General features: G+C 45.6%; 1 protein-coding gene and 1 long non-coding RNA gene across 2 annotated transcripts; one reads left to right on the top strand and one right to left on the bottom strand.

Moving 5' to 3' along the window:
* Positions 1-5,382: 5,382 nt before the first annotated feature.
* VSIG4 (V-set and immunoglobulin domain containing 4) lies at positions 5,383-57,008 on the top strand. Its single transcript, XM_083371784.1, has 8 exons — positions 5,383-5,483; positions 22,234-22,593; positions 22,985-23,263; positions 24,518-24,574; positions 26,627-26,683; positions 49,681-49,806; positions 50,744-50,765; positions 56,322-57,008. Exons 1-8 carry the CDS (start codon positions 5,426-5,428, stop codon positions 56,524-56,526), a joined length of 1,164 nt encoding a protein of 387 aa, XP_083227910.1. The 5' UTR covers positions 5,383-5,425; the 3' UTR covers positions 56,527-57,008.
* Positions 57,009-61,886: 4,878 nt separating this feature from the next.
* Positions 61,887-68,917, bottom strand: LOC310645788. Its single transcript, XR_014493582.1, has 2 exons — positions 68,862-68,917; positions 61,887-63,686 (listed from the first exon to the last, which is right to left on the bottom strand). It is a non-coding gene; the product is annotated as an uncharacterized lncRNA (long non-coding RNA).
* Positions 68,918-121,896: the final 52,979 nt, after the last annotated feature.

Below are 121,896 nucleotides of genomic sequence, written 5' to 3'. Positions count from 1 at the left end.
CCCCTAGTCACGGCCACTATATGATCTTCCAGAGTAAGTCGTGAATCTAGGAGGACTCCCAAGTTGCGAGCCCTATCCACAGGGGGTAAGAGCTCACCCCCCATAGAAAGCGATGGAACATTTTGAATGTCCCGGGATGCCGGAATGTACAGCCACTCAGTCTTGTCAGGGTTGAGTTGAAGTCTGTTCCTCCCCATCCAGACCTGAACCGCCTCCAGGCAACGGGACATCACAGCGAGGGCATCACTGGGGTGGTTTGGGGTCGAAATGAAAAGTTGGGTATCATCGGCATATTGATGATACCCAACTCCAAAGCCACGAATGATCTCACCCAGAGGTTTCATGTAGATGTTGAACAGGAGAGGCGAGAGGACCGACCCCTGAGGAACTCCACAAGCGAGAGTCCTAGGGGTCGACCTCTGCCCCCCTGCCAACACCGACTGCGAGCGTCCCAGGAGATAGGAGGAGAACCACTGAAGAACTGTGCCTCCCACTCCCAATCCCCTGAGACGCCGCAGCAAGATACCATGGTCGATGGTATCGAAAGCCGCCGAGAGGTCTAATAGGACTAGGACAGAGGAATATCCCCTATCCCGAGCCCTCCAGAGATCATTCACCAGAGCGACCAATGCCGTCTCCGTGCTGTACCTGGGCCTGAAACCCGATTGGTAAGGGTCCAAATAATCCACTTCATCCAGGACCAGAGGGAGCTGATGCGCCACCACACTCTCAACAACCTTCGCAAGAAAGCGAAGGTTGGAGACTGGACGAAAGTTGTTCAATACAGCTGGGTCCAAGGCAGACTTCTTGAGGAGAGGTCTCACCACCGTCTCCTTCAAGACGGTGGGGAAATAACCCTCACTCAAAGAAGCAGATATAACCGCCTGGAGCCAGCCTCGTGTCCTCTCCCTAGCTGCATAAACCAGCCAAGAAGGGCACGGATCCAATAAACATGTGGTGGAGCTCAGCCTCCCCATAATCCTGTCCACTTCATCAGGGGTCACAGAATCAAACTCCTCCCAGATAACATTGACAGGACCGCCCGTGTCCTGATCGCCAGACTCTGCCCAGCTTGAGTCCAAACCGGTCCGAATCCGAGCGATTTTATCCGACAGATTTTGACTAAATTCCTCGGCACGACCCTGCAAGGGATCCTCCCTCACCTCCTGATTAAGAAGGGAGCGAGTCACCCTAAACAGGGCGGCCGGGCGATTATCTGCAGATGCGATGAGGGTAGAGAAGTAATTACACCTCGCCGCCCTCATCGCTGCGAGATAAGACCTAATGTAGTTTCTTAACCGCAACCGGTCGGATTCAGATCGGCTGGACCTCCAGCAGCTCTCTAGGCCCCGTTTCCGACGCTTCATCTCCCTGAGCTCTGCGGAGAACCATGGAGCTCGCTGGGATCTGCACCGGGTCAGGGGCCGCAAGGGTACAACCCGGTCAAGTGCCTCAGTGGCTGCCCTTTCCCAGGCTTCCACTAAGGCATCCGCCGAGTTGTGAGCAATGGAGGCAGGTGGGGACCCCAGCGCCGCTTGGAATCTATCAGGATCCATTAAGCGTCTGGGGCGGTACCATCTAATTGGCTCCGTACCCCCACGGCGGGGGGTTGCAAGATGGAAGACCAGCCGCAGGAGGTGATGATCGGTCCATGACAGGGGCATAATAAATGAAGAGCCCCCACCAAGATCATCCAACCACCGTCCAGATAAGAAAATCAGGTCAAGGGTGTGGCCTCCCTCATGAGTTGGTTCAGAAATTACTTGCGTCAGGTCCATGGCCGTCATGGAAGCCATGAACTCCCGAGCTAGCTCAGATGAGCCTCCCAGGGATGGTAGATTGAAGTCTCCCAAAACTATAAGTTTGGGGAACTCAACCACCAACCCCGAGAGGATATCGAGCAGTTCGGGCAGGGCTGCTGCTGCGCGACTAGGTGAAATATACACCAGCAGCAAGTCCAACTGCGCCCCAGAACCAAATCTCACAAAGAGAGACTCACACCCGACTATCTGAAGAACGGTGGTCTCCCGCAGACATAAGGTCTCCCTGATAATCACCGCCACACCCCCACCCCTACCTTGAGCTCGTGGCCGGTGTAGCACCCGGAAGCCTGGTGGGCAAAGGTCAACCAAAGGGACCCCACCCTCTGGGCCCAACCAAGTCTCCGTGATGCAAGCCAGGTCCGCATGCTCACCCTCAACTAAATCCCTAACGAGGGGAGCTTTGTTAACCACGGACCTGGCATTCAGGTACACCAGCCGGAGCTCAGGAGGCTGCACATCCTCACTCCCGGAACCTCGGGGAAGAAGCAGAGGGTCGGAGCGCCTCACCGCTTGCAAATAGCGGAGACGGCCCTCCCGGTAACGATACAGCCCTCTGTCTATCCACCTGCTGCCATTCCCCGTCGTGGGAATCGGTAATCCCACGAACCGCTCATGAGCCCCGGAGACAACCACACCCTGTTCTCCCCCCGCGCGGTCAGACCCAAGTCTGGCCTGAGCCATGGTTGATTGGCCACCCCCCATAGCCAGACAACCCCCATCTCCCACCCCTCTCCCCAACCCCATAAAAATTTTCGATAAAAAAGTAATCAGGGGCCTCCTATTAAATTGCACAATATGGAAATAGAGGGAGGGGGTGTATGTAACAGCATTTTGATTTGGAGCTTTGACCTGTTGTAAATTGTAGATTTATTTATTTATTTAATTTACATTTAGGTGCCAGTCAACTCCAGACCAATTCTGGGTGATTATGGGGTACACAGGAACACATCCTTCTTTCTCCCACCACCAACACCCCTGGCTGTTTTCTTGGGCCCTCCATTGAATAAAATGCTGGTCCTGCCCTGCTTTAAAGTCTCTTATTTAAGAATTACTCCAGGATAGGATTGTCGCAGAAGAATTAACCTTCCTATCAGAAGAGGATGGACCGTGGCTCATCTGATGCATGGTGAATATCAAAGAAAGAAAATCTGAGGCATATTCTACTGTAAAACATTTAATGGACTAACAAAGCAAAACCTAGCTGACTACATTCTCTCGTCAGGCAGAAGAGAAAGTAAGAAATTAACTGTGAGAAATTTTTTCTAGGCATGTGCACAAAACAGTTTGAAACCATAACATAGCTGGACATGTGAGATTCACTATGGTTACATGATAAGATAGTCACACAGGTGCAGAGAGCAGGGGAAAATGTACAGATAGAAATGAGCCAAGCTGGCAAAACTAAAAAAAAACGCAGTGACAAGGATGCTGTGCAGAAAAGTGGGATTGAATTTGAGGGTGGACTGAGAAACCTGTGGAGGGGAAGTGCTGAATAAGGTATCCAGAAGGAATCCAGAAAGTCCCCCCTGATGTTTGGGTCTACCTGGGATTGTCTGTGGTATTTTCTATTTTCTTGTAGAATAACCACAAGTAGAGCAATCAGTATGCTGGCAGGCCTCTGATTTCAACACACCTAAGTCCTTGTATCCCTCAAGACAAGTCATCCAACTTCAGACTCTGCATAGTTTTATGGGTGGGATTTTTAACTTTGTATTGGGGAATTGTTACATGTGTATCCAGACTTGGTTTAACTCTTGAACATGCCGATATTTCGTAACTAATAAACATGTTTTTTGAGGGATTTGCCGGCCTCGGAGTTCTGCTTTATTCATGTCTATCTGTTGGAACTATTACATTATGTGTTCAAAGCAGAATAATTTATCTTGACAGATACAAGGACTTATATTATTGAAATCACAGACCAGTTCTCTGGATAAGGCTCAAATGCTGGGGAAAATGAAAGGAAAGAGAAGACAAGAGCAACCAGTGGCAAGGAGGATGAACTCAGTTAGAATGGCAATGGGGCCACCGTTGAAAGACCAGAAGATTAAGTTATGGATGTATTGTCAGAGAGAAGACACATATATGTGTCTTCTCTCTGACAATACATCCATAACTTAATTGATATCAAGTCGCTGTCAACGCTTAGCAAACATATATATGTTTGCTAAGCGTTGACAGCGACTTGATATCAATCAATCTTCAAGATATTTTTTTAATTTTTATTTGAAAGTCTTTGATAGAAAAGTGTGATACAAGATATGCACTGGTATATACAGTACATCTGTGCACATGCACAGATCTACAAATTAAGGTTGACCAAAGAATAACACTAACATGCTATTGTTGCTGGTAACTTATAGATGGAGAACAATTAGCCATAAATTATCCCTGGAATGCCAAAATAAGTTTCTTCAAAAAGCTGTAGGACTGACCCAAGGGAGGAGCTGGAGGAAAAATACAGAGAACATTAGAGACACTTGTAGTTCCTGTATCTGCTCTGATCTTACCGGGAGCTGATTCCCCAACCAGCAAGGAGAAATGAAAAACAAGAGGACTTGTGTAGACAGACCATAATCTTCAGTTAGCACAAGGAGTGTTTCCTTTGGAAAATTTTGCCACAAGCACAAAGGCCTGCTTGATAGAGGAACAGAGGGGAATTCTTCTGCAACCTCTGCTTGTCCACCTCCAATAAACAGAATGTTGGAGCTCTGGGTGACCCTGTCCACAGACAGTCCTTGACTTACAGCCACAAACAGGACCAGAAGTTCAGTCGCTAAGCAATGTGGCTGTTACATAAATCATTATGTGTTTGGACTTGATTTTACAAAAGTTTTTACTGCAGTCATTAAAGAAATCATGTGGTTAACCAAACCAGCTTGCTCAGTTTGAAATCAGCTGGTAAGGTCACAAATTCCAACCATGTGGCTGTAGGACACTGCAACCATCATAAATACAAACTGGTTGCCAAGCTCCCATACTGTGCACAAGTGGTCCTAGGGGTGACGCAATGGCCGTAATTCTAAGGACAGGTTGCAGATCACTCTTTCCAAGGCTGTTGTGACTTTGAACTATCATTAAATGAATGGCTATATGTCAAGGAACACTTGTATCTTGCTGTTCAATGCAGGAACTCAGACATTCCCTGGCTGTTTGTTCCCCAACTGAACCACTTCGACTGTCGGAAACATTTCCTGATGTTCTCCCCTTTTCCTATGGTATAAGGCCAGTGTTCCTCTGAGATTTGAGCCAGCAAGCTTAGATATTTCCCTCTCACCTGCCCAGTCTTTCAGAAATGTTGAAGTCTCCCCTTAGCTGTCTTATCTCAAGGTTAATATCCCAGAGTGTCCATGCAGTCCTGACCACCAAGGTCTGTCAAAGCTTTCAAGGTGGCATGATTTCACTGGCTGCCTCTTTAATTAGTTCATGCCTGTTGTGTTGGGGACACTCAGCATCTTGAGAGATTCTTTCAAAAAGTGAATAAATAAGGAAGGAAGGAAGGATAATAAAGCAAAAAGGGGAAATGAAGTTGTGCTTACTTCACTCCTGGTCTCGAGAGGGACAGCATCTCGCCAGTGGAGAGCAAGAAAGTGGCAAATAATATGGAAAGATGGGTCCAGCTGTGGATTCTGGGCTTGGTGGCCATTGTCCCTGGGAAAGGTGAGTTCAGATGCGTGACTTTATGGTACTACTGTCAAGAGGTTCATCTCAATCTACATCCTTAAGTTTCATTCTGTGAGTTCTAGGTTTGTTTTTTTGTCTCTGCATGTAAAGAAAGGATTTTCCATGTAAACATCATAAAATATCTCAGGCTCTTAAAAGCTGCATCCAGAAATTCTCCAGTTCTACATGAGGAAATGTTTGTAATGTGAAGTAAATAGAAATGTCCATCAGTCATCCCATCTCCCTTAATGGCAGTTCAAAGGCATTAGGAAGTACAGGGGAAAAAGGGGTTCTAGGCCAATCCAGTATTTGAATTGGAGGGGGAAATCTTTGCTGACTGTGACGCAGAAGTGAGGCAGGTGTGGCAACACCAGGATTTTGATGGAAATTTATGTTAATAAAAACTTGCTGAGATTTGGAAAGCAATCAAGATTGTTTTTAAAAATTTGCTCACTCCAAAATTGAGTTTTAGTTTAAGTTTACTTTGAAGTTTAAAACTCTTCTTGCAGTTCATAGAATCAAACCAACATTTGTTAGTTTGTTGGCATCTCACTTCAGCAATGAGTTAGGCAGACTCCTTATTTCACAGTAAATATTTCGGTCTTACCTGTGTAAAATCCATCATTTTAACTGCCTTGTTGAGTGCAGTTTTGAGTTCTTAAGGGATGCATTTCACTGCAGTGTATGACTTGCAAAGACAGCAGGGATTACCCTTAATATCGGATGGTTTCAGATTGGCTGCTGTCTGGACTGTTAATGATTACAGGCACTGAGGGTGGTAGAAGTGCTGCCATTCAAGTTTAATGGATTGCTGATTTATAGTTTTTCATCTATATTGAAGAAAATTGGAAATTCTTTTTTCTATAGCTTTCTTTTGCTGCTGTTGCTTGCACTCCCTAATTTTGCTGTTAGCTCCTTTTCCTCATTTTTCTAATTCCCTTTCTCTGCTTTTTTGTATTTTATATATTTTTTGAAATTTAATGAAGTTTTGATAAAATACATCTGGAGCCTTATTTCAATGGGGGTTGCAGTACCTGACATTATTTCAACCCTAACTGCTCCTGCATTGGTGGCTATGAGGCAGCATAAATGCCAAAAGATAGCATGGTTTTCCATAACTCAATTAATCAACTTAAATATTTCTGTTCCCATGGTTCTGATAGGAAGAGACTGGCAAATAAGCATATTTGCAACACAGAACCCGTACATAAACTCAGTTAAGATGGATACACTTCAAACATGATTGGATTCATTCATTTGAAGATAGAAGCCAGCTGCACTCTTTTACTTGTTTCTTTTGTTTCTGTTCACCAAAGTTTTTGATACATTTTGAAATCATGTTAAATAATAAATGAATTATCAGGCAATAATAACAATTTTTGTAGGATTTTGATTACTCAGGCATTCTATCAAATCTTTTATGCATGCAACTTTTCTGCAACAATATAAGCTTCTGGGAAATCCTTAGTGCTCTCTGAACTTAGTTTTTTGCTTGCAGACGTTTGATTACATAGCTAGCCAACATCTTCAGATAGTGTTACCTAATTAGGTACTGTAATGAAACCAAGGATTCCATAGTTGAATCCTGAACTACATATATTCTCTTCTATTGATATGAGCTTCTCTTGGTTTTGCTGAGCAATAACTGACTAGATAGGAAGCTGAAAGGCAAGTCATCTCACAACACAAAAATGTACAAAAGGCCATTTTTTTCTCATCAATTTCTGCAGTTTCTTTTGGAAAATTCAGGTGATGTTTAATTTCCAGACATCTTTGTAATTTTGCAGTATTCAGACATAGCTACTGTCAGAATCCATTTATATTTCATTTCTAACTTTATTCTCTGTGCAAACCCAAATCTCACCCCCCCCCCTTGGATTCTGCCATTCCCAAGGAGGAAAGGGAATAAACATGGGGGTTTATTGCTTCCACTTCCTTTCCTTAGATGTAACTTTTTGTTTATCTAGCCTGCCTGTTACCCATCACAATAAGATGGATGAGAGGCATTCTCCCTCTTATCTTACAAGCAACTAAGAAAGGGGGTGGGGGGATTCTGGTTTGTTTCTCCATGTGAAATGAACTCACAAGAGATCGATGGATCGTTAAGGTGCTTCCAAGTAAAAGAGGCAGGATGCAGAGATGAAATCATTATGAAGCTTTATTCATCGATAGATTATATAGAAAGAGCTATATGGCATGGAGGCATCCATGCTTGTATGATAGAGAGAGAATGCATGCAAGAGAGAAAGAAAAGACGAACAAAGAGCAGCCCCTGAGCAGAGGTATTTATGGGGGGTCTCAGCCCCTCCCTAACCATAAAACACTCTCGCCAATGGGGCTGTAGGGGCCGGGGACTCCTGACCCACCAGTGGGAGCAAAGAAGCCTCTTTGCTCTCATCTGATGACCTATTTGGGGAACTGCCATGGTCTGGCACAAAAACATCTAACAATTCCCCTTCTTGCCAGCCAATGACAGGGACCAGTGAGTGTATGTGAGGGGGCAAGCAGGTGTCATAGACATGCATATGCACATTCAGAAGACCAAACACAAATGCTTACACAGAAGGTTGTGCCGGTCAATGGGAACAGGTTTTGTGAACAGATCAGCTATCTGGTCAGTTGTGTTACAATGCTCAACACGTATAAAACCCTCTTTGGCAAGCTGCCTGACATTTTTATAGTGTATGTCTATGTGGCGGGACCTAGAGCCCACAGCATAAGCCCCCGAGATTGCAATTGTGGCTGTGTTATCCTCTTGAATTTGGATGGGCAGAGGAGGAGATGCCCAGATGCTCGTTATCAGATCATTGAACCAAATCAAATCATTGGCCGTGTCTGACAGGCTGGCATATTCAGCCTCGGCCGTGGAGCAAGAAACACATTTTTGCTGCCTAACATGCCAATGGACAGGGCAGCCATTTAGCACTATGAGGAAACCAGAGGTGCTCCATCTACTTTTGGTGTCGCCAGCCCAGTCTGCGTCTGAGTAAGCGGAGAGCTGGGCCGTCTTCCCCTTCTCTGGTTCCAGCACAAGGAGAGCATCGGTCGTGCCCCTGAGGTACCTAAGTACCCTCTTAACAGCAGTCCAGTGGAATTCCTTTGGGTGTTCCACATGCCTGGACAATAGATTCACAGCTAAAGCTATGTCAGGTCTGCTCCAATTGCTGATATATAGCAAGGAGCCAATCACAGATCTGTAAAGTTTATTATCTGTGAACTCAGGACCGTCCTTGTGAGTGTGATTGAAATAGTCACTTTGCATCAGGCTATGCGTTGGGTTGGATTCTGCCATTTTGCATTTGGCCAATAACTCCTCTATCTTTTCTTTCTGAGATAGAGCGAACCCCCCCTTAGTGGCCAAGATGTGCACACCCAACCCGCCCCAAAGACTTCAGAGTAAACCTTTCTTCCAGGGCCTTGGCAAATTCATCACACCCTTCCTTGTCAGGCCCTACATATAGTAGGTCGTCCACATAAACTAACACCCGTTCTGTGGTACCCTTGGAGTTGCGTGTGAAAACACATTCATCTGCATGGGATGCAGTGAAACCAACTCGTTCTAAACTTTTTCTAAGGCAGTCATACCATAGTTTCCCCGACTGCTTGAGGCTGTTCTGAACCAGCCCTCTTCTCTCAACCCCTATTTCAAAAGAAGAGACTGGAAAGCGTCCAAGGCTAAAAGGCTTCTGCCAAGATTTAATAGTAAACACACAAGAGCTAATCTTCTCAAGCAAAAGAGTTGCTTTCAGCAACCAGCCCCTCCCCAAACACTCCTTTTATAGAGAGCTCAGGGCGTGGTCTCCCTGTGCCTCCTCCCGAGGAGTCCCATAGCCTTTCTTTGTTTGTCCCTGCTCGACTGCCTCCTGCGTCGGGCGTCCTTGAACAGGGCCAGCTGTGGGTCATCATCCTCCGCACTCTCGGGCTCACACAGCTGAGCAGAGGTTCCCGGCTGAGGACTCTGCAAAGTCTCCAAATCATCATCAGCCGGTTCGTTTCCCTCCTCCCCCACATCTGAGTCCTCCGATACATCGGAGCCGGCTGTTGGACCCACAGGCTGACCCTGAGTCACAACACTATCCCGCACCGCAGGGCCCTTCCCCCGGGTCTGCCGATCCGGATGCGGTCGGGATGGGAACTGTTCGTGAAACGCAGTCACCAACGCAGGGGCATGAACGGCGGTCGCGTCTTCCCATGTGAAGTCCTCCGGCCCGTACCCTTTCCACTCGATCAGGTACTGGAAGCGACCTTTCAGCCAGTGGGAATCCCTGATGCTGGCGACCTCGTACTCGGGGGTGCTGTCGCCATCACGAGGTCCTGATGGGGGAGGTTCCGCTTGGCGAAGTGGACAAGCCGGTTGTTCGGGGACCAACAAGGACCGATGGAAGACGGGGTGCACGCACAGGGAACGTGGCAGAGTTAAACGATAGGCGACCGGATTGATGACGGCCTCGACGGGGAACGGTCCAAGGTATCGGTGGTCCAGCTTCCTCGCCGGCCGAGTGGATGGTAGGTTCCTGGTGGACAGCCAGACCCGATCCCCCACCGATAGTGGAGGCGTATCCCTTCTCGACCGATCGGCGAACCTCTTGTAGTCGGCCTTGGCCTTCTCCAGCTGCCGTCGCACCAACCGATGGATCGCCTGTAACTCCGCCATGAATTCGTTCGCTGCCGGCTCCGGTGAGTCCACGGGAGAAAGGGGGAAAAACCGGGGGTGATAACCCACATTGGCCAAGAACGGTGTCATCTGCGTGGAGGTGTGCTGCGAGTTGTTAAAGGCAAACTCGGCTATGGCCAAATAGTCCACCCAATTGTCCTGCTGCAGGTTAACGTAGCAGCGCAGATACTGCTCTAAGATGCCGATGACCTTCTCGGTACCCCCGTCGGTCTGAGGATGATGCGCGGACGAGAGGCAAACCTTAATGTCCAACGCCCGCATCAACTCCTGCCAGAAGCGGGCTGTAAACTGGGCCCCCCTATCGGAGACGACTCTATCGGGAAGGCCGTGCAGCCGGAACACCTGTTGGATGAACATGCGACTAGTGGCGCGAGCTGACGGTAAGCCGCGACAGGGGATGAAGTGCGCCATCTTGGTCAACATGTCCACCACCACAAACACTGTCGTGAAGCCGGAGGATGGGGGTAGATCCGTCAGAAAGTCCATGGACACAGCCCCCCAGGGTCTCTTGGGCGTTGGCAAAGGCTGCAGTAAACCAGGCGGGGCCCCTGTCGCTGACTTGGCCTGCCTGCATGGGACGCAGGAGGTGACATAAGACTGAACATCGTGTCGGACTCGGGGCCACCAGAAGGTACGGGAGACCAGGTTCAGAGTCTTGAACAGGCCAAAATGCCCCGCAGCCGGGTTATCATGACATTGGCTGAGGACGAGTCCCCTGAGTGGCCCTCCTGGAACATAGAGCCGGTCACGATAATACAGGAGTCCATCCGTGACCGACCAAGGCGAATCTGGCCCCACCTCTTCCGCTGAGCCACCCACGCCTCCTGCTGCTGCGCCTCCCGGATCCGAGCCCGTATATCCACCGGCTCCCGCACCGCAGCAAAAGACTCGACGGGGATCACGGTCCTGGGCGGAAGCTTGTCTTCCACTCGGGTGTACTCGGGCTTCCTGGACAGAGCATCCGCTCTCTGGTTGTGCCCGCTTGGTATGTACCGCACCCGGAAGTCAAACCTCGCAAAGAAGAGGGACCACCGGATCTGGCGTTGGTTCAAATTCCGAGCGGTCTGCAGGCTTTCCAGATTCTTGTGGTCCGTCCGGACCTCGATTTGATGCCGCGCCCCCTCCAGATGATGCCTCCAAGCCTCGAACGCCGCCTTGATGGCCAACAGCTCCTTCTCCCAGATGGTATAGTTGCGCTCCGAGGGATTCAATTTCCGTGAGTGATACGCGCAAGGGAAAAGGGTACCGTTGGGCGTCGCTGCCTGGAGTAACACGGCCCCAATGGCAATGTCGGAGGCGTCCGCCTCCACGACAAACGGCCGTTGCGGGTCAGGATGCTTCAAGATGGGCTCCTTCATGAAGGCGTCCTTCAAAGCTTGGAACGCCTGTTGTTCGGGGGCGTTCCACTGGAACCGAGTCTTCTTCTGCAGGAGCCGGGTGAGGGGGGCTGTCAAGGCAGCAAAGCCAGGGATGAATGTCCGATAGTAGTTGGCAAATCCAAGAAGTCGCTGAATATCCTTCACGCGACGCGGGGGTTGCCAACTCTGCAACGACTCAACTTTACTCGGTTCCATGGCGATGCCCTCAGGAGAAATGCGGTGACCCAAGAAATCAATGGTCACCTGGTAGAACTGGCACTTCTCCAACTTGGCAAACAGCCGATGTTTCCGGAGGCGCTGCAGGACCTGACGGAGATGCTGATGATGCGCTTCACGCGACGGGGAGTAAATCAGGATGTCGTCCAGGTAAATCACAACAAACTGGTCCAACAGATCCCGAAAGATGTCATTCATAAAATGCTGAAACACAGCGGGGGCGTTGGTCAGGCCAAACGGCATCACCGTGTACTCGAAATGTCCATAGCGAGTACCAAACGCCGTCTTCCACTCATCACCCGGCCGAACCCTGACGAGGTTGTAAGCTCCACGCAGGTCCAGTTTCGTGAAGATCTTAGCCTCCCGGAGTCGGTCCAAGAGCTCGGGGATGAGGGGCAGCGGGTAGCGGTTACGCACCGTGATAGCGTTGAGTTTCCGGTAGTCACAGCAAAGCCGTAACTCGCCCGACTTCTTTTTGACGAAGAGCACGGGCGCAGACACTGGCGAGGACGAGGGCCGGATGAAACCACGAGCCAAGTTCTTCGTCAGGAAGTCCCGCAATGCAGCCAACTCGGGCTCCGACATGGAGTACAAACGCCCCACTGGGAGAGGCGCATCAGGGACTAGGTCAATGGAGCAGTCGTAGGGCCTGTGCGGGGGTAATTGGTCCGCCTCTGACTCGCTGAACACGTCAGCAAAGTCGGACAGTTTGGGAGGCAAGGAAACCCCTGGGGAACCCTCCACCTGGCCGGCACAGATATGGCGGGTGTGGTCCACGCACTGCAAACTTGGGAAGGTGACCAAGTTCTGAGACCAATAGATCTGTGGATCATGCGCCCGGAGCCACGCCAGTCCCAAGACCACGGGAAAGTGCAGATCCGAAGTGACGTAGAACTGAATGGCCTCCACATGGGTACTGATGGCCATACACACGGGTTGCGTGGCGGCCGTGATAGGCCCGGACAGGAGCACTCGACCATCGATGGTCTCCACAAGCATGGGCGGATCCACTGGACACTGGGGAACAGCCCATTTGGCCACAAAGGCCGAATCCATAAAGTTAGTGGTAGCCCCAGAGTCAATTAAGGCATGGACTGGAATCCCCTCTGGCTTGCCAGGAAGGATCAGACGTGCCTCCAAAATCAAATGCCGTGGAGGTTCACAGGCACCATCGGAACGGCGTCGCTCGGTGTGGTTGTTGTGGGTCGCCCGATCTTTCACACCGTCTAGATCGGGCTCTGGCCGTTTCCCGATAGCAAAGCGGAGGACTTTCTCGGGGCAGGCTTGGTCACTGACGCCCGCTGACGCTTCTTCGGGCAAGAAGCAGCCAGATGTCCAGGGTCCCCACAGTAAAAACACAACCCCTCCGATCGTCGTCTGTCCATTTCCGTCACCGATAGACGGGACCTGGCGGCACCCAGCTCCATTGGCTCCTCCCTCTGGACTGGGGGCTCACGCACAACAGGGGCGGCAGGGGTCTGTGGGGTGGCACGGCGACTCTTACGCTGCTGCAGCCGGGCATCGATCCGTAGACAAAGATGGATCAGCCCATTCAGGTCTGAGGGAATGTCCACGCGGGCCAGCTCATCCAACATCTCCTCTGACAAGCCATCCTGAAAGGCATCCACGAGCGCAGCCTCATTCCAGGCGGAATCCTGGCTAAGCAGCCGGAAATCGCTGATATAGGCCTGTAGAGGGCGCTGACCCTGCCTCAAAGCTTTCAGGCGTCGGGTGGCAGTCTGCGCCTTAATCGGGTCCTCGTACATGAGGCGCATATGGTCACAAAACCCCCCAAAGTTATCCAACAAAGGGCTAGGCTGTGCCAACAGAGGCGTGCCCCAACGAGCTGCATCTCCCGACAGAAGGCTCAACACAAATCCCACCTTATCTCGGTCAGTGGGGAAATCAGCTGCTCTCACGCTGATATAAAGCTGGCATTGTCCCAGGAAGGCAGGAAACAGTTCTGGATTACCAGCAAATTTATCCGGCATAGCTATCTGACATTTCCTCCTGGGTGGGGGGGCAGCATGTACCTGAGCCTGCAGTTGTGCCACCTGAGTGGCCAGCAAGGTGAGTTGCTGGTTGAGCTGGGCATTTTCGGCAAGAAGCTGCTCCATCGTAGTAATAAGGGGTGGGTGGCTGAAAGCAAACTGTTCTGAACCAGCCCTCTTCTCTCAACCCCTATTTCAAAAGAAGAGACTGGAAAGCGTCCAAGGCTAAAAGGCTTCTGCCAAGATTTAATAGTAAACACACAAGAGCTAATCTTCTCAAGCAAAAGAGTTGCTTTCAGCAACCAGCCCCTCCCCAAACACTCCTTTTATAGAGAGCTCAGGGCGTGGTCTCCCTGTGCCTCCTCCCGAGGAGTCCCATAGCCTTTCTTTGTTTGTCCCTGCTCGACTGCCTCCTGCGTCGGGCGTCCTTGAACAGGGCCAGCTGTGGGTCATCATCCTCCGCACTCTCGGGCTCACACAGCTGAGCAGAGGTTCCCGGCTGAGGACTCTGCAAAGTCTCCAAATCATCATCAGCCGGTTCGTTTCCCTCCTCCCCCACATCTGAGTCCTCCGATACATCGGAGCCGGCTGTTGGACCCACAGGCTGACCCTGAGTCACAACAGAGGCCATATAACCCTTTGTGGAGCAACCATGTATTTCCCCCTTCTTGCTGGTAGCCAGGAGGGGCCCTCACGTAGATCTGCCGGTCCAGGTTGGCGTGGAGCTAAGCCGTCTGGATGTCGAATTGGAAGACTTCCTCCCCCAGAGCAGCTGCAGTCACGAGGGCGGTCTTGACGCTCTCTGCCCAGACAGTTGGAGAGTAGGTCTCCCCATAGTCCTCCATGTAGTGTTGGGCGAATCCCTGAGCTACCAAACGGGCCTTATACAGGTAGAGGCCATTGGCAAGTGGTTTTGCCTTGTAAACCCACCTTGTGCCAATGACTTTCCTCTCCTTTGGAGGTTGCTGGGGGGTGAAGACCTTGAGTTGTTTCAGGCTCTGCATTTCCTTCTCCATCGCGAGCTGCCATTTCTCCTGTTCTTCGATGGGCAGTTCCTGGATGTCAGAGAAGGATTTTGGGGTGACCACAACACTGTTGACAGACGCGATGTGCCCAATGTCAATTCTCTTTGGCGGGATCCCTTTGTTGGACCGCTTTGATCTCCTGACCTTCTGCCACTCACCGCCCTTTTCTTCCGCGGGTTTCTGAGGTGTCGCTGGGGAACTGGACGGCTCATCCTCCCCATCTGAACCAGGTGGGATGACATCTTTGTCTTGTTCCACACTTTCATCGGTGGCAGGGTATGTGGACGTCTCAGGTGATGTCGTAGTCGGTGTGCCCTTGCTGGGACGGTTGATATACGGTTGATCATTGGAGTGAATCTGGGCCCAATTGGAGTCCTCTTCGAAGGAGGCAGATTGGGAAGTCACAATCCTGCCCCCTTCTCCCAGGAAACGGTAGGCCTTGGAGCCAGGAGCGTAGCCCAAGAGCCTCAGTCTTTGGGAGACAGATCTCCCCTTCTTCCGCAGCTGCTTGGGGATGTGGACCCATGCGTAGGACCCAAACACACCTAAATGTCCCAGATTTGGTTTCCTACCATGAACTAGGAAATATGGGCTCTGGTTCACAACACTGTTCCAGGTGCGGTTTAAGGTGTAATTGGCGTATTTCACCGCCTCTGCCCAGTATGATTCTGTGACCCCAGCGTCTGCAATCAGACTACGGATCATAGTTTGTAGGATTCCATTTCTTTTCTCTGCCACGCCATTTTGAGCTGGAGTGAAAGGCACGGTAAGAAAATGGCGGATGCCCTTACGCCTTACCCAGTCCTGGAATTTTCGGGACATGAACTCAGCCCCGCGGTTGCTCTGCAGTTGTGCGATCTTGGTCTTATACTGGGTCTCTACAAAGTTGTAGAGTGATTTTATGGCTTCAAAGGCTTCGGATTTTTCTGTGAGGATATACACGTGGCTGTACCGTGAAAAATCATCAACGGCAGTGAGAAAATACTGACTTTTCCCTAGGGATGGTGTGAAAGGCCCAACCAAATCAACATGTACGAGTTGGTACGGGTATTGGGCCTTACGCAGTGACACCCTGGGGATGGGCGCAGCCTTCCTCTTTGACCTCTTACAGATGGCACAGTCCAGGAACACCTCACAATCTTTGAGCTGGACTCCCTCAGCAAACTCTCCCATCTTTTTAACCACAGGGAAGCTCGCATGACCTAATCTTTGGTGTAAGAGATGGGCACACTTATCATGGAGTGGCTTCCCCACTGACACCTTCTTGGCATTGGTTGCCTTGAGCGGTGCTTCAGGTGACAGCTGAGGTTCGGATTTCTTATCCACACCCCCTTTGGAAATCCCTGAGGCTGGCTGAGGGATCTTTCTATGACCCTCTGGTTCTGGGTGACATGACCTCCCCCATTGCGAAATAAAACTTCCACCCTGTCATCGTCACATAATTTGATAATAATTTGATTATTCGTGGTTTTGGAGTTGGGTATCATCAGTACGCCGATGATACCCAGCTTTTCATTTCGACCCCAAACCACCCCAGTGATGCCCTCACTGTGATGTCCCGTTGCCTGGAGGCGGTTCGGGTCTGGATGGGGAGGAACAGACTTCAGCTCAACCCTGACAAGACTGAGTGGCTGTGCATTCCGGCATCCCGGGACATTCAAAACATTCCACCTCTCTCTATGGGGGGTGAGTTTTTACCCCCCGTGGATAGGGCTCGCAACTTGGGAGTCCTCCTAGATTCGCGGCTTACTCTGGAAGACCATATAGTAGCCGTGACTAGGGGGGCTTTCGCCCAGGTTTGCCTGGTGTGCCAGTTGCGGCCCTATCTGGACCGGGATGCCCTGTGTACGGTCACTCATGCGCTCGTGACCTCTCGCCTGGACTACTGCAATGCTCTTTACATGGGGCTTCCCTTGAAGACCACTCGGAGGCTCCAACTGGTACAGAATGCGGCCGCGAGAGTTGTCTTGGGAGTTTCCCGGTACTCCCATGTTACACCTTTGCTCCGCGAGCTACATTGGTTACCAGTTGTCTTCCGGGTGAGGTTCAAGGTTTTGGTTATGATCTTCAAGTCCTTACATGGCATGGGTCCAGGGTACCTCGGGGACCACCTGCTGCTGGCGTCAACTTCCCTCCGCCCTGTGCGTTCCCACAGAGAGGGCCTCCTCAGGGTGCCTCCGGTCAGAGAATGTCGACTGGTGGCCCCCAGGGGGAGGGCCTTCTCTATGGGCGCTCCGGCTCTATGGAACCAACTGCCGGTTGAGCTCCGGATGGCACCGGATCTTCGCTCCTTCCGGTGCGGTCTCAAGACCCATTTATTTGAACTAGCTGGTCTGGCCTGATGGGGGACGTTAGGTTTTTTTTAATGGGTTTCTTATATTGTATTGTTTTTTATCTGGGCATTTGTTTAATTCCCTTTTAATTTTTGTATTTGCTATTTATATATGCCCTGTTCACCGCCCTGAGTCCTTCGGGAGAAGGGTGGTATACAAATTTAATAAAATAAATAAATAAAATAAATAATGCTTAATGTTGGCAATGGAGGGAGCATGTAATACCCCTTCAACTTTTCCAAGCCCGGGTACAGAAACAGTGCCCTCCCCAACAACCAAAGCCTTATCTCCATTGGCCACTTTGACAGATGAGTTAATTTTCTTTAACCTTTTAAAACCTTGTTTCATGTTGGTAATGTGAGATGAAGCTCCAGAGTCCAGTAACCATAAGTCATTGGGGCTATCAGCCTTTGTGGTGGGGGTGAGAGTACAAGTAGACACAAAATTGCCTTTGGTATTACTTTTGTCCCCGCCACGCCCCCTTCCTTGTCCCTTGCCCCTTCCTTGATTGGGACCACGCTTGGGGCCTTGTTGATAATGGGGGCAGTCCTTCTTGAGGTGCCCCTCAGAGCCACAGATGAAACACATGAGTAGAGCATTAACCTGCTCTGAGTTGCGGTGTCGTCTGCTGACTGGCTGGGTGGTGACTCTGGTGTATTCTCCTGCATCTCTTCGTCTCCTATCTTCCTCAATGAGTCTGCCTTCAAGGTAGGACAGAGTCATGGCTTCATTCCTGGCCCCCTCCAGTGAAATAATAAAATTGCTCCAATTTTTGTCCAGGGAAGCCAGAATGACAGCGACCATGTTCTCCTCAGGTACACGCTAGTTTCTGGACATCAGTTGTGCCCTGAGCGATTTTAATTTTCTGAGATGTTCTGCCATGCTGGCCCCAAACCTGAGTCTTGTGTTGTAAAACTCAGTTGTGAGTCTGGTGAGGGAACCAATGCTGTTGCTGTTGAATAAATTGTATAATAACCGCCAAACTGCGCTAGCTGTGAGCCCATCTGGAATGCTAGGGAACAAGTTGTCATCCAGTGAGCTCAACAGAGTGGTGTAAGCTTGCCTGTGACACCACTCTTCTCGCGATCCCCATGGGAGAGGTGGTGGATTCAGAACCATCTCAAGAGTCCCATCCTTTAATAGACATACCTGCACATTTCTATTCCAACTGTGGTAGTTCTCCCCCCCAATTTTGAGTTTTTCAAAGTCATGTGGTAGGGAGACGCAGGTACAAATGAATTCTTGTTTGTTTTATCTTGATTTGAAAACATCTGAGAGCTTTCCATTGAGATGAAAGGTAAAGGGACCCCTCTAGTGGTCGTTGGTGGTATTTTTCTCTGATTTTCGGATGGCCCCATCTGGGCATGCCCGAAAATCATGTGATCCGGGGGTGGGTGTTGCCCAAGATTGCCAGCCGGCATTTGGATTTGAAAAAGGGCTGAAGGCTGCAAAAACTCTGGAGATTCTTCCTGGAGCCCCCCCCGTACTGGATTGCAAGATGGGGCAGGGATGCCCCAGAGATGCTGTGGATTGCCTTGAGAAGCCCATCGCTGGTCCTGAAAACCTTGGGGATGGCTAAAGCCGATGCTGGAGGAGGGGGCCAACCCCCCCGAAGGCCATCTGGTAAGGAGAGCATCTGGGTGGCGGCGAAAGGATAGTTGGGGGCCCCGGGGAGAGGGTCGGGGGCCTTGGAGGGTAACGAGGGAGGCTGGTTACCCCCGATGTTGGAGCTGCTGTCTTTTTGGCTTCCAGGGCCAAAACAGGACCTGGATGGCTGCTTCAAGCCCTGCTGTATCAACCTCGGCTGGACAGGCTTTACTGCCATCATAGGTCTTGAGGGTTTCTGGTGGGGAGGACCCAGGGGTTTGCATGTTGCTACGGCTGGATGCCACCGATTGCTGGGCCTCCAGGCTTAATTGAGGCCTATCTTTATTAGAACATGTGGGGTTACTGGGGGCCGCCATCTTGTTTCCGGTATCAGGCCATGTGGTCTTCCTGGGGGCCGCCATCTTGCTTCCGGTTGCCCCAGGAAGTTGTAGGTCACAGTTTGGCTGGGAATTTCGCACCAAAAGCCCTGGGGTCCCGGGGTCACTCAGGGTGGCGGGCGCCATATTAGGGGGCCTCGTGGTCGCTTGGGAAAGACTCACCAGGTGTTCAGAGGCTTCCTGCGCTGGGGTCCCCCGTGGAGAGGCTTGTGGCGTCTTTTGTACTGCAAGGAATTTTAGGAGCAGCTCCTTGCATTCCTGTGTAGTCATTTGGTCCACGCGGTGCCTGTGTTGGGCCCGGACCACTTCTGCTGCATCTGGACAGTCTTGGGCGGACTGTACACCTTCCATGCTTCCCTCTGTGGCGTGCAGTTGTAGGGAGACTTGTAAAGGTGTTCCTGGCGTTGAGCTTGCGTCAGGGGCTGGAAGCAGAGCTGCTGATCTTGATTGAAGACTTCTGGTCACAATCGGAGATCTCCTGCCATCCGTTTCAGTTTCAAATCTAGGCATCTTACTGCTATCTGCAAGCTTGAAAGCGTTGCCTTAAGCCATCCTCTCTGCTACCAACTTGTGAAATGAACTCACGAGAGATCGATGGATCGTTAAGGTGCTTCCAAGTAAAAGAGACAGGATGCAGAGATGCAATCATTATGAAGCTTTATTCATCGATAGATTATATAGAAAGAGCTATATGGCATGGAGGCATCCATGCTTGTATGATAGAGAGAGAATGCATGCAAGAGAGAAAGAAAAGACGAACAAAGAGCAGCCCCTGAGCAGAGGTATTTATGGGGGGTCTCAGCCCCTCCCTAACCATAAAACACTCTCGCCAATGGGGCTGTAGGGGCCGGGGACCCCTGACCCACCAGTGGGAGCAAAGAAGCCTCTTTGCTCTCATCTGATGACCTATTTGGGGAACTGCCATGGGCTGGCACAAAAACATCTAACACTCCAGATGGAATGTGAAGGGGAGGGATTGATCTGCTAGGAATGGACTTATGTTTTCCTTTTCCCACGAGGGGCTTGACACCTGGAACTTGGCTGATCTGGAACTGACCAAATGAACTGAGGGGTGGAGTTTGCTTGGGGACACTTTAAAAATATCGATCTGTGAGGGGATTCTTCAGATCTTGTCTATTATACCCTCTATCATCTACGTATGTCTTAGTAAAAGTTCCTGCTTGGATAATCTTGTCTCCAAGAGTCTTTCTTTCTTAAGATGCAGATTGGAGTGGTTTCTGACAGCTACCCAATTTTTGCTCACATTCAATACTAACTTTGCATTTCTTGCCAGTATCCATAAAGTAAAAAAAACAAAAACAAAGCAAAAACCAGAGCACGTGCTCCTCAATTCCATCACTCAAGAGAGATGAAATTTAAAAATAATTGTTGTGTTTCCTCCTCAACTTTAAAAATGGGAAGTGTGCAGAGAAGAGCAACAAAGAAGATAAAGGGGTTGGAGGCTAGATCGCATGAGGGAGCTAGGTATGTTTAGCTTATTAAAGTGAAAGATTGGAAGGGGGGACATGATAACTTTTTTCCAGCATTTGAGGTGCTGATTCAGGGAAGAGGGGACTATCTTATTCTTTAAAACACCTGAAGGCAGAACAAGAAGTAATATGTGGAAGCTTGTTAAAGAGAAATCCAACCTAGAAGTAAGAATTTTTCTGACAGTGAGAAAAATTAATCAATGGAGCACCTTACCTCCTGAAGTTGTGGATGCTCCATCGCTGGAGGTTTTCAAAAATAGACTGGACAACTATGTGACCAGGATAGTACAAGGTTTCCGGCCTTGAGCAGGGCGTTGGACTAGAAAACCTCTGAGATCTATCATTCTATATCCCAAACCTCTAAGGTCTCTGAATGGAGGAGAAAAGGGTCCTCCTTGCAGCAGCAACACTCACCTCAGTGTCTGCAGACTAGAATCTGCAGTTGTTATAATAAAAAAGATCACTGAGGAATGAGGACTGTGTTCCTCAGCTGAATCTTTCTTATTATAACAGAATAACAAACAAGACCTTGGAGGTTTTCTAGTCCAACCCTTACTCAAGCAGGAGACCCTATACAAATGGCCGTCCAGTCTCTTCTTAAAAACCTCCTAGAATGGAGCACCCACAACTTCTGGAGGCAGGTTGTTCCACTGGTTAATCATTCTCACTGACATGAAATTTCTCCTTAATTCTAGGTTGGATCTCTCTTTGTTACTTCATGTCCTGAGGTGTTTTGGAGGTGTTTTGACCTTCTTTGTGGCAGCCCTTCAAATATTGGAAGATGCTATCATGTCATCCCTAGTTCTTCTTATCACTAGACTAGACATACTCAGTTCCTGAAACCCTTCTTTGTACGTTTTAGCCTCCAGATGAAGGAAGGCTGTTTGGCTGTGGTTCTTCTTTTGGCTTAAGAGGAAATCAGGGAGAAGCAAAATTCCCCTGATTTCTTTGGTCTGGGCACAAATCAAAGAATGATCAGACAAATGAAAGGCCCTTTTGGTGACTGAGATTTTTTCTGCTGCCTTCCTGTTCTCTGAGCCAACAGAATCTCCCTTTCTCTAACCACGTTCACAATGCAGTACCCCCCCCCAATAACTCGTTCTGCACCCTGTATCAGCTTCACAGCTTTTCTTTCTTTTTCATTTTTCACTTCTTGCTTGTTCACAGTTTGATTTAGATCAGGAATAGGTAACCCTTTTCTGCTCAGTAATGCAGGGGTGCTTTTTAGTTTTCATCCTCTGGGGGGTCCATAGGGCATGGTCACAAAAATCAAGATGGCAGCTTGCATGGTGCGACTGAAAACTCCAACTGGCTTTTATGTGATCAAACCATCACATGTACTTTTTGACTCTGAGTGTTGCAAAATTATAACAACAGCAACTATAAATGTATTCACTCCTGACTGATTCTTGCAAATAAAGTAGGTTCTGCCAAATGAACAGAAAATGATTGCTGTGGAGGATACAAGTTAGTGGAAGGGCAGCTCCTTGCCTGACAAATTTTTCCTCCTTTAGTCTGGTTCACACCACCTTGAATGAGACAATGAGACAGTCTCTACTCCCCTACAGCCCTTCTTCTCCTGAGACCATTGCATTCACCTTCTGGTGTCAGCAGCACCTAAATCTTCCGCTTACATTCCTCCTCCTTCTCTAGCTGCCCTGGAATTGACTGGCATCCACATTGTCAACGGGATATGGAGAGCTCCAGCCACTTTGCCCTGTGTGTATGAACCCTCCCATGACTTCAAGCAGCTCAAGGTGACTTGGAAGTTCTTCCTGCCAGGTGAAGCTCCTCGCTCCATCTTGCTGCACGATGCCTCTGGGGACCACATCTTCTTGGCTGCTTTCAGAAACCGAGTCAACATTGCACAGAAGCCCCCCGGAGATGTTTCTCTCCACATCAAGGAACTGGAAATGACTGATATTGGTTCATTCATTTGCTTAGTTGAGTGGGAAGCCCAAAACATGAGCAGAATCACTAGAGAAAAAACCCTCCAGCTCAAGGTGGTAAAAGGTAATCTTAGGCAGAAACATGTCAGTCTGGCTGCAGGGCCAGAGACCCTCATGCAAAACCCCACAAGGCCTTTTGTTTAATTTTATAGCATTCCATTTTGATTTAGTTATTTCTTTTCTTCTTCTCAAGAACTTCAAAGCTATGAGAAGAATTTAGGTGAGAGAAGGATGCATCATAACCACAGATCTGACTCCTCCTCAGAAGCAGAAGCAGCACAGCTTTGCTTTGAATATTCATACTTTTAATTTTCCACTTACAAAGAAAATGGTATTTGAATTAATAAGGCCTGAGAGCCATATTTCCCTTTCATTGATGAGCTTGCAATTCCCCCTTTGTTTAGGTCTTAATTGCTACAGGTACTTTGAGAAAGCTTAGCAATTCTGCTGTCTAGTTCCAGCCTCCAAGCCAGTCATTAAAGCCAGCAGCCAGGAATCGGTTCTGCCCAGTGGGACCCAGATGAGTCTGACCTGCTCAGCCAGTGGATCTCCACCCATCAACTACCGGTGGTACAAAGAAGGCCCTGGGGGAGAAGCCAAGGAGCTGTGGAGGGGTGCCATGCTGGCCTTTGACAACCTGCAGGTGTTGGATTCTGCCAGATACTTCTGCACAGCTGAAAACAGGTTTAATGTACAAAAGGAGCAGAGCATCTCCTTTCAGCTGACAGTGAAAGGTGAGGATGCTTCAGAAATATCACATCACGTAAAGGATTGCATTCAGGGTTGGATGGTCCATGGAAAATATTTTCATCACACCTTTATGAAGAGGTCCAGGGTCTTAATTCTGTCTATTAATACAATACAGGCAATCCTTACAACCATTCATTTAACAACCATTCAAAATTGCACCAGAAAAAGCAACTGTCACAGAATGGTCATGTGATCAAAATGTGGGCAGCTGGCAACCAGCATGTAGCTCTGATGATTGCAGTGTTCCAGGGCCACGTGCTCACCATTTGCAACTTTCCCAGCTGGCTTCTGACAAGCAAAGTCGGGGGGGGGGGAACCAAGTTCACTTAACATGCAAAATGCATGATTCACTTAACAACTATGGCAAAAACAGTCATGGATTCAGACATAACACACTTAGTAACCACCTTGCTTAGCAAGAGAAATTGTGGTCCCAACTGTGGCTGTAAGTCAAGGACAAGTTGTAGTGGAACCAAACTTAGGTCAGATTCACACATGTCTGTGCAGGATTTACTTTAGCATGAACTATTGAACAAACCATAACTGGTTTGGTTGACATCACATGCTAAGAACTAAAGCTTGGTTTAGACATCATAACAACCAGGGACTAAACCAAAAGCAAGCAAAGCACACTGTGCCTTTCTAATTTGTGTAAACGACCTGCAGCCTTTCAACCATTCTGTTTTCCTACTGGTGCTACAAGTTCAGGCATATATGGAAGCACCAGTTCATAGACAGGCTTTGCTTATACCTTTAGGTCTATATGTTCCCACCTCAGGAGCTCAAACAATGGACGTAGCTCCTTCTTCCTATTTTTCTTTATAACTGGAAGCAGCAAAGAAGGTCAGTTTAAGAGGCCCAAAATCATCCAGTGAACTTCTCTGGCTCTGAGTGGGCCTGAATCTGGGTCTCTCAGGGCAGGTCCACCATTTTCATCATTCCCACATTCGGTGGCTGCTCCAAACATTCTTCTCTGATGACTTTTCCAAAAGTGCCTGAAAGATAATTTTCTGGTATAGGACGGCCACCATTTCTGTGGTTTGCAAAGAAGAAGGGAAAGTTGGACATGAAGTAGCCTTGTTTGGCTACTAGTTCAATGAAGCATTTACCAGTTACACCAAAACTCATCTCTCATATTAAGAGGGTTTTGTATCTCTGAAGATAGGCTATTGTTGAAAGGTCTGAAGGGAAAACAAGCCGTGAGGTGGGACAGTAACTCTGCTGCATTTCCCTTCTAGATGCCTCTGAAGTCTCCACTGGAGGACCAAGTGCTGAGCCAGGGGGACACCCAACAGGTGGGGTGCTCAATGGCCATTGAAATGCAGTGGCTGCATTGGAGGTGTGGGCATAGGAGGCAGGGGGCCCCACTGTCCCTGAAAGCCCATGTAGCTGATCTCATGTCATGTGAGGCTTATAAAAGGTGGGGGGAGAGATTTGACCAGGCACCTTGACCCCTCCAAGGGCACCCCAGTTTCTTCTGTCATTCCTGTCTCTTTCTCTGTTAGGGAGGCTCCCATCTATTTGGGAAGATGCTCAATTAATCTGCATTTCACATCCTGGCAGAAATAGGGACGCCAGTCTGAAACTTTGTAGCAGGAACCTCCAGGAGGCTTGAAATGACCCACACCAGGACAGGTGAAAGACCATAACCTTTCAGGGAGAGGGTTAAAAAAGTCAAGATGGTGGCTACAGTCATGCAATACACACACAAAGGTGTTGGGCTTTGATGACATGGTTGTGGCTTCCAGCTTGACTTTTCTGAATACCTGGAACAGAGAAAGCCTTGGCACTAGGCACAAGGCACAATGACCTCACGTGTTCCATGGTGTCATTGCACAGTGCTATAATTGGCATCATTTGAATGTTGCTTTCATCTTGTGTTGCCATCACTTCCTCCCCCTCCCTCCTTGGACACCACCTTTAGATCAGGGCCTGGTTTTCCACTGAGATTTCTTTAACAAAGTAAAACAAAATAATAATTTCACACAGTGGGTCTTGTCAGCTGATGTTTATTCTGGTCAGGTCATGGTTCCAACAGACAGGACCAAATAAATCAGAACTCTGAGACTGGAGGCTTCCTCACAAACATGTTTATTAGATACAAAATATTGGCACGTCAAAAGTGAAACCAAGTCTGAAATGCCCTCCAAAGAGTTACACTATTACAAAGTCAAACTTCCCACCCCAGTGATATGCAAGCAGTTATGTTCCCCAATAGAATAGTTTAGCGGGCTTTCTAACACCCTGCCCAACCCCCTAACATAACCGACAGAATGACCTTGGTTCCCACGGGACACAGAATTATTTAAACTTATCAAAGATACTCCGCACCCCCTCCCATTCATGTGGCAACCTAGAATGAGCAAGATGGCTGCAGCTATGTTCGTTGTAGAGTTGATAGGTTAATGTAGTTTTGAATTTCCACAGGGATCATTTAGAGTAGTGTTTCTCTCAATCTTGTCAACCTGAAGATGGAAATATTACAACTCCCAGAATTCCCCAGCTAGCCAACACAGCTGAAAGGTGCCCTGGTTGAGAAACACTGAACTAGAGGATGTGGCCTCCAGTAAAGCTGCTTTCCTGGATGGTTCAGACATTGTAACATCTAATTCATGGATGGGAGTGCTATTCATGCCCAGCCCAAAACTCAGGGAGAGATTCAGCTGTCCCCTGAGTTGCCATCTCTCCCAGGGATTCATTCTCTGGTCTGCTAGGGTTGGCAAGAGAAACAGTTGAGAGGGCTCCTTAGCCCTGTGGGAAAGTTTATGGTCCTGCAAATCCTTGTCCAGGAGCAGGTGGGGACATGTCCCCTGCTGTTCCTGGGGGCCAGTAAGAGCAAAACTGGTCCCCACCCTCAAACAGCCTCCATGGCATGAATTGTGCTGGAAGGAGCAGGGATTTCGCCCCCTTCAAGAGTGGAAGTAGAGGCTGCCCCTGTGATGGGTCAGGGGGAGTAGAAGGGGCATGAGTTATTTATGTCCTCCAAATGTCACCTCCAAGGCATCTCCAGTCAGCAATGAATGTGCAGAAGAGCCCATAGGTTGTGTGCATGGGCTGACTCTGGCCTCTACTGGCTTCCCTTAGCTAACCCCTAACAGCTCTGGATAGTTCTGTTCACCCACCTCTTGCTTGCAGAGTATGCCATGGTGGTGGAGCAGTTACCTCTCTGCCAAAAAGGATCCTTTGCTCTACCCTTGGAACAGACCCACTTTTGGGTCTCTGTGGATGGGGACATCATCTTGGCACTACAGGTGGGGCAGCAGGCACAAAAGCTTCCATTGTGCAGCCTGGATCTTACTGGCTTTAGTTTCTTCCTGCTGACCTGGACTCTCTGGCTTATCTTCCAGAAGGAATGGTGACTTCATCCACAGCTTTTGGGAACTCTTCAGCACAACAGACGAAAAGTAAGAGGAGGGAAAATTTGGGGACCACCTATGTCACTGGAGGTGGGAAAAAGGCAAGGGGATGAGTCAGAGCAGTGTTTTTCAAACTCGGCCACTTTAGGATGTGTGGACTTCAACTCCCAGAATTCCACACATCTTAAAGTGGTCAGGTTTGAAAATCTCTGCTTTAGAGCACTCTTGATCTACTGCTAGTTATAAGATGTCATGAGCGCTTTTGGTGGCAAACTACTACTACAAACATTCCTTCTCCCTCTTCTGTTTGCTGGCCAATGCTCTAAAAGGAAAAGGAAAAAAGACATTGACAACTGAAGACTATCCAGGATGCCCTGATGCTCATTATGGAATCCACTTAGTATCATTTTAAAAAATAAATTAGAACTGCCAGGAGAGTTTACAAGGCAATGTCAAAATCTGCAAGATGGATGCAGTGCCCTGTAGAAATTGAAACCTGATGTTTGTATGGGGATGTGACACACAAGGGTTGGGCTTCAATATCAATGCAGGTTTTAATCCCCTTTGCAGATACCCCTGGAATTGACCATTTTGATTCACTTTTTATATCAGAATTTTGCCATCTTTGAAATCTCCTATGCAAGAGAAAAGGTCTTTTTTTTTAATTGAAAAGTTTTACAATACATTTTTGAATACAAAAAACCCCCCTCCTCCCCCTCCCCTCTCCCCTACCCCTCCCTCCCCTCCCCTCCCCCCTCCCCGACTTCCCAGAGCTGAATACAGGGTATAAAAATACAAACAAACATAATCTAAAATATGCTAACAATAAAACATTAAATTCTATCGCACTTTAACTCACCATCGTCAAAATATTAATAAAGACTACTAACTAGTTATACATCATATAAATCCACTACTTATTCAAATGCTAAATGAAATTTTTTAGTCCCATATTTATTCTGAATATAATCAATCCATCTCCTCCATTCCACAATGTATCTCTGTTGCGATTGGTCTTTCAAATACGCTGAGATCTTTGCCATCTCTGCCAAGTTAGAAACTTTTAAAGTCCACTCTTCTATAGTCGGCAGTTCTTTTTTTTTTATTGAAAAGTTTTACAGTACATTTTATCTTTAACAATCCCCCCTCCCCCCACCCCTACCTAGCCCTCCCTGTCCCTCCCCCCCATTTCCCCCTCCCCCCCTCCCCCCCAGAGCTAAGTACAAGGTATAAAAACAAAGAACAATCATAAACATCCATATGCTAACAACAATAAACTATTAAATCTATCGCTCTCTAGCTCATATAGGATAACTACAAGCAATATTAATATTACATATAAAAAGAAAGAGAAAAGAAAAAAGAAAGGAAGACTTATTCAAATGCTAAATGAAACTTTTTAGTCCCATATTTGTTCTGGATATAATCAATCCATTTTTTCCACTCCATAATATAACGTTCTTGCGAATGATCTTTCAAGTAAGCCGAGATCTTTGCCATTTCCGCCAGGTCAGAAACCTTTAGAGTCCATTCCTCTATAGTCGGCAGTTCCTCCTTCTTCCAATATTGACCTATTAAAAGTCTTGCTGCTGTAATTAAATTCAACATCAACTTAGTGTCCACAACAGTAGCATCTATAATTATGCCCAACAAAAACAATTGCGGACAAAACTTTATCCTTTGCTTGAAGATCTTCTGCATATTCCACCAAATTTTTATCCAAAAAGCCTTAACCTTTTTGCAGGTCCACCATATATGAAAATATGTTGCATCTTCGCCACCACACCTCCAACATTTTGGCTGATAGTTCGGATACATACTTGCAAGCTTTTTAGGATCTAAATGCCATCTATAAAACATTTTATAAAAGTTCTCTCTTAGGTTTTGAGCTTGTGTAAATTTTACGTTCCTCACCCAGATCTTTTCCCAAGTGTCCATTGTAATAACTTCTTGGATATTCTGGGCCCATTTTATCATACAATCTTTAACAAGTTCTGTTTCTGAGTCAATTTCTATCAATGCAAGATATATCCATTTGATATGTGCTGGACCCTGATTTCTAATTTGCTTTATCAAATTTTCATCAGTCATTGCAAAACCAGTTTTCTGATCTTCTTTCCACCTGGCCCGTAACTGAAACCAAGTTTGAACAATCTTCTCATCTCGCAAGAGGTTGTACGGCTTTAAACACTAGACATTTCTTTCCAAGCTTAAAATCTCCTTATACGTAGTCACATCATGTTTGAAGCCAACATTTATGTTTTCTATTGCGTGTTTTGGAATTGCCCACAACGGCATCTTGTAATCTAACTTATGTCTATACTTCTTCCAAACTCTCAACAATGCCTGTCTTAAAATATGCACTTTAAACACATTATCTACCTTCTTATCATACAACAAATATGCATGCCAGCCAAATAACAAGTCGTGGCCCTCAAGATTTAATAAACTCTCTTGTGTCAAATTAATCCAATCACTAGTCGGCAGTTCTTACTTATTCCAATATTGCACTACTAAAAGTCTCGATGCCGTAATTAAATTCAACGTCAGCTTAATATCTATAACAGTAGTTTCTGTAATAATACCCAATAAAAACAATTGTGGAGAAAACTTTATCCTTTTCTTAAATATCTTTTGCATATTCCACAAAATTTTAATCCAAAAAGCTTTAACCTTTTTACAAGTCCACCATATATGAAAATATGTTGCATCCTCACAACCACACCTCCAACATTTGGGCTGACAATTCGGATACATACTTGCTAATTTTTTAGGATCTAAGTGCCATCTATAAAACATTTTATAAAAATTCTCTCTTAAATTTTGGGCCTGTGTGAATTTCACATTTCTAACCCAGATCTTTTCCCAAGTATCCATTGTTATAACTTCTTGAAAATTTTGAGCCCACTTTATCATGCAGTCTTTAACGAGTTCCGTTTCTGAATCAATTTCTATCAACGCATTATATATCCTCTTTATATGTGCTTGTCCTTGATCTCTAATTTGCTTTACCAAGTTTTCATCAGTCATCGAAAAACCAGTTTTCTGGTCCTCTTTCCATCTAGCTTGTAATTGCCCATACTGAAACCAAGTTTGTACAATCTTTTCTTCTTTTAAAATATTATATGGCTTTAATTGCCATACATTCCTTTCTAAACTTAAAATTTCCTTATATTTAATTTAATTTAATTTATTAATATTTCTATACCGCCCTTCTCCCGAAGGACTCAGGGCGGTGTACAGGGCAAGAATAAAACACAAAGCTACAAAAATTAAAAAGTAATTAAATACATGCCCATAAAAAACAATAAGTACATTAATAAAACCCCAATAAAATGATAATAAAAACCCCACCAATCCCCCCTCAGGCCAGGCCGGCTTGTTCGAACAGGTATGTTTTCAGATCGCGGCGAAAGGAGCGAAGATCGGGCGCCGTCCGGAGCTCAACCGGTAACTGGTTCCATAGCTCCGGGGCGCCCACAGAGAAAGATCTCCCCCTGGGGGCCACCAATCTACATTCTCTGACCGGTGGCACCCTGAGGAGTCCCTCTCTGTGGGAACGCACAGGGCGGAGGGAAGTTGACGCCGGCAGCAGGTGTTCCCTAAGGTACTCCGGACCCCTGCCATGTAGGGCTTTAAACACCATAACTAGTACCTTGAATCTCACCTGGAAGACAACTGGCAACCAATGCAGCTCACGGAGCAGAGGTGTGACATGGGAGTATCGGGAAACTCCCAACACAACTCTCGCGGCTGCATTCTGTGCCAGTTGGAGCTTCCGGGTGGTCCTCAAGGGCAGCCCCATGTAGAGAGCGTTGCAGTAGTCTAGTCGAGAGGTCACGAGCGTGTGAGTGACTGTGCATAGATCATCTCGGCTTAGATAGGGCCGCAACTGGCGCACCAGGCGAACCTGGGCGAAAGCCCCCCTAGTCACAGCTCCTATGTGGTCTTCCAGGGTGAGCCGTGAATCTAGGAGGACTCCCAAGTTGCGAGCCCTATCTACGGGGGGTAATAATTCGCCCCCCATAGCAAGAGGTGGAATGTCCGAATAAACCCGGGATGAAGGTATGCAAAGCCACTCGGTCTTGTCGGGGTTGAGTTGAAGTCTGTTCCTCCCCATCCAGACCCGAACCGCCTCCAGGCAACGGGACATCACGGTGAGGGCATCACTGGGGTGGTTTGGGGTCGAAAAGAAAAGCTGGGTATCATCAGCATACTGATGATACCCAACTCCAAAACCACGAATGATCTCACCCAGCGGTTTCATATAGATGTTGAACAGGAGAGGCGAGAGGACCGACCCCTGAGGAACTCCACAAATGAGAGACCTCGCGGTCGACCTCTGCCCTCCTGCCAACACCGACTGCGAGCGTCCCAGGAGATAGGAGGAGAACCACTGTAAAACCGTGCCTCCCACTCCCAATCCCCCGAGACGCCGCAGCAAGATACCATGGTCGATGGTATCGAAAGCCGCTGAGAGGTCTAATAGGACCAGAACAGAGGAATGCCCCCTGTCCCGAGCCCTCCAGAGATCATTCACCAGCGCGACCAATGCCGTCTCCGTGCTGTACCCGGGCCTGAAACCCGATTGGTACGGGTCTAGATAATCCGCTTCATCCAGGATCAGAGGGAGCTGATGTGCCACCACACTCTCAACAACCTTCGCAAGAAAGCGAAGGTTGGAGACAGGACGAAAGTTGTTCAATACAGCTGGGTCCAAGGCAGACTTCTTGAGGAGAGGCCTCACCACCGCCTCTTTCAAGACGGCGGGGAAGCTACCCTCACTCAAAGAAGCCGATATAACTGCCTGGAACCAGCTGCGTGTCCTCTCCCGGGCTGCATAGACTAGCCAGGAAGGGCACGGGTCCAATAAACATGTGGTGGTGCTCAGCCTCCCCATGATCCTGTCCACTTCCTCCGGAGTCACAGAATCAAACTCCTCCCAGGTGATATCGACAAGACCACCCGTGTCCTGCTCGACAGACTCTGCCCAGTCAGAGTCCAGACCGGTCCGAATCCGAGCGATTTTGTCCGACATATGCTGGTTAAACTCCTCGGCACGACCCTGCAAGGGATCCTCCCTCACCTCCTGATTCAGGAGGGAGCGAGTCACCCTAAACAGGGCGGCCGGGCGATTATCTGCGATAAGGGTGGCGAAGTGGTTAGACCTCGCCTCCCTTATCGCAGCGAGATAAGACCTAGTGTAGGTTCTTAGTCGCAATCGATCGGATTCGGATCGGCTGGATCTCCAACCGCTCTCTAGGCCCCGTTTCCGACGCTTCATCTCCCGGAGCTCCACAGAGAACCATGGGGCTCGACGGGATCTGCACCGGGTCAGGGGCCGCAGGGGTACAACTCGGTCAAGAGCCTCAGTGGCTGCCCTTTCCCAGGCTTCCACTAAGGCGTCTGCCGAGCTGTGAGCAAGGGAGGCAGGTGGGGACCCCAGCGCCGCCTGGAACCTCTGGGGATCCATTAAGCGTCTGGGGCGGTACCATTTGATAGGTTCCACACACCCACGGCGGGGGGTGGCAAAACGGAAGACCAGCCACAGGAGATGATGGCCTTAGCAGACTGCCCCTGCCCAACCTCGACCCAGACCCCGCACCCGCCGGCCAAATCCTGGCCATCCAGGAATTGCTGGACCAACCCGTATCAGCCAAAGAGATAGCTGCAGCAACCACCAAGGACAAAATCCTGGGCAGGGTTCTGACCTGGGTCCAAACCGGCTGGCAATCTACATCCCCGGGGCCAGAATTTCAGCCTTTTTTCCTAAGGCGCCTGGAACTGTCAGCTCACCTCGGCTGCGTCCTTTGGGAAAGCAGGGTCATCATACCCGCCCCACACAGGCAACAAGTTTTAACCTCCCTTCACGAAGGCCACCCTGGGGTGGTCAAGATGAAATCCCTCACCCGCAGCTACTTATGGTGGCCAGGGCTTGATGCAGACATCGAACACTTTGTCGCAACCTGCAACATGTGCCAACAGACCAGGCCACCGCTTCCTCACGCTCCTGTCCACAAATGGGAAGTGACAAAAAACCCCTGGTCCCGTATCCATGTTGATTACGCCGGCCCCTTCCAGGGACAAAATTTTCTAATAATAGTAGATAGTTTTTCCAAATGGCTCGAGGTCATCCCGGTTGCCAGCACAACCTCAGCAGCCACAATCAGGGGTTTAAGGAGGGTATTTGCCACCCATGGGTTGCCAGATGTCATCGTATCTGACAACGGGCCCCAATTCACCTCTAATGACTTCCAGGTTTTCATCAAGGCCAACTTGATTAGGCACGCCACCTCCGCGCCTTTTCACCCCTCCACGAACGGTCTCGCAGAGGCCATGGTGAAGGCGACCAAAGATGCTCTAAGAAAAATCATCTCCGGCGACTGGCACTGCAGACTGGCAAAATACCTCCTGGCCCAGCACTCCACACCATGCACCACCACCGGCAAGTCTCCGGCCGAACTCTGTTGGGGGCGCCGCCTAGTCACAAAACTGGACCGCTTGCACCCTGACAGGGCAGCCGCCGAACAAACCAACGCACCATCTGCCAAGGTCTTCCCTCCCGGCCAGCCCATTTGGGCAAAGAACTTCGGGGTCGGCGACAAGTGGCTGCAAGGCGTGATCTCCGACCAAACTGGCCCAGTCTCCTACCTCGTCGACTTAGGGGACGGAAGGCTCATCTGGAGACACGCTGACCAACTGCGGAAATGCACACCGCAGGGTCGCATTTCCCGAGCCCAACCGGGCACACCATTTTCCCCAGCAGCACCGTCAACGCCACCTAGCCCACTACTGCTCGTTCCGGACGTCGCCAACGACCCCCAACCTACCAACCCCGAAATTCTCCCCACCGCGGAAAGGGAAGACCAGCCCAGCACAAGCCAACCCAGCCCGAGCCTCCGCCACTCCACCAGACCGCGGAAGGCTCCCTCGTACTTGTCGGACTATGAATGGGCCAGCAGCAGGACTAGTGGAACTGACCCCACCTAAACTTCCAGGGGCGAGGGGGGAAGGGGTGTTACATATTCTGACATAAACAGCCCCCTCACATCTATAAGGGATCCCCGGCAGCCGTTGACAGCCGTCAAAAGGCTGCCGCGGCAATCCCCACACACACACGCGGCTAGCGGCCGATTCTGATAGCTGTCAAACTGCCGCGCATGCGCAGTACACTGACAGCTGTCAAACCGGCCGGCTCTTGCAGGGATGCAGGGAAGCTGCTGTCGCTGGGATGCTGCTGGTGAAGCTGGGCAGAGGCTGCTCCTGCCCAGGGTTAGCGCCCATGAAAGAAAGACACAGAGATCTTTCGGGGAAAGGGCCCCGCTGCTCCTGGGATGCACCCTGGATGCTGGACACTCAACCACGAGGAGCAGTGGACCTTGTTTATTTATAGCAAAAGCAACCAATCACATTTTATTGTTATTCAAATAGACCAATCATGGTTACACGTGTGTTCTTCTGAATTATCCTAAAAGGACATAGGTGTTAGAGGTAGATACAAATACAGTAATGACCAATCATTTGCAGGAGACGTCAGAATTTACCTTAAATTGAATAGCCAATGGTGTGGAGGAATACTGTGACCATGCCCTTATCTGGCTGCAGCCAAATGGCCTCTCCTAGGTTCCTTTGTTTTCTGGTTTTATGGCTTACTTCCTTGCACATGGTTCACTGACCTTATCTGGCTGTAGCCAAATGGCCTCTCTGGGTTTATGGCTTACTTCCTTGCACATGGTTCACTGACCTTATCTGGCTGTAGCCAAATGGCCTCTCTGGGTTTATGGCTTACTTCCTTGCACATGGTTCACTGAAGACTTTCCATGGTAGAAAAGTTTTAGCCAGAAAAGTACTAGCCAGCTGCATGTATAGGAACAGAGATCATGGTTATTCCAACATCTCCTCCGTTTTTGTTTTAAATGCAGAATCTGTATGTTCCGCCTCATAGTTGAGGAGGGATGGGTTCTTTAGAGATGCACCTTCGGGAGAGTCAAGAGGCAAGCGAGCCCAAAAGGCATTTTTATTTTCCTCTTTTAGGAGACAAAGGAGTCTCTATTTCAAATTGAGCATTAGGCTCTTCTGAATCCTCCTGGGGAAGGGATTGATACTTACTGTACCATAAAGAATTAATTGTTTAACAGCTCTATGTTCAGCTATCAAAGGAATACTGTTAGTAATACTTTTGATAAAGATAGGATACTGTTAGTAATATGTTAGTAATACCTTTGATAAAGATAGGATACTGTTAGTAATACTTTGATAAAGATAAGATACTGTTAGTAATACTTTGATAAAGATAAGATACTGTTAGTAATACTTTGATAAAGATAGGCAAGACACAAGGTAAAATAGTACATCCTAATACAATCATACTAATAAAAGCTACAATAGCTTGTAAACCAGGTACTTTGGGAAATCAGGAGCCAAATAATTCCTGAAAGTTGAAACCATTTCAAGTTTGGACAGGAACATGAGCTACAGAGTTCACATTGTCCCTCAGTCTGAGTATTTGTGGCGACATGGATGATGATGGTAGACTCGTTGTTAACAACAGGTTGTTCCTTCTGGGTCCATGCGATGGGGCAAAAACAGTGTGAAAAGAGTCATTTTTGACTGGAAGCAATGTCAAAGGTGTGAGTCATTGTAAAGAACGGGATGGGATAGCTGGTGAAGTGGAGTTGACGTCTGGGGTAAGCTTTCAGATGGAATTGTGTTTTAGTGGCATCAGTCAGTGGTGTAGGAACAAAGCTGAAAAAAGTCACAAACCATGCTGTCATCTTTCATGGGTTCTGCAGTTGTGTTTGTGGAGGCATGATACGGACGAACATGGCGACCTGGGATCCACAGCACTTTGTCTGGTAGCTGGACTGCAGCGTAGCCTCTTCCCCAAGTGAGAAGGTCTGCAGGGCCTTTCCAAGTTAGGTCTGGAAGTTGGCGATACCACACTTTGGGTTTAGGCTGATCTGCAACTAGAGATGAAAAATGCCGCTCTGCGGCTGTGGTTAAGGGATGGCCAGTCAAGTTTGAAAAGTTCAGAGTGTAGAGGCAAAGGTTAAGAGTATCTTGCAATGCTGGGAGGTTGGGGCTTCGTTTTCCCCCGTTCTGATTTTTATAACGATCTAATGCATGTTTCAAAGTTTGGTTAGCCCTTTCCACCAAGGCTTGGCCTTGGCTATTATATGGAATTCCAAATTTGTGTGTTATTTGCCAATGATGACAAAATTCTGCCATGGCTTGACTGCTGTAGGCAGGGCCATTATCTGTTTTGAGTTCTTTTGGACATCCCAGCACTGCAAAGGTCCGAATACAATGATTAATTACATGTTTAGTGGCTTCACCCCTTTGGGGGGTGGCCATGATGAATCCTGAGAAGGTGTCAATTGAAACATGCAAATACTTCCATGGGGCAAATGGTGCATATTGTGTGACATCCATTTGCCAAATTTGGCAAGGCTCCAATCCCCTTGGATTTACACCCATAGGGATTGCAGTTGCTTGTTTGCTGCATGTTGGGCACTGCTGGCGAATTGCAATTGCTTCTGCAGCGGTGATGCCAAACTGCTTCTGCAAAGCTTTGGAATTTTGATGGAAATAAGAATGACTTTCCCAGGGGGTGAGGGGTTGCAAGGAACAGGCTAAGGGTCCGGAGGCAGCCTGATCTGCAACGTTGTTTCCCTCTTGCAAAAAACCTGGGAAAGGCTGGTGACTGCGGATGTGAGCAACAAAAATAGGATGTGGGCGTGAAAAGAGCAACTCTTGCAGCGTGGAAAAAAGTTGCAATAACTCTGGTTGAATAGAGGGTGACAAGTAGGATCCAAAAATTACAGTGATAGTGTGATAGACATAAAGACTATCCACAATTAGGTTCAAAGGGCGAGCTGAAAAGAGTTGACAGGCCAAAATTGAAGCAGCCAGTTCGGCTTTCTGTGCAGACTTCTGGGGGGTGGTTAATTCTGTTTTCCAAGAACCATTTTCCAACCAGGCACAAGCACCTCCTCCCTTACTACCATCTGCAAAAACCGTAACAGCATTTCTGAGAGGACTGGGGGAGAGAGGTGAATGCCATCTGATTGGAATAGTTCGGACTAATTGCAAACGATAATCTGGAGGTGGATGGCAAGAGATGTTCCCATACCAATCCGCCAAGGAATATTGAAGGTCACTGGAGTGCTGGAATAATTGTTCCCAGATCTGCAGTGACATTGGAATGAAAAGAGTGTGAATCTCTTGGCCTACAAGGGCCTTCGATCTGTGCCGAATTTTAAAGATGATTTGAGCCAATTGAGCTTCTTGTGTGAGAATGGAAACCTTAGGAGTGTGAGACAAATGAATCCACTCAATGATTTTCAGTTTGTCAGTATGTTGAACAATAGCAGCTGTGAAAAGTGATTTAGTGTTTAAAATAATAGCAGCAAAAGGAACATCTGGGATGCTGCGGTCCACCCATACCTTTTGTAGGGCGTTACTCACCAATTGCAAGGATTCCAAATGAGACGATGTGAGTACAATTCTGTCTGCAGGATGTTTAGCAGAGGACAAGGCATGAAACAAAGGAGACAAATCAGCAGTAGACAAGTACAAATAAGGCCTGGCCCAATTTATAGTGCCCAGGTACTGTTGAAGTTGCACCAAGGTTGGTTCTGGAGGCAAACGTAATACTGGGATGTGTGGATGAGCAGCTGTGCTTAACAATTTGTGGCCCAGATAGGAAAATGGCGCCATCTGCTGGATCTTTTGAGGACTGATAAAAAAGCCAAACTGATTTAAAATCCTAGTTAAAAAATTGAAAGTGGCCACAACAGTTCCTTTGGGGCCTGGTGCTGCAATTAAAATATCATCCATATAATGATAAACCAAAAAATGTGGATGTTTATCACGATATGGTTGTAATACTTTTGCCACGTACCATTGGCACATGGTGGGGCTGTTAAGCATGCCTTGAGGTAAAACCTTCCATTGGTATCTTTGGGCAGGTTCAGAGTTATTTAGAACAGGCAAAGTAAAAGCAAACAGTTGTCTATCTTCTTCACATAACGGAATAGAAAAGAAAGCATCTTTCAAGTCAATGATCATGAGGTCGTAATTTTGAGGAATCAAATTCGGATTTGGCAGGCCAAGTTGTAGCGCCCCCATCGGTTTAATTATGGAATTTATCCCTCGGAGGTCGTGTAAGAATCTCCATTTACCAGATTTCTTTTTAATGACAAAGACAGGCGTATTGTAAGGACTGTTGGATGGCTCGATATGAGCACTTTCCAATTGTTCCTTAACTAATTGCTTTAAAGCGTGTAATTTTTCTAAGGTGAGGGGCCATTGGTTTATCCAAACAGGAGTATCAGTTATTAATTGGAGCTTTAAGGGTGAAATAGACATAGTGAATCTATTCAAGTGTCAATTTAGCTTGGAATTGTTGCATCAAATCACGACCCCACAGATTTGTGTGAATAGGCAATATGACAGGTTGAAAGTAAGCGACTGAAGAGACAAAGGAAGAAGTTACCGGGAGCCACCTCTTGCTGCGCACGGCGTGTTGAATTCCCCCTACTCCTCTGACAGCAGGGGCGCTCTCAGTCTCCCAGCCCTGTGGCCATTCCGAAGATCGGATGACACTTACGTCCGCCCCTGTATCCAATAAACCAGAAAAACTCCGGTCATTGATAGTAAACGTCATCATGGGGCGACCATCTTGGACTGGCTGCTCAACTGCAAGCGCATCCATGACCTCAGAGGAGGGTGGAGCCGTGGCTGGGACCAATAAAATGGCTGATGCCACAAGGTCCCCTTTGTGAAAGATCGTGGGTGAGTTTCCGGTAACCGCCATAGCAACAGAGGAAAAGTCACGAGAGTCTCGCAAGAATGGGGAAGCTAGAATTCCCCTGGCAGTAAGGTCATGCACTGGAAAAACCAGGAGTGGACCTTTGGGAGGTAAGGGGCATTTAGGATCGGGTTCAGTGGGCAGAAAATAGACTAAGCCAGGAACGTTAATTTCAACCTCTTCTGAGGCGACTATGCGAATAGGGGGAGAATGAAAAGGAGAATCAGTGAAAGGTTCAGAGGGGTTAGAAGCGTTAGGAGGAATAGAAATGTCAGCCTTGGGTGTCGGGCTGGCTGACTGCCCCCCCTCTAGTTTCCCTGCTGGGGGCCAGAAGAGGCGTGGCATTGATTGGCCCAATGGAACCCCTTTTTACAGCGGGGGCACACCGTTTTTGGTTTAGCCAATTGGTTGTCAGGTTTGGAGGCACCTCCACCGGGGGCTCTACATTGAGATTTGAAATGGCCTGGCTTGCCACAGTTAAAGCAATTTCCGCCCAGGCGGGACCCCTTTTGGGATCCCCCCTGGGTAGAAAAGCCAGTGACCATGGCTGATGCCAGCGCTTCCATGGAGTAGGCGGTGGTGCCGACGATGCGGCAATGCTCCAACATTTCCGCCACAGTAACCCCAGGCTTGTTTGCGATAGCCTGAAGTACTTTCTGACAATCTTTGTTTGCATTTTCAAAAGCCAATTTGAGCAGAATTTCATTTTGAGCCTGAACATTGTCAATTTGTCTTTCTATAGCAGTCGTTAAGCGACTGATGAAGTCTTGATAACTTTCATTTGATCCTTGCTGGATCTTAGAAAATGTCTGGGTGGGTGTTCTGCCAGACTCATCAACTTTCCTGAGCGCAGCCATAGCAGCTTGTGCAATTAAAGGAAAGCCAGCCTGGTCCATTTGAAGTTGATTGTTCAAATTTAGGAATTGGCCTGCCCCCAATAGTTGTTCTTTGGTTACGTTTTGGGGAAGACCTCTCCCTTCTAAAATTTGGATTTGTTTGGCATACTCAGCTGACCAAACAACGTTTTGAGCTGGGGTTAAAATCATATCAAACAGCATGCGATAATCAGCAACGGTCATATGAGTGCCAAGGTAATTCAAACCCGTGATCAGGCCAATAGTGTATTTAGAATGAAGGCCATATTGAGTCACAGCAGCTTTAATGTCCTTAATAGTTTTTGGAGTCAGAGGAGTATAAACAGGTTGTGCGGGTGGAGGTGGGGGGGGGCAGCGCCTCCAGCAGCAGCAGCAGCGGCAGCGGCAGCAGCCGGAGGAATTACAAAAGAAACAGGATAAGCAGCGCAAGCTTCGAAATCCTCTGGATCTAATATCCCGAGGGCACGAGCTGCAAGCATAGAGTGGACAATAGGTGCTCCTTGAGGGGGGAGATCTGAATAAGGAGGAGGGGGGAAGGGAGGAGGGGCAGAGGGAGGAGGAGGTTTAACAAACTCAGAGGCTTTTGGAGCAGAGGCAGAAGGAAGTTTTTCCAGAGGGAGATTTGGAGAGGGGGGAGGAGAGGGGGGAGGAGAAGGCTTAGAAATAGAGGCTTTGGCATTATCAATTACTTCTCTCAACTCCTGCAGATGCGCTGTCTGCTGTTGAGAGAAATTTCCACCCATACTCACGAAAATTCCTGCGTCTAGCAACGGACGAGGATGAGTCGCGGCCACCGTCGGGCGAATGAGTATGGATGGCTGAAGACGTATTCCACAGAATCACGTCGGGGTCACCATTTGCAGGGATGCAGGGAAGCTGCTGTCGCTGGGATGCTGCTGGTGAAGCTGGGCAGAGGCTGCTCCTGCCCAGGGTTAGCGCCCATGAAAGAAAGACACAGAGATCTTTCGGGGAAAGGGCCCCGCTGCTCCTGGGATGCACCCTGGATGCTGGACACTCAACCACGAGGAGCAGTGGACCTTGTTTATTTATAGCAAAAGCAACCAATCACATTTTATTGTTATTCAAATAGACCAATCATGGTTACACGTGTGTTCTTCTGAATTATCCTAAAAGGACATAGGTGTTAGAGGTAGATACAAATACAGTAATGACCAATCATTTGCAGGAGACGTCAGAATTTACCTTAAATTGAATAGCCAATGGTGTGGAGGAATACTGTGACCATGCCCTTATCTGGCTGCAGCCAAATGGCCTCTCCTAGGTTCCTTTGTTTTCTGGTTTTATGGCTTACTTCCTTGCACATGGTTCACTGACCTTATCTGGCTGTAGCCAAATGGCCTCTCTGGGTTTATGGCTTACTTCCTTGCACATGGTTCACTGACCTTATCTGGCTGTAGCCAAATGGCCTCTCTGGGTTTATGGCTTACTTCCTTGCACATGGTTCACTGAAGACTTTCCATGGTAGAAAAGTTTTAGCCAGAAAAGTACTAGCCAGCTGCATGTATAGGAACAGAGATCATGGTTATTCCAAGGGAAGCTGCTGTCGCTGGGATGCTGCTGGTGAAGCTGGGCAGAGGCTGCTCCTGCCCAGGGTTAGCGCCCATGAAAGAAAGACACAGAGATCTTTCGGGGAAAGGGCCCCGCTGCTCCTGGGATGCACCCTGGATGCTGGACACTCAACCACGAGGAGCAGTGGACCTTGTTTATTTATAGCAAAAGCAACCAATCACATTTTATTGTTATTCAAATAGACCAATCATGGTTACACGTGTGTTCTTCTGAATTATCCTAAAAGGACATAGGTGTTAGAGGTAGATACAAATACAGTAATGACCAATCATTTGCAGGAGACGTCAGAATTTACCTTAAATTGAATAGCCAATGGTGTGGAGGAATACTGTGACCATGCCCTTATCTGGCTGCAGCCAAATGGCCTCTCCTAGGTTCCTTTGTTTTCTGGTTTTATGGCTTACTTCCTTGCACATGGTTCACTGACCTTATCTGGCTGTAGCCAAATGGCCTCTCTGGGTTTATGGCTTACTTCCTTGCACATGGTTCACTGACCTTATCTGGCTGTAGCCAAATGGCCTCTCTGGGTTTATGGCTTACTTCCTTGCACATGGTTCACTGAAGACTTTCCATGGTAGAAAAGTTTTAGCCAGAAAAGTACTAGCCAGCTGCATGTATAGGAACAGAGATCATGGTTATTCCAACAGGCTCTGACAGCTGTCAAACTGCCGCGCATGCGCAGTGCACTGACAGCTGTCAAACTCCAGAGAGCCGCGCATGCGCAGCTCAGCCGGAGCTGTCAAAGCTGCCAGCTGGCCCCGGCAACAAGCCGCTTCAGCCGCGCCTACCTTTAGCCGGTCTCCTTCTTATTGGGCGTCCTAGTCTGGCGGGAGATTCTTGCTTGTTTATTGGTTCTTGCTTGTTGTTGTTGTTGTCCCTGTTTACTATAAATACGAGAGATTCCCGGCATTGTTTCGCCCGGGACCTCTGCCCAAATAAACGCTGTTTTGAACCGTGCCTGCTGTCTCGCTGTCGTCCCTCAAGACAACTCACTGAAATTAAATCCCTCATTGGCCAACTCAGGACCAGGAAGGAGCTGACTTCATTTCTGCTGAACTACTAAAGAACAATATGGAGTGTTGGATACCAATCCTGGTGGTGCTATTCACCTATATAGACTCCTCTGGCCATGTCCAAGAGGATTGGGGCTTAGCAATTGTGGTCCCAATTTATAAAAAGGGAAAGAGAGTCAACCCTGCCAATTACAGACCAATACGTCTGCTAAATATAATCAGCAAACTCTATGCCAAACATCTCCAAGATAAATTAAAGGACTGGCTGGATCTTGAGAATTTGATTGCTGAAGAGCAAGCTGGGTTTAGAGAGGGGAGAGGCACCATAGATCAGTGCTTAGTTGTTCATCATTTGATTGAAAAATATGTATCAAATAGATCTGTATCATTATAGGCTGCATTTATAAATCTCAAGGCAGCTTTCAACACGGTTAACAAGGACTAAGATACGGGAGAAGCTGGAAGCTGCTTCAATTGATCACAGGCTTCTCCATCTGTTATGTGCCTTCCATACTAAAACATCCCTCAAGATGAGGTGCAATATGCAAGGGGCCCTTTCGAGGTCAGTTGAAACTTAAAAGGGGGTTAAACAGGGGTGCATTTTGGCTCCCTTGTTTTTCAAGTTTTATATAAATGACATGGTAAAATGATTAAATAAACCAAACTACCACCCCCTGCTGCTCTATGCAGATCCTCCCCAGGACACCAGTAGGCCTTAAAAGAGTCTTGCGAGCTCTCATCCAGTATTGCAACTACAATAAACTGGACATAAATTATGAGAAAACAAAGGTTATGGCTTTTGCAAAAAGGTCAAAACTCTACTCATGGTATCTAAGTTTTTTTTCTTCTTGCCCAAGATGGCGGCGGCTGCAGTTTGAGCTCGGGCGCTCCACAAGGGCTCTAAATGGGTCAGCTTAGGGAGGCCCAGCCGCGGCACGGTATGATGGGGCGACTCCGGGGGGTGGTGGATGCAGAGATGGCTGCTGGGCGCTGTTTTCGGCGGTGCTGAGCCCCCCCCTTCGGATAGCGGCGCTTCAGATGTCGCCGGCCTGCCGGCCTGCCGAGCAATGCTGGAATGCTGCGGGCGTCCTTTGCCTGTCTTCCTTTTCCTGTCCTCTCGTCGTGGATACCCTCTGCTTGTTCGGAGGGGCAGCGACGATGATTCCACCGGCTGGAGATTCGATCAGGAGTCAGGATTGTTATCAGCTGGCAGATGCCGTCTTCGGCAGCGCGGAGCCCCCCCTCTCCTCCCAGATGGCGGCAGTGGATTGTAGGCCTGGACATCGGCCTCGGTGGATTTGTTGGTGAATGCCCGGATATTAGATTGCTGCCGGGAATGCCTTTGTTCGCCGCTGGAGTATCGTTTGGATTGGCGGGTGGACGCTTGGGGGAGAGGATGTTTTTGCCCTCCCCCCCAGATTGGCGGCAGTGGCCGGCGACCCGAAGATCGGCAGAGGCCTGGCTTGCTTTCTGTGCTGGCAGGCAGGTACTATGGCTATCTCAATGCCCGGCTGGAATCAAGACCTCCCCATTGACAGTCCAATTTGGCCTGGGACTTGACCATGGTGGGAGGACGGTCTTGGACTGGTCATTGACCACCTCTCTGGTGTGAGAGACCAGTTGGGGTGGGCTTGGCCCAGGAGTCCCTTTTCTCTCCACCCCAGATTGGACTCCTCAGCTGAAGTGAGAGGACGGCTGGGGCTTCCTTTTCGATTGCCATCTCAGGTGAGAGCTGAGCTGGTCTAGTGGATCGAGAGACATGCCTACTGGACTTAATATCATTTCATCTGAATAACAATACCCCATCGAACTACCCATTGGAACTATTTATAACATCTGCCCTATGTGGACATTTTATTGCTGCATGGTCTGTCTCCATTACTCTGAAGCTGATCTGTATGCCCTCAGGGGGGTTTCTCCCTCCTGGGCACAACCAACCGCCTGTTTCCACACTCCCCTTAATGACGAGCCCAATTGTTGGGACTCCGAGAGGTGGCTGGGCTTAGATAGGGGCCTCGAGTTGAGACGTGCTAAGAGGCCCCTGATACATTTTTTAGCCGGTTATTTTAAAAGGTTAGGGAGGGGGAGGGGTAGGAGGTTGGGGAGGGAATCATTAACCGGCACTCAGTCTGGGCCTGTTAGGGGTCCTGACGGGACGGCTCTGGGGGAGGTGGTTGCTGGTTCTGTGAATGTTGGGGTGGGGCTTCAAATCCCCACAACGATAGGGAATGGCAGCAGGTGGTTGCACGGAGGGCCATATCAACATCTGGGATTGCACCCCCGCTGTCTCCGAGCGGTGGCGCACTCCGACCCTCCGGTTAGCACCCTTTTGCCCGGGGATGAGGGTGATCAGGTCCCTGAGCTTAGGCTGGTTTATTTTAACGCCAGATCCGTCGTTAACAAGGCTCCCCTCATTCATGATTTGATTGAGGAGGAATGTGCGGATCTGGTGTGCATTACGGAGACTTGGTTGGGCTCGGAGGGTGGGGTTCCTCTGACCGAGTTATGCCCTCCAGTTTTCCGTGTGCTACACCAGCCACGGGCTCAGGGCAGGGTTGGTGGGGTGGCGGTGGTTGTCCGGGAGATTTTATGTCCGCGGGAGACCACCATTGTCCAGATGGCCGGGAATGAATCCCTCCTCTTGAGATGTGGTCCTCGGGCTCAGTTGGGCTTGTTGCTCACATACCTGGTGCCCAGCTGTGTGGCAACAGCCCTGCCCGAGCTGCTCAACACTCTCTCAGGGTTGGCGGTGGAGTTCCCCAGGCTTATAGTTCTGGGTGACCTCAACCTGCCTTCACTGGGAGGGTCGTCTGAGTTAGCTCGGGAGTTCATGACCTCCATGACGGCCATGGGCCTGACCCAAGTTATTGAGGGCCTGACTCATGTGGGGGATCATACTTTCGACCTGGTGTTCCTGTCTGGACAGTGGTTGGATGATTTGGGAGGGGGTTCACCAACCACTGTTCCCCTGTCATGGTCAGATCATTATCTCCTGCGGCTGGTCTTCTGTTATGCCACCCCCCGCCGCTGGGCTGCAGAACCGACCAGGTGGTTCCGCCCCAAGCACCTAATGGACCCGGAACGGTTCCAGAGGGCACTTGGGTCTATACCCATCACCCTTACCCACAGCCCAGTCGATGCCCTGGTGGATGCCTGGGAAAGGGCAGCCGCCGGGGCACTTGACTGTGTTGTACCCTTGCGACCTCTGACCCAGCGCAGATCCCGCTGGGCTCCGTGGTTCTCTGTGGAGCTCCGGGAGATGAAGTGTCTGAGACGGGGTCTAGAGAGCGGTTGGAGGTCCAGCCGATCCGAATCTGACCGATTGCAGTTAAGAATCTTTATAAGGTCTTATCTTGCGGCAATAAGGACGGCGAAGTCTAACTACTTCGCTGCCCTCATTGCGTCCGCAGATAATCGCCCGGCTGCCCTGTTTAGGGTAATTCGCTCCCTCCTTAATCAGGAGGTGAGGGAGGATCCCTTACGGGGATGAGCCGACGAGTTTAGTCATCATCTGGCGGACAAAATCGCTCAGATCCGGACCGGTCTGTACTCTGACTGGGCAGAGTCTGACGTGGAGGAATCGGACGGTCTTGAGCATGTTATCTGGACTGAGTTCGATCCTGTTTCCCCTGATGATGTGGACAGGATCATGGGGAGGCTGAGCACCACCACCTGTTTGTTGGATCCGTGCCCCTCCTGGCTAGTTTATGCGGCCCGGGAGGAGACACGAGGCTGGTTCCAGGCAGTAATAACTGCTTCTTTGAAAGAGGGTGTCTTCCCTGCCGCCTTGAAGGAGGCAGTGGTGAGACCCCTCCTCAAGAAGCCTGCCCTGGACCCGGCTGTTTTAAATAATTATCGTCCAGTCTCCAACCTTCGCTTTTTGGCGAAGTTTGTTGAGAGTGTGGTGGCGCATCAGCTTCCTCTGTTCCTGGAGGAAACTGATTATCTGGACCCGTACCAATCGGGTTTCAGGCCCGGATACAGCATGGAGATGGCATTGGCCACGCTGGTGAATGATCTCTGGCGGGCTCGGGACAGGGGTTGTTTCTCTGTCCTGGTCCTATTAGATCTCTCAGTGGCTTTTGATACCATCGACCATGGTATCCTACTGCGGCATCTCAGGGGGTTGGGAGTGGGAGGTACCATTTTACGGTGGTTCTCCTATCTCCTGGGCCATTCGCAGTCGGTGTTGATGGGAGGGCAGAGATCCGCCCCGAGGCCTCTCATTTGTGGAGTTCCTCAGGGGCCGGTTCTCTCGCCCCTCCTGTTCAACATCTATATGAAGCCGCTGGGTGAGATCATTCGTGGTTTCGGGGTAGGGAATCATCAGTACGCTGATGATACCCAACTTTTTCTTTCCACCCTGAACCAACCCAGCGATGCCCTCGCCATGATGTCCTGTTGCCTGGAGGTGGTCCAGGTGTGGATGGGGAGAAACAGGCTTCGTCTCAATCCCGCCAAGACTGAGTGGCTGTGCATATCGGCATCTCGGGTCAACCAGACTATTCCATCTCTAACGATGGGGGGTGAGGTGTTACTCCCCCGTTGATAGGGCTCGCAACTTGGGCATCCTCCTGGATTCATGACTCAATTTTGAAGACCATATAGGAGCCGTGACCAGGGGGGCTTTTGCCCAGGTTTGCCTGGTGCGCCAGTTGCAACCCTATCTGGACCGCGATGCCCTACGCACAGTCACTCATGCGCTCGTGACCTCCCGTTTAGACTACTGCAATGCTCTTTACATGGGGCTACCCTTGAGGACCACTCGGAGTCTTCAGCTGGTGCAGAATGCAGCCGCGTGAGTTGTGATGGGGGTTTCCCAATACTCCCATGTAACACCTCTACTCCGCGAGCTGCATTGGCTCCCGGTTGCCCTCCGGGTGAGATTTAAGGTGCTGGTGATGACCTATAAAGCCCTAAATGGCTTGGGTCCGGGATATCTGAGGGAACACCTGCTGCCGGCATCAAGCTCCCTTCGTCCAGTGTGCTCCCACAGGGAGGGTCTTCTCAGGGTGCCACCGGTAAGAGATTGCTGGCGGACGACACCCAGGGATAGGGCCTTCTCAGTGGGTGTGCCTGCCCTTTGGAACCAGCTGCCAGTGGAGCTGAGGACTGCCCCCGACCTCCGTTCATTCCGACGGGACCTGAAGACCTGGCTCTTTGAGCTCTCTGGCCCAGGCTGAGAATTCTAATTTTAGCCTTAATCTTAATTTTAACTGGGGTTTTACTTATGCAGGGACAAATATAATTTTTTTAATCTGTTTTTAACTTTTGTATCTTTGTTTTTTAATTCACCCTGTAAACCGCCCTGAGTCCTTCGGGAAAGGGCGGTATATAAATGTGATAAAATAAATAAATAAATAAAATAAATGGTCATAATATAGAGTAGGTAACCACCTTTAAGTACCTAGGGGTGATCATCCATGACACTGGTTCAAGAAAAGCACATGGAGAATATGCAGCTGCTTCTGGCCAAAGATCAGCAAACACCATCCTCAAAGTTTTCCACACAACGGGAAGACATTATGTTCCAGCCGCAATTAAGCTCTTTCTGGCCAAGTTGCTAGGACAGTTTCTCTACGGGACTTGCTCAGACCCTCAGCTTCGTGCTTCACACCATTGGAAAGATCAATTCAAGTTTATTAGAGCAGTTCTCTAGATGCTGCGCTGTGCCTAAATTGTACTTCTGCGCTTGGAGACAGGATTGATAAAAGTTGAAGCAAGAATCTGTATAGCTTCTTTAAATATCTGGCTAAAGTTTAATTTCTTTCCGCAAGGCCTTTCCTCCAAGACAAATTTTCCTCTCTTCATGGATCAAGGGAGTTGAGTCCAACCTTGCCAAACTAGGCTTCTCTTCAGCCTCAATACTCAAATTGGACTACAATCAAGCAAAACAAACTTTGCAACAAGGGGTAGAGGACTTCGAGAGGCAAGCGGACTTAGGGATAGCTCCCCTGTTTCTGGCTCCAGACCCTATTAGATATGTTGTTGCTCCCACCAGTTTTCTTAGCCAGTTGGAGTCAGTAAACCACCGGAAAGCATTTGCGCTCACACGGTGCCATGCGCTTCCATCGGCCATCCTGCATAGCAAGAATAAAAAGATACCATTGACTGAAAGACTGCTCCTGTGGTTCAGGAGAGGTGGAGACCATTGGACACATACTCCTTCAGTGCTCTTTCTATTTGAAAAAACTATATCCTCCCAATAATCAATAGGTATCCTGGCCATTCTCAGACTACTTATCTCCAGTGGCTGCTTAAGGACGAACAAGCTGTGATTACGACGCAGGTGGCTAGATTCTGTGCAGCAGCACTGGGGATTCATTGGACACATAAATAGGATAAATATTATTTTTAGATCCTTTTAATAATTTTTTATTTTAAAATTAGTTTTATTATATGAGTTCTTACCTACCATTAGATCATGCTCAGTGCATTTTTATATATGTATGTATATAAGTAACCTACAATTGGATGTTTTATTGTTTCTCGCCATATGGCTGTAATAAATTGATTTGATCTTTGAACAGGATGGGAGGAATTCTCACTCAAGAATAAAAAGAAAGCTCAGTGAACGGGTCAACACCCAGCAGGGAGTAAGGAAAGGAGGAATGATTTTGTATTTAGGGATAAAATCTAAACTAGCATTTCTGGTTTCATTAGAGTTGTGTTGGTTGGGAATATGAACACATGCATACTTTTGTGCAGATAATGTGATGTTGTTGGCTGAGAATCCAAATGATTTTCAACAATATGCTATAGATTGTAAGATTCAGCAAGGACTGTGGATCTAACCATTAACTGATCAATGATCAAGGTAGTTTTATGATATGAAAATGATGAAAAATTAGTTCAAGTAGATGAATTTTGTGTGATAGAATGTTTACTAAAATGGACAGAGAAATTTTAAGATGCACAAAATTCAGTAGAAAATTCATAGCCAATAATAAAGATCTGCCTAAAGAAGCAAAGATTTCTGTCTGGATGCATTCAAGAGGCAGGTGAAGGTTGCCTAGGTCAGGAGACAAGTTAAGTTGTATGCCCTGGGAGTGGGCTTCTTCAAGTGGTATAACAGGAAGAGACGGGATCAAGAATGATCAGGCCCTGAGTACAAAAGTGAGTAACAAATATGAACTTTGATTTGATCTTAGCAAGACAATGGATGAGAAGTGCATCTGAGCAGAAAAAATGAAGGGAAGAAGGAGAAGAGCATGAATGGACAGAAGTTGGCTGATCATTTCAGGAGGCAGTATATTAAGTCAATTTATTAAGTGTGAATCTAGTCTGCATGTTTCATTCTGGCTCACCCACTTCCTGTTTATGGCCTTCCTGAACAACCATGTGATATTGCACACCCCAGTGTGGTCCTTGATACCAAACCAAATACTATGGTCACCAGCCCAAGAAAGGATACTGGTCCATTTTCTTCCCCAACCTTCTGGCCTCCAGATGTGAACAATACCCATTCAGCTGTTTTTCTGATTACCAAGTGCCCATGAAATAATTTCTTTTCTTTTCTCTTCTTTTGTTACTCTGAGGCTGCTGGAGAGGCCTCAAAACCCTTAGGCTGCTACAGTGCAGGACCTTGTTATTATTAATAATTTCCAAAGCATATCTGATACTGCAAGTCAAATGGCCGATCAAAAGCTATCCAGTAGACATCAGGTGGGCAACAGGCCCTGTTGGTTTGCATCAATTATCTTAAAGATGAAAGGTCATGTGAAACTTGATGGAAATCTCCGTTTCTGTTTCAAGCTCCAGCTCCCGGTACTCAGAAGAAGGCTCTGCCATTGTATGTCATCATCCTGATCGCTGTGCTATCTGCAGCTTTTACCCTTGTGGTCATCTCAGTGGTCTTTTGCAGAAAGAGAACTAAGAGTGGTGAGTTGTGGGGTGCTCATTTTCTCAGATTGGGGATCGGGGACAATAGTAGAATAACTTGGATTTCAGGAATCAGAAGTGTGGAGCAAATTAGGAACAAATTACTCATAGTGAATCTCTGTACAGCCCAGAGTAGCACTTATAGACTACCGTAAATTTAAGATCACAAATTCTGAATTCTAAAGAGGAAAACTCTTGTGCAAGATTTCAAATATGTGTGGTGATGGGTGAAAACTGGCTTATAATCATGTGAGTGAACATTTCAAGCATGTGAAGTGAAATTTCAGAACGTCGAACATAGAATAACAGAGTTGGAAGGGACCTTGGAGGTCTTCTAGTCCAACACCCTGCTCGAGCTGGAGGCCCTATATTATTCCAGACAAATGACTGTCCAGTCTCTTTTTGAAAGCCTCCATTGATGGAGCATCCACAACTTCTGAAGACAAGCTGTTCCATTAGTTGACTGCTCTCACCATTAAGAAATTTCTCCTTAGTTCTAGGTTGCTTCTCTCTTTGGTTAGTTCCCATCCACTGTTTCTTGTCTTGCCTTCTAGTGCTTTGGAGAATAGGTTGACCCCCTCTTCTTTGTAGCAGCCCCTCAAATATTGGAAGACTGCTATCATGTCGCCCCTAGTCCATCTGAGCACAGTATAATGTTAATAAACACAAGCACAACACCAACACTCTGCTATCAAAGACAACTTTAAGAGGCTGCTGGGCCTTGATCAATTCAAAACAGGACACTATAAGAGTAGCCATAGAAACTGTCCATTCTGATCTCCAATTATCCAGTTGTTTTAATTTGTTCTGTTCTGTTCTATTTCATTCCATCTTACCTTCTTTTTTTCTTTTTTACAGTTTTGTAGTTGCATTTTAATTTAATGGTAACTTTGTTTTCTCAAAATAAAAAGTCATTAAAATGCTGTTTCTTTTTCAGATAATATTTATGAAGTAACATAGTAAGTAATCATCTCATCCTGGGATTGCAATAGTAAATTGTGTTGACTGGGTACATTCTGGAGAGCTGAGTGTAAATAACTGACTTGGTGAAAAAAGGTTGAGCCTGCAGTTCCCATTTTCGGTGCAGAAAGGAAATGCATAGAAGGAGCCATTTGAATGCCTGGAAAAATAATACTACCTTCCTGAACGGCAAGTGAAATCCTGTCCTAATTAAACATGTAGAGTTACATGTTTAATTAGAATACAACACATTAAAGAACAAAGAGGAAAAAAATTAAAACCAGTCAAGCTTTTGCACAACATGGAAATTGCACATTGTGGGATTTAGTTGACCTGGGTTAAGAATGTTGTGCAACACAGCCACAATGACAGCCACAGTGATATTGGTGCTAAAAGAGCTGAGGGTGTTTTCTAGCACGATCCCACCAGCATGTCCTGGGTGGGGCAGGTGGCACTGCAGTTCAGCAATAACCAAAGAGTCACAGATTTCATCCTTCTATGCAAAAGATCATTGGAAGATGCAGCTGTCTCTTATTGCTACTTTTGCAGAAGACCTGGCAAAGCAGGCTTGCCTCAAGTAACCATAAGGCCAGCAGTGTGCCTTAAGTGTCTCAGTCACTTTAACAGGTGTGGCTTTCTCAGCATGCTGGCTGATAAATTCTGGCAGTTGGTCCACACCTCTTAAAGTGACTGAGGTTGGGACAAACTGTGCTAGGTGCCGCATCCATACCTGCAGTGAACCACAGCATAATCGGTCCCTTCCCCCCGAACTATTTATTTATTTATTCTGTTATGCCTTTATTCTGTTCTTGCCTTCATCTTGGTGGAGCAGTGGGCTAATGCCTCCTTAAGTAACACCAGCTGCCTGCAATTAGTGCAGGTTCGCATCCCACCAGGCTCAAGGTTGACTCAGCCTTCCATCCTTCCGAGGTAGGTAAAATGAGGACCCAGATTGTTGGGGGCAATTAAGCTGACTTCGTAATAATGCCGCTTGGGGGGTGTATGAAAGCCCTAATAAGCAGGCATATACATAGAATGAAGGCTACTGCTAAGCTTGTAAGCCGCCCTGAGTCTTCGGAGAAGGGCGGGATATAAATGGAATTAAAATAAAAAAATAAAATAAATCTAACCTCTGGTGTCTGAGTAAAAGAGGAGGCTTATGTTATCCTTAACTGAGCCATTTCTGAGTGAGACGGGCAGTGAAGAAATAGGAAAGCAAGCAAGCAAGGCAGGATTTTCTGCTGGTGGACTTTTCTGCCCCTCCAGGATGGGCCCAGAGCTCTTAAAAGAGGCTTGTTCAAACAGCAAAGAGATTAAGTTGATCTTGCTGAATTGTGCTGCATGAATCCATGGCTGTGCAAGATTTTAAAAATTGCATTTCACCAGTTTTTCTTTTCAAAAGGCTGGATGATTTCAACCCATAATTTAGTTTGCCATAAGATTTGACCATTGCACCACATCTGGGACTATACCCTAAAATCAGTGTCTCCACATTCAGCTTTCACTTTAGATCACAACAGTCCACCTCTTGTTACACAGTAAATGCAGCTAGATTGTCACCCATCATTATGGGGGATCTGAGAGTGATTTGAGAAAACTGTATCTTCTTACGTATACATTTCTTATTTCCCCCATACAAGCTTCTTATTCTTTTCTCTTTCTCCTCTGCTTGCCTCTCTCTCTCTGTGTGTGTGTGTGTGTGTGTGTGTGCACACACGTGCACACACATGTGTGCATGTTTTTGAGAGGAAGAGCAGAAGGCAACTGGGATCAGGGTGGTTTGTGCTGGACAAATGTCACTAAGTTACCCTTTGTGCTTTTTAAAAGCAGAACTGCGGGTCTCAAAATAGTTCATGTTCTCTGCAAGGCAGCTGTTAATTGAGGCGGGCAGGCTACTTGCAGAGGCAGCAAATGGGAATCTCTCTGAGTCAGTGAAGTAGCCGAAGGACCACTCGGGACGACAGGCTAGTAACAACAGATTTATTTAAGAGCAAAAGGCAACATAGAATAACTTGTCCGGCTTTTATAGCCGGCAGCTGGTAGCGAGGACCAATCAGCGGTGTTCATTTTGGCGCCCTGTCAGGCAGGGACCAATCCGCGTCGTCTTTTGTTGACAGCTCCGGCTTCCGCGTGTCTTGGTGTTTTGACAGCCGCGAGCTGTCAGTGGTTGCGCCTGCGCTGTACGGTGGACGCTTTGACAGCTCAGGCTTCTTCGTAGTCCGGCGTTTGACAGCCGCGAGCTGTCAGTGGTGGCGCCTGCGCGGTGCGGGGAACTTTGACAGCTGTCAAAGTTCCCGCGTGTTTTCTTGTCAGGCTGCTTTTAGTTTAACGCTTGCTGCTGCCGTATTATTTGAACAGTTAACATATATACATCTTTCTCAGGGGATTGTTTACATATATAACACACCCCTTACCCCTCCCCTGGTGCGTTTCCGTCCTCTTGGATGTTTGAACCTGCCCACTGATAGTCTTTTAGGTAGGGGGGTGGTCTCCGATTCCTGGTTGAGCGGCGAAGGGGTGGAGGGTGGTGAGGTTCCGGGTCTTCGTTTTGGTGTTCTTCTTCCTGGTTTGGAATAGGCAGCATTTCCGGTGGGAGCTGTATGCTGGCATTGGTTGGTTGCCCGGAATTGTGTGGTGGTTGTCTGGGTCTGAGCTGATCAATATGGCGGCGTATGTTGCCCTGTGCTTGCGTAGCTATAAGGTATGAGATTGGCCCTGTTTGTGTTATTACTGTCCCTTGGACCCACTTGTTTTTATCTGTGTATGATCGTGCCCAAATCAATTGACCTGGGTTGAGTGTGCGGTTTGAATAGCCTGTAGTTTTTCTGAGGTGGGGTGAATGCCCTGGCTATCTATTTTGTACCCTAGGAATTCAGTGGATGTGACTCCAATAGAGCACTTTTCCCGCTTAAGTTTGAGGCCGGCTTCTCTGAGCCGGCTCAGCACAGCTGACAGCCTGTCAGCTAAGTTCGCTTCGTTTTCTCCGGCGATGAGAACATCGTCGAAGTAGGGGCAGACCCCGGGTATTCCTTTCAGGGTCTTCTCCATGATACCCTGAAATATACCCGGGGCCGCCGATATGCCAAATTGGAGCCTCTTTACCTTAAAGGCACCGCGGTGGGTGACAATTGTCTGGGCCTCCGCAGTGTCCTCAGTGACCGGTAGCTGTAAGTACGCCTGAGTGAGATCGAGCTTGGCGAAAAGGGTGCCCGAGCGGATGGAAGCAAATACGTCCCTTACCGCTGGCACCGGGTAGGCATGGGGGCTGAGGGCTAAGTTGACTGTCGCTTTATAATCAGCGCACAGTCTCACTTCCCCATTAGGTTTGATTGGGGTGACGATAGGGGTCTCCCAGGTTCCCCCTTCTGTGGGCTCAAGCACCCCTAGTCCTACGAGGCGATCAAGCTCGTTTTCGATTTTTTCTTTAAGGGCAAAAGGTACCCTCCTGGCTCTTATCTTAACTGGTCGGATTGCAGGGTCTAACAGTAAGGAGATGGGGGGACCCGTGTATTTCCCTAAAGTGCCATCGAAAACGTCGGCGAACTTATCGCAAACGGCTTCTAGGCTGGGTGTTAGAATGGTGTTAACCCCAGTTAAAGCGATACCTAGTGGACTGAACCAGTTTAGTCCTATCAAATTGGTGCGGTTCCCTGGTGTAACTAAAACCTCCAGGGGACCCTTGAACCCCTTATACTGCACTACGACCTTGGCTTTTCCTTCCACCGGAATGGGGGTTTTCTGGAAGTCAGCTAGGTGTACCTGAGTTTGTTTCAGGGGAATTTGTCCTCGGCCCTTCTGACAGATCTCCTGATAGGTTGTTAGAGAAATTAAGGAAACTGCCGACCCGGAATCTACTTCCATGTGGCAGGGCACCCCCTGAATTCTGACCCAGATCTTAACCTTGGAGCTTATGCTGTTTACCCTGTCCACCGTCTCTACCAGGGGCCCTGGGTGGGGTTCTCTGCTGGCCTGGGCAGCTGGCCTACCTGGGGGGTTTGCCTCCACCTCATTGATGTTGTCCCGGCCCTTGCTGCGGCACACCGGCTTGATGTGGCCAGTCTTCCCGCAATTGTGGCATTTCGCGTTCCTAAAACGGCAACCTCCTCGGGCATGATTGCCCCCGCAGCTGGCACAGGCGGCTCGTTGCTCGTAACGCGGTGGCGGTGGAGGGTTCCTGGCCCCCCGGCGGTCCGACGTCTTTCCCCTTCTCGGCTGTCGGTGCTCCATTCGGCGTTGTAGGGCTTCTCCGTCGGTGAAATCTACCGACTCTCCGCTGTCGCTGAAGGCTGCGCTTTCCTGGTAGACGGTCGCGGGGGTCTCTGGGGTCGTGTTGGTCGGCTTCTTCTTGTGGCTGTGTTCGTATGCCATGATCTCCCTGGTCAGCTCGGCCAGGTTCATGTCGGGTTTGGACGTCAGTTTTTTTTGTAGCTTCTCGTCCCTCAGACCGATCACCACCTGGTCTCTGATGCGGTCTTCCAGGTCGGGAAAGCAGCAGTTCCTTGCGGCATGCCTGACTCCGGCGATGAATTCGTTGGCGGGCTCGTCCTGCCGTTGTTTCTTTTGCGCGAATTGCACCCGCCAGTATAGTTCTGATCGAGCCGGCATGTAGTATTTGCTCAGCTGGTCCACCAAGTCCGCGTAGGAGACTTCAGTGATGGGCACTGGGCTGAACAACCCGACGGCTGCATCGTACACCGGGGGCCCGCTGATGTACAGCAGAGCGGCGGCCTTTGCTCGGTCGTCAGTGATCTTACTGACGAGGAGGAATCCCTCGACTTGGCCGAGGTGTGATTGCCATCTCTCGGGATGGCGGGTATCAAACTCCCTCACACGGCCGAAGTTTGCCATGTCGTCCGGTCCCTGGGTTGCTCCGATGGAAGTTAAAACTTCCGTGACAGCTCTTGCCGGGAACTCCCTTCCTCGGCCGTGACTTCAGCTCCGGAGCGATCCCACCTTCGTCGCCAGTGAAGTAGCCGAAGGACCACTCGGGACGACAGGCTAGTAACAACAGATTTATTTAAGAGCAAAAGGCAACATAGAATAACTTGTCCGGCTTTTATAGCCGGCAGCTGGTAGCGAGGACCAATCAGCGGTGTTCATTTTGGCGCCCTGTCAGGCAGGGACCAATCCGCGTCGTCTTTTGTTGACAGCTCCGGCTTCCGCGTGTCTTGGTGTTTTGACAGCCGCGAGCTGTCAGTGGTTGCGCCTGCGCTGTACGGTGGACGCTTTGACAGCTCAGGCTTCTTCGTAGTCCGGCGTTTGACAGCCGCGAGCTGTCAGTGGTGGCGCCTGCGCGGTGCGGGGAACTTTGACAGCTGTCAAAGTTCCCGCGTGTTTTCTTGTCAGGCTGCTTTTAGTTTAACGCTTGCTGCTGCCGTATTATTTGAACAGTTAACATATATACATCTTTCTCAGGGGATTGTTTACATATATAACACAGTCAGTCCTACAAAAATTGTGTTGTGCAAAGGCATCTTTCACCAGGCTTGCATTTCCTGGGTAAGTGGAACACCCTGTCTTGCATGCCTAATTTCACCATCTTCTGTCTAATTCAGCAACAATAATGCCCTCACCCTGGGCAATGAAGACATCCCAACCAGTCCAGAGGTCAACAGTACCTGCCTGTATGAGGAACCGAATTCAAGTTTCGGTAACAATTATACTATGGAGCCGACCAAAGCTGCTGAGTACGTGGTAATGGGTGAAAAGATGGACAATGAATATGAGATCCTGGTAACTGAGAAGCAGTTGGGGAACTGATGGCCAACTAGTAACAGGAAAGAGTAGATCTTGCTACATCTTCAAGAGCTGCGCTTTGAAGGACATTCATCTTGGCTCCTCCACATGAACACATATTAACTTGCCTTATCTGAACAGGGTCCTCCTCCTCCCAACTGGGGGTTCTCCTGTATGGACCTCCAAATGGGCTTCTTTCAGCCTAGCAACTCCACCTGCCCAGTAGCTGATGCTTAGACTTTTCTCCCTGCCCAAGAGAAGCTGATGCAGGGCTGGGCAAAACTTTGATTCACTCTCTCCTCATGTGGTGACTCTGTTTTCTCAGTTTCTCCTTCTTGCAAATTTGGCAGGTTTGGTTTGTTGAATGGGAGTTCTTTGGACTAAAAAATGTTGACACTGAAATGTGCATGTATTTGATTTTTTTGTTTGCAGTTTGCCTTGAATACACTATCTGTACTCCTCCATCTGATCAAAAGCACATTTGTCCTAATAAAAAACACTTGTATTATAAACATTTTGAACTGATGAATCACACTGCAAAACATCGGGAAATGGTAGCTTTGGGATTATTGCTTAAATTAGCAATAATTAGGTGGAAATTACATTTGTTGTTCCCTCTTCTCTAATTGGCAAGCAAATACTGCAGCTTTTTCTGTCCTGCATTCAAATATTTTCCTAGGTTTGTTTTTATTCATTGGCTTATTTTAAAGCAAAATAATCTAATATTGACTTAAGAGGAAAGAATTCTTTGGCGAAATCCTGTAGATGAATGGATTTCAACTCACAGAATTCCTCAGCCAGCATATTGTTTGTAAACTGCCAAAATCATTTATGTGAGATAGCTGGTATAGAAATTTGATAAAATAAACACTGCTCTACAGAAGGGCAGTACATGTAGGCCCCTTTCGGATTAATATGAAGTTGGATTCCAGAGTGTTGGCATTGAATGAAGCAGAGTCTCTTAGGATTTGGGATTTGATAAGGTGAAAGTTAGTAGCAACCACTGAGCACTTGATAAACATAATGAACAGGGATGATCATGGGGGTTTTGTGTCTCTCTGTGTTAAAGGAGTGAAGTTGAGGCTTCAGCTGCACAATCAAAGCCTGCCCCTTTATTAGAGATGTTGGGATCAAAGCCTTACCCTGCCCATAAAAAAGGGGAGCAGGGCTTCAATTGTCCAGCTGAAGCCCCTCTTTTGATTTTTTAAAGCTGCCACTCCCTATGGATGTCCCAGTCTTCCAATTAGTCAGATACAGACTCTTGGGTGTTGTTGGCTTGGCAATCACCTAAGAAGGAGCTTGTGTGGTTGTGCTGATGCCCTTCAGGAAGAGCTTTCTCCTTTGCTGGTGTGGGAAGTCAGCCCCCCAGAGAAGGAAATATTAAAAGGCCAGAAAAATATATTTCCTCAAAGGATCTTAAAGAGGCAGAAAAGCATGCCCAGTTTTTCTTAATAGCCCCAAGTCTGCCTCTCCCAAGCAGAAACCAGCTCTATAGAAATGCAGATGTAAATCCAGGAAGGTTGGAGCTAGAAGTTTAGGAAGACAAAGACACCTAAAATCTACATACCCCACCCAAAGTCTAAGACAGGACATAATAGGATTAACCCACAGATGCCAAAGGGACACAGGTCAAAATACATGACACAGGAAATATAAAGCCTCAGACAGGAACAGGAAATAACCTCCAAACAAAAGGCTCAAGAGGGTATAAAAACCCACTCCCTACATGTGCTCAGCCCTTTTTTTCCTCTTTTCCATCTTTCTGTCTGGCTCTGCTGAACAATAAACTGCAACCTTCTTTCTAAAGCAGTTGCCATGTTGTTTAACCCTGGCTTGGACAGAACCATGATGAAGACTTTTCCTTCAACACTGGATTCAGTGCCCTCCCGCCAATGCTCTTGGAGAAGAATGATAAGGTCTCCACATTTAATGGGTTTCTCTTTGCAGAGTTGGAGAAAGCAAATCAGCTGTTCTCTTGTTCTACCCCCTTTTGCACAGATCTCCATGATAATGAAGAAGATTGCAAGATGTTTGAAAAAGCTCTGTGTTGACCAAGAGGGAACAGCTTTGTTTCTAAAGGACATGAGATTCCCTGGTGTGAATCCTAGGTGTGAAATGTTAGTGAACAGTTCTCTCCCAAGTGAGCAGGCCTGAAGGCTTCTTTGGACTTGCTTTTCAGGGATGGTGGGTGAGGCCAAAGCAAAAGCTTCATGTGATCCCATTTCATCTACTTTCAATATTCAAATCGTTAGAATTTAAATAGAAAAAGAACATAGAAAAAACATTGAAAGTTAAAAGCCTTTTATTCACCCCCCATTTCCCTTTAGCAACTTCAGTCCACTGAATAAACATACAATCCTAACACTTAGACTCAGTGGCTCCATCAAACATCTGGATTATGACCCTCTCATAATAATCCACACCCAAGAAGGATCTTCCTTCTCAGATTTAACACATTCTCAGGGCAATCACAGTCATAGCCTAGGGCAGGAACCTAAATCTGCATGTCTAAACATCAAAGCCCACTTGTTATAAAGCTCTAATGTTGTTGGCTACCTTCAACCATTATACATGGTTGAATGAATAAAGTCTACCCCTGGCAGCTGCCCATTTGTGTTTTGTTTTTTTAAATTCCATTTATATCCCACCCTTCTCCGAAGACTCAGGGCGGCTTACAAGCCTTCATTCTATGTATATGCCTGCTTATTAGGGCTTTCACACACACCCAAGCGGCATTATTGTTTATCATATGTTTGTTTATGACCCAACTCAGAAAATCGGACCAAATAAATTATTTAAACATTTAATAGGTTTGCTGTCCAGTCACATATTTAATATTGGTCCCTTCCAACTCATTAATACTTACAATTTGGTAATGATATTTGGACACCTTTGATTTTTAGGGCATCCATGGGTTGGGAAGTAACATCATCTCCCTGCACAAATGACATCATCTGACATGTATTGTCCTGTGTGGCTTTTAGCAGAGGCCTCGGTCTTCATGGGATCCTTTCACTTGGATTCTGACTTAAATCATGTAGCAGGAGTTTTTATTGCATATGGTAATGTTAAGAAATTGTTTTTCAGTTGGTATGAAAATACAAACATGTGCAAAGTGTTTTCAGTCTCTTTGGCTGGAGAGAGAAGCAGAGACACAGGCTCTGGTGGAAATATGGTGAAGTGAAGGAGTTGCGATTTCACTCTCTGACATTGCCCTGATTTTAATAGATATTAAATAGATATTAAAATCATAAAGGTAAAGGTAAAGGTTCCCCCACACATGCGTGCTAGTCGTTTTCAACTCTGTTTCAAAGCCGAAGAGCCAGCGCTTGTCCAAGGACGTCTCCGTGGTCATGTGGCCGGCATGACTAGATGCCAAAGGCGCACAGAACGCTGTTACCTTCCCACCGTAGTGGTCCCTATTTTTCTACTTGCATTTTTTTTACGTGCTTTCGAACTGCTAGGTGGGCAGAAACTGGGAGGAGTAACAGGCGCTCACTCTGTTACGGGATTCGACCCGCCAAACTGCCAACCTTCTGATCAACAAGTTCAGCCTCCTAACCCACTAAGCTACCGTGTCCCTTATTAAAATCATATATGTAAGTAAAACAAACATTGTGAAACTTTTGATTGCTCTTTCTTTATGCTTAAAGAGCAAAGGGAAGGGGGTGTTGCCAAAGCCCATACCCCTTCCAGTGTAGCCAGGGCCGAGTATTGGATAGGGCCCCTTCTTCAATTTTGTCAAGATCCATCTGGATTTTCAGACTGACGTCTGCAAATTTGATGAGTTCCCCTTCTATTCCCTCATCTAAGTTATTTACGAAGATATTGAAGTGTCCTGCGCCTAAACCTTGGGTACGCCACTGCTCACTTCCCTCCATGTAGATGTAGTTCCATTAAGGACTACATGGTTGAGTGCAGTTTGTCAGCCACTTACAAATCCATCTGATGGTGATGCTGTCCCCTTTTCTCTTCAGCATTTGTGGGTGCTGTGTACTCCATTCTCTTTTAATTTCTCCTGTTTTTTCTTCTTGTAGAGATTGTTAGTGATTGTAGCTTCAGTACCTCCTTTTGTGGAATTTCCCATCCTTCCTGGATATTTTCCCTCTTCAGGATCTGAAACCACTGGATCCAACCTATCTTCCCTTGGAGTCGGTAAAGCTCCCCAAGGTGCCAGTTACTTGCAACTGATCCCTCCCTATTGTGAGGTTTACAAACATAGTAGCAGACTCCCTTCTTTCTTTCACTTCTGAAAAGGAAGACAAGGGAGAGAGCAGATATGATCTGGCTAGACCAGGTCTTGGCCAGGCCAGAAACCAGGAGACAGTGAGTTCTACTCCTGCTTTAGGCATGAAAGCTGACTGGATGGGCCAATTAACAGGAGACTCCGAATTTGAGTCCCACCTTAGGCACCAAAGCCTGCTGGGTTACTTTGGGCCAATCAGTCTCAGCCCAACCCACCTCACAGAGTTGTTGTTTTAGGGGAAAAAAAGGAGGAGGAAGGAGTATTTTTGCCACCTTATTTATAAAAACAAAGGGAGGATTAAAAAAAACCCTTAAATAGAAAGGGGCACCTCTTGGCAAAGGCTTTCTCTGTGTTAGCATTGTAGACTCCTGGCTAAGGTAACATTGCTGTATGATACATACATACATACATACATACATGCATACATACATAAGACAAATATTACAGTATAATCACTTGTTCCTCTTTTCTTTTATTCTTGCTTAAATACTTTCAAAAGGATTTGCTTGGTTTCTGTATAAGTGTGTTATTTCTTTACGTACAGTCTTATTCTCATAGCTCCATGATTCAAAGGTTGGCATGTTTGGTAACTATTTACCTGAAGGGTTCTGGAACAAAGGAAAATTGTTTAGTCTAACTGTTGCTTTCTTGGTTTTTGTAATCGGCTTTTGCACTAGGGAAATCTCATGCATGCGTGAGAATCATGTACATGGATGGGATGTACTGAGGGAGGGAATAAGGGAGTGTACAGGAATGATTGGTGTCTTCTTTATGATGTAATGGCTTTGTTGTCTGATTTTCATTGGCTAACAAAGTTTATAAAGCAATGCTACCAACTTTCCAAGGTGTGGCACTTCTGGACGTAATTCTGCCAGCGTTCCAGATTGTTAACCACCCAGCTGCTTAATTTGATAAAATAAAGTGCTGCTTGATCAAGAAGTCTCTGCTTGGGTTATCTGATTAGATTGATATGATATCTCAAGTTCATGTAAGAAACTGGGACCTTATATACCCAACTAGCAACCTTTACATGTTCATCCTCTGCCTTTGTAGCAAATAGAGGAATTCCGATGTGGGAGCGAAGGCGGCATTTATTTCTATTATCCACACTTGCAAAACAACAACAAAAATAGTATCATACCTTCAAATGGTTTTCAATGATCACCCAGCTGATGATCATGAAATCACAATTATTTTAATTTCAGTCCATTATTTTCAGATAACATGGACAAAAGCAAATAATTAAAAATCAATTGCTGAAATACGTGTAAACACAGAGGCTGAAAAGAGCCTCAAGTTAACATTTATGTTCTTCTTGTGGTGACTCCTGGAGGGTTCCACATTCAGGGTGCAAAAGTAGCTGCAGGGCAGCAAAGAGTCTGAGTGATTTATGTGGCTCAACACAACACCTCTTTGCTATTCATTAAAGTTGCCTGATTAGTTACACACATAAACGCTTTTGGAAATGTGTCTGCACAGATCGAACTGAAATAATTCATTATCCAACGCCTGTACACAAAAGCCTGAAAAGAGCTGAAGCTCCTTTACGAGTTTTATTAACTTTACATCAACATAAGTAGATTCCTTAAAGCAGCAGTATGTTTTCGTCAGGGCCAAGAAGATGAGTGGAAAAAGGCTGTTTTAATAAACATCAAAGAGTCTTTGCATAAGGCCCAAAGCAATAATTTTTAAAGCATTGACCTGCAATGGACAGAAGGAATGACCTTGAGGAACAGGGGGAAGACCCCTATCAAGATAATAGTGAAATAAAATAAATCTGAATCAGGACCAGAACTGTAACCTGAGAAAGCATTTTAGACAACACCTCCCTGGTTCTCACAAAGATAGAGAGAGGGAGGAAGCCTGTTCAGACTTGCAAGGTTCTGTCATTGACGCCATATAATAAAAGCAACGTTAGCCCGCATGACTGGTTTCTAGCCTGGTCTACCCTGAATTGCTGACACCACCAAATACATATATACAGAATATGTATCTATCCTTGGAGTTGATGCCATTTCTAAAGATGCTGAATGGGGAAAACCAGTACCTAAATCTTGGAAAAAATACAAAATTTTGCCATTTGCTTTTTGCATCCTCTGATATCCCTGCAACTTGAGTTCTGGAAGATCTGCTGTTCCGTTGCTGGACAAATGCCGCACTTTGTATATTTGACAAACTGACACTGCCACAATGAGTGTCGAACTCAGCTTGTCAAATACACAGAGGGCAACACTGAGGGCTCCTGTAGAAGGTGGCTGGCTTCATCTTCATCAATAGGCAGCCTGAAAATGTGAAAGAACAAAAGTTAGCAACTCCATGAAATGTTCTGTCTGCAGCTTGGCATCTCCCTGATCTTGGAGGCATCTGAAACAGTCGGCCTTTGACTTGAATTGGGCCTGCCAAGGCTGGCCAGCCGCCTGCTTTGGATTCTCCTGGATGGCCCAGGAATTTCTTTTGAATGTTTCTGTTGCCTTAGCTTGCTGATCTGGTTTCAGTATTATGTTGTATTTGGTTGCAAAAATACCAATGATCAGTATGCTATGGAAACAGATTTCTGCCACATATTTTATGCATTGCACAGTTAGATGATGAAGCGCAGTGCAGATGTGCAGATGGTCCCATGTAAGAACAGTCAGAGATGCTGATGGCTCAGGAGAAGGAGGGGAAGTATAAGGGACCCCTACACAGGCCTGAGTGAGCCTGCAGCTACTGAAGTCCACAGAGATAGATGATCATGGTAGAGTTGGGGCACCAATCTAACTGGATTACTGCTCACAGTTTTGGAGGAAATCTAAATGCAATTAGAGATATGTAGTACCAAACCTTTTACATCCTTGAATGTCTTCCCATCCCAGATTAACACCTGTTGGTGTGTATGTGTGCATGTACTAAAACTACCCAAGAGGTTTGAGGGTCTTATGTGGAATTCAGAATTGACCTGGATATGAAGAATAAGAAGAAACAACTGCTGTTAGCCTGCACATTCACTCAGCAGAATTTTTTAAATTTGTCAGTAATAACACCTGTTGAGAAAAACACCCTGCCAAATTCTCTTGAGTTTTGCACAGAGGAGAAGATTTTCACAGGAAAGATTCTTTTCTTATCTTTTTCTAAATATAGTGGAGTTTTGTATTCCTTCTAGACATTTTAATATGTGCATTATTGAATATATAGATGACACAATATAATCAGTGACCATATTATGATCTTTATTTGTGATTAATGTGCTTTGAAAAATGTTAGGAGGAGTGGCATATAAACGCTTTAGCTTTAGATCAAAGACATGACCTGAGTCCTGCAAATGGAATCAGCCCCTGTGCAGCTCAGCTAATGCAGCTAACCAAACCTCAAGGCAGAGCTTGGCAGCTGCAGATCAAACAGCAAAACCAAGGCCAGATCCACCTTCTGTGCCCAAGATGTGATGGTGTCCTTCAACAAGGGTCACCCTCTTTGCTCCCTCCCATGACAAGCTTATAAAAAACATCAATCAGTCTGGAAAGGACACAGACATAATGTTTGCAACAACTCTCTTCTATTTCACCTGGTGAATTGAAAAAAAATGCCCCAAATTAGCTTCATGAGCTACTTCCTTTTTGAAAGGGAGAAGCCAACATTTAGTTGCATGGGTTGCAATTGTACTAACAGCTTCTCCCCCATATCTCTCTCTCTCTCTCTCTCTCTCTCTCTCTCTCTCTCTCTCTCTCTCTCTCTCTCTCTCTCTCTCTCTCCCCCTTGGGCAGAGAGAAGTGTCACACAGCAGTCTGCTGATTCATGAATTGTTGTCTGGGTTTGCCCAAGCTGGATACTATTTGGCTGGATATACACATGGGACCATTGTGTCTAAGCTGCAAAAATTGATTGTTTGCTGTCCTCTAGTGGCTGCAGATATGATAGCCTTCAATAGGCTACAAATAGCCAAAGTGCATTTGAGTTTGCAAATGATGTGAAACCAGACTGGGACTAAACTCTGGACTGCGTAACTGGCTAACTCACCTATGGTTTACTTGGCTTAGTTTACTGGACTTGCACAAATAAGGAACCATAAGCTGTGCTAAGTGAAGCTGTACTGTGCTTTTTATCCATTTAAATTTAGAAGCCATTCAACTCGACTATGGGCAGCTCACACTTTAAACAGTAAAGAGCAATAAAATGGAGGAAAAGGTCAGGTACAGACACAAAAAACACACATCATCCTAATACAATATTCACCAAGGACCTGGGCTGGGTCGGCACAACAACTCAACTAAAGGAGGTGGACTATTCTGCAGGTAAATGTGATGTGTAGTCTGCACCAAGCACAGTATCCCGAGGTCAGGGTTCTCGCAAAATGTGGCCCCCATCTGCATGGAACCACAAGGCTCCTCCCTCCCTCCCTCTCTCTCTCCCCCTCCCTCTCTCTGATATTTTTTACTCAAATTTTTTCTGTCCCTCTTCCCCAAGCTTCTCGGATGGGAAATCATTCCATCTCTGAAGCCAGCACAGGAAGAAGAAACAAAGAGCAGCCCCAATCCGTAATCACAACCATAATTGACCTGCCTCTCCCCTGATCTATCTTGCTGAAAAGGACACTGCAGTCCAATCTGGGACTAACCTGAGATCCAACTGAGAAGAAGGGAGGAAACATGTGAACACCTAGATCCTTGTTTTCCAACTTCAGTAGTCTGGAGAATTCTAGGAGTTGTAGCTCACATGTCTCAAAGCAGCTGAAACTGAGAAACATTGATCTAGATGTTGCTGAACTCCAGCAACAATTAGACATAATTATCTCATGATATGGGAGGATGGGGGTGTGTTAGCCAACATTTGGAGCCCTACAGGTTCTCCCCTAGAACTCAGATCTGAGCTGCAACTCCTAAATAGACACTAGATGGCAGCAGAGAAAGAGGAGGATAAAAACCTAATTGTTGCTGTCAGGGTTTTGCAACCCTGATACTGTGAGGAAGGGCATCCAAGGGCAAGAGAGGGCTGGGCATCTGCAGCTTCAAGAGGGCTGTGGCAAAGAATGCTCAACAGCCAACTGAGTCTGCATGCCGCTTTCCCAGAGCCATTTAGAAGGTTGGTGGTGTGTGCTAATGAATCCATGAAAGGCCCATTAAAAGCTAACTGTCCATGATGAATGAACTGTTTGGAATCCCCTACATGTTTTAGGTTCTCATTGAAAGAGAATTTCCATTCCTAGTGATGTATCAGACTGGCTTCATTTGCACTCAGAACATGTGTGCCAGCCATCTGGGAATTTTTTTGCTTGTTTTCTAAAGATTTTTTGCTTGTTTTCTAAAGATTTTATGCAGCGCAGCATTGGGGACGGGGAGGGGGGGAGGATTAAAAGACTACAGCATAATCCTCTTATTCCCATCTATTTTTATAGCATGTAATTAACAAAGAACAGCTTATCCAGTATTTGAAACTTTTCTAAGATTGCAGTCACATGAGATGCTTATTAATGGTTAACAATCACATTTTTTCAATTAATCCAATTTCCTGGGCTTGCATGACACCCCTGAACTATGAACTCGGTTGGAGAGCATCCTAGGCCAAAACCTACTTAATGGGTTGTGGATTTCATGAGTCATATCTGAAAAGAAAGTCTCAAAGGTTTTTTGGGCTTATGGTTAAAAGTAAAGGTTCCCCTGCACATGCATGCTAGTCATTTCCGACTCTAGGGGCCGGTGCTCATCTCCGTTTCAAAGCCGAAGAGCCAGCTGGGACGAGTAACAGGTGCTCACTCTGCTATGTGGCACTCGGGATTCGACCCGCCAAACTGCCAACCTTCTGATCGACAAGTGCAGCGTCCTAACCCACTGAGCCACCACATCCCTCGTCCCTGGGCTTATGGTTATTACATGCCTATTCTTTTAGATCCAGAATTCTGTATTAATGTCAATATTTAAGATTAAGAAAGATGATGCCAAGTTACCAATTTATCTTAATAAAGGAGTCAAGTTTCATAGCAATTTTAGGCACACCTATTGATTTCAAAAAGGGACGCGGCGGCTCAGTGGGTTAGGACGCTGAGCTTGTCGATCAGAAGGTTGGCAGTTTGGCGGGTTGAATCCCGAGTGCCGCGTAACAGAGTGAGCGCCTGTTACTCGTCCAAGCTTCTGCCAACCTAGCAGTTCGAAAGCATGTAAAAATGCAAGTAGAAAAATAGGGACCACTACAGTGGGAAGGTAACTGTTCCGTGCACCTTTGGTGTCTAGTCATGCCGGCCACATGACCACGGAGAACCTTTACCTTTACCTTTACCTTATTGATTTCAATAGTTAATCTTAATTTTAAATCAAAGTCCAGTTTAATGTTCCCAGAAGTAACTGAGTCCTGTCACCAAACAAGGTACAAACACTTGTCATAATTAAATCTGTAAAAATAAAAAAAACATTCCTGAGATTGTAAAAAGGAAATGAAAAATGGCTCTCAAAAATCACAAAATATCTCTGATGGCTTTTTAAATGCTTCATATTGCCACAATAAATTTCCCTTCGACTGAATAATATGAAGCACTCCTTCTGAACAATCATGAATAGTAATATATAATATAGACAGGGAAGGTAAGTTGCAGACCCCGTCAGCTATAGAACTCCTGTGGTTGCCTCCCTTCCCCCCCCCCGTGGAATATTTCTCCCCAGAGGGAGACCCCCCCCCCCGCATTCTGCAGAGGCTCTGCGGCTTCTCAAGGCAGGGTGCGGTAGAAGAGCAGGCAGTTGAGGGGCCTACTGGTGCCCTTCACCTTTTAAAGTCACTTTTTGCAGGGCTTCATTATCCTTTTAAAAATTTAATTTTTATATACTGTTTTTATGTTTTAATATTAAAAAATGTGAAATCTAAATAAATAAATAAACCAAAGTGAAGACCAAAGACAGTGTTCAAGAAAATATTCTTAAGTTTGCTACAGTTAATGCACAGCTGGGTGAAAAGGCCCACCTGAAAACAAGGTGTAGTGAAGAGCTTGATGTTTTTGTCTTTTTGCTGGCCTCTGTCTATCATTCCTATTTTTGCACTATGGATCTGGCAGCTATGGGAACCCATTTTTAAAAATTCCTGCATTTCAGCTTTTAACAATAGAAAGTATTTAGCAAATACTTTCATCACACAGAGGTAAAATATTTGCTATTCAATTTTCTTCCGTACAGCACAGTTAAAATGTTTAAAATTTTAAATTTTCTAAAATTTGGGGAACAAAATATTTAGCTCTAATGCAGAAGATTGAATATAAATATGATTAAAAATTGACAGAGAGATGGAAGAGGAACTGTTTCAGTGTTAAATGAAAAAATCAGGATTCATGTTATCCCATTTTTATTTTTGTTATTTTGCTACCTGAATGTTGTGTAGGAAAATTAAATAATGATATTTAATCTGTTTACGTTGTTTCTTAAGACACAAATTCAACCAGAATAAAAACCTTTAAATTTAAATGTTAATGGTTGTAATATTTTAGCTTTAGATTCAAATAATAATGTCTTGTTTAAACAGCACGTAGTGCTGTTACCCATAGTACATTTGAAATGGTACAGAAACCTATTAGTTAAACTTACTTACCTAACACAACTTTTGGGAAGGACACAAAGGCATGAAGTTGGAAGACAGCAGGCCAAATAATGTTCACTTCCCTTCCAGGTCTTGGTTTTTATTCCTAGACCACTTACGTTTCAAAGAGAACAAATTTTGAACGGTGATGGAAATTGTTTTAATTCTCTGGGTGCATTTTTTTGTTCCACTCTAGTCCCTGTTCAGATAGGTTTGTGAGATTTTGAAAATGTACCTATCTGCAAATCCAGCGTTCAAAGTTTGAAAGTGGACAGAGACTCCCCAGTGCTGTGATTCCATGCCTCCTTTCAAACTTATCATCTTCTCCTTGACAGGAGATACCGTCCATCTCTATCTTTAGGGAACAGAAAGTTATTCAGAAGAAGTAGATTCCACTCCTAAAAGTGGAAAGGATCCATACCATTTATTGCTAAACAGGATTGGCAGCTTTGGTAACTGTACTCCCTGGAAAACAATGGCCAATTACTCCTTCCCCAAAGGAGTAATTCAATCCATCTTCTTACCAAACCAGATGAGAATATCTATGGAATGCACCACCTGGAAGAACCTGAGAAGCATACTTTACCCTCCTCCCTTTGAAGTCCTCATTTGGGTAGTTTGACTCTTCCTTCTGCCATTTGAAGCCAAAGAGGAGGAGTAGCGATGTCCACAAAGAGAAGAGGTTGTTTTGCAGGGGAGCTCTCCTTAAGAGGAAGCTAAAATGGGGAAGATAACGCTGAGGTCAGATGATGACAGGAAATCGCTGGATGTTTGACAAGTCAAAATTGAGTAATGTGCTGCAGTCGTTGGTTCTTGCCTGCTACATCGACTGCTCCTGCACCTAATTTGGTTGTTCTTCTGTGTCCAATTCAGATAATTATTCTGGGAATAGAATAGAACTAAAATAGAATTAAAAAGGAAATGAAAGAGAAGGAAAGACAGCAGCTTCAATTCTGCCCAAAGTCATGAGAACTCTGCATGCTTCTTCCAACCATGATTCCTTTCCTGGCCCTCCAACCATTAACATTTCCCAAACCTTAATTTAAACCTCTTTGAAAGTCCATCAAGTAAATCACACAATGCCACAACTTACAGGACAAGTGTGATCCCAGTCAAATGCTCATGGGAAAAATTTGGTTGAAAGGTCAGACCAGAATGTGGCCAGTGCTATAGCAACATTTATAAGTCACTTTGAAATAATATTTCATTCTGTTCAAATCAATTTATTTATACAATAATTTATAAGAGATAAAAAGAGATTGGACAACCATTTGTTTGAAATTGTATAAGGTCTCCTGCTTGAGCAGAAGATTGGTCTAAAAGACCTCCAAGGTCCCTTCCAACTCTGTTAGTCCTTGCTTTATCCCTGTGGATTGGAGCAAAGCTACTCTTGGTGAATCTAAGGGCTACCAAGGCTACCAAGGGGCTCTGAATGAGAACATACATCTTTCAAGGGCAAAATATGCTTTACACACTATCACTCATAGATCAAAAACATTGGATACATAATTGATAGGAGCTGCTTAAACATATCTCGATGACTACTCTGTGAAGTTGGGTAGGTACTGCAACACCATATCTATCCTGAATGTTGAAATGAATGAAAACTATGTTCAAACATTAATTTAACTTCATTGCTTCATTGAATACAGTGTTTTTCAAATTTGGTAACTTTAAAGGCAGCTGGAGAATTCTGGGAGTTGAAGTGCATAAATCTTCAAGTTGGCATGTTTGAAAAACATTGATTTAAGGGTAATGTCATTTTCTCTCCTGAACACAATGATATTTTAAAAATGTGTGTTAATGAATAATGTTCTGCTTCCAATTTAAATTCCAGCCCTTCCTCTTAATCTTGAATTGAGGATATGTAAACTCATTTTAAATATTTAGCTCACTTTCAAAAGCAAAGGAGGAAAGGAAATCTGATATCTGAAGAGAATGACCTGTTGACTATCCTCTTCTCTGTTCCAGTCCATGCAATAAAAGCCAGTCTGGAATTAGTTGGTATTTACCATTTGCAATTATTTAGCAGACCTTATCCAGCACCAACACCTCTCAGTGTGTAAGTGAGGAGTTTTTAAAAAAGAAATCCCGTCTTTTGAAAAGGGGCAAAGAGATTCATCAAATTAAGTTGTTGATCACTTCTTCTTTCATTTCAAATAAAAGAGGAATGGGAAAAACTAATACATGTACTTAAAAATAGAGTGGATAGAGGGAGAGACAGTTCATAAAGTATGCCTCACTGAAATAACAAACTGGAATAGAAAATGAATCATTACTTTATTTATTTGATGGGTTAGATTTATCTTTGCAATAAAATATTCTCCAGGGAGGTTTATGCAATTAATAAAGAATAGAGTAAGAATCCATTAAAGTAACATCACCGTATTGAAATAATAACAATAGCATATAAATCATATAATCATCTAAAAGAGGTGTAAACTGCAAATGAGACCACATTAAAACAGAAACCCAGATAAAATGCAGAATCCAGAAAACTGGCCTGGAGTCATGCAAAGGGAAGAATTTTATTCACCTTGACATTCAAAAGTACAGTCCACCAAGAAAGGGCCTATCTCCAACTGACCATGTGGTTGGGATGACCCTCTTCAGACAAAGGAGATACCTGCAAAGGAGATATCACCTATCGTCCCTAGCCTGAAAACCACTTAACCCCACTCTTTGGGTGGCTTTCTCATAGACACACTACAATGCCTGAAGGTCCAAATAAGATTGCTGGATGGACCAGGAGTCCTGGCATCATATCATCAGCCCCACACCCCAAGGGCCACAATTGCCACCATCTTGTCCCCCAAGTTCCAACACCAGGAAATGTCAAGAAGGCTACCAAAATGGAGAGGCTTACAACGGATTTGGAAAATCAAGTTGATCTAACACTCCAATTTGGATTAAGCTGGATCACTTTGTTTTATGTACTAGTTCAGAAAAGAGGGCTTTTTGCACACTTTGCCATTTTCTTGGCAGTTCAGTTCGACTTATAGATTTCACTCAGAAAGAGGTTTTCATTTAGAAATTGGACCAAATTGGCTCCAAAGGGAAGCTCCACACAGCCACGTTGCTTTGTAAAGGGTCACAATCCAGAAATAAGGATCTCCTCTATTTCCTCTCTTTCCCCTGATGGGCTCAGCCCCTCCAATTATGGCTGTAGTGATCTCTGCAGAGTGTACATCTGAGGAAGGTTCTCTGGTAGTCTGCAAGAGCTTATCCTAATAAAATGGGGCTTTTAAGGTACCTAGAAGCATTAATCTCCATATTCACCCTTGTCTCATGTTGCTTTCCTTGCTCCAGTATAAAGAGGGGTGAATACCTACTTCCTAAAGTGATGCCAAAATCTGTCCTCCAACTTTCCAGTAAGAAGAGAAATATAGACTAGACTAGACTAGACTAGACTAGACTAGAGCTGCAAGGGACCTTGGAGGTCTTCTAGTCCAGCCCCCTGCTCAAGCAGGAGGACCTATACCATCTCAGACAGGTGATTATCTAGTCTCTTTTTAAAAACATCCAGCAATGGAGCACCTACATTTTCTGGGGGTAAACTATTCCACTGGTTGATTATCCTCACTGTCAGGAAGTTTCTCCTTAATTCCATGTTGCTTCTCTCTTTGATCAGCTTCCAACCATTGTTTCTTCTTCCCTCTGGTGCTCTGGTGAACAACCTGACCCCCTCTTCTTTGTGGCAGCCCCTCAGATACTGGAACACTGCTATCATGTCTCCCCTATTTCTTCTTTTCTTTAAAATGGCCAAACCCAAGTTCCGTAGCCGTTCTTTGTACGTTTTGGTCTCCAGGCCTTTGATCATCTTAGTTGCTCTTCTCTGAATTTTTTCCAGACTCTCAACATCTTTTCTGTGATATGGTGACCAAAATTGGCTGCAAAGTATTCGAGGTGTGGTCTTACTAGGGCTTTATAAAGTGATATTAATACTTTGTGTGATCTTGATTCTATGCCTTTGTTTTATACAACCCAGGAATGTATTAGCTTTTTTGGCTGCTGCTGTACACTGCTGGCTCATAGTTAAATGATCGTCCACGAGGACTCCAAGGTCCCTCTCACAGTTACTGCCTCCAAGCCAGGTCTTGCCCAATCTGTATTTGTTTGCTTTGGTTTTTTCTGTCTAAGTGTAAGACTTTGCTTTACTCTACTCATTTTGTTGGATAGGGCCCATTGTTCAATTTTTTCAAGATCTTGTTCGATTCTGAGTTTGTCTTCTGGGGTGTTGGCTACTCCTAACAGTTTACTGTCATCTGCAAATTTGATGAGTTCCCCTTCCATTCCCTCATCTAAGTAATTTATGAAGATATTGAAGAGTACTGGGCTTAAGACGGAACCTTGTGGTACTCCACTGATTACTTCTCTCCATGTGGATGTAGTGCCATTGGGGACTACTCATTGAGTATGGTTTGTTAGCCAGCTACAGATCCATCTGGCGGTGATGTTGTCTATTCCACCTTTTTCTAGCTTACCAAGGAGTAGGTTGTGGTCTACTTTGTCAAATGTCTTACTGAAATCTAGGTATACTATGTCCACTGCATTTTGCTGGTCTACTAGTTTAGTCACTTTATTGAAGAATGAAATCAGATTGGTCTGGCATGATCTGTTTTTAACAAACCCATGCTGGCTGCTAGTTATGACTTTGTTTGCTTCTAGTTGTTCATAGATCTGTTTTTTGATTACCTTTTCTAGCATTTTGCCAGCTATTGATGTTAAACTGATTGGTGTATAGTTTTTTCCTTTCTTGAAGATGGGGACCACATCAGCCCTTTTCCAATCCTCGGGTACTTCTCTGGTCTCCAGGATTTGTGGAAGATGAGGTGCAACAGTTCTCAGATAACATCTGCCAGCTCTTTTAGAACTCTGGGATGTATTCTGTCCAGTCCTAGTGATTTGTATTCGTCAAGATTGGATAGGTGTTCTCTTATCATTTTCTTGTTTATTTTGATTTTTGTTGCTAGTATGTCTTTTGCAGTGTGTTTTTTGTGTGTGTGTTGGACTGTGGTTTCTTTTTGTGTGAAGACTGATGCAAAGTATGCGTTAAGCAGCTCAGCTTTCTCCCTGTTGCATGTAATTTCCTTGCCATCTTCTCTCTTTACTGGGTCTACAGTTTCCTTGACTTTTTTCTTGATGTTAATGTGTTGGAAGAAACTTTTCTATTTATTTCATTCTCTGGGTCTTTCAAATTTTTACCTTGATTGTTCTGAGGAAGCCAAAGTGTCTGCAAGGGAGGGTCAGAAGAGTTGAAATGGCAGCCCTCACTGTGTGATTGAAGCCCTGCCCTGCTTGACGGGTGACTCAGACATCAGTTGCAGGGGCCACTTTGGCCACTTCTACTTATTTCCTAAGATGGCAGCCTCTGTGGATCTTCCCAACTCTTAGGAACCTCACAGGGACTTCTCAGGATACAGGAAGGACCCCACACACTCTCCTTCCCCAAACAAGGCTGCTGAAGAACCACTGTGTCTTTCCAGGAGAATCTCATCTAAATGTTTTTATATCTGATATACTATACTGTATATAGGTTTGGCAATAGCTACAATGGAGGAAAGGTTAGTGAAAATGACTAAACTTGCTGAAATGGCTAAATTGACTTCATTGTTTAGAGAAAAGCCAATAACTACTAAGTTTCATATGCTATTTGCATATTTCTTATATACAATCAAATCACTGACATTTCATACAAGCGTGACATAACATCTCAGGGTCTTCTTAACTTGCTTTGCACTGGACAGGCAGGGAAAAAAATCCTTGTGATGCAATACTGTTGCAGGATCACTTTGTTGATGAACGCAAAACCGTTCCAGAATTTTTTTGATATCCTTCCAGAGTGAAGTCAGCAAGGCAACCGAGACATGGCTATTTTCATTTTCCTCTTGGTTGTTTCATCTTCTCTCGGTTGTTGCTTCCTTGTTTATAAATATAAACAACGTATTTAACTTATTAAGATGGGCTGGCCTTAATCATCCCTATCTTTGGAAACATGTGAGAGGACTGGGTAGCTGTGGGTGCAAAGATTTGCTTCTGGCTCAATTCCTACCCAAAACCGGTGGTGCTTGTCTTCCTCCCTACACACACACACACACACACACACACACACACACTCATTGGCTTTTTGTAATGTTAACCAGAGTCAGCTTCAAGACTGCCAGAGAAAGCTAGAAGAGATTTCTCAATACCAGATTTCTTCATCTGGTATTGGAGTCTTTGGGGACACAGAATTACAACCTTGAGCTTTTGGTCTGTCAAGAAAGACCCTCCATCATTTGCAAAATATATTCCTGCCCATATTCCACATAGAGAAGGCATCTGGATCCTGCTTCCGCATTACCCAAGCAAGGGCACAGAAAGCTAGCTTTGGGGACTCAGATAGGGTCCCTTGAGAAGACTTTTGGCAATAACGGGGTGGCTCCATTCCCAGCAGTTGGATGGACCCTAGTAGGAGGACATAGTAATATTTCAAGTGTAATATATTCATGAAATTGCTTCTTCCTGTATTGCCCAAACTTGTTCCCAACTTACTATATTGCTTAAAGTAGTTCTTCTCTGTGGTCTTTTGCACGAGGTACAATATTTTTCAGAAATTTTTGAAGACAAGTCTTAGCAGTATCAAGTTGGGTTTTTCCCCCCACCCTCTTTTTCCTGCAGTTTTGTTACTTAGTTCAAGAGTGAGATTTGGAGAAGCTTCTTATACAGACACAGGCATTTTAGATCTAGGACTGAATGGCTTGTACTAATTAACCATCATCAAAGAGAAAATTTGAAGAGAAAATTTTAACGTTTCTCATACAGACGGTTATTTCTTCCTTATGGGTATGACATCCAGAAGAGAGAACTCTTAATTCCAGGGACCAGAATGATTTCAGGAAAAGCAACCAAAATGCTTCTTGATTTCTGGATTTAAGAGTGCACATTGGGAGATGGAAGCTATGAGAAAAGTGCTTCTGCAGGTATTTGGTGCAGTGTAGCTGAAACAAGGAAGAGAAGCAAATTCAAATAATGGTGGGTGATTAGGTTCCAGAATCAATGCTACCAGCAAGAAACAACCTTTAATTTGAAATATTTTTAATTTTGAATGGTTTTCAGGTATTTTTCAAAAATGCTGATAATAAAATTAAGGATTAGGGTTAGGTTAAGGCTCTATAATTATGCCTAAGCCTCATCTGATGCTCTGAATAAAGTTAAAACCATAAGTTGGCAGGGGCAGCACAGTGGCTCAGGGGTTAAGATGGGCTTGTTGGCTGGAAAGCCGGCAGCCCGGATTCAAGACCTCAGTGCCACACGATGGGGTGAACTGCCCATCTAGCAGTTCAAAAGCATGCAAATGTGAGTAGATAAACAGGTATCACTTTGGTGGGAAGGAAACAGCACTCTGTGACATCAGGCTGGCCACATGATTGTGGAAATGTCTTCGGACAATGTTGACTCCAGCATTGACTTAGGACTTCAATGACTCCAAAGGAAATGTGCAGCATCCCCTAGAGTCGGCAACTAGAGGAGTAAAATCTGCAGGGACTCCTTTACCTTTTTTACATAAGCTGGTAAATCTATCCATTTTCCTAAATACATTTATCTCTTATTTAAATATTTGCTAAAATCTTAATGGAAAGAGTGCCTTTAAGCTTTGGGATTTACTTTTTTAAAAAAACAAAACAAAAACAAAATATAGTTATTAGATGCAGTCGTGGAGAGAATTCACCCACTCCTGATTTTCATTAGTGATATTATGAATTAACTTCTCTATCATCCCTAAAACAGTTTGGTAGATTTTTTTAAAAGGCAATTAATTACTTGGCAGATTGCAGAATCCCATGCTGGAATAGAGAAGCTGGTCCAAAAATTAAGGGGCTCATCCACCATGGACTTCCTAAGCCAGGACTGTGAGGTCCTTGCTGCTGTTTGAGTCTAGATGGTTTTTTTTACTGATGATGTTAGCTAGATGGGTAATGAAATGTTTGTAAGAAAACCACCAAGCTCAGAGAGCGCCAAGGACCCCACAGTTCATCCCTGAGCTACAAATATTCTCTTCTATCAATAAACCAGGGTTCTTCTACCCCATCTACCCTGTTTTCATTTGCATTAAACAAGGCAGCTGCTAAATTTGCTATCACTACAAAGGAAAGTACTAAGAGGAGATTTCTGGGGCATCTATTAAGAAAAATATATTACCGTCTAGGTATGAAAATTTTTTACTTTACAATTTGCATTAAACAATAACAATAACATCTTGACTTGGTGGCAAGGCTCCGTCGATGGCGGCCGTTCCGGCCGTCAGCCCTGTTGTTTCTGTTAGAGCCGCTAAAAACAGCGACGATCAGCTGTTTGGTGGCTCAGAAACCCTCTCCTCGGGAGAAGGGAGGGTGAGCGTTTAGGTAGGGGTAGAGCTCCCCTAGACCACCAGAGCTCAAGTTCTGGTGGTTGAAGGGTGAGAGCCCCCCCGAAGCCTGAATTTGCTCTGGACTCTGGGACTCCTCTGTTCCAAGACTTTGGAGCAGAGCAGGACGCTGCAACCATCCCTGCAATCAATAATTAACTTTGGATTACCTGGATGCAGGCAGAGCTGTGAATATTGTAATAGCAAGTATTTGAACTTTAACTCTGATTACTTTGAGAGAAAAAGTTGCAAGCGGTGTGGAAAGTGAAAGTGCGCAGCAGAAATTAATTGGGTGTTAAAATGGCTTCTAAACCAACTAAGGCTCCTAGAAGTACTGGTGCCTCACCAGTTCAGCATTCTTCATTACAGGCCTTGATGCCTCCTCCTGCGGTACCTGCTTCTGCACCTGCATTAACTATAAAGGACTTACAAGATGCCTTAAAGATACAATCTCAGGAAATAGCTGAACTTATTGAGGAGAAGAATACTGAAATAAGAGCAGACATTTTGGCTGCATTTCAAGGGCTTGCAGTTTGTATTGAGCGTCTGGATGATCGCGTGGAAGAGCTCAGTCAAAACAATATGAGATTAGATGCTAAAATGCTGGATGCTGAAAATGTGATGGAGAAGATTGATGATGATGTAGTTATGATACAATATAGAGATATGGAGTTTGCTGTGAGGATTAGAGGATTGAAAGAAGACCCTAAGGAAGACTTGAAAGAATTATTGGCACAAGCCCTTGAACCGGTTTTGGAGCGTCAAGCAGAAGATATTATGGGGGATATAGACAAAATATTTCTTGTTAATTCTTGGATTGCAAGACAAAGAAAGTTACCTAGAGATGGGGTGGTTTACTTTACAAAGAGATCAATTAGAAATGTGGTCATCCAAGCCTTTTACAACAATAGATTTAAAGTTGCTGAGCAAGAAGTTTTAATTTTGAAAGAGATTCCTCCAAGAATTTTAAGGAAAAGAAAAGAATTTGCTTTTTTGGCAGATGAATTAAAGAAACGGCAACTTCAGTTTAGATGGGAGATTCCAGTAGGCATGGCGGTGATGTATGCAGGCACAAGATATCATCTTAATACAGTTTTGCAGGCACGAGATTTTTATTCTAATATTTTGAAGGCAGGTTCTCCGCCATCTTCAGAATTTAAAGGAAGGAATGGTGAAGTCTCGAGTGGAGAGTATACAAGGAGCTGAAGGAGCTACTTTGCAGAAGGATAAAGAATCCCAGCAAATTACAGAAGTGGATCAGTCTCAGGTGCCATCAGAAGAGGTTAGAGAACAAAGAATGATGCGGGCCACAATTAGACGAATGAGACAAGAACAACAGAAAGCTACAACCATATCTCAAAAACCTACTTACAGTGAAGCAGTGGGAGGAGCGAAACTGAAGAGAGTGCAGGTGGTTCTGCAAGAGGCGCTCCGAAAGCTTCAGGTTGCAAAAGATGGCGACAAAGTTTCTAACTTGGAATGTTAATGGATTAAATTCCCTGCACAAGAGAAAGAAAGTATTTCAGTATTTAAAACAATTTAGAAATGATGTTATTTGTCTACAGGAAACGCATATTCGAGCAGCTGATCAAAAATATTTGATAAATTTTAGATTGGGTACACAGTTTATTGCATGTGCTCCAGACAAGAAAAATGGAGCAGTTATTTACGTTAAGAACAATTTAACAGCTAATTTAATTGAAATAGATAAACAAGGAAGATATGTTATAATTGAACTATTAATAGAAGGCAAGAAAATACTTTTGGTTGGATTATATGCTCCTAATCAACAGCAAGGAGAATTTTATAAACTATTACATAGCAAGATAACCCAATGGGATTATAAATCGTGTATCTTGATGGGAGATTGGAATGGTGTTTTGGATATACAAAAGGACAAAAAAGGTCTTTTTAGAAGTATACCAAATCATGCTAGATTGCCTAAATCTTTTTTTGAGATGAAAGATGATCTGGAATTGAGAGATGTTTGGAGAGAAAAAAACTTGCAAGAAAAAGATTTTACCTTTTTTCCCGATAGACATCAATCTTTTTCTAGGATTGATTTTGTATTAATTACTAATGATTTTTTTCTAGGATTAAGAAGATTAAGATATGTCCAAGAACTACCAGTTCATAGTCCAGTATGGTTGGAACTAGAAAAAGAGAATGGAGACAGGCAGTCTTGGAGACTGAATGAAAATTTGTTTAGATATCAAGAAAATGTGGAAGAGTGTAAAAAACAGATGAAAGAATTTTTTAATATGAATATGTACAAGGGTACTTCTATTGAAATGGTTTGGGATGCAAGTAAACCTTATATGAGAGGAGTCTTAATATATTTGAACAATAAGCATAGACGTAAACTGGAACATAAGCGAAAAGAATTAGAGGAGGAAATTAAGAGGAAAGAGAAGGCTCTAATTTTGAATCCATCTGATAGGAAGATTAAAGAGGTAATTACTTTACTAAGAGGTCAGTTTGATATGTTGATGGCAGATCAAGTGGCAACCAATTTACGGTACGTTAAACACAATACTTTTTGTAATGCTAATAAGCTGGGTAGGTGGTTAGCTTATTTGTTAAGGAAGAAACAAAGGGCACATAATATAGATAGAATAGACTACAAGGGTAAAGAGGTGTTTCAGCAGAATCTTATTAAAAAGGCTTTTGTTGACTTTTATTCTAAGTTGTATGTTAGGGATAAGATTCAAGATGTAGATATAGATAGATATTTATGAGAAGTTAATATCCCTGTTCTTACACAAAAGCAAAGGGAAGGGATGAATCAATTGATAAATGATGGATATTATTTTACCAATTAAACAATTAAAGGTGGGGAAAGCACCAGGAACAGAAGGTTTGACTGCCGTCTATTATAAAGATTTACAGTTAGAAATGGTGGAACCTTTAAGAGAACTATTTAGTACAATTCAGTTGGGAGGAGAAGTGCCTCCATCGTGGAAAACAGCCTTTATATCGCTGATTCCGAAGGAAGATCAAGATATTACCCAAGCCAAAAACTATAGGCCAATATCGCTTTTAAACACTGATTATAAGATATTTGCAAAAATTTTAGCAAATAGATTAATGAAGGTAATGCAGCAAGTGATTCATAGTGAGCAAACAGGATTTATAAGTGGTAGACAAATGAAAAATAATGTGAGACATATTGTAGATTTATTGGAATTTTTGGAAAGAAATAACCAGGTCTCTGCAGCGCTGATCTTTTTGGATGCTGAAAAAGCTTTTGATCAATTGGACTGGCAATTTTTATTTAAGGCACTGGAGAAAATGGAGTTTGAGGATAATTTTTTACAATATATTAGGGCAATATATCAGAAGCAAAAAGCTCAAATAATAGTTAATGGTAGTTTGACAGAAACATGTAATATTGCAAAGGGTACAAGACAGGGGTGTCCGTTGTCACCTTTGTTGTTTGTTTTAACATTGGAAATATATTGATTAAGATACGAGATTCAAATAAAATTAAGGGAATTAAAATAAGAGATCAATGTGAGCGTTTGCGGATGACTTGGTTATTACAGTAAGTCAACCGACTTACTCAGTCGTAAGTAAGATGGAGATAATAACGTCATATGGAAAAGTTTCTGGATTTAAGATAAACACGCAAAAAACTAAAATATTGTCTAAAAATATGACTATAGAACAAAAGGTTGTTTTAGAAGAGTTAACAGGATTTGAAATAGTTAAAAAGATTAAATATTTGGGGGTATATCTTTCCACTTCAAATGTAAAATTATATAAAAATAATTATGAATTGTTATGGTCAAAAATACAAAAAGAGTTGGATAGTTGGAAAAAATTACAATTATCCTTATTGGGAAGAATTGCAGCAGTAAAAATGAATGTTTTGCCAAAATTTTTATTTTTGTTTCAAATGATACCTATACTTAAAAAAGACTCAAATTTGGAGGAATGGCAGAAAGGTATTAATAAATTTGTTTGGGCAGGGAAAAGACCAAGAGTAAAATTTAAGATAATGCAAGACATACGTGAAAGAGGGGGTCTTAAAATGCCCAATTTTAAATTATATTATGAGGCTGCGGCTTTATCATCAATTAGTGATTGGTTTAATTTAACACAAGGGAGATTACTGAATATTGAGGGATCTGATTTATTATTTGGTTGGCACGCATATTTATTGTATGATAAGAAGGTGGATAATATTTTTAAGACACATATATTAAGGTATGCCCTGTTGCAAGTTTGGAAAAAATATCGACATAAGCTAAATTATAAAATACCAATTTGGGCAATACCTAAACATGCAATATAAAATATAAGTGTGGGATTTAAACATGATGTGATTACATATAAAGAAATTTTAAGGATAGAAAGGAATGTATGGCAATTAAAGCCATATAATATTTTAAAAGAAGAAAATATTTTAAAAGAAGAAAATAGTACAAACTAGGTTCCAGTATGCGCAGTTACATGCAAGATGGAAAGAAGATCAGAAAGTTGGTTTCTCGATAACTGATGGAAATTTGGTAAAACAAATTAGAGATCAAGGACAAGCACATATAAAGAGGATATATAATGCATTGATAGAAATTGATTCAGAAACGGAACTCGTTAAAGATTGTATGATAAAGTGGGCCCAGAATTTTCAGGAGGTTATAACAATGGATACTTGGGAAAAGATTTGGGTTAGAAACGTAAAATTTACACAGGCCCAAAATTTAAGAGAGAATTTTTACAAAATGTTTTATAGGTGGCATTTAGACCCTAAAAACTAGCAAGTATGTATCCGAACTGCTAGCCCAAATGTTGGAGGTGTGGTTGTGAGGATGCAACGTATTTTCACATATGGTGGACTTGTAAAAAAGTCAAAGCTTTTTGGATTAAAATATGGTGGAATATGCAAAAGATGTTTAAGAAAAAGATAAGGTTTTCTCCGCAGTTGTTTTTGTTGGGTATTATTACAGATTTTACTGTTATAGATACAAAATTGATGCTGAACTTAATTACGGCAGCCATACTTTTAGTAGTGCAATATTGGAAGAAGGAGGAACTGCCTACTATAGAAGAGTGGACCTTGAAAGTTTCTAACTTGGCGGAAATGGCAAAGATTTCAGCATATTTGAAAGAACAGTCGCAACAGAGATATATTGTGGAATGGAGAAGATGAATCGAATATATTCAGAATAAATATGGGACTAAAAAGTTTCATTTAGCATTTGAATAAGTATTTGTTTTATATGATGTATCATTAGTTATTCATTATTTGTTAGTAATTTAGTTATGTTTAAGGGGAGTTAAAGTGTGATAGAATTTAATGTGTTTTTTTTAGTTTGTTAGCATATTTTAGTCTAGGTTTGTAAAGTTTATACCCTGTATTAGCTCTGGGAAGTTTGGGGGGGGGGGGGAGGGAGGGAGTTTATGTCTTTAAAAATGTATTGTAAAACTTTTCAATAAAAAAATAACAATAACATCTTGCATTAAACAAGAAAATAATTGGAATAGTGAGACATAGTTTTGCTGAGGTCCACTATAGTAAAAAATGCTAAGCTATTGAGCTCATTGGGAGTTTCCTGTAGGGCAACTTGTTCAGAATGAGCAGCAAATCTTCAAACACTGACTGAGCAGCTTCCTTCAAGTGTGCTACATTTCAAAAATTCAGGATCTATTTAAAACAAAGCAACACTTCAGTAGCAAAATGCTCACTGCCATAACATCAGTAGGACAGATAAGCCATTAGTTTTTGACCTTCCTTTTAAATCAGACCTGTTTTTCCTCCCCTCTCTCTTCCTGGCTGCTTCCTCCTCAATCTCTTCCCAGCTCATCCACTGAATAATTTCCTTATAGATGAACTTTGCCATTACCCCCCTTGCAACTAGCTGAGGTCTTCTTAGCTGTAGGGAATGAAATCCCAGCAAGGAAAACATTGTAGGGAGAAAAACCAGTGTGCTCTCTTGTAGGCAGAAGACCCACAACCAAGTTCACTCTCAGATAAAAGAAATCTGCATCTGACCAAGAACTGTAATCTGAGAAAGTGTCTTCTACAAGTCCCTCCTGGATTCTCTGGAAGATAAAGGGAGAGAGGGAAACACACTCAGACAGTTAAGATTCTGTTATTGTTAGAATAAAAATAGTACTTTTCCCTCTGGCGTGCACTGCCTTCCCCTCTAAGACTTCAGCTCTTTTTCAGGGAAGCAGGATCCCACCTTTGTCGCCAGTGTTGTGTAGCGGGTTCTTTGGCGCAGGAATGAAGACAAGGCAAGTGAGTTCAGGAAAACTCATGGTTTATTGCTTGCAAGATCTGAACTGAGAACTGGGTTGTAACTAGCCGCAATATATAGTCTAGCCCCTAGGCGGCAGCCAATAGGTTTGAAGCAACCCTTGCCACCTAGGGACAGCCAATAGCAGCACTGGAGACTTGTAGTCTGGGTTGCTGGAGAGCCATTAGCTGCTCCAGCAACCCACATGGTATTACCTTTGAGCCCAATACATAACACCCCTCCCCTCTTAGATCAGACAATATTGTAACACAATTTAATCTTAATACAATTATCAAGATTCATTATCAAAACAATCCTAAATAATAATAATAGAAAATAAACCCATATAGGTTACAAGGTTAACTTACAGCATCTGAATGAATAGGCTTCACTGACAGCACACTAGACAGTTAACATCATAACTCCCAGTTTCTGTAGTACAGTGGCAAGTTGCAATACAACAACATTATAGATCTTTATTTTACAACGTAATCAGCAAGATATGAAGAAGGCTTGTGTGTCCTAGTGGAACGTCTCAGAGTTCCAGTCCCTTTGTGGTCTACCAGCTTACCCAGTGGGCTGGTTAGACCCATGTCCCTTGTTGCTCCTGAGTCAAGGGGATTAGATGCTCTCTGGCTGGCCTCTCCAGGTTGGCCCACCCCAGAGTCAGACTGATCAGCAAAGTAGGCACAGCGGTTGCTGAAGTCCGGTTGGCTTGCTCCTTCAGGGGATCCATGTTGCATTCCTGGACTCCCCACTTCTCCATCTGGTTCCTCATCGGTTATGAAGGAAAAGACCTGAGAATCCAAGTAAGGACTAGCTTGGCCGCAAGTTTGAGGACCTTGGGAGGGACTTATGATGCAGTCCTCACTTAGTGGCCGTTCTGGAAACCGTTTTCTGAGTTGATCAATGTGCTGTCTGACAACTCACCCTCCCTCCAGCCCCACTTCATAAGATAGGGGCCCAGATGCTTTGGTAATTTTACCAGGAACCCACAAATTCCCATGACCATAGTTCCTGGCCCAAACCCAATCATCCATTTGCAGCCCCCTAGGGGGTTTTGGTCGAGAGGCTTCTGCTGCCACTCTATCTGGATGCAACCTGTCCAGTTTAGTGATCAATCGCCTCCCCCAACGCAGTTCTGCAGGACTTTTGCCTGTAGCAGTGCAGGGCGTAGAATGCTGGCAGAGTAGAAAATCTGCCAATCTGTGATGCCAGTCACCTGTTACAATGCGCTTGAGTGATTCCTTCGTTGTCCTCACATGTGTTCAGCTTGACCATTAGTAGATGGATGAAAGGGCGCAGACATTGCAAGTCTGATGAGATTTGCTCTGAGGAAGGCCTGAAATTCAGCAGCAGTGAATTGGTCCCCATTGTCTGAAACTAAGACATCTGGCAACCCATTTGTGGCAAAGAGTTTTCTCAGCACCTGGATGGTCCTAGCAGTAGTCATGTTAGGGACTGGAATTACTTCCAGCCATTTGGAGTGGCTGTCCACCACTATGAGAAAGAGCTGTCCCTGAAAGGGCCCAGCGTAGTCTATGTGAATTCTAGACCAGGGAATGTGCATTTCCTCCCACCTGTGAACTGGAGCCTGTGGCATTTCAGGCCTAGATTGCTGGCATTTATAACAACCATGGACTTGTGCCTCAATGTCCTTGTCAAGGCCAGGCCACCAAAGGTAGCTTCTTGCTAAAGCTTTCATTCTGACAATGCCTGGATGGCCTTCATGTAATGATTGTAAGACCCTGTCTCTTAGGGAAGAGGGAATTATGACTGTTTCCCCATAAAATGCACCCTTTGTGGGCAGAAAGCTCATGTCTTCTGACAAAATAATTCTGAAATTCAGAACCTGGGCTTTTATCCAACCACCCCGTGTATACCCATGAAAGTACTCTACTAAGTGTTCTATCTGTAGCTGTTTCAGGGGAAATTCAGCTGTAGCTGTTGGAGGGGAAATTCAGGCAGGTCCTGTATGGACAGAATTCTGGCAGCAGGAGCTGGATCTGGTTCCATTATTGGCAGTGGTAGTCTGCTGAGGCCATCAGCATGGCCCATTTCTTTGCCCAGTTTGTGAATCAATTTAAAATTGTATGCAGAAAGAAAAATAGACCATCTCAACATTCTTGGGGACAGTATGTGGGGGGTTTGTTTGTCTGTTGTAAAAAGTCCCAACAGTGGTTTGTGGTCTGTAAAGACCATGAAGTCCCTGCCATATAAATAGTTATGGAATTTTTTAATTCCAGCAACAATGGCTAGGGCCTCTTTGTCAATCTGAACATAGTTGCACTCAGCAGAGGACAACGTCCTTGAGTAGAATACTATAGGAACCTGTGTTCCATTCTTTTCTAAGTGACTTAAAACTGCCCCCACCCCATAGGGAGATGCATCACATGCAAGACATACTGGTTTAGACTCTTTGTAATGAGTTACAGTGGGCTTTTCTGACAAGTGCTTTTAAGTCCTGGAAACTTTTTTCATGTAAATTAGTCCATTTCCATGGAGCTTTCGTATCTAAAAGCCTGTGCAAAGGCTCTGCTAATGCTGCCTTAGAAAGGCGTGATAGAAGTTAAGGAGACCCAAGAATGCTTGTAGCTCACCTTTGGATTTGGGCCTAGGAGCCATTTTAATGGCCTTCACTTTAGATTCAGCAGGGTGAATGCCATTAGCATCAATTCTGAATCCCAAGAATTCTGTTGAAGGAACCCCAATACTACACTTGTTCTTTTTTTAATTTGAGGCCTGCTTCATGAAGCCTCTGTAAAACAGCTCTGAGCCTGCTGGCTAACATTTCTGGGGATTCCCCAGCAATAAGAACATCATCAAAATAAGGGCAGATGCCCTGAATGCACTTAAGTGTGCGTTCCATTATTCCCTGGAAAATGCCTGGGGCAACACTGACTCCAAACTGTGTTTTACTTTGAAAGCCCCCCTGTGAGTCACGATCGTCTGAGCCGCAGCTGTGGCCTCATCAACCGGCAATTGTGCTAAATCAAGTTTATCAAAAATAGTACCCCCTTGCAAGGAGGCTAAAATGTGGTTGACCACTGGAATTGGGTACGCGTGTTGTTTGAGGGCTTTATTTAGAGTGCATTTATAATCAGCACAAATGTGAATTTCCCCATTGGCTTTAAGTGGGGTGACTATAGGAGTTTCCCACTCAACCCCATCAACTGGCTGTAAAACGCCCTGTTCTACAAGCTTGTCAAGTTCAGAATCAATTTGATGTTTTAGGGCAAAGGGGACCCTTCAAGGCTTAACCCTAATTGGAACTACATTGGGGTCTAGCTTGAATGAGATAGGCGGGCCTGTGTAGAATCAAGGGCAGAATCAAAAACATCAGCATAGTCCTCACATATTGACAAGAGGTTTACTGATACCAGTAATCTGAATACCTAAGGCATCAAACCAATCAAGTCCAATGAGACTCGTTCTCTGGCCCCCTACTACTATGACATCCAAGTGCCTATAAAACCCCTTAAATTTTACAGTCAAGGTGGCTTTTCCCTTAACTTTAACTTGAGCATTTTGAAAGTCAGTTAGAATTATGTCTGAGGGCCTCAGTTTGGCCCAATTGTGCACCTACACACGAAATTAAAAGTGTCTTGAGAAATAATGGAGACTGCAGAGCCAGAGTCCAATTCCATTTTACAAGGAACTCCTTGTAGCTCTACCAGGAGTTTGCGTTTAGGTTTGAGGGGGTGTCGGGCCCCAGTGCGGCACATGCTTCTATGGCTTCTGAAAAACCCCACACTAACTGGACCCTGAGCCCCAGTACCTCTCCTAGTTGGTTCTTCCGACTGGTGTTTGGGTGGCCGGTCCCTCTGGTGGGCTCTGCAAACTGCTGCAATGTGGCCTGTCCGGCTGCAGGCTCTGCATGTGGCTGACTGGAATCTGCAATCGGTGCGAAAATGGCTGCCGTCACACCCTTTACATCTAGATAAGAGAGCTGCCTTGTAAGTGTTCTCTTGCTGCTGGCTATTGCGGTGTTGCACATTGGGCTGCTTTTGAAGTTTGTTGATTTCTGGTTCTTCCTCCTTGGAGGACTCTTCGGTGTGTTTGGTGTCCTCGTGGTGGACCGTTTCTTCATGCTTTGTCATTTTGGAGGGCTGGACTGCTTGAACTGCACCCCTGCCAGCTTCGGCAGCCAAAACTTCATCTTGTGCTTCTGAAAATGTTAAATTCGGTCTGGCAAAGAGTCTTTGTTGAAGTGTTCAGTTCTGTAGGCTGCAAATGAGCCGATCTCATAGTCTCTCTTCTAAGTTCTAAAATTTGCAAAGGCGTGCGGCCTGCCTTAGGCCCGCGATGAATTCTGAAGCTGATTTGCCGGGTTGCTGCACTCTCTGGTCAAACTTGAAGCACCAGGCCATTTCAGACATCTTGGGCTGGAAATGTTTGGTTAACTTCGTCCTGAGGTTTGCGTAAGAGACTGATTCTATTGGCGTTGGAGCAAAGAGGTTCTCGGCCAAATCAAAGGTTGCTGGGCCGCAGAGGCAGAGTAGCGTTGCTGCCTTGAGGCCTTCTTCCACAATTTGGTTTGCCCAGAGGTAGTTTTCTACCTGGGACAAATAACTTGGCCATTCTTCTCGATGCTTCACATCGAATTCTCAAAGTCTTCTGACCTTCGGCATTCTGTTTCTTGCTGGTTCCTGCGATTTCTTCCGATCCTGCTTCCCTGGCTCAGGGAATGAGTCCGCTGAGCACGAGGTCACTAGCGTAGCTTGCTAGCCGACCCTGAGGGGGGGGAAAATGCCTTTTCCCTCCGGTGTGTGCTGTCTTCCCCTCTAAGACTTCAGCTCTTTTTCAGGGAAGCAGGATCCCACCTTCGTTGCCAGTGTTGTGTAGTGGGTTCTTTGGCACTGGAATGAAGACAAGGCAAGTGAGTTCAGGAAAACTCATGGTTTATTGCTTGCAAGATCTGAACTGAGAATTGGACTGTAACTAGCTGCAACATATAGTCTAGCCCCTAGGAGGCAGCCAATAGGTTTGAAGCAACCCTTGCCGCCTAGGGACAGCCAATAGCAGCACTGGAGACTTGTAGTCTGGGTTGCTGGAGAGCTGTTAGCTGCTCCAGCAACCCACATGGTATTACCATTGAGCCCAATACATAACACCCCTCCCCTCTTAGATCAGACAATATTGTAACACAATTTAATCTTAATACAATTATCAAGATTCATTATCAAAACATTGTATTTTGGATTACTTGGATGCAGGCAGAGCTGTGCAGGAGAATTTTGAAACAGCAAGTATAAGATCTTTAACTCCGGTTTATACTAAAAGAAAGGAAGAAAGATGGCGCAGGAGTGAATTGTTAGTGAAAAATAAAAGGACAAGGAATATATTATAAAATATAAAGACTGAGAAGGAAGAAATCAGTTTTTTTAAAGTCACTCTGCACAAAATATTTGAAATTGGTTTAAAAGTGAACTTAAGGATTTGTATATTTAATAGGGGAGAAACAAAGTTGCAAGCTGAGTGGAAAAGTGAAAGTGCGCAACAAAGATTAATTGGGTGTTAAAATGGCCTCTAAATCAGCTAAAGCTTCTGCACCTAGAAGTACTGGTGCATCACCAGTTCAACATTCTTCAATACAGGCACTGATGCCACCCCCAGCGGTACCTGCACCTGGTGCAGATACCTGGTGCAAACACCAGATTTACAAGATGCTTTAAAAAATCAATCTCAGCAAATATCTGAACTTATTAATGAGAAGAATAAAGAAATACGAGAGGACATTTTAGTGGCCTTTCAGGGGCTGGCAGTATGCATTGAGCGTTTGGATGAACATGTGGAAGAGGTGTATCAAAATAATTTGAGATTGGATGCTAAAATGTCAGAAGCTGAGAATAAAATAGATAGGACTGAGGACGAGGTGGTTATGATACAATATAGAGATATGGAGTTTGCTTTGAGGATAAGAGGATTGAAAGAGGATTCAAAGGAAAACTTTAAAGTGTTACTGGCAGAAGCCCTGGAACCGATTTTGGGCTGTCAAGCGGAAGAAATTATAAGGAATATAGATAAAATATTTTGTGTTAATTCTTGGATTGCCAGGCAAAGGAAACTACCTAGAGATGTGGTTGTTTATTTTACAAAGAGCTCGATCAGAAATGTGATTATCCAAGCTTTTTATCACAATAGATTTAAAGTTGCTGATCAAGAAGTTTTAATTTTGAAAGAAATTCCACTGAGAATTTTAAGGAGAAGGAAAGAATTTACTTTTTTGGCAGATGAACTAAAGAAACACCAGCTTCAGTTCAGATGGGAGATATCAATAAGCTTGGTGGTGAATTATTCAGGCACGAGATACCATCTCAACACAGTTTTCAAGGCACGAGACTTTTATTCTAATATATTGAAAGCAGGTTCTCTGCCATCCCCAGAATTTATAGGAAGGAAGGAAGATGGAGGGCGACAGACACAAATGGAGAGGGAGATGAAGAAGTCATTTCGTGGATGGTTAAAGTACTTCAGCAAACTTCGGAAACTGTGCAGCCCCAGGCATCGTTAGAAGAGGTTAAGGAACAAAGAATGACGCGGGCTGCAACCAGACGGATAAGACAAGAACAAGAAGAACAGAAATCCACAATTATATCTCAAGAATCTACTTATAGTGAAGCAGTGGGAGGAGTGAGACCGAAGAAGCAGGTGCTTGTGGTTTTGCAAGACGCGCTCCGAAAGCTTCAGGTCGCAAAAGATGGTGACAAAGTTTCTATCCTGGAATGTTAATGGCTTAAACTCCCCACAAAAGAAAAGGAAAGTATTTCAGTATTTGAAACAATTTAAAAATGATGTTGTGTGCTTACAGGAAATGCACATTCGTGTATCAGACCAAAAATATTTGATAAATTCCAGACTGGGTGTACAGTTTAGTGCGTCTGCTTTAGATAAGAAAAATGGAGTATTTATTTATGTAAAGAAGAATTTAACAATTTAAAGCCCTAATAAGCAGGCATATACATAGAATGAAGGCTACTGCTAAACTTGTAAGCTGCCCTGAGTCTTCGGAGAAGGGCAGGATATAAATGGAATTAAAAAAAACCACAGCCAATTTAATTGAAGCTGATAAACAAGGAAGATATGTTATAATTGAACTTTTAATAGAAGGCAAGAAAATAATTTTAGTTGGACTATATGCACCTAATCAACAACAAGGAGAATTTTATAAATTTTTACAAAATAAAATAATTCAATGGGATTATAAATTGTGTATTTTGATGGGAGATTGGAATGGAGTCTTGGATGCACAGAAAGACAAAAAAGGTCTTTTAAAAAGTACTCCGAATCATGCCAGATTGCCTAAATCTTTTTTTGAGATGAAAGATGATTTGGAATTGAGAGACGTTTGGAGAGAACGAAATCTGGAAGAAAAAGATTTTACCTTTTTTTCTGATCGACATCAATCCTTTTCTAGGATTGATTTTGTATTAACTACTAATGATTTTTTTCTAAGGTCAAGAAGATTAAGATATGTCCAAGAACTTTATCAGATCATAGTCCAGTATGGTTGGAATTGGATAAGGAGAGGAAAGATAGAAGATCTTGGAGATTAAATGAAAATTTGTTTAGATATCAAGAGAATGTGGATGAATGTAAAAAACAGTTGACAGAATTTTTTAATATAAATATGCATAAGGGTACTCCTATTGAAATGGTTTGGGATGCAAGTAAAGCCTATATGAGAGGAGTGTTAATATATTTGAATAATAAATATAGACGTAGATTGGAATACAAGCGTAAAGAGTTAGAGGAGGAAATCAAGAGGAAAGAGAAGGCTCTAACTTTGAACCCATCTGATAAGAGGGTGAAGGAAGCAATTACTTTGTTAAGAGGTCAGTTTAATATGTTGATGGCAGATCAAGTGGCATCTCTACCTGCGGTATGCTAAACACAATACTTTTTGTAATGCTAACAAGCCGGGTAGGTGGCTAGCTTATTTGTTAAGGAAAAAACAAAGGTCACGTAACATAGATAAGATAGAATATAAGGGTAAAGAGATGTTTCAGCAAAATTATATTAAAAAGGCTTTTAATGAATTTTATTCTAAGTTATATGCTGGGGATAGAATTCAAGGTTTAGATATAGATAGATATTTACAAGAAATGAATATTCCTGTACTCACACAAGAGCAAAGGGAAGGGATGAATCAATTGATAAATGCTGAAGAAATTATTTTGGCAATTAATTAAAAGTGGGTAAAGCACCAGGAACAGATGGTTTGACTGCCATTTATTATAAAAATTTACAGTTAGAAATGGTGGAACCTCTGAAAGAGTTATTTAGAACAATTCAATCTGGAGGAGAAGTGCCTCCATCGTGGAAAACAGCTTTTATATCGTTGATTCCAAAGGAAGATCAAGATCTTACCCAAACCAAAAATTACAGACCAATATCACTTTTAAATACTGATTATAAGATATTTGCAAAAATTTTAGCAAATAGATTAATGAAGGTTATGCAGCAAATGATTCATAGTGATCAAACAGGATTTATAAGTGGTAGACAAATGAAAAATAATGTGAGACATATTGTAGATTTATTGGAATTTTTGGAAAGAAATAACCAGGTCTCTGCAGCGCTGATCTTTTTGGATGCTGAAAAAGCTTTTGATCAATTGGACTGGTAATTTTTATTTAAGGCACTGGAGAAAATGGAGTTTGGGGATAATATTTTACAACCTATTAGGGCAATATATCAGAAGCAAACAGCTCAAATAATAGTTAATGGTAGTTTGACAGAAGCATGTAATATTGAAAAGGGTACACGACAGGGGTGTCCGTTGTCACCTTTGTTGTTTGTTTTAACATTGGAAATATTATTTATTAAGATACGTGATTCAAATAAAATTAAGGGAATTAATATAAGAGATCAAGATTATAGACTGTTTGCAGATGACCTGGTTATTACATTAAGTCAACCGACTCAGTCAGTTGTAGACCTGATGGAGACAATATTGTTATATGGAAAAGTTTCTGGATTTAAGATAAATACGCAAAAAAACTAAAATATTGCCTAAAATATGACCACAGAACAAAAGGTAGTCTTAGAAAAATTAAAAGGATTTGAAATAGTTAAAAAGATTAAATATCTGGGGGTATATCTTTCAGTTTCAAATGTGAAATTATATAAAAATAATTATGAACTGTTCCCCTTCATGGATTACTGCCTTGTCGTGGTGAAGGGGCTTGCGTAATTCAATGAAGCTATGAGCTATGCCGTGCAGGGCCACCCAAGACGGACAGGTCATAGCAGAGAGTTCTGACAAAAAGTGATCCACTGGAGAAGGAAATGGCAACCCACTCTTTGCCATGAAAGTACCAAAAGGCAAAACGATATGACGCTGGAAGATGAGCCCCTCAGGTCGGAACGCGTCCAATATGCTACTGAGGAAGAGCAGAGGGCTAGTACTAGTAGCACCAGAAAGAATGAAGCGACTGGGCCAAAGCCGAAAGGATGGTCAGCTGTGGATATGTCTGGTGGTGAAAGGAAAGTCCGATGCTGTAAAGATTTTTTCTCCATAGGAACCTGGAATGTAAGATCCATGAATCAAGGAAAGCTGGACGTGGTCAAACAAGAGATGACAAGACTGAACATTGACATCTTAGGTATCAGCGAACTAAAATGGACAGGAATGGGTGAATTTAATTCAGATGACCATCAGGTATACTACTGCGGGCAAGAATCCCTCAGAAGAAATGGAGTAGCCTTCATAGTCAATAAAAGAGTAGGAAAAGCAATACTGGGATACAATCCTCAAAATGACAGAATGATCTCAGTTCGAATCCAAGGCAAACCATTCAATATCACAGTAGTCCAAGTCTATCCCCCAACCACCGGTGCTGAAGAGGATGAAACTGACTGGTTCTATGAAGCCCTACAGCACCTTATAGAACTAACATCAAAAAATGATGTCCTTATCATCATGGGGGATTGGAATGCTAAAGTAGGAAGCCAAAAGATAACCGGAATAACAGGCAAGTTTGGCCTTGGAGTACAAAATGAAGCAGGGCACAGGCTGATAGAATTTTGTCAAGAGAATACGATGGTCATAGCAAACACTCTTTTCCAACAACCCAAGAGACGGCTCTACACATGGACATCACCAGACGGTCAACACAGAAATCAGATTGACTATGTGCTCTGCAGCCAAAGATGGAGAAGCTCTATACAGTCAGTAAAAACAAGACCAGGAGCTGACTGTGGCTCAGAAACATGAGCTTCTCCTTGCAAAGTTTAGGCTTAAACTGAAGAAAGTAGGGAAAAGCACTAGGCCACTCAGGTATGAATTAAATCATATCCCTGTTGAATATACAGTAGAGGTGACAAATAGATTTAAGGAATTAGATCTGATAGACAGGGTGCCTGAAGAACTATGGACAGAGGTTCGCAACATTGTACAAGAGGTAGCAACCAAAACCATCCCAAAGAAAAAGAAATGCAAGAAAGCAAAATGGCTGTCTGAGGAAGCTTTGCAAATAGCTGAGGAAAGGAGGGAAGCGAAAGGCAAGGGAGAAAAAGAAAGATACACCCAATTGAATGCAGAATTCCAGAGAATAGCTAGAAGAGATAAGAATGCCTTCTTAAATGAACAGTGCAAAGAAATAAAAGAAAACAATAGAATAGGGAAGAGCAGAGATCTTTTCAAGAAAATTGGAGAGATGAATGCAAAAATGGGCATGATAATGCAAAAATGGGCATGATAAAGGACCAAAATGGCAGGTACCTAACAGACGCAGAAGAGATTAAGAAGAGATGGCAAAATTACACAGAAGAACTATACAAGAATGAGCTTAACGTCCCTGATAATCACAATGAGGTGGTCACTGACCTCGAGCCAGACATCCTAGAATGTGAAGTGAAGTGGGCCTTAGAAAAGCTGAGCAACAACAAAGCTAGTGGAGGTGACAGTATTCCAGCTGAGCTATTCAAAATCTTAAAAGACGATGCAGTAAAAGTGCTACACTCAATTTGCCAGCAAATTTGGAAAACTCAACAGTGGCCACAGAATTGGAAAAGATCAGTTTACATTCCAATTCCAAAGAAAGGCAGTGCCAAAGAATGTTCAAACTATCGCACCATTGCACTCATTTCTCATGCTAGTAAAGTTATGCTTAAAATCCTACAAGCTAGACTCCAGCAGTATGTGGATCGAGAACTACCAGACGTACAGGCAGGATTTCGAAGAGGCAGAGGAACTAGAGATCAAATTGCCAACATACGCTGGATCATGGAGAAAGCTAGAGAGTTCCAGAAAAACATCTACTTCTGCTTCATTGACTATGCTAAAGCCTTTGATTGTGTGGATCATAACAAACTCTGGCAAGTTCTTAAAGAGATGGGAGTACCAGACCATCTTATTTGTCTCTTCAGAAATCTATATGCGGGCCAAGAAGCAACAGTGAGAACTGGACACGGAACCACTGATTGGTTCAAAATTGGGAAAGGAGTCCAGCAAGGCTGTATACTGTCACCTTGCCTATTTAACTTATATGCAGAGCACATCATGAGAAAGGCAGAGCTAGATGAATCAAAAGTTGGAATTAAGATTGCTGGAAGAAATATCAACAACCTAAGATATGCAGATGATACCACTCTAATGGCAGAAAGTGAAGAGGAACTGAAGAGTCTCTTGTTGCGAGTGAAGGAGAGTGCAAAAGTTGGGTTGAAACTAAACATTAAGAAAACCAAGATCATGGCATCTGGCCCTCTCAATTCCTGGCAAATAGATGGGGAAGAAATGGAGGTAGTGACAGATTTTATTTTCCTGGGCTCCAAGATCACTGCAGATGGGGACTGTAGTCAAGAAATTAAAATACGCTTGCTCCTCGGGAGGAAAGGCATGGCAAATCTAGACAGCACACTAAAAAGCAGAGACATAACCCTGTCAACAAAAGTGCGTATAGTCAAGGCTATGGTCTTCCCAGTTGCAATGTATGGCAGTGAATGTTGGACCATAAGAAAGGCTGAGCGCAAAAGAATTGAGGCCTTTGAACTCTGGTGCTGGAGAAGACTCCTGCGAGTCCCTTGGACTGCAAGGCGATCAAACCGGTCAGTCCTAGAGGAGATCGACCCTGACTGCTCTTTAGAAGGCCAGATCCTGAAGCTAAAACTCAAATACTTTGGCCACCTAATGAGGAGGAAGGACTCACTGGAGAAGAGCCTAATGCTGGGAAAGATTGAGGGCAATAGAAGAAGGGGACGACAGAGAATGAGGTGGCTGGATGGAGTTACTGAAGCAGTAGGCGTGAGCTTAAATGGACTCCAGAAGATGGTAGAGGACAGGAAGGCCTGGAGGAACGTTGTCCATGGGGTCGCGATGGGTCGGACACGACTTCGCAACTAATAACAACAACAAAATTATGAAGTGTTATGGTTAAAAATACAAAAAGAGTTAGATAGTTGGAAAAAATTACAATTGTCTTTATTGGGAAGAATTGCAGCAGTGAAAATGAATGTTTTACCAAAATTTTTATTTTTGTTTCAAATGATACCTATACTCAAAAAATATTCAAATTTGGAAGAATGGCAGAAAGGTATTAATAAATTTGTTTGGGCAGGGAAAAGACCAAGAGTAAAATTTAAGATAATGCAAGATGTACGTGAAAGAGGTGATCTTAAAATGTCCAATTTTAAATTATATTATGAGGCTGCGGCTTTATCATCAGTGATTGGTTTAATTTAACACAAGGGAGATTACTGAATATTGAGGGATCTGATTTATTATTTGGTTGGCACGCATATTTATTGTATGATAAGAAGGTGGATAATATTTTTAAGACACATATATTAAGGTATGCCCTGTTGCAAGTTTGGAAAAAATATCGACATAAGCTAAATTATAAAATACCAATTTGGACAATACCTAAACATGCAATATAAAATATAAGTGTGGGATTTAAACATGATGTGACTACATATAAAGATATTCTTAGAATGGAAAGGAATGTATGGCAATTAAAGCCATTCAATATTTTAAAAGAAGAAAGAATAGTGCGGACTTGGTTTCAGTATGATCAGTTATAAGCTAGATGGAAGGAGGATCAGAAAATTGGTATTTCGACAATCGATGAAAATTTGGTTAAACAAATAAGAGATCAAAGTCCAGCGCATATAAGGAGGATATATAATGCACTGATAGAAATAGATTCAGAAACGGAACTTGTTAAAGATTGCATGATAAAATGGGCCCAGAATTTTCAGGAGCCCATAGCGATGGATATCTGGGAAAAGATATGGGTCAGAAATGTGAAATTTACACAGGCACAAAATTTAAGAGAGAATTTCTACAAGATGTTTTATAGATGGCATTTAATCCAAAAAAATTAGCATGTATGTATCCGAATTATCAGCCTAAATGTTGGAGGTGTAGTTGTTATGATGCAACTTATTATCATATACTATATGGTGGACTTGTAAAAAAGTTAAAGCTTTTTGGATTAAACTTTGGTGGAATATGCAGAAGATATTTAAGAAAAAGATAAGGTTTTCTCCACAGTTATTTCTGTTGGGTATTATTACAGATTGTACTGTTATAGATATTAAATTGATGTTAAATTTAATTACGGCAGCAAGACTCTTGGTAGCGCAATATTGGAAGAAGGAGGAACTGCCTATTATTTATATTTTTATATTTTTATTACATTTATATCCCGCCCTTCTCTGAAGACTCAGGGCGGCTTACAAGCTTAGCAGTAGCCTTCATTCTATGTATATGCCTGCTTGTTAGGGCTTTCACACACACCCCAAGCGGCATTATTACAAAGTCAGCTTAATTGCCCCCAACAATCTGGGTCCTCATTTTACCTACCTCGGAAGGATGGAAGGCTGAGTCAACCTTGAGCCTGGTGGGATGCGAACCTGCACTAATTGCAGGCAGCTGGTGTTATATTATTATTATATTATATTATATTATATGATATGATATTATATTATATTATATTATATTATATTATATTATATTATATTATATTATATTATATTATATTATATTATTATATTATATTATATTATATTATATTATATTATATTATATTATGATATGATATGATATGATATGATATGATATGATATGATATGATATGATATGATATGATATTATATTATATTATATTATATTATATTATATTATATTATATTATATTATATTATATTATATTATATTATATTATATTATATTATTATAGAAGAGTGGACTTTAAAAGTTTCAAACCTGGCGGAAATGGCAAAGATTTCAGCATATTTGAAAGAACACTCGCAACAGAGATATATTTTGGAATGGAGAAGATGGATCGATTATATTCAGAATAAATATGGGACTAGAAAGTTTCATTTAGTATATGAATAAGCAGGGCTTTTTTTCTCATAGAACGCTCAGAACAGAGTTCCAGCACCTTTTTTGGATGGAACCTTGTAAGGTAGGCAAGGCGGGTTGTATGACATATGTGAGTTCCGGCACCTTTTTCTTTTACAAAAAAAGCACTGTGAATAAGTATTAGTATTATATGATGTATTATTAATTAGTTATTATTATTTAGTTATTTAGTTATGTTAAGAGGAGTTAAAGTGCGATAGAATCTAAAGTGTCTTTTTTTGGTTGGTTAGCATATTTTAGCTTAAGTTGGTCAAAGTTTATACCCTGTATTCAGCTCTGGGAAGTCAGGGGGTGGAGGGGAAGGGTGGAAAAGTGGAGGGGAGGGGGAGGGAGGGAGTTTATGTTTTTAAAAATGTACTTTAAAACTTTTCAATAAAAATAAATTATCAGAGAATTATTTAAAGGCTTGGATGAGTAAATGCATTTTGAGCCTTCCCAAACCCTGTAACAGAAGATTGCTGACATCAGTAAAACCTTGTTCGACAATATGGTCCTGGTTATAGAAGAAATAGTATTATAGATGTCCAGTTTGTTCCTGGGTGACCCCCACTGTAGAAGATCTAAGAATGTGGTGGTGGCAGAGAGTATGAAAATCTAAAAATGGCCACTGTTAGCATGGCTGAAAACCAACCAGTGGGAACCACTTATTTTCTGAGCATAATTGAAACAAATCAGGAGGATTTTTTGAGTATAGCTTAGCTTGATTAGCAGAATTGCATCCAATTCTGGTCAACACAACACAAAAAAGATGCTGAGACTCTAGAAAGATTGCAGAGAAGTGCAACAAAGATGATCAGGTGACTGGAAGCAAAAAATGTACAATGAACAATTGTGGGCACTGGGTACGACTGGTCTAACAAAGAAAAGGGCTAGGGGTGACATGACAGCAGTCTCCCAGTCCTTGAGGTGCTGTCACAGAGGAGAGATGAGGTCCAGGGCCTTAAGTAAAGGTTGGGATCAGGAGAGGCTGCACAGCTGAAGGGAAGATGTACAGTGGAATGAGGGTGGGGGAAGATCATTCAGCAAAATTGCCATTCCAAACTAACTTGAGATAAAACCACCACCTTGGTCTGCAACATTTTTCACCCATGGAAAGCAAATGATCTTTTATCAAATTGAAGAAGAGTTGATAAGAAAGAAAAGATTATGTTGGCTTGTCACCGAGGAAGACAAATTCTGGCAGAGGTTGATGGACCTCACAAGGAAGGATCTTCTGAGCAAGCAGAAAATGCTACTATGTCTTTGCAGACCCCTTTGCAGAATTCTTGCTTCTAGGAGAGAAAGCTAGCAACTTGCTACACAGCCCCAGGGCATCCCTTTATTTCAAGATGCTTTTCTCCCAGGCACCTGCCTAAATCCCTTCATGCTTAAATGAAACTCTAGTTCTCACCTTGCTGTGAAGCTTTCCTTTTCTAAAACACAAGAAACATATCAATGTTTGCATGCAAGCTTTTCTGCTGACAACCGAGGGGCCCCTTTCTCCCTGCTGCAGAGCAGGCCTGTGCTGAACGCTCACCACAGAACTTAGATGGGGAGGACTTGCTGCTGACTAGCAGCTCTACCGGGTCCTGAAACTCGCCTGCCGCCTCCTCTGAGGGTCCCAGGGCAGCTGGGCAGACCTCTGCCCTGTCAGCCGCAGCTGGTCTGGAGGCTGCAGCTCCTGGCTACCTGGGAAGGGCCAACCTAGGGAGGCGGCACAAGGGGTCTGTTGAGCCACAGCCTTGCAGGTGGTCCTCGACTTATGACCACAACTGAGCCCAATGTTTCTGTTGCTAAGCAAGACAGTTCAATGAATTTTGCCCTGTTTTATGACCTTTCCTGACACAATTGTTAAGTGAATCACTGCAAATAATAATAATAATAATAATAATAATAATAATAATAATAATAATAATAATAATAATAATAATAATAATAATAATAATACGCTCGTGACCTCCCGTTTAGACTACTGCAACGCTCTCTACATGGGGCTGCCCTTGAGGACCACTCGGAGGCTTCAACTGGTGCAAAATGCAGCCGTGCGAGTTGTGATGGGAGTTTCCTGTTACTCCCATGTAACACCTCTGCTCCGCGAGCTGCATTGGCTTCCAGTTGCCTTCCAAGTGAGATTCAAGGTGCTGGTGATGACCTATAAAGCCCTATATGGCTTGGGTCCAGGATATTTGAGGGAACACCTGCTGCCGGCATCAAGATCCCTTCGTCCTGTGTGCTCCCACAGGGAGGGTCTTCTCAGGGTGCCGCTGGTCAAAGAATGCCGGCGGATGACACCCAGGGGGAGGGCCTTTTCTGTGGGGGCGCCTGCCCTCTGGAACCAGCTGCCTGCGGAACTTAGGACTGCCCCCGACCTTTGATCATTCCGACGAGACCTGAAGACTTGGCTCTTCAAGCTTTCCGGCTCAGGCTGAGTTTTAATTGGGGTTTTAACTGGGGTTTTACATGTTGCAGGGACTTAGTTTAATCTTTTTTAAATTGGTCTTAATTTTTGTATTAATGTTTTAAAAATTATACCCTGTAAACCACCCTGAGTCCTTTGGGAAAGGGCGGTATATAAATTCAATAAATTAAATTAAAATAATAATAATAATAATAATAATAATAATAATAATAATAATAATAATAATAATAATAATAAGTTGGAAGGGACTTTGGAGGTCATCTAGTCCAACCCCCTGCTCAGGCAGGAAACCCTATACCATTTCAAACAAGTAGCTGGCCAGACTCTTCTTAAAAACTTCCAGTGTTGGAGCATTCACCACTTCTGGAGGCAGGTTGTTCCACTGGTTAATTGTTCTAACTGTCAGGAAGTTTCTCCTTAGTTCTAGGTTGCTTCTCTCCTTGACTAGTTTCCATCCGTTGCTTCTTGTCCTGCTTTCAGGTGCTTTGGAGAATAGCTTGACTCCCTCTTCTTTGTGGCAGCCCCTGAGATATTGGAACACTGCCATCATGTCACCCCTCGTCCTTCTCTTTATTAAACTAGACATACCCAATTCCAGCAACCGTTCCTTATATGTTTTGGCCTCCAGCCCCCTAATCATCTTTGTTGCTCTTCTCTGTACCCTTTCTAAAGTCTCGACATCTTTTTTACATCGTGGTGACCAAAACTGGATGCAGTATTCCAGGTGTGGCCTTACCAAAGCATTGTAAAGTGGTATTAGTATTTCACTTGATCTTGATTCTATCCCTCTGTTAATGCAGCCTAGCACTGTGTTGGCTTTTTTGGCAGCTGCAGCATACTGCTGGCTCATATTGAAGTGATTGTCCACTAGGACTCTGAGATCCCTCTCACAGTTACTACTATTGAGCAAGGTACCACCTATGCTATACCTGTGCATTTGATTTTTCCTGCCTAAATGTAGAACCTTACTTTTTTCACCATTGAATTTCATTTTGTTAGATAGCGCCCAGTGTTCGAGTCTGTCCAGATCCTCCTGTATCTTAAGCCTATCTTCTGGAGTATTGGCTATACCTGCCAGCTTGGTGTCATCTGCAAATTTGATGAGTTCCCCATTTATCCCTTCGTCCAAATCGCTGATGAAGATGTTGAAGAGCACTGGGCCCAGAACAGAGCCCTGGGGCACCCCACTAGTTAAGTTAGTAACTCAGTTGTTATGTGAATCCTGCTTCCCCATTGACTTTGCTTGTCAGAAGATTGCAAAAGGGAATCCCGTGACCCCCAGGGACAATGCAACCATTGTAAACAGGATCCGGTTGCCCGGCATCTGAATGTTGATCCCGTGACCCTGCTACAGTGGTTGTAAATGTAGAAGTATGGTCATAAGTCACTTTTTCCAGTGCCATTTAACTTCAAATAATCACTAAACATTGTGAGCTGAGGACGACCTGCATCTGGAAGGAACTGGGGACTCCACCCCATTTCCTCTAGTAGAAGTGTTTTCTGAACAGCATGTGGGAAGCCAGGCCAGGACAATACCTTGAGTCTTCTTGGGGTCACCTAGATGGTCTCAAAGAGGTTTATCACCCCCTCCCTGCAAGGTCCCCGATGATCTCTTGCAGACAGAATCCTAATCCTGGCCTTCTTCTTGCTGAACTGATGGCAGATGTGCTGCTTATCAGCCACCCGCCTTGCAGCAGCCTGGCCCTCTTTCAACACTGCTACCTCCCGTGCAGAGTCATTGCCTGGAGGAAGTGACTGACCGCTGGGTGTTCAGCCTTGATGGGGAGACTTGCTTGCTCAAAACTGGCAGTTGAGGGTTTGCATCAGCTTCATCCGCTGTGGCATGGGAGCTTCTTCCGCAATCACCAGCAGCTGCTGTGAACTGCTGTGGAAAGGGGGCCACAGCTGGAGGGAGTAAGGGAGGGAGGGGGAGGCCCTCAGGCCCAGGGAGGACGCCAACAACCCACATCTGGAGGTCAGGCGTCTTCTGTTTTTCAACCTGGTCAACTTTAAGAGGTGTGAATTTCAACTCCTAGAATTCCTCAGCCAGCCATGAAATTCTGCTTACTCTCTTAATATAGAACATAGAATAATAGAGTTGGAAGGGACCTTGGAGGTCTTCTAGACCAACCCCTGCTGAAGCAGGAGACCCTGTCATTTTAGAAAAATGATTGTTCAGTCTCTTTTTGAAAGCTTTCAGTGATGGAGCACCCACAACTTCTGAAGGCAAGCTTCATTGGTTGGTTGCTGTCACCATTAGGAAATTTCTCCTTAGTTCTAGATTGCTTCTCTCTTTAGCTTCTCTCTATTTCGTGTCTTGCCTTCTGGTGCTTTGGAAAATAGTTTGATCCCCCTTGTCCTTGTAGGAGCTCCTCAAATATTGGAATAGTGCTATCATGTCTCCCCCTAGTCTTTCTTTTCATTAAATTAGACATACCCAGTTTCTGTAATGGTTCTTCATCTGTTTTAGCCTCCAGCCCTCTAATCATTTTTGTTGCTCTTCTCTGCACTCTTTCTAGAGTCTCAACATCTTTTTTACATTGCAGTGACCAGAATTGGATGCAGTATTCCATGTGTGGCCTTACTAAGGCTTTGTAAAGCAGTAATACACTTCACATGATCTTGATTCTATCCCTCTGATAATCCATCCTAGGATTGTATTGGTGTTTTGGGCTGCTGATGCTGTTGGCTTATATTTAAGTGATTGTCCACTAGGACTCCAGGATCCCTCTTTCAGTTACTGGCATTAAGCTAAATTTCACTTAATTTATACCTATACAGTTGGTTTTTCTTGCCTGTGCAGAACCTTACTTTTATCTACATTGAATTTCACTTTTTTAGATAGGGCCCAGTGTTCACGTCTGTCAAGATCTTTTTGCATCTTGAGCTTTTCTTCTAAAAGATCTCCACAATGTTAAATCTACCTTGTCTGAACTCTCCACTCACTTTGTGGACTCCTTTGCCCTTACTGAGATCAAATACAACCAAAGATAATTTTGGATACAGAATTAATTGGCTGCATAGAAGGTTGCATTTGAACTCAGCCATGCTGGCTGAGGAATTCTGGGTGTCAAAGTCTAGAAGTCTCAATATTGACAAGTTTGGAAACCCCTGCTCCAGTGCAAGAGAGATTTTAGTATCACCCCCTTTATATTTTCATCTGCAATAAACAGTTTGATCAACAGTTAGCCCTTGTTGATAACATGGACCACAATTTGAAACTATCACAATGCAAGGAGTAGTTCAAATGCAACATTCTATGTAGCCAATTAATTTTGTATCCAAAATTAATTTTGGTTGCCTTTGATTTGAGCAAAGGCAAAGATGTCCGCAAGTCAGTGGAGAGTTTAGATAAGGCAGGTCTAATATCATGGAGATCTTTGAGAAGATCACCAAGCATATTAAGGAAGTAAGTCGAATTTCCCTCAAGGCACATCTGGGTTGGTCTCTTAGCACTGGCTTGGCTTTCCCTTTCCCAGTTCAGCCTCCAGGAAGGAGCAGAGGAAGGATGGCGGTCATCACCGCCTGTCTGAAGACCTGCATGGGGCTTCATCTTGACCTTTTTTATCCTCCCTCTCCCCTTCCTCAGGTGTCGCCTCTAGAACCCTGAATTCATTGGTAGTATCCTGTTCACATGTTTACCAGGTCTAATCCCACATAGCTTCTGAGTTCAAGGCAGGCTGGCCAGACGCCACCATCAGCTAAGACTCTATCAGGATAAAATAAGTTTTCCCAAGGTGAAGGCACCACCAGGAGTTTCTTTGGGGTTTGCAGCCAGATGACTGCAGAGGCTTGAGAAAGAAAGCTGAATCATTCAGTTGAGCAGCAGAGGGAGCAGCTGCTTTAGGGATAGAGGAGACAAACAGCATCCTGGCATAATCTGAGTCCTTTTCTTGCAGGCAAAAAGAGAAAAGCTGTGCCTGACTCTGACTGTTTTGCCTCAAAGGTCCAGGTCTCCCAGGGGAAATCCAAACCACCCAAAGCCCACAGAGGATCTTGGGCTGGCAGTCAAAGGAGACCGGCCAGCTCTGGATTTTCAGCAGTCTAGCTTTGCATCCTCTCCTGGAAGAGTTTGCGTCCTCCAACAGCAGGGCATCTACGGCTCCTCTACTTTTCCATAATTGGTAGCAAAGGCCACACCTGGGAACACTCACTTACCATCTCACGGTTCCCAGGGAAAAAATGCTCCTGACCCAAAATTAAAATAGAAGAGCTTTTCCATTTTATTTCCACAAGCAGAAGACACAATTCACAGACATTCACCTATGTGGCTCTAATCAAAACTTAACAATGCTGACAAAGTGAAGAGGGGCAATGGGGGGACGGAGGGGAGGAGTCCCAGGCCTGTCTCTGTGAAGAAGGTGTTATGTACTGGGTTCGTTGCTTAATGACGAAGACGAGGAGAGTGAGTTCAGCAAAGATCATTGTTTATTGCTTGCAGGATCTGAACTGAGAAACAGGGCTGTGAATGCAGCAATTTATACCCTGGCCTCTAGGTGGCTGCCAATAGGTTTAAAGCAACCTATTGCTGCCCTAGTGGCGCTGGAGATGGGTTGTCTGAGGAGGTGGGAGCCGTTAGCCAGCTTCCCTGCTCAAGCAACCTTCCCACGTGGTGTTCCCTTAACAAAACAAGCCCAATACATTACACCCCTCCCACCTAGAATGAACAAACATTATAACAACAAAGGAAAGTAATTACAGCAATACAGTTTACAAAAGGTATAACATAGTGTGAGTTAACACGTTTCCATCCTAGCTAATACAGGTGATTCCTAGCTAGCAGCACAATAAAGGTACATACAACATTATAGGTTCATTATTTCAGGACAAAATCTTGAAGATAAGCAGGAAGTTTGCGAGTCCTTGTGGAATGCCTGGGGAACCCAGGCACTTCCTGGTCCACCTCTGAAGAAGATGGCCATGGCCCGCGGCTGAGCACCAGATGCAGGAGGGCAAGCTTCGGCCTTTTGGACATTGACTGCCGTGCAGCCTCGGCTGGGTGGCGGGAGCCCCTCGAGCTGTGGCAACCCCTTTTGAGGCCACTGGAGGATGGAGGTGGGGTGACCCAGGCGGCAAGGTGCCTGGGGCCTGTGTCGCCCGAGTGCCCGACTGACGGCTCGATCAGTGAGCTTTCCCTTTGGGGGAGGTTCCTTGGAGGGTGGAGGCGAGCTGATCGACGGGCCGAGAGTGAGCTTCCTCCTCCGCTTCCTCCTCCGCTCCCCAAACTACCTTTGGGGGTAGTTTTTGGAGGGTGGAGGCACCCAACGAAGCCACTAGAGGATGGAGGTGGAGTGAGTCGGATGGCGAGGCACTCAAGGCATCTGAGGCCTGAGACAACTGGGACTTGCAGCATTGAGGCCGCACCTGTGGCTCGTGGCGCCGAGTGATGAGCCAGACGGTGGATGGCTTCCCTCTTCTGCGGAGACCCTATGGAACTGTTTGCTGGTGCCCGATGCCTGGGCCGCCTGAGGCTGCGGTGGCCCCTTGGGGACCATATTGAAGAACAGAGGTGAGCCTTCTCCATCTTCTGTGATGACACCTGTGCCCTGAGGCTTACCACAGCCCCTCTTTGGTCGTGACTTATATTTGAGAGATGGAGATGGATGACTGGCTCGGATTTTGTTGTCGCCATTTGACATCTTCGGCGGCTTTGGAGGTGTTGGCGGTGGGGCTCGGTGATGTTGGGCAGCAGGGGGGCCCGGCTGTTGTTGGCCGGGCTCGGAACCTGAACCCCAAGACTTGTTTACTCCTGTCCATCGCCGGAGTTGTGGATGCCCTCACCGATAAATTGACTTTATTACCTTCACCCAGTCATCGGACCTTTTCCTCTCTGCGACCTGCCCGGAACTGGATAGTGGTTCTCCCTGAAACCGGAAGATCATGGTCGCTGTGAGAGGGCGACCACGCCCGGGAATCACTGTCCAGCTTTGTGGATTTATTATTAATATTTAATTCATTTGTCCTTGCCGATCCTTTCCTTCCTGCTTTTTATTTTCATCGATGGCTTATTCCGCGGGTGAATTGTTTGCCCTGAGGGAGTCCCCCCTCTCCCTGGCGTGACCCTCTAATCTATGCCGCCGGTTCCTTAATGATGGGTATTGGGACCCTGAGAGGTGACATGGCACAAAAATGAGGCTTCGGGGTTTTCTTTTTAAACTTTTTAATGGGTTAGGGAGGGGGGAGGAATGTAAGGCCCAGCAGAAAGATGGGGAGGTTTCGCCGGACCTACTCCAGTCCAGGTTGTAAGGGGGCCAGGGGGGGGGGTCATGGGTCCTGAGGGGTCAGGGTGGGGAGAGTGATCCCCACGGTGATTGGTAATGGTGACAGATGGATGAACAGAGGGCCATATCGGAATCTGGGATCACGCCCCCGCTGTCTTTGAGTGGTGGCGTGCTCCGACCCTCTGGTTTCAAACTGCTTTCCCGGGGGTGGGGGAGGGCAGATACCTGAGCTCAGGCTGATCTATTTGAATGCCAGGTCTGTGGTGAATAAAGCTCCCCTCATCCGGGATCTGATTGAGGAGGAAGGCGCAGACCTCGCATGCATTACAGAAACTTGGTTAGGCCCAGAGGGAGGAGACCTCTGATTGAATTATGCCCACCAGGTTTCCATGCGCTGCACCAGCCTTGAGCTCAGGGTAGGGGCGGTGGGCTGGCAGTTGTCATTAAGGAGGCCCTTTGTCTGTGGGAAGCCACTGCCCCTCAGATAGGCGGATGTGAGTCCCTCCTCCTGAGGTGGGGCCCTGGAGGTCAGTTGGGCCTGTTGCTCGCGTACCTTTCTCCCAGTTGCGTGGCAACGGCCCTGCCTGGGCTACTCGACGCTGTCTCGGGGCTGGCGGTTGAGTTTCCCAGATTATCGTTCTGGGGGATTTCAACCTGCCCTCCCTGGTGGGGATGTCGGGGGTGGCCCAAGAGTTCATGGCTTCCATGATGACCATGGACCTGACCCAGATTATTCAGGGTCCGACCCATGAGGGGGAAAACACACCCGACCTTATTTTTATCTCCGGGCAGTGGCTTAATGGTCTGGGTGGGGTCTCTCCAACTATTCAACCCCTTTCATGGACAGATCATTATCTTCTGCAGCTGGGCGTCTGTTACGCCACCTCCTGCTGCTGGGAGGCGGAACCGACCAGGTGGTTCCGCCCCAGGCGCCTGATGGATCCGGAAAGGTTTCAGACAGCACTTGGATTGATTCCTGCCTCCCTTTCCCACAGCCCGGTTGAGACCTTGGTTGATGCCTGGCAGCGGACTGCTTCTGAAGCTCTCGACTGCATTGTGCCTTTGCGGCCTCTGACCCGGCGCAGGTCCCGGTTGGCCCCTTGGTTTTCTGTGGTACTATGGGAGATGAAGCGCCGGAGGAGGGGCCTAGAGAGTGTTTGGAGATCCTGTCAGTCCAAATCTGACCGAATACAGTTAAGATCTTTTACCAGATCTTTGTTGTTGTTAGTTGCAAAGTCGTGTCCGACCCATCGCGACCCTATGGACAATGTTCCTCCAGGCTTTCCTGTCCTCTGCCATCTTCTGGAGTCCATTTAGGCTCACGCCTACTGCTTCAGTGACTCCATCCAGCCACCTCATTCTCTGTCGTCCCCTTCTTCTATTGCCCTCAATCTTTCCCAGCATTAGGCTCTTCTCCAGTGAGTCCTTCCTCCTCATTAGGTGGCCAAAGTATTTGAGTTTTAGCTTCAGGATCTGGCCTTCTAAAGAGCAGTCAGGGTTGATCTCCTCTAGGACTGACCGGTTTGATCTCCTTGCAGTCCAAGGGACTCGCAGGAGTCTTCTCCAGCACCAGAGTTCAAAGGCCTCAATTCTTTTGCGCTCAGCCTTTCTTATGGTCCAACTTTCACTGCCATACATTGCAACTGGGAAGACCATAGCCGTGACTATACGCACTTTTGTTGACAGGGTTATGTCTCTGCTTTTTAGTGTGCTGTCTAGATTTGCCATAGCTTTTCTCCCCAGGAACAAGCGTCTTTTAATTTCTTGGCTACAGTCCCCATCTGCAGTGATCTTGGAGCCCAGGAAAATAAAATCTGTCACTACCTCCATTTCTTCCCCATCTATTTGCCAGGAATTGAGAGGGCCGAATGCCATGATCTTGGTTTTCTTAATGTTTAGTTTCAACCCAACTTTTGCACTCTCCTTCTTCACTCGCAACAAGAGACACTTCAGTTCCTCTTCACTTTCTGCCATTAGAGTGGTATCATCTGCATATCTTAGGTTGTTGATATTTCTTCCAGTAATCTTAATTCCAACTTTTGATTCATCTAGCCCTGCCTTTCTCATGATGTGCTCTGCATATAAGTGAAATAGGCAAGGCGACAGTATACAGCCTTGCCGGACTCCTTTCCCAATTTGGAACCAATCAGTGGTTCCGTGTCCAGTTCTCACTGTTGCTTCTTGGCCCGCATATAGGTTTCTCAAGAGACAAATAAGATGTTCTGGTACTCCCATCTCTTGCCACAGTTTGTTATGATCCACACAATCAAAGGCTTTAGCATAGCATACCAGATCTTACCTTCTGGCAATGGAGGTGGTGAAGCATGCCTACTTCGCCACCCTCATTGCGTCTGCAGATAATCGCCCGGCCACCCTGTTTAGGGTGACCCTTTTAAATCAGGGGACAGGGGAGGACCCCTTGCGAGGACGGGCCAATGAGTTTAGTCAGCATCTGCTAGACAAAATCGCTCAGATCCAGACCGGTCTGGACTCCGACTGGGCAGTATCTGACGAGGGGGAAGCGACGGGTCTGGCCGACGTTATTTGGGAGGAGTTTGACCCTGTGACTCCAGATGAAGTGGACAGGATCATGGGTAGATTAAGTGCTGCCACGTGTTTGTTGGACCCGTGTCCCTCCTGGCTGGTTTATGCAGCTCGGGAGGTCACACAAGGCTGGCTCCAGGCAGTGATTAATGCTTCTTTGAGTGAGGGATGCTTCCCTGCTGCTTTGAAGGAGGCAGTGGTGAGGCCCCTCCTCAAGAAACCTACCTTGGACCCAGCTACTTTGAATAATTTTCATCCTGTCTCCAACCTACGCTTTCTTGCGAAGGTTGTTGAGAGCGTGGTGGCACGGCAGCTCCCGCAGGTCCTGAAGGAAACTGAGTACCTAGATCCATACCAATCGGGCTTCAGGCCCAAGTACAGCATGAAAATGGCATTGGTTGCGCTGGTGGATGATCTCTTGCGGGCCCGGGATAGGGGTTATTCCTCTGTCCTGGTCCCATTAGATCTCTCAGTGGCTTTTGATACCATCAACCATGGTATCCTGCTGCAACGTCTTGGGAGGTTGGGAGTGGGAGGCACCGTTCTACAGTGGTACTCCTCCTACCTCTCAGGCCATTCGCAGATGGTGTTGGCAGGGGGGCAGAGGTCAACCTCGAGGCCCCTTGATTGTGGGGTGCCCCAGGGGTCAGTCCTCTCTCCCCTCCTGTTCAACATCTATATGAAGCCACTGGGTGAGATCATCCGTGGTTTCGGGGTAAGGTATCATCAATATGCTGATGATACCCAGCTTTTCATTTCTACCCCGAACCAACCCAGTGATGCCCTCGATGTGATGTCCCGTTGCCTGGAAGTGGTATGAATCTGGATGGGGAAGAACAGGCTCCAACTCAACCTGGCCAAGACTGAGTAGCTTTATGTATCGGCATCTCATGTAGTCCAGGATATTCCATCTTTGGTTATGGGGGGAGAGGTGTTACCTCCCGTTGATAGGGAGCGCAACTTAGGCTTCCTTCTGGATGCACGACTCAGTTTAGAAGATCATATGGGAGTCATGGCCAGGGGGGCATTTGCCCAGGTTCACCTGGTGCACCAGTTGTGCCCCTATCTGGACCAAGATGCTTTACGTATGGTCACTCATGCGCTTGTTACCTCCCATGTTGATTACTGCAATGCTCTCTACATGGGGCTGCCCTTGAAGACCACCCGAAGACTTCAGCTGGTGCAGAATGCGGCCACGCGGGTTGTGATGGGAGCATCCCGATACTCCCATATTACACCCCTCCTGTGTGAGCTGCATTGGTTACCGGTTGCCCTCCGGGTGAGATTTAAGGTGCTGGTTCTTACCTATAAAGCCCTACATGGCTTAGGCCTGGGATACCTGCAGGACCATTTCCTGCCAGGAATGACTTCCCATTGCCCTGTGCACTCACACAGAGAGGGCCTCCTCAGGGTGCCATTGGCCAGACAATGTCGGCTGGTGACCCCCAGGGGGAGGGCCTTCTCTGTGGGGGCACTTGCCCTGTGTAATCAGCTTCCCCTGGAGCTCCAGATGACCCCAGACCTCCGGTCCTTTCGTCGTAACCTTAAGACATTTCTTTTCCAACAGGCCGACCTGGACTGATGATAAGGGGTTTTAATATGGTTTTAAGTTTTTATTGGTTGTAGTTGGGGCTATAGATATAGTTTAATTTTTAATATTTGTACTTTTACATGTATTTTACTGTTGTTAGCCGCTCTGAGTCCTTCAGGAGATAGGGTGGCATATAAGTCCCATTAAATAAATAAATAAATAAATAAATAAATAAATAAATAAATAAATAAATAAATAAATAAATACCAGCTTGCCCACCGGGCTGGGTAGACCAGTGTCTCTCAGTTCAAGTGATTCACGTTGGCTCAGCAATCTCTGGCTGGCCCTTCCAGTTGGCCCACCCCAGAGTCAGTTTGTTCTGCAAAGTTAGCACAGCGGCTGTAGTACTCAGGTTGGTTTTCTCCGTCAGGGGACCCATGTTGCACTTCTGGGCTTTCCTCCCCATCTGTCTGTTTTGGCACTCAGAGTCTATGCATGGACCGGCCTGGCTGCCAGTTTGCAGCCCGAGGCAAGGACCTGTGACGAAGTCCTCACTTTGTGGCCGTTCTGGAAAACGCTTCCTAAGCTGTTCCTGGAGGAAACTGAGTATCTTGACCCGTACCAATCGGGTTTCAGGCCCGGGTACAGCACGGAGACGGCATTGGTCGCACTGGTGAATGATCTCTGGCGGGCTCGGGACAGGGGATGTTCCTCTGTCCTAGTCCTTTTAGATCTCTCAGCGGCTTTCGATACCATTGACCATGGTATCCTACTGCGGCGTCTCAGGGGGTTGGGAGTGGGAGGAACTGTCTTGCGGTGGTTCTCCTCCTACCTCCTGGGCCGCTCGCAGTCGGTCTTGACGGGAGAGCAGAGGTCCACCCCGAGATCTCTCGTTTGTGGAGTCCCTCAGGGGTTGGTCCTCTCTCCCCTCCTGTTCAACATCTATATGAAGCCACTGGGTGAGATCATCCGTGGTTTCGGGGTAAGGTATCATCAATATGCTGATGATACCCAGCTTTTCATTTCTACCCCGAACCAACCCAGTGATGCCCTCGATGTGATATCCCGTTGCCTGGAAGTGGTATGAATCTGGATGGGGAAGAACAGGCTCCAACTCAACCTGGCCAAGACTGAGTAGCTTTATGTATCGGCATCTCATGTAGTCCAGGATATTCCATCTTTGGTTATGGGGGGAGAGGTGTTACCTCCCGTTGATAGGGAGCGCAACTTAGGCTTCCTTCTGGATGCACGACTCAGTTTAGAAGATCATATGGGAGTCATGGCCAGGGGGGCATTTGCCCAGGTTCACCTGGTGCACCAGTTGTGCCCCTATCTGGACCAAGATGCTTTACGTATGGTCACTCATGCGCTTGTTACCTCCCATGTTGATTACTGCAATGCTCTCTACATGGGGCTGCCCTTGAAGACCACCCGAAGACTTCAGCTGGTGCAGAATGCGGCCACGCGGGTTGTGATGGGAGCATCCCGATACTCCCATATTACACCCCTCCTGTGTGAGCTGCATTGGTTACCGGTTGCCCTCCGGGTGAGATTTAAGGTGCTGGTTCTTACCTATAAAGCGCTACATGGCTTAGGCCTGGGATACCTGCAGGACCATTTCCTGCCAGGAATGACTTCCCATTGCCCTGTGCACTCACACAGAGAGGGCCTCCTCAGGGTGCCATTGGCCAGACAATGTCGGCTGGTGACCCCCAGGGGGAGGGCCTTTTCTGTGGGGGCACTTGCCCTGTGTAATCAGCTTCCCCTGGAGCTCCAGATGACCCCAGACCTCCGGTCCTTTCGTCGTAACCTTAAGACATTTCTTTTCCAACAGGCCGACCTGGACTGATGATAAGGGGTTTTAATATGGTTTTAAGTTTTTATTGGTTGTAGTTGGGGCTATAGATATAGTTTAATTTTTAATATTTGTACTTTTACATGTATTTTACTGTTGTTAGCCGCTCTGAGTCCTTCAGGAGATAGGGTGGCATATAAGTCCCATTAAATAAATAAATAAATAAATAAATAAATAAATAAATAAATAAATAAATAAATAAATAAATAAATACCAGCTTGCCCACCGGGCTGGGTAGACCAGTGTCTCTCAGTTCAAGTGATTCACGTTGGCTCAGCAATCTCTGGCTGGCCCTTCCAGTTGGCCCACCCCAGAGTCAGTTTGTTCTGCAAAGTTAGCACAGCGGCTGTAGTACTCAGGTTAGTTTTCTCCGTCAGGGGACCCATGTTGCACTTCTGGGCTTTCCTCCCCATCTGTCTGTTTTGGCACTCAGAGTCTATGCATGGACCGGCCTGGCTGCCAGTTTGCAGCCCGAGGCAAGGACCTGTGACGAAGTCCTCACTTTGTGGCCGTTCTGGAAAACGCTTCCTAAGCTGTTCCTGGAGGAAACTGAGTATCTTGACCCGTACCAATCGGGTTTCAGGCCCGGGTACAGCACGGAGACGGCATTGGTCGCACTGGTGAATGATCTCTGGCGGGCTCGGGACAGGGGATGTTCCTCTGTCCTAGTCCTTTTAGATCTCTCAGCGGCTTTCGATACCATTGACCATGGTATCCTACTGCGGCGTCTCAGGGGGTTGGGAGTGGGAGGAACTGTCTTGCGGTGGTTATCCTCCTACCTCCTGGGCCGCTCGCAGTCGGTGTTGACGGGAGAGCAGAGGTCCACCCCGAGATCTCTCGTTTGTGGAGTCCCTCAGGGGTCGGTCCTCTCTCCCCTCCTGTTCAACATCTATATGAAACCACTGGGCGAGATCACTCGTGGTTTCGGGGTGGGGTATCATCAGTACGCTGATGATACCCAACTTTTTCTTTCCACCCCGAACCAACCCAGTGATGCACTCGACGTGATGTCCCGTTGCCTGGAGGCGGTCTGGGTTTGGATGGGGAGAAACAGGCTTCGTCTCAATCCTGCCAAGACTGAGTGGCTGTGCATACCAGCATCTCGGGTTAACCAGGTTGTTCCACCACTAATGATGGGGGGGTGAGGTGTTACCCCCTGTTGATAGGGCTCGCAACTTGGGCGTCCTCTTGGATTCACGGCTCAATTTTGAAGTCCATATAGGAGCCGTGACCAGGGGGGCTTTTGCCCAGCTTCGTCTGGTGCGCCAGTTGCGGCCCTATCTGGACCGAAATGCCCTACGCACAGTCACCCATGCGCTTCTGACCTCCCGGCTAGACTACTGCAACACTCTCTACATGGGGCTGCCCTTGAGGACCACGTGGAGGCTTCAACTGGTGCAGAATGCAGCCGCGCGAGTTGTTATGGGAGTTTCCCGATACTCCCATGTAACACCTCTTCTCTGTGAGCTGCATTGGCTTCCGGTTGCCCTCCGGGTGAGATTCAAGGTCCTGGTAATGACCTATAAAGCTCTGAATGGCTTGGGTCCGGATTATCTAAGGGAACACCTGCTGCCGGCATCAACTTCCCATCGTCCTGTACGCTCCCACAGGGAGGGCCTTCTCAGGGTGCCCACAGTTAAAAAGTGCCGGCGGGTGATCCCCAGGGGGAGGGCATTCTCTGTGGGCGCGCCTGCCCTGTGGAATGATTTACCGGTGGAAGCTTCGGACCGCCCCCGATCTGCGTACATTTCGCCGGGATCTGAAAACTTGGTTTTTTGATCTATCAGGCCTGGAGTGAAGGGGTTTTAGCTTTTAATATTGTTTTAATTGTTGGGCTTATGTAATTTAATCTATTTTAATTTATACTATTTTTATATCATATTTTATGTTGCCCTGTAAACCGCCCTGAGTCCTTCGGGAATAGGGCGGTATAAAAATTTAATTAATTAAATAAATAAATAAATAAATAAATAAATAAATAAATAGTTCCTGGCCCACACCCCGTCGCCCACTTATAGCCCCCTCGGGGGTTTTGGGTGAGAGGCCTCTGGTGCCACCCGGTCTGGGTGCAACCTGTCCAGTTTCATGATTAGCTGCCTCCCCCAGCGCAGCTCTGCTGGGCTTTTCCCTGTAGCCATGCATGGCATGGAATGTTGGCAAAGCAAAAAGTCGGCCAGTCTGTGGTGCCAGTTCCCAGTCACTACACGCCTCAGTGACTCTTTTATGGTGTGAACCATATGTTCGGCTTGACCATTAGTAGATGGGTGAAACGGGGCCGATGTTGCATGCCTAATGAGGTTTGCTCTCAGGAATGCCTGAAATTCTGCTGCAGTAAATTGGGCCCCATTATCGGACACTATGACATCCAGCAGCCCGTGTAGCAAAGAGTTTCCTAAGGACCTGGATGGTCCTAGCAGTAGTCATGTTTGCAATTGGTATAACCTCTAACCATTTAGAGTGGCTGTCGACTACTATAAGAGCTGTCCCTGAAAGGGCCCAGTGAAGTTTATGTGAATCCTAGACCAGGGAGTGTGAGTCTCCTCCCACCTGTGAACTGTAGCGTGTGGTATTTCAGGCCTTGATTGCTGGCATGTATAACACCCATGCACCTGGGCTTCAATGACTTTATCTAATCCTGGCCACCATAAATAGCTTCTAACCAAAGCTTTCATGCGAACAATACCAGGATGGCCTTCATGCAGTGATTGCAAAACCCTGTCTCTTAGTGAGGTAGGAACTATGACCCTGTTCCCCCAAAGAATACAACCCTTGTGAACTGATAGCTCATGTCTCCTTGTAAAATAGCTCTGAAACTCAGGACCTGGGCTTTTATCTAGCCACCCTGTGTGATAGCACTCTACTTAGTGTCTTGTCTGCTGCCGTTTCTGCAGCTATGTCCCCTGCGTGGAGGGGAAACTCTGGCAAGTCCTGAATAGACAAAACGTGGGCCGCTGGGGCCGGATCCGGTTCAATTTCTGGCAGTGGAAACCTGCTCAGGCCATCTGAATGGCCCATATCTTTGCCGGATTTGTGAATGAGCTTAAACATATAAGCCAATAAAAAATAGACCATCTCAGCATTCTAGGGGATAATATGTGGGGTGTCTGCCTGTCTGTAGTGAATAACCCCAATAGCAGTTTATGGTCTGTGAAGACCATGAAGTCCCTGCCATATAAGTAGCCGTGGAATTTTTTAACTCCAGCTACTATGGCCAATGCCTCTTTGTTAATTTGAGCATAATTACGCTCAGTGGAGGACAGTGGAACTTGAGTTCCATCTTTCGCTAAGTGACTTAAGACTGCACCCACCCCATATGGGGATGCATCACACGCTAAGCAGACTGGTTTAGACTCTTTGAAATGAATGATAGTGGAACTGACCAACAGAAGTGCCTTCAATTCCTGGAAACTCTTTTCGTGAACACTAGTCCACTTCCATGAAGCATTTTTATCTAAGAGCCTGTGAAGCAGCTCTTCCACTGCGGCCTTGTTAGGAAGGAACATGTGGTAAAAATTGAGGAGGCCCAGGAATGCCTGCAGCTCTCCTTTTGTTTTATGGCTAGGTGCCATCTGAATGGCTTTTACTTTGGACTCAGCAGGGTGGATGCCATCAGCATCAATGCAAAACCCCAAGAATTCAGTTGAAGGGACTCCAATACTGCACTTATTCTTTTTAAGCTTGAGGCCTGCTTCTCGCAGCCTTTGCAGGACAGCTCTGAGCCTCCTTGCTAGCACCTCAGTGGATTCTCCGGCGATGAACACGTCATCAAAATAGGGGCAAACCCCCGGAATGCCCTTGAGTGTACGTTCCATGATGCCCTGAAAAATGCCCGGGGCTACACTGACCCCAAATTGCAGGCGCTTTACTTTAAATGCCTCCCTGTGAGTTACAATTGTCTGAGCTGTGGCCTCATCAACAGGTAATTGCTGATAGACCTGAGCCAAATCTAATTTTGCAAAAATGGTGCCACCCTGCAAGGATGCAGGATGTGGCTTACTACTGGTACTGGGTATGCATGTAGTTTGAGTGCCCGGTTAATTGTGCATTTATAACCTGTGCAGATTCTGACCTCCCCGTTGGCTTTTAGTGGTGTTACAACTGGGGTTTCCCACTCACCCCCATCTACTGATTGCAAAACGCCCTGTTCAACAAGTTTATCTAATTCAGTGTCTATTTTGTGTTTGAGGGCAAATGGGACCCTATGAGGCTTAATCCTGACTGGCACTACATTCGGGTCTAGTTTGAATGCTATTGGCGGGCCCGTGTATGTTCCCAGAGCTGAATCAAATACATCTACAAATTTCTCGCATACTGTCGCTAGACTCGTGACTTGTGTCTGGTTGATTCCAGTTACTTGGATGCCTAGCGCATCAAACCAATCGAGCCCAATTAGGCTCGTTCTCTGGCCCCCTACTAGGACAACATCCAGGTGCCCTGAAACCCCCTTAAATTTAACAGCTAGTGTGGCTTCACCCTTGACTGTGACTCTGGCATTCTGAAAATCAGTTAGTACAATATCAGAAGGCCTCAGCTTGGCCCATCTCTTACTGCGACTACAAATGAAATTAAATGTTTCAAGGGAAATAATAGAAACAGCGGAGCCTGTGTCCAGCTCCATCTTGCAGCTCCACCTGAAGTCTATACTTGGGCTTAATTGGGCGGTGAGCCCCTGTATGACAAATGCTTCTGCGACTGGAGCAGAAACCCAGGCTGTGCTGTCCCAGGGCCCCACTACCTCTCCTGGTCAGATCTTCTGACTGGCAACTTGACGGCTGGTCCCTCTGGCGACCTCTGCAGATGGACGCGATGTGGCCTCTCTTCCCACAGGCCTGGCACGTGGCTGTCCAGAACCTACAGTCCAAGCATTGGTGGCGGCCGCCACAACCTGGACATCTAAGGAAGGGATCTGCCTTGTAAGTGGCCTCCTGTTGCTTGTTGCTGCTACGCTGTTGGTCAAGTTGTCTCTGTAACTTGTCAACTTCTGTGTCATCTTTGAGGTCTTCTATGTGTTCGGCATTCTCATGGTGGACGGCTTCTTCACGTTGTGCAGTTTTGGCGGGCCAAATGGCTCGTACGGCCCCGGCGGCAGCTTCGTCCGCCATGACTTCCTTCTTTGGCAAAAAGCTTCTGCTGTAGCTCTTGCTTACGGAGAAAGCAGACAAGCCGGTCTCGTAGTCTCTCCTCGATGTTGGAGAACTGGCACAGGCGTGCGGCCTGCCTAAAGGCCGTGATGTACTCGGATGTGGTTTCACTCAGTTGCTGTATTCTTTGCTTGAAAGCATAGCGCCAAGCGATCACTGACAGCTTGGGCTGGAAATGTTCTCCGAGCTTCTTCTTCAAGTCTGCAAAGGATACGGACTCCAACGGCGTTGGTGCAAACACGTTCTCTGCTAAATTGAACGTTGCTGGGTCGCACACACAGAGGAGCATGGCGGCCTTCAATCCATCCTCAGCAACCTGGTTCGCTCGAAGGTAGTTCTTGACCCTGGACAGGTACGAGGGCCACTCTTCTGGCTGCTTAATGTTGAATTCTCTCAGCTTTCCGACCTTGGCCATTTCTGTTGGTCTTCACGGCTGGTGCTCGGCGTCTTCGAATCCTGCTCCTCTGTTGCCCATGGACTGGTCCTCCGGGCATGTGGTCGCTAGCGTGGCTGTGCTAGCCAACTGTAGGGGGGGGAAATTGCTTTTCCCGCCAGGCGTGCGCTGCCTCTCCCCTAGTGACTTTCAGCTCCGTTGGAGAAGCAGGATCCCACCTTCGTCGCCAGTGTTATGTACTGCATTCATTGCTTAATGACGAAGACGAGGCGAGTGAGTTCAGCAAAGATAATTGTTTATTGCTTGCAGGACCTGAGAAACATGGCTGCGAATGCAGCAATTTATACCCTGGCCTCTGTTGTTAGCTGCGAAGTCGTGTCCGACCCATCGCGACTCCATGGACAATGTTCCTCCAGGCCTTCCTGTCCTCTACCATCTTCTGGAGACCATTTAAGCTCATGCCTACAGCTTCAATGACTCCATCCAGCCACCTCATTCTCTGTCGTCCCCTTCTTCTCTTGCCCTCAATCTTTCCCAGCATTAGGCTCTTCTCCAGTAAGTCCTTCCTTCTCATTAGGTGGCCAAAGTATTTGAGCTTCAACTTCATGATCTGGCCTTCTAAAGAGCAGTCAGAGTTGATCTCCTGTAGGACTGACCGGTTTGATCGCCTTGCAGTCCAAGGGACTCGCAGGAGTCTTCTCCAGCACCACAGTTCAAAGGCCTCAATTCTTTGGCGCTCAGCCTTTCTTATGGTCCAACTTTCACTGCCAAACATTGCAGCTGGGAAGACCATAGCCTTGACTATACGCACTTTTGTTGACAGGGCTATGTCTCTGCTTTTTAGTGTGCTGTCTAGATTTGCCATGGCTTTCCTCCCAAGGAGCAAGAGTATTTTAATTTCTTGACTACAGTCCCCATCTGCAGTGATCTTGGAGCCCAGGAAAATAAAATCTGTCACTACCTCCATTTCTACCCCATCTATTTGCCAGGAATTGAGAGGGCCAGATGCCATGATCTTGGTTTTCTTAATGTTTAGTTTCAACCCAACTTTTGCACTCTCCTTCTTCACTCGCAACAAGAGACTCTTCAGTTCCTCTTCACTTTCTGCCATTAGAGTGGTATCATCTGCATATCTTAGGTTGTTGATATTTCTTCCAGCAATCTTAATTCCAACTTTTGATTCATCTAGCCCTGCCTTTCTCATGATGTGCTCTGCATATAAGTTAAATAGGCAGGGCAACAGTATACAGCCTTGCCGGACTCCTTTCCCAATTTTGAACCAATCAGTGGTTCCGTGTTCAGTTCTCACTGTTGCTTCTTGACCTGCATATAGGTTTCTCAAGGGACAAATAAGATGGTCTGGTATGCCCATCTCTTTAAGAACTTGCCAGAGTTTGTTATGATCCACACAATCAAAGGCTTTAGCATAGTCAATGAAGCAGAAGTAAATGTTTAAAATGTTGTTTTAAAGAAACCTATTGCCGCCCTAGAGGCAACCAATAGTGGCGCTGGAGATGGGTTTTCTGAGGAGCTGGGAGCCGTTAGACAGCTTCCCTGCTCAAGCAACCTTCCCACATGGTGTTCCCTTAACAAAACAAGCCCAATACATTACAGAAGGTAGCAGCATTTCCACCTTACATTGGGGCAGATAATAGAGAAAGGATGTACTGATAGGGTGTGATTGTTTTTCCTAAGTCAGAAACTTCACCAAAGGCAACTCTCTTCTTCTCTGGAAAATCTGCCTACTTTTGGCCAAAGAGAGACTCCAATTCACAAAGCATAACTGCCTCCTGGGAGAGAAGGGGGAACATTATTCAGATTTCTGCATCAGGATTCTAGGCCACTGAAACCCCATATTATTTCTTTCTCATATTTTTGTGGATGCCTAACAGCTACACTTCTTTGGATAGTATACATAGAATAAACCAGGTTATATTTACTTATGCTGTATGTTAAATACTGGGATCTTTGAGGCATTGATGAGGCAAAGCAGTAAGTAACAACACGTTTATTTAGTTAACACAGAAGCAGCACTAATTGCTGCTCAACTTCTATTTATATGGATCGCCGATAGGCAACAGCCAATGAAATTAAAGCAATTATTCCCACCTAAACACAAGCTTACAATTCTGCAGACAAGCAGTCTGGAGTTTAAATGAACACAGCAGTTAACACTTTATAACTGTTCCCAAGTAATTTACATCAATACATAACACCCCTCTCCACTAGACAGTTCACACATTTAAGTAGTGGACATAGTCCTGCAAATAAGTTGGTGGCTTCCTTGACTGCTCAGAACATCTTGGAACTTCCTGTGGTTCCCGGTCTACCAGCTCTCTTGCCTGGCTGGGTGGATTGGGACTCTGGGACCTGTTTGCTACGGGTGGACCTGTGTCTCTTTGGATGGTCTGGCAGGGTAGACCTGAGCCAATGTCCATTGGTGGAACAGTTTCTGCTGAGCTGAAGGTCGGGGCTATCTGCCAGTTTCGCTCAGTGTGTGCAGTCTCTGGAATCAGGGGTGACTCGCTTTCCATGCCTCTGGGAGTCTTGTCAGCACTTTGAGACTCCACTTGAAGGCTGCTGTTCCTGAGTTGGGCGGCTGTTCCTGAGCCAGCAGCTGGTTTGCTACCCTCCTGCGCAATTGGTCAATATGCCAGTGCAGCACTTGACCGTCTTCCAGGACCACTTCGTAAGAAAGTAGTCCTGACACTTTACAAACCACAGCTACCACCCATGGTGCCCCTTGTCTGTAATTTCATGCCCAAGCCCTGTCGCCAACTTGCAAGTTCCAAGCGGGCTTTGGCTGTGCTGTGTCCAAGGCAACTCAGTCTGGATGCAGACAGTCCAGCTTGGTAGTTAAGCGGCGTCCCCATCTGAGCTCTGTTGGGCTTCTGCCTGTAGAAATAGTGTCGTGCATTGGCAGAGTATAAGGTCTGCCAGCCGATGATGCCAATCGCCGGTGACGATTCTTTTTAACGTCTCTTTGGTCATTCAAACCATGCGTTTTGCTTGGCCATTCAAAGCTGAGTGAAAGGGGGCTGAAGTAGCATGCCTGATCATGTTAGCCCTCAAAAAGGACTGGAATTCCACAGTGGTAAATTGAGCCCTGTTGTTGGAAACGATTACGTCGGATAACCCGGGTGTGGGAAAGATTCAGTGCAGTTCCTGAATGGTCCTGTCAGTAGTCATAGTTGGGACAGGTGCAACCTCTAACCACTTAGAGTGACTGTCCACGACAATGAGGAACAGTTGTCCCTGGAATGGTCTCGCAAAGTCTATGTGGATTCTAGACCACGGAGTTTGCGTGGTTTCCCAGTGATGTACTGGGGCTAGAGGCATCTCAGGTCTGGATTGCTGGAAAGTGTGGCAATTTTGTGCTTGGACCTCAATATCCTTATTCAACCCTGGCCACCACAGGTAGCTTCTCGCGAGTGCCTTCATCCTGACAATCCCAGGATGTCCCTCATGCAGAAATCCTAGTCCTCAAAGAGTTGGGAACTACAATCCTACTACCCCAAAGAATGCAGCCTTTGTGAGCAGACAGCTCATCCTTCCTTCTACTGAAACTATGAAATTCTGCCCACAGACTCTTGTCTGGCCACCCCTTAAGCACTTAGCGCGACTTAGCGTTTTGTCAGAGGCTGTCTCAGCAGCCACATCCCCAGCATGAAGGGGAGACTCCAGCAAATCCTGGATTGCCAAGATGTGCGCAGCAGGTGCGGGGTCTGGCTCTGAGTTGGGCAGAGGCAGCCTGCTGAGCGCATCAGCGTGGCCCATTTCCCTGCCCAGTTTGTGAGTTAGACTGTAATTATAAAGGGTGAGAAAGATGGACCATCTCAGCATTCGTGGAGATAGGATCTGAGGCGTCTGTTTATCTGTTGTGAACAGACCGAGAAGTGGCTTATGGTCAGTAAATACCGTGAATGGACAACCATAAAGGAAATCACGAAATTTTTTGATACCAGCCATTATGGCCAGTGCCTCTTTATCTATTTGGGCGTAGTTGCGTTGTGCTGGAGACAGAGTCCTTGAATAATAAGCTATGGGTGCTTGCCTCCCATCAGCCATTAAATGGCTCAACACAGCCCCCATTCCATACAGGGACGCATCACATGCAATGCTGATAGGCAGCTTTTCATTACAATGTGTCAGTACAGAGTTTGATGACAGCAGTGATTTGACTGCCTTGAAACTTTGCTCGTGGATGCTCGTCCACTGCCATTGTGACTTCTTGTCCAAGAGCCTATGTAAAGGCTCTGCCAACGTAGCTTTGTGTGGAAGAAAGGCATGGTAGAAATTAAGTAGCCCTAAAAATGCCTGTAGCTCTTCCTTTGACTTTGATCTGGGAGCCTGCTGAATAGCTTTGAGCTTGGATTCAGCTGGGTGAATGCCTGCGGCATTTATGCGAAAACCAAGGAACTCAGTGGAGTCCACTCCTATTTGGCATTTGTCCCTCTTAAGCTCCAGCCCCACCTCACGGAAACGGTGAAGGACGGCTTTGAGCCAATATTCTGCCAATATTTCTATTGACTCCC

The sequence above is a fragment of the Vipera ursinii genome (assembly GCF_947247035.1).
Source record: "Vipera ursinii genome assembly, chromosome: 12".
Taxonomy (NCBI): Eukaryota; Metazoa; Chordata; class Lepidosauria; order Squamata; family Viperidae; genus Vipera; species Vipera ursinii.
Note: the sequence above shows the minus strand (reverse complement) of the source record. Positions and strands in the feature narration are given on the sequence as shown.

Coding starts and splice junctions, on each gene's coding strand:
- VSIG4 (XM_083371784.1), top strand. CDS start 5,426: ATGGAAAGATGGGTCCAGCTGTGGATTCTGGGCTTGGTGGCCATTGTC. Junction 5,484..22,233: donor GGCCATTGTCCCTGGGAAAG/GTGAGTTCAGAT, acceptor CTCCTTCTCTAG/CTGCCCTGGAATTGACTGGC. Junction 22,594..22,984: donor CCAGCTCAAGGTGGTAAAAG/GTAATCTTAGGC, acceptor TCTGCTGTCTAG/TTCCAGCCTCCAAGCCAGTC.